Source organism: Pipistrellus hanaki (assembly GCF_964339955.1).
Source record: "Pipistrellus hanaki genome assembly, chromosome: 15".
Taxonomy (NCBI): domain Eukaryota; kingdom Metazoa; phylum Chordata; class Mammalia; order Chiroptera; family Vespertilionidae; genus Pipistrellus; species Pipistrellus hanaki.
The window spans coordinates 48963416-49104125 of NC_140517.1; the positions used below are offsets into that span (position 1 = coordinate 48963416).

Genomic DNA, 140710 nt, shown 5'->3' on the forward strand with positions numbered 1-140710 from the left:
CCACTGAGGATTGAGTCCGCAACCCGGGCCTGGGCCCTCACTTTTTCACTTAGATGAAGCACTGTGACTTCTCTTTGGCAACTCCGAGTCTCTGGGACCCTTCCTCTCGCTCTGTGGGGCCATTAAGAAAAACAACGGCCGAAACCGGTGTGGCTCAGTAGATAGAGCGTCGGCCTGCAGACTGAAGGGTCCCGGGTTCGATTCCGGTCAAGAGCATGTACCTTGGTTGCAGGCACATTCCCAGTAGAGGGTGTGCAGGAGGCAGCTGATCAATCTCTCTCTCTCATCTATGTTTCTAGCTCTCTATCCCTCTCCCTTCCTCTCTGTAAAAAATCAATAAAATAGCCAAAACCAGTTTGGCACAGTGGATAGAGTGTCAGTCTGCAGACTGAAAGGTCTCGGGTTTGATCCCGGTCAAGGGCATGTACATTGGTTGTGGGCACACAGTAGGGGGTGTGCAGGAGGCAGCTGGTCAATGGTTCTCTCTCATCGATGTTTCTAACTCTGTATTCCTCTCCCTTCCTCTGTGTAAAAAAAAAAAAAAATCAATATATATATTTTAAAAATCAATAAAATATGTTAGAAAAGAAAAAAGGGAGCCAAAGCCGGTTTGGCTCAGTGGATGGAGCGTCGGTTTGCGGACTGAAGGGTCCCAGGTTCGATTCCGGTCAAGAGCATGTGCCTTGGTTGCGGGCATGTCCCCAGTAGGGATTGTGCAAGAGGCAGCTGATTGATGATTCTCTCTCATCAATGTTTCTAACTCTCTATCCCTCTCTCTTCCTCTCTGTAAAAAAATCAATAAAATATATTAAAAAAAAAAAAGAAAGAAAAACGAGGTCCCTTGAACAGAACGCTGTGATCCCCCGTCACTCCATCTCCTCACGGAGAAAGCCAGGAGTGTGGGCAGCGGATGCGTGCGGAGGGAGACGCGGACAAAAGGGATGATTCACGTCCTGGGCAGAGGGAGCTGGGCGCCGAGACTTCCTCCTGCTCCTCGGGAGGACGCAGGCTGGAACGTGTGCAGGTTTGTCTGTTTCTGGAATTTTCCGCCTCGCATTTTCAAACAGAGGAGGACCCCAGGTGACAGCGGAGAGCAGAACCCTGGGCACGGGGATGGCCACTCCGATTCACGTTCACCGTAAGCGCGCCTTTACGATAAAATTAGTCACGATGTTCACATGTAAGCAGCCGAGTGAGGGTAGAAAGGAAAAGCAACGTGTTTCACAGAAACTGGTGTGGCTCAGTGGGTAGAGCGTCGGTTCCAGGTCCCAGGTTCGATTCCGGTCAAGGGCATGTACCTTGGTTGCAGGCACATTCCCAGTTGGGGGTGTGCAGGAGGCAGCTGATCGATGTATCTCTCTCATCAATATTTCTGACTCTCTATCCCTCTCCATCTCTGTAAAAAAAAAAACCTCAATAATATATATATATTATTGATTTTTTACAGAGAGGAAGGGAGAGCCGTTGCTCTATCCATTGAACCAAACCGGTTAGGGCAAAATATATATATTTTAAAAAATTATTTAAAAAATAAGAAAGAAGAATCAACCAATGAGTGCATAGATAGGTGAAACATCAGAATGCTATTTCTCTCTCCCCTGCTCAAATCAATAAAAAAAATTTTTTTTGTTTTAAGTTTCCTTAAGAAAAAAATAGATAATAATCTGGTCCTACATGTGACTAGTGCAGAGGCTGAGAAAAACCTGCTTTACATAGTATGCATTTATATAAACTCCCTCGTTCATTATTTCTGCCTTTATTTATTCATTTATTTATTTTTAAGAATATATTTGTATTGATTTCAGAGAAGAAGAGAGAGGGAGAGAGATAGAAACATCAGTGATGAGAGAGGAGGGGAGCAATTGAGGCGGGAAAAGAGGAACACATTTGTAATAATCTGAACAATAAAGATTTATTTAAAAATAAATAAATAGCCGAAACCGGTTTGGCTCAGTGGTAGAGCATCGGTCTGCGGACTGAAGAGTCCCAGGTTCGATTCCGGTCAAGGGCACGTACATTGGTTGCGGGCACATCCCCGGTGGGGGGTGTGCAAGAGGCAACTGGTTGATGTTTCTCTCTCATTGACGTTTCTAGCTCCCTATCTCTCTCCCTTCCTCCCCTCTGTAAAATATCAATAAAATATATTTAAAAAAATGAATGAATGAATGAATAAATAAATAATGAGAGAGAATCGTTGATTGGTTGCCTCCTGCACCTGGGAATCAAGTCCGAAACCCAGGCATGTGCCTTTGACTGGAATCGAACCCAGGACCCTTCAGTCCACAGGCAGATGCTCTGTCCACTGAGCTGAACCAGCTAGGGCTATTCATTTTTTTTTTTTTTATGTGACTCAGGCATGAAACAGCTCTGGCCACCCACACAGGCATCAAGCTAGGATGACCTGAGGGACTGACTGTACCTCTGCTTGGCCCCTGATTGATGTCAGAGCAACACCACCAATCAGGTGTCTCCTTGCCCATTGCCAGGGGGTCTGCCTTTATTTTTTTAAATATATTTTATTGACTTTTTACAGAGAGGAGGGGAGAGGGATAGAGAGTTAGAAACATCGATGAGGGAGAAACATCGATCAGCTGCCTCCCGCACACCTCCTACTGGGGGTGTGCCCACAACCAACTCACATGCCCTTGACCAGAATCAAACCTGGGACCTTTCAGTCTGTAGGCCTATGCTCTATTCACTGAGCCAAACTGGTCAGGCTAAAAAATTAAAAAAAATATTTTTATTGATTTCAGGGAGGAAGGGAGAGAGAGACACACACGCACACATCAATGATGAGAGAGAATTATTGATCGGCTGCCTATTGACCCACTGCCTATTGATCCGCTGCCTCCCGCAGGCCCCCTCCTGGGGATCGAGCCCACAACCCAGGCATGTGTCCTTGACCGGAATCGAACCCGGGACCCACTGAGCCACATCAGCCAGGGCTGCGATTCCCTTTCACGGACCACAGGGCGGAGGTGGGGGAGAGAGCACGGTCTCCTGCTGGGTCCGGGGGGACCAGGACGGGGACCAGGCCGCCTGCCCCGCGCTGGGTATTTCCATTCACCCCGAATGAGGACGTTCAGAAACGCTGATCCGCTCTTCCCGGAGCCGCAGCCGCCCGCTCCTCCGGCTCCTCCGGTTCCTGCGGAGACAAAGGCCCAGCTGGTGCTGACGGCGCGTCAGCACCTGGGACAGCGCAGGGAGCGGGCAGGAGCGGGGCGCGGGGACAGCAGGGGCTGTGGAGGGTGAGCCTGGAGTCTGTATCCCCATCTCATCTGATTCTCCATCCTTCCTTCCCTCCTTCCCTCCTTCCTGCCTCCCTTCCTGCCTCCCTCCCTTCCTTCCTTCCTTCCTTCCTTCCTTCCTTCCTTCCTTTCTTCCTTCCCTCCTTCCCTCTTCCCTCCCTTCCTCCCTCCCCCTCCCTACCTCTGTCCCTTCCTCCCTCCCTCCCTTCCTTCCTTCCTTCCATCCATAAGCTGCCTCCTGCACACCCCCTACTGGGGATGTGCCTGCAACCAAGGTACATGCCCTTGACTGGAATCGAACCTGGGACCCTTCAGTCCGCAAACCGATGCTCCATCCACTGAGCCAAACCAGTCAGGGCTTTATTTTATTTTATTTTATTTTATTTTATTTTATTTTATTTTATTTTATTTTATTTTATTTTATTTTATTTTATTTTATTTTATTTTATTTTATTTTATTTTTTAAATGCAAGCTCCTGAGCTTGGCCTTAGGGGTTCAATTCCCAGTCGAGGGCACCCACCTGGGTTGCAGGTTCAATCCAGCCCCTCCCCCCAATCCAGGCGCAACCAATTGATGTGTCTCTCACATTGATGTTTCCCTCTCTCTTTCTCTCCCACCTCTCTCCCTTCCACTCTCTCTAAAAAAAATAAAAAAATAAAACATCCTCAGGTGAGGTTTTATAAAACAACCCCCCCCCCCTGCGCCAGTGTGGCTCAGTGGTTAAACATCAACCTCTGAACCAGGAGGGCATGGTTCGGTTCCAGGTGAGGGCACAGGCCTGGGTTGTGGGTTCACCCCAGTAGGGGGCATGCAGAAGGCAGCTGATCCATGATTCCCTCTCACGGATGTTTCTGACTCCTTCTCCTTTACTCTCAGAAATCAATGAAAATATGCATTAAGAAAGAAAAAACACAAAAAAAGAGCTCGTAGACAAATGTTCATGGCAGCATTACTCACAATAGCCCAAACGGAGGGAAAAACAAATACCCATCGGATAAAGAAAGACTGACCTATCCACGCAATGGAATATTATCCTATCTAATAAAGAGGGAATATGCTAATTGACCATCACACTGTCACAAAGATGGCGGCACCCATAGCCAATAAGGAGGGAATATGCTAATTGACGGTCACATCCTCAAAAGATGGCGGTGCCCACAGCCACAAGATGACGGTGCCCAGTCCCCTCAGCCTTTCCTCAAGGGGGGGCCCTGCCACTCAGTGCACCTGCCTCTGGACTCCCCCAGTCCCCTCAGTGCCCCCAGGACTACCCAAGGCTCATGTAACTAGGGACGCCTGAGGCTCAGGTAACCAGGGCTGGCCGAGGCTTGCACTGCTGGCAGTGGCAGCAGCAGCAGAGGTGTGATGGGGCGCCACCTTCCCCTGATTGCTGGTCACCTCCAGCCCTTGAGGGCTTCCAGACTGTGAGAGGGGGCAGGCCGGGCTATGAGACACCCCCCCCCCACTCCTGTGCACGAATTTTCATGCACTGGGCCTCTAGTTTGGCAACAATGAAAGGAAATGAAGTTCGGATGCCTGCTACAACCTGGGCGGACCTCCAAGGCAGGAACGCAGCTTCTGTTCCTACAAAGTGTCTGTGGGCAAGTCAATAGGAACAGGAAGAGGGTTCGTGGGGGCCCCGGGCTGGGTGTGCGGGGAGATCGGGAGGAGGGGTGGCTGGCTCGGGGGGCGTGGTGCCTCCCTGGGCTCACGGAAACGCTGACACGGACTGGAAGCTGCCGGCCGCACGACTCCGTGCTGATAGCCAAGCGCCATGGAGTGTCTGTCCCCTTGGAGTGGGTGAGCCGTGCGGCATGCGGGTGCTATCCGGGTGAAGCTGTTACCGAAAAAGCAGAGGGATGCTTCCGGAAACAAGAGGGCCTGATGCAAGCCTGCTGCTCCGTGTTGCCCCGCGAGCCAAGGGAAGCACTAAAAATATTTGTATGGGGCCGAGACCGGTGTGGCTCAGTGGATAGAGCATCGGCCTGTGGACTGAAGGGTCCCGAGTTCGATTCCTGTCAAGGGCATGTATCTTGGGTTGCGGGCATATCCCCAGTAGGGGTTGTGCAAGAGGCAGCTGATCAATGACTCTCTCTCAACGATGTTTCTAACTCTCTATCTCTCTCCCTTTCTCTTTATACAAAATCAATAATATATATATATATATATATATATATATATATATATATATATATAATATTTAAATATATTTTATTGATTTTTTTACAGAGAGGAGGAGAGAGGGATAGAGAGCTAGAAATGTCAATGAGAGAGAAACATCGACCAGCTGCCTCTTGCACACCCCCTACCAGGGATGTGCCCGCAACCAATGTACATGCCCTTGACCGGAATCGAACCTGGGACCTTTCAGTCCACAGACCAACGCTCTACCACTGAGCCAAACCAGTTTCGGCTAAAATATATATTTAAAAAAATATATTTGTATGGGGAGGAACATGGCGGGGAGGGAGGTCCCGACCTATCAGAGGGAGAGACAACCAAAGGCTGACCCATCTGGGGGATAATGACTTAGGGATGGATGGATGGATGGAAAGGCAGGTAAGAGAAGCTACACACACACGGAGAAGCTTTGCCAGGCCCTGGAGGAGTAGCCCCGTTGGTTAGAGCAGCATCCCAATACCAGCCAAGCTGATGGGTTCCATCCCCTGTCCGGGCACACCGTGGAATCCAGTGAATGCATACCCCAGTGGAAAAACAAATCAGCCGAAACCGGTGTGGCTCAGTGGATAGAGCATTGGCCTGTGGACTGAAAGGTCCCAGGTTCGATTCCAGTCAAGGGCATGGACCTTGGTTGCAGGCACATCCCCAGTAGGGGGTGTGCAGGAAACAGCTGATCGATGTTTCTCTCTCATCGATGTTTCTAACTCTATCCCTCTCCCTTCCTCTCTGTAAAAGATCAATAAAATAGATTTTAAAAAGGAAAAGAAAAACAAATCAATGTTTCTCTCTCTGCAAAAAGGAAAGAAAGAAAGAAAGAAAGAAAGAAAGAAAGAAAGAAAGAAAGAGAGAGAGAAAGACAGACAGAAAGAAAGAGAAAAAAAAAAAAAGGGCTTCCTGTCCTGGCTGGTGTGGCTTGGTTGGTTGAAACAGTGGTTGGCAAAATGCGGCTCTAGAGCCACATACAGCTCTTTGGCCCCTTGTGTTTTTATTTTAAAAAAATATATTTTACTAATTTTTTTTTTTTTTTTTTTTTTTTTTTTACAGAGAATCAGAAACATCAATGAGAGAGAAACATCCATCGGCTGCCTCTTGCACACCCCCCACAGGGGATGTGCCCGCAACCAAGGTACATGCCCTTGACTGGAATTGAACCTGGGACCTTTCAGTCCGCAGGCTGACGCTCTAGCCACTGAGCCAAACTAGTGAGGGCCATGCTCGTGGGTTTCGAGCCTACACAACTACATGCACCTGAACTCTATCAAGCCCACGTCGCTCAGGCACGCGGGGCCACGTGTTGGGACCACAGGTTCACGCTGACAACCACAGCTGCTGGCTGTCATTGTGCCCGGAGGCCCTGCCCTCCTCGCTGGGACTTGCACGTGGCCATGAGAGGACGGTGCCCTCTCATTAGCCCGAGGCTTGGACCTGTCCAAACGCTGTGGCCACTCTCCACAGCCACCCACCTAGGCTTTAGGATCCATACTTGCCCTGGGCTTCTACGGGAAGCAGAGCTCATGAAGGGTCCTCCTTCAAACCGACATTTCTCTCTCTACCTCCCTCTCTCCCTCCCCACTTCTCTCAAATCAATAGGAGCAGGTCCTTGGCGGGAGATTAATAAAACAAGGAGCAGGATTTGAGGTGGAACAGACCGGATTCCCTTTCTTTATCACAACCCCTCACTCTGGGCACCCAGTGGGTGCAGACCAGGGAGGCAGGCCCAGCTCCCACAATGCATAGGGCAGCCCGCGCCACCGAGGGTGACCTGGCCCAGGGGTCGGCAAACTCGTGAGTCCACAGAGCCAAATGTCAACAGCACAATGATTGAAATTTCTTTGGAGAGCCACATTTTTTAAACTTAAACTTCTTCTCACCCCACTTCTTCCGAATAGACTCGCCCAGGCCGTGGTGTGTTGTGGAAGAGCCACACTCGAGGGGCCAAAGAGCCCCATGTGGCTCGAGAGCCGCAGTTTGCCAACCACGGATCCGGCCTAGTGCCTGGTTTTAGTGCCCTCGAGTTGTTTTCACCCTTTGTTGTTTTTTTTCTTTTTCTTTTTAATGTTTTTATTGATTTTTTTAAACAAGAGAGGAAGGGAGAAGGAGAAAGAGAAACATCAATGAGAGAAACACATCAAGCAGCTGCCTCCTGCACGCCCCTCTGCTGGGGATCGAGCTGACAATCTGGGCATGTGCCCTGACGCAGGAATCAAACCCGGGACCTCTTGGTCCATGGGATGATACTCAACCCACTGGGCCACACCAGCCAGACTGTTTTCACCCTCTGGTGTCTGGGTTTTGTTTTTTAAAAATATATTTTATTGATTTTTTTACAGAGAAGAAGGGAGGAGAGGAATAAAGAGTTAGAAACATCGATGAGAGAAAAACATTAATCAGCTGCCTCCTGCACGCCTCCAACTGGGGATGTGCCCGCCACCAAGGTACATGCCCTTGACCTGAATCAAACCTGGGGCCTTTCAGTCCGCAAGCCGACGCTCTATCCACTGAGCAACACCAGTCAGGGTTGGGTTTTTTTTGTTTTGTTTTTGAATATATATTTTTTAAAAATTGATTTCAGAGAGGAAAGGGGAGGAAGAGAGAGAAAAATATCAATGATGAGAGAATCATTCATCAGCTCCCTCTTTCACGCCCCCCACACTGGGGATCAAGCCCACACCCCAGGCATGTGCCCTGACAGGCAATCCAACCGTGACCTCCTGGCTCATAGGCTGACACTCAACCATGGAGCCACGCCAGCTGAGCGTTCATATTTTTTATTGATTTCAGAGAGGAAGGGAGAGGGAGAGACACCGAGGAGGAGAGAGAGAATCATCGATTTGGCTGGGGATCGAGCCCACAGCATGACTTGTGCCCTGACCGGGAATCAAACCTTTATCTGCTGGTTCCTAGGTCGATGCTCAACCACTGAGCCACACCAGGGCCGGGCCCAGCTCTGCTTTTTATTCCCTGGGGGATGTGGGCAAGTCGGCTCCCACCTCCGAGGCCTCCGTCTGCCCGTCTGTAAAATGGGAACCGCTGTGACCCCTGTGCCAGGGGTTCTGGGAGAACACGAAGCATACACATGCCTCACTCAGGGTTCTGCCGGCCAGCTTCTGGGGTTAGCTAGGGCTTGCTGGGTCCGAGCCTGTTCGCAGCACTGAAGGCATGGTTCGCCTGGGTCTGCCTGCAAGGACCTCCTGGCACCTCTGTTTCCATGGGACAGGGGGCAGTTATAACTGACAAAGGGGAGATGTTTTTGTGCCCAAGGTCACCCACAGGGGCATCTCGGAGGTTTGCACCCAAAGACCAAACTGTCTCCTCTGAACCCCCGCCTCCCGTTAGCTCACTCCCTACCCACCGGCCAGGCCTCCTTCTTCTCCCAACTGTGGCCGGATTGGGGGGGAGGGGGCCCCGGACACATTTCTCCCCACCCACGCTTCTTGCATCCTCCTCCTTTTTTTTTTTTTTTTGCGCTTCACGCCCACCCCCACCTCGTGGAAATCAAGCTTTCTGAGCTACGGGTGGGTAGGGGGTATGAAGAAAATATTTTGCTGGTGCCATTCAAAAAGGCTTGCAAACCTGGTGCATGTACCATGGCTTTTTTTAATTTTTATTTTCCGGGGATCTCTGTCTGGGGGTGCGTGTGTGGTGGTGGTGGTGGTGGTGGTGGTGGTGGTGGTGAGATGGGGAGACCCCAGGGCGGCTGAGCGTGCCCCTCGGATGTTGGGGGGACATGGGGCTAGGAGCTCCTGGGGTCCCTTTTGCAAAAGGCCCTCCCCTCATTTCCGGCCGCCGCTGCCAGCCTTGGCTGGGCGCCTGGATCCCGTTGCCATGACGACGGGAAGAGGCGGTGGCGGCGGCGGCGGCAGGCGATGCTGTGGAGAGATGGAGGCTAGTGGGGGTGGGGGCGGCGGCTTCGAATTGGGGATGGGGGTAGGGATCCGGGGCCGGGGGTGCGGGCGGGGCCGGGGGCAGGGGTGTCCTTCCTCTCTGACCTCCTCCTCCTCCTCCTCCTCCTCCCTGGCCCTTCTCCCCTCTCCCTCCACCTTCCTTCCGATGCCTCCTCGCTCTCGGCGCCTGTGTCTCGGACCTCGGGGCTCTGTCTGGCCCAGGCCCCTGCTCCATCCATCGGCCTCTGCCTCTGGGCCCCCCTCGTTCCTTCTACGCCTGCAGACCTCGGTCCCCTAGATTTCCCCCATTCATCCTCTCTCTCTCTTCTCTCTCTCTCTCTCTCTCTCTCTCTCTCTCTCTTTCTCTCTCTCTCTCTCCTCTCTGTGAAGACCTTGCCCTCGCCCCCATCCCCTCTGTCTCTCCCTGTCTCTCCCATCTGTCTCTCCTCCCCCTCTCTGGATGACTCTCTCTGTGTCTCTTTTTTCCCTTCTGTTACCCAGGCCCTGCCCCCCCCACACCTTCCTCTCCTTCACCCCAGCCCCCCCGCTCCCCGCCGTCCCTCCCTCCCTCACCTTCCCCCATCTCTTTGGTCTCCCCTCTTTGGGTCTCTGTCTCTCGGTCCCCTTCTTTCTCTGGATCTCTCTCTCTCTCTCTCTCTCTCTCTCTCTCTCTCTCTCTCTGTGTGTGTGTGTGTGTGTGTGTGTCTCCAAGTTCCTTCTGCCACCAGCCGCTGCCTCCCCCAAATCCCTCCCTCCCCCATCCCCGTTCCCCCATCTCCAAGTCTCTCTCTTGCCGCTTCTCTCCTCTTCTCTCTCTCTCTCTCTCTCTCTCTCTCTCTCTCTCTCTCTCTCTCTCTCTCTCTCTCTCTCCAGGTCTCTCTCTCTCTTTCCCCCCAGCTTCCTTCTGCCACCCAGACCCTGTGCCCCCCCAACTCAATCCCTACCCCACCTCCTCTCCCCGGCTCCCCCATCCTCAGCGGCCCCCCTCCCTCTGCTCCCTCCTCCCTCCCTCTCTCGTCGTCCTCCAGCTCCGCACTTTACCCAGCGACACACACACACACACACACACACACACACACACACACACGAGAACCAAATTGTCTCTTCCTCACCTTTCCCCGCACCCCCCCACGTCTCAAACCCCTCACCATCACCCCTGCCTGGGTCCCCCGAGAGCTCAGAGCTGTGCCTCAGCCTCCGCTCCCCACCTCAGCACCCCCTTTGCCCCTACGCCCCCTCCTTGTCATCCCGGCCGGGTCGGACGCCTGGGTCCCCGGCTGCCGGGGGAGGAGGGTGAGCCGTGAGAACTGGGGAGCACGGGGTGCCTCTGAAAGGGGGGTGCCCACAGGACAGGGCTCGGCCCGCCCCCTCCTCCGTGCTCCGGGCTCCTCCGGCGAGTTGACCTGTCGCTGACCGAGGTGAGCCTGATCCTGCTCTTCGTCGGAGGTGGGTGGCTGTGGAAGGCAGGCTCTGCGATCCCCCTTCCCCCCGGGCCCCCCAGTTCTGGAGGAGGAAGGAGCCGGTCCCCTTCCGAGGAGGGAGAGAGGGGGCACAGCCCCTGTCGTATGCGGGAGCTTTAGGATGGGGGCCCCTGACAGATGGACCGAGGGAACAGTCCCTCCGGCCAAACATCTCTCCCCCCCCCCCCGAATCGGTACAAGGAAATGTCTCCAGATCTTTTTGGGGGACAGAAAATGCCCCTCATGGACCCTGTTCCCCTCCCCTCCCAGTCCCGGGTCGTAGGGGGCCCAGCAGGAGGAGGGGGCGCCTCCTGGGGCCGCAGGCTCCCCCAGGCGGGAGCAGGAAGGTGCCGGTGCCGGGCCGGATGGGGGAGATGAGGCCCAGGCAGCCGGGCAGCTGCCTGGAGGGGAGGGGAAGGGGAGGCAGGGGCAGCGCCTGGGACAGGGGGGACGGGGGGGGGGCAGGAGGGGAACAGGGGGTGTCCGAGCCCGGAGCCCCATGAATGGGCCGGCCAGGGGCTGCGTGTGGGCAGGCAGGAGCCGGGGAGGGGGAGGGACCACGTGTGTGTGTGTGTGTGTGTGTGTGTGTGTGGGTCACTGGGCCCCGTTGCCATGGACACCCCCCCCCCCCATAGACAACCTTTCTCAGCAACCCCTGGGCGCAGACCCGGCGGGGGGCCAGCCGATGGGGGCGGGCGGAGGCCAAGGTCAGCGGGTCCTGGGACCCAGTGTGGCTCCTCCCCCTCCTCGGTGGCCCCCCAAGTCCAGCAGGGACTCAGGGAGGGGGGGAGTCTGGGGAAGAGGGAGAGGTGGAGGCAGGTACAGGCGCTGGGAGGACCGGGCGGGCGAGGTGGAGGAGGCAGGGCTGGGGGCGTGGTGGGGGGACCCTGGGGGTGGGGGGCGGGAACGGGGACACCCTTTCCAGCTGAAGGAGAGCGGGGGTCCTGCACATGGGATTCTCCTCAGGGGCGCTGTCCACAGGGGGTGTGGGGAGAGCGTGTGCGTGTAAGGTCCTCACAGGTGACACGTAGCCGGGTTCCGCGGAGTTCTGGGGGGTTCCCCAGGAAGGGAAGTCCGGAGGGACACACCGAGGGGGTTCCCTGAGCAGAGGAGATGCTGGGAGGAGCGTGGGTGGGGGAAGAGGGCCGGAGGGACGGAGGGAGACTCCTCCTGATGTAAGAGGAAGGTGGCGGGTGCGGGAAGGAACTGGAGGGAGTGGGAGGTCCAGGGGAGCTGGGGCGATCAGAGGTGGGGGTTCGTCTTGTGTGATGTGATACCAAGGGCTGCCCTGGGCGGGGGGGGGGGGGGGGGGGGGCGGTGGGAGGCGGTGGGAGGGGGTGGGAGGGCCGGGCCATGGAGTCGGGGTGGGGCGGCCCCTCCTTGGACAGCGGTGGGCCTGCAGGTCGGAGCCTGGGAGTCCTGAAGGGGGAGGAATCGGGGTCCGGCGGGAAGGGACTCCGGGGAGTGGGACACGCTGTGGAGCCCGAGGGGGGAATTTTTCTTAACGGAGAAGGAGAGGGCGATGGTGGCGAGGAGTTTGTCTAAGTTGTAGAGGTGGTGGGGGCCGGATTCCGAAGACTTTAAAAAATATATATGTATATTTTAAACATTCATTTCAGAGAGGAAGGGAGAGGGAGACAGGAACGTCCACGATGAGAGAGCATCACGGACCAGCTGCCTCCCGCACGCCCCACGCTGGGGACCGGGCCCACACCCCGGGCCTGTGCCCTGACCGGGGATCCAACCGTGAGCTCCTGGTTCGTGGGTTCAACCACGGAGCCAGGCCAGGCTCGAAAGATTTCTTTTCTTTTTTAATTAAAACAAAACATACTTTATTAACTTTCCACAGAGAGGAAGGGAGAGGGACAGAGAGTTAGAAACATCCATCAGCTGCCTCCTGCACACACCCCCCCCACTGGGGATGTGCCCGCAACCAAGGTACATGCATGCCCTTGTCTGGAATCGAACCCGGGACCTTTCAGTCCGCAGGCCGATGCTCTATCCACTGAGCCAAACCGGTCAGGGCTGGAAAGACTTCTTTAAGCCAAGGAAAGAGTGGTTTTTGTGTTTTTGGTTTTTTTTTTTCTTGAGTCAGAGTCATAGTTAGAGATGGCGGTGGGGCCAGGGACACAGCAGGAGCTGCCGGGAGGGATGGGGTGGGGACGGGGTTCAGGGGGTGCTGGCTGCCCATCAGAACCCGGGGAGCTCTCAGGGCTGAGACGCCCCGGCCTACACCGGCGCCGACCAGCAGAACCCCACCTCTCCGGTGGGACTCGGGTGCCAGTTCTCAGAGGCGCTCTGGGGATCTTCCTGGGGCGGGTGCATCGTCAGAGGCTGGAAACCTGGGCCCACAGAGAGGAGGGGTCAGAGGGCTGGGGGTCAGAGGGGCCGGGGGTCAGCCCCTCTGACCCCCAGCCCTCTGACCCCCAGCCCGTCTGACCCCCAGGCTGCTCCTCCAGGCTGGCTATGACCCCCAGCCCCTTGTGGGGAAGGGGGTTCCCAGGAGGAGAAGGAGCAGCTGTTCTTGGCCTCGCGAGATTCTTCTGAGTCGCGCGGACAGCGAGAGTTCGTTGGGGAGACTTGTTGGAAGGCGAGAACAGCTTGAGAGGATTATGTTTCTTTTCTTTTTTTATTTTTCTTTTCTTTTTATTTTTTCTTTTCTTTTTTTTTTAAATATTTTATTGATTTTTTTTTTTTTTTTTTTTTTTTTTTTTTTTTTTTTTTTTACAGAGAGGAAGGGAGAGGGATAGAGCGTTAGAAACATCAATGAGAGAGACACCTCCATCAGCTGCCTCCTGCACACCCCCTACTGGGGATGTGCCCGCAACCAAGGTCCATGCCCTTGACCTGAATCGAACCTGGGATCCTTCAGTCCGCAGGCCGACGCTCTGTCCACTGAGCCACACCGGTTAGGGCGAGGTTCATGTTTCTTGAGTGGAAGAGGTGGGACTGCAGGGAAGAGAGGACGTGGCTGTAGAGAGGGAGGATGGTGCTGGGGTCTAGGAGGGACGGAGGAAGAGGACGGGGTTCCTTGGGGTGAGGGATGCCTTTCTCCAGAAGGACAGTGAGGGGGAGGGGTGTCCTGGTGTCAGGAGGTGGGGGCACTTTCTTGGTGGGATTGGTGGGAAGACTTGCTTTTTTATTTATTTTTTAATTCTTAAAATATATTTTTTATTGATTTTTTTTCACAGAGAGGAAGGGAGAGGGACAGAGAGCCAGAAACATTGACGAGAGAGAAACATCCATCAGCTGCCTCCTGCACACCCCCCACTGGGGATGTGCCTGCAACCAAGGTCCATGCCCTTGACCGGAATCAAACCCGGGACCTTTCAGTCCGCAGGCCGACGCTCTATCCACTGAGCCAAACTGGTTTCGGCTGTTTTTTTATTTTTATTATTTTTAAAATCCTCACCCCAGGATTTTAGAGAGCATGGAAGAGAGAGAGAGAGAGAGAGAGAGAGAGAGGGAGAGAGAGAGAGAGAGAGAAAGAAAGACAGACAAACATCGATGTGAGAGAAACACATGGGCGGGTTGGGTTGCCTCCTGCAGGCGCCCCTGTGACCAGGGACTGCTAGCGAGGCCTGTGCCCTTGGTGGGGATCGAACCCGGGACCCTTCAGCCTGCAGGCCGAGGCTCTACCCACTGAGCAACACCGGCCAGAGCAGTTTGGCAGAGCCAGGGAGGGCTTGGGAAGCATCGTGGAAGGAGTTTGTCCCAAGGGGGGACCTGGTGGGGCTGTTTTGGGGGCGAAGGGTGCTGGGATGGGGGGCTGGGGAGGTCCTGGCGCCCCCTAATTTCCCCCCTCTCGCTCCCTGCTCTCCGCAGCTGCTGACCATGGCCGCCCTCTGACCCCTCGGGCCCAGCCTCGTCCTCGCCGCCGCCCCCGCCCCCCAGGCCCCCGGGGCCGGCCCGCCGTTCGCCCGCTGAGCCCGCCCGCCGCCGGCACGGCGCCGCCCGCGCTGCCCCGCTGGTGGCCCGCGGCCGCCCGGCTGCCGGCGGTCAGGCTGGAGTCGCTGAAGCGCTGGAACGAGGAGCGGGGGCTGTGGTGCGAGAAGGGCGTGCAGGTGCTGGTGACCACGGTGGGCGCCTTCGCCGCCTTCGGCCTCATGACCATCGCCATCAGCACGGACTACTGGCTGTACACGCGCGCCTTCATCTGCAACACCACCAACCTCACGGCCGACGAGGGCCCGCCGCACCGCGGGGCGCCGGCCGAGCGCCGCGACCCCGGCGGCCTCACGCACTCCGGCCTCTGGCGCATCTGCTGCCTGGAAGGTAGGGCCGCCCGGGACCCCCCAAACCCGGCCCGGGACCCCCCCGAGCCCCGCCCCCGGCCCCGGGACCCCCCCCAGCCTGACCCCGGCCCGGGACACTCCCCCAGCCCGGCCCCGGAATCCCCCCAGCCCGACCCCGTCCCGGGACACCCCCCCCCGAGCCCCGCCCCGCGCCCCGGGACCCCCCCCAAACCCGCCCCGGCCCGGGACACCCCCCCCGAGCCCCGCCCCCGGCCCGGGACCCCCCAGCCCGGCCCCGGGACCCCCCCAGCCCCGCCCCGCACCACGGGACCCCCCCACAAACCTGCCCCCGGCCCGGGACCCCCCCCAACCTCGCCCCCGGCCCGGGGTACCCCCCCCCCAGATCCCTCCCGGCCCGGGACCCCCGCCCCCGGAGCCCGCCCCCGCCACGGGACACCCCCAGCCCTGCCTCAGGCCCAGGACACCCCCAGCCCCGCCCCGAGCCCTTGGCCCCCCTCAGCTCCGCCCCCGGCCCGAGGACCCCCTCGTGGTCCCGCCTCCGTGGGTGGTCCTGCCTCCCCGCACATGCGCGGCTGGTCCCCGCACTGCTATACCTTCTCCTCCCGCCTTCCAGCTCCTCTGCATCCCTCTGAACCCTCAGCGTCTTCTCTCTCCCAGCTCCTGCTCCTCTCCTCCATCTCTTCCCTCGCTTGGGCTGTTTCTCTCCTTCAGCACCCTTCTGATTTCGCCTGTCACTTTTCCTCTTTTTTATTTTATTATTATTTTTTAAAAATATATATTTTATTGACTTTTTACAGAGAGGAAGGGAGAGGGATAGAGAGTCAGAAACATCCATCAGCTGCCTCCTGCACACCCCCTACTGGGGATGCGCCCGCAACCAAGGTACATGCCCTTGACCAAAATCGAACCTGGAACCCTTGAGTCTGCAGGCTTTTTATTGATTTTTAGAGAGGAAGGGAGAGAGAGAGAGAAACATCAATGATGAGAGAGAATCATTGATGGGCGGCTTCCTGCACGCCCTTTACTGGGCATTGAGCCCACAGGCCAGGCATGTGCCCTGAGCAGGAATCGAACCTGGGACCCTTCCGTCCTCAGGCCGATGCTCTATCCACTGAGCCACACCAGCTAGGGCTCTTTTAATTTAATTTTATTTTTTTTAAGTTTTGATTTCAGAGAGAGGAAGGGAGAGAGAGATAGAAACATCAATGATGAGAGAGAGAATCACTGATCGGCTGCCTCCTGCACACCCCACACCTGCAACCCAGGCGTGAGTCCCAACCAGGAATCGAACGGTGGCGTGACCTCCTGGTTCATAGGTCGATGCTCAACCACTGAGCCATGCCGGTGGGCTCCTCCTCTCCTGCCTGCCTCTCCCCACCCGGGTTTCTTGCAGCCTCCCACCGGGTCCTGGCCCTCCCCGTCCTCCCCATGGCTGTTTCGTTGTCCCCACCCCCCTCAAGCCTACCTCCTTCTCTTCCTCCTCCCAGATCTCACTGCTCTTCCAGCCCACCCACCGCCTCTCATCTCCATCTCTGATCCCGCCTGGGTCCTGCCCTCCCTCTCTCTCTCCCTCCCTCCCTCCCTTCCTCCCTAGCCCGCCCTCCTAGAGGTCCCTCTGCACCTGTCCCCCGTGGGACTATCTTCCCACTTCGGGGCTGCAGCCGTGGGGCCAGCCTAGCTCATGGCTCCCCATGCGATTCCTCCTCTCCTCTTTTCCATCCCTTTCTGTCCTCCACCCTTTCCCCCTCGGGCTGGGCGCGCGGGGTGAGCAGTTGGGAATACCGTCACCTGGTTCTGTCCTATGAGCTGGGCGCCGCCCTCCCATCGGGAATGAGGACACTGAGGCTCAGAGAGGTTAAGTCACTCTCCCGAGGTCGCCCAGCCGCCGGTGGGGCAGAGCCTGGAGAACTCAAGGCCTCCGGGGTGGGGTTCGCAGATAGACGCGTGGTTCGGCACAGTGGTGGTGGTGGGGTGTTCAAAACTTCCGGAAACCAAAGCCTGGATCAGGGAGTCGGTAGCCAACATTTAAAACCAGGGAGGTTTCGCATCGAAAACCCAGTTTCCAGCTTCTTTTGAACTCGCCGAAGACTGAGGACACGGGGGTCTGTCTGCCCGGGCCACGATGGGGCGGGTCTGAGTGGCAGCTGTTTCCGTGGCTGAGACCTGGGCAGGTGTGTGTGTGTGTGTGTGTGAGTGTGCGTGCGTGTCTGTGTGTGTGTTTCGCCACAGTCGCCTCCACTCCCTATCGCCTCACACCCCGCCCAGCTCTCTCCTCAGTAACTTTCTCCCTCCTGTGGACACGGGACCTCAGGTTCACTGACTGGTCTGACGGAGCAGCAGGCACAGAGCCAAGCGGGCGGTCTCGAATCCTGAAACCTCTAGGACAGCGTAGGGGATAGAGTAAGAATACTATTCATTTATTCATTCATTCATTCAACCACTGGTATTTATTGAGTTTGTACTATATGCCAGAAACTATTCTTTTTTTTTTTTTTTTTAAGATAAAAAGTAATATTTATTTATTTATTTGCTTACTTATTTTAGAGAGAGGAAGGGGGAGAGACATCCCTTTGTTGTTCCACTTATTTATGTATTCGCTAGAGGCCCGGTGTATGAAATTTGTGCACTGGTGGTGGTGGGGGGGGTGTCCCTCAGCCCAGCCTATGCCCTCTTGCAGCCCAGGAACCCTCTGGGGAAATTCCTATTGATGGCTTAGGCCCACTTCACCACAGCTGTGTTCACCAGCCATGAGCCTGGCTTCTGGCTGAGCAGTGCACCCCCTGTGGGAGCACACTGACCGCCAGGGGGCAGCTCCGGCATGGAGTGTCTGCCCCCTGGTGGTCAGTGCACATCACAGCGACCTGTCCTTCCACCGTTGGATCGATTTGCATATCAGCCTTTTATAATATAGGATTGGTTGATTCCTGTATGTGTCCTGACGGGATCGAACCCGTAACCTTCTCATATTGGGAAGACACTCTAACCAACTGAGCTACCTACCTAGTCAGGGCCGCCAGAAACTGTTATTTAAAAGAAATTAAAAAAATTGATTTCAGAGAGGAAGAGAGAAGGAGATAGAAACATCAATGATTAGAGTCATTGATCATAAAAAAAAAAAAAAGAGTCATTGATCAGCCCTAACCGGTTTGGCTCAGTGGTAAGAGTGTCAGTCTGCAGACTCAAGGGTCCCAGGTTTGATTCCAGTTAAGGGCATGTACCTTGGTTATGGGCACATCCCCAGTAGGAAGTGTGCAGGAGGCAGCTGATCAATGTTTCTTCCTTTCTTTCTTTCTTCCTTTCTTTCTTTCTTCCTTTCTTTCTTTCTTCCTTCCTTTCTTTCTTCCTTTCTTTCTTTCTTTCTTTCTTTCTTTCTTTTTTAACAAGTAATCTTTTTAAAAAATGTATTTTTTTTATTGATCTCAGAGAGGAAGGGAAAGGAAGGGGGTGTGCAAGAGACAGCTGATCGATGACTCTCATCGATGTTCCTAACTCTCTATCTCTCCCCCTTCCTCTCTGTACAAAATCAATAAAATATATTTAAAAAAATCATCGATCAGCTGCCTCCTGCACACCCCAGGGATGTGCCTGCAACCAAGGTACATGCCCTTGACCGGAATCGAACCCGGGACCTTTCAGTCCACAGGCTAATCCTCTATCCACTGAGCCAAACTGGTTTCGGCTAATTGTTGTACTGTTGATATTTGGCTCTGTTTGGCTCAGGTTGATACTTAACTAATGAGTTTGCCAACCACTATGCTAGGGCTCTCACCAATGTTTCTAACTCTCTATTCATCTCCCTTCCTCTCTGTAACAAAAGTAAAAAATAAAAAAAATCAATATCAATAAAAATATTTTTAAAAAAGGCAGAGCCCTGGTCCACGTGGCCTGGGTTGCAGGCTTGATCCCCAGCAGGGGGCATGCAGGAGGCAGCCAGCTGATGTTTCTCTCTCCCTCTCCCTCAGTAATCAATAAAAACCTATTAAAAAAAAAAAAAGAAAGAAAAAGAAACAGAAAGAAAAGAAAGTAATCAGAGAGACACCAAGAAGCCAGGAAAGGAGATGAGGAAGGAGTGAGCACAGAGGTTGGGGGAAATGAAGTCAGTGGGTGTCCAGGCAGCCAAAGACTGGACTTACATGTTTTATTGTGTGTGTATGTGTGTGTGGGGGGGTAGGGAGGTACATGCTGGCTAGCTTTATTGTTACTATTATTGTCACTTGACATTTTTTAAATGTATTGATTGATTTTATAGGGGGGGGGAGAGAGAAAGGAGAGAGAGGAGACAGAGACATCGATGTGTCGCCCCACTCATCCACCCACCCATGGGTTGATTCTAGTATGTGCCCTGACCGGGATACCACCTTAGTGTGTCAGGTTGATGCTCTAACCAACCAAGCCACCGGCCAGGGCTAGTCTTCATTTTTTTTTTAAACTTTATATTCAGTTTTTTTTTTTTTAATATATATATATTTTTAAAATATATTTTATTGATTTTGTACAGAGAGGAAGGGAGAGAGATAGAGAGTTAGAAACATAGATGAGAGAGAGTCATCGATCAGCTGCCTCTTGCACACCCCTGACTGAGGATGTGCCCGCAACCAAGGTACATGCCCTTGTCCGGAATCGAACCTGGGACCCTTCAGTCCCCAAGCCAACCCTCTATCCATTGAGCCAAACCGGTTTCGGCAATATATATATATTTTTATTGATTTTTTACAGAGAGGAAAAGAGAGGGACAGAGAGTTAGAAACACTGATGAGAGAGAATCATTAATCAGCTGCCTCTCGCACACTCCCGACTGGGGATGTGCCCGCAACCAAGGTACATGCCCTTGACCGGAATCGAACCTGGGACCCTTTGGTCCTCAGGCTGACGCTCTATCCACGGAGCCAAACCGGTTTCAGCAACAACTCCACCATTTTACATTCCCACCAACAGGGGTCCCAGTCTGTCCACATCCTTGTGTGTGTGTGTGTGTGTGTTTTCCCCAGTCGCTGTTCTAATGGGTAATGGGTATGAGGTGGCATCTCACTGTGGTTTTGATCCACGTTTTCCTAATGATTAGTGATGCTGAGTACCTTTCCAGGTGCCTGTTGGCCCGTTCAATCATTCTTCCATGAAAATATCCACCAGGCACTTACTATGTGCGAGGCAGGTGCTGGGGAGAGAGGGGTGAACCTTCCCGTGAGGCAAACTGCTGTGTGTTTGGCTCTGTTCCCACCGCCCATCAGCTGTGAACTGAGGACCCCTTTCTGTGCCTCTGTTTCCTCATCTGGACAATGGGCATGTCAGCCGATCATGACTGAGCACTTCATTGTGTGTGACTCAGGCAACGCGCCAAATCTCTACCTGAATTAAATCCTCACAATAACCCCGGGAGGTAGGTCTTGTACCCCCCTTCTCATCTGCCAAGGAGCTGAAGGAAACTGGCCTACGTAACGCCAGCAAGGCCACCGGCTAAGGACGTGACAGAATCGGGCTTCACTATCAAGCAGTGGGACTCTGATTCCCAACGACTGGCCGCTGCGTGATACCAATAACATTATCTACTTCATGGGACCCTGATAATAACGTTATCTATTTCATGGCGCCAACGAGTCCATCCACCACTTAACAATATTAGCTCTTAGCGGAATTACTGCCTTATAGTCCTCCCTCCCAGTCCTTGTCTTTTAAAAAAATATATTTTATTGTTGTTTTTTTTTTTTTTCAGAGAGGAAGGGAGGAGAGGAATAAAGAGTTAGAAACATCGACCAGCTGCCTCCTGCACACCCCCTACTGGGGATGTGCCCACAACCAAGGTACATACATGCCCTTGACCGGAATTGAACCTGGAATCCTTCAGTCCACAGGCCAAGGCTCTATCCATTGAGCCAAACTGATTAGGGCCAGTCCTTGTCTTTATCCCCATTCCTTCCGTTCATCTTCTGCTTTGAATCTCTCCTTCTGCTATCATTCATTCATTCATTCATTTGTTCTTCATTCATTCATTCGACACCCATGGATTGAATGGCCTTATGGGAAATGTAGTCTTTTTTTCCTTGAGGCCTCCTTTACTAGGTAATGATAGAGACACATAGGAGATGTTAGGAATCAGACCCCAAGAAGAAACTCATAAGTCATCCCGATGCTTGCCAGAAAGGGGGCAGTAGCACAGGAGGCCGCTGCACCCCAGAAGAGGAACTGGACCCAACTTGAGGGGGGTGGGGGGGGCGAATGCATGTGCGCACGCGCAGCCCAGGGACCGCTTCCTCCTGGAGGCGCCCCTGAGTTGCCCACTTGCAGGGTAAGTTTCCATCCGTGAGTGGACTGTTTCACAGCCTGGAGTTCGGAAGGAGCTGGAACATCAAGGAGACAAAGTGTATTTATATTTGTGCTAATTTACATACACGTCTCCATCTACAATATGTGCTAGGACAGGAACTGTCCTCAAATACGGGATGTTAGGTTTCTCCAGGGTGTGAGGTCCAGGAGCTGCGGACAGCATTCTGGGGTGGACGAAGGGGGTGAGGCTGAGTGACCCCTAGAGGTATTAACCCTTCACGCGCCTCTGTTGGCTCCGATCACTCCATCCCCTTCCAGCCTATTCCAGGAAAGGCGCAGGCAATCCCCCTCCTTCAGCGCAGGAATGAAGAGACTACAACTCTCATGAGTCAGCGGGGCTACTCTCCCCCACCATTGGACTCAGGACTTCGTAGGGCCTTATGGGAAATGTAGTCTCCTTTGCCCCTCTGCAGCCTGCTTCGTTTTCCCTCGCATTTGCAGACTCCTCAAGTTCAGCAAATGGCACTGCTGAAACCAGAGGGAAACGTGTCCCAGACCAGGGTTCAGGGCTGGGGTCCTGTGGCCTTTCAGTGAGTTTTGGATTGTGTGTGTGTGTGTGTGTGTGTGTGTGTGTGAGTGTGAGTGTGTGTGTGTTTCTTTATTAAATAAAAATACTGGTGCAGATAATGAGGCCAGAGAGGTTGACAGCTTGTCTCAGATGCCGGGAAAGGTTCAGAAGCCAGGAGTTTGGAGAGAGAGAGGGAAGGATATATATATATATATATATATATATATATATATATATATATATATATATAGAGAGAGAGAGAGAGAGAGAGAGAGAGAGAGAGAGAGAGAGAGAGAGAGAGAGAGAGAGAGAGAGAGATGGGGGAAGCAGTGAGTCTTCTCTCACAGTGGGGCTCCCCAACTCTTTAGTCCCCCCACATCACCACTTCCGTCCCCCTCTAGGGCTGAAAAGAGGTGTCTGCGTGAAGATCAACCATTTCCCGGAGGACACTGACTACGACCATGACAGTGCGGAGTATCTGCTCCGTATGTTGGGGTCCCGGACAGATTTGGGGGACTATGGGGCGGGGCGGGGGGCGGGGAACGGGGAGGAGGCGGGGCCGGCAGTTAGATCGACAGGCTGAGACGAGTCTGCTAGCGAATCCAAGGCCAGACACTGAGATCTTCTGGTCCCGGATTGGCCCAGCGGTCCCTTCCCCGCCCCCTCCTCTCACCTTGAGGCGGGCTGAGAGGAGATCCCGGGAGATGATTGACCGCCGCGCTGTGGCTCTCTGGGCTGGGATTGGCTGCTGCTCCCGGGGCTGTGAAGCCAGCTGCGGGCGCAGACTGGCCACTCGAGAGCCTGGGATGCGATTGGTAGCGGCCCTGAGAACGCGGCAAATCCTGAATTGTGATTGGCTGTGGCTTCCCGCTCAGAAATCGCAAAATCTGTTTGCCTAGGGTTTGGGGTGGGTGGAAAGGACTGCAGAGAGAGAGAGAGGGAGAGAGAGAGAGAGAGAGAGGTGGATGAAGCCCGGTGTAGAGGGTCGGGGAGGAAGGAAAGGAGAGGGAGAGAGAAAGAAACGGAAAGAGAAAACCCAGGCAGAAGGCAGAGGAGGCAGAGGGCTATGGACAGGTTAGACAGAGGGATCTGGAGAAAAAGAGAGAAATCACGCAGAAAAGGAAGGAGCGTGCGAGAAGGGAAAAGACAAAGGGAGGGGCCCACAGAGAAGGAGAGAAGCTCAGAGAACGAGTTGGAGAGTGGACGAGGGGGGAGAAAAAAATGCCAGACGAGAGGAAACTAGACCGAGGAAGGAAGAAAAAGAGGAAAGCAGACCGAGAGGTAGAGAGATGCTGGAAAAGGAGAATGAATGAAATAACCAGAACGCGGTGTTGGGGTTGGGGGGGCGGGGGTGCGCAGGCGGCCGCACCCCACCGCCCTGGCGCTCACTCCCTCCCTCCTTCCCTCCCTCTCCCCCTTCCCTCTCTCTCTCTCCCTCTCTCTCTCTCTCTCTCTCTCTCTCTCTCTCTCTCTCTCTCTCTCTCTCTCTCGCAGGAGTGGTCCGGGCCTCCAGCATCTTCCCCATCCTCAGCGCCATCCTGCTGCTGCTGGGGGGCGTGTGTGTGGCGGCCTCCCGCGTGTACAGGTCCAAGAGGAACATCGTTCTGGGGGCGGGCATCCTGTTCGTGGCAGCAGGTGAGAGGCGGGGGGAGGGGGCGGCCCAGCCCCGTGGCCACGTGTGTGTGTGTGTGTGTGTGTGTGTGTGTGTGTGTGTGAGTGTGTGTGTCCGAGCGCCCCCTGGGGCCCGGAGCCCACCCAGGCTCCCTCCAAACTCCATCGCCGCCCGCTGGGCAAGGTGGGTGCCGCCTTCGTGGTGTGTGGCGGGTAACAGGGATGTGAGGAGCTTAGGCTCTGTAGCCCCCGTTATGGCCGCGGAAAGGGAGACGCTGAGGCTGGGAGACATAACGCTGAGGCTGGGAGACATAACGGGTCTGGAAGAGACGGGGGCAGGGCTGGGCGGTGGAAGGTCAAGCCGCAGAGGGAGAAAGTGATCTGGCTGTGGATGGGGAGGAGCCTGCCGTAAGGGGTAAGTTAGCTTTGCGGACCCGGGCGGATTCAGAAAGAGGCTGGTCCTGGCAAACCCTCCAGACAGCTCTGAGGGAGGCATCGCATGAAGGAGTAAGACCGCCTTTATTTAAAATTTTTTATTTAAAAATTTTTAAAATTATTATATTTTATTTGATTTCAGAGAGGAAGGAAGAGGGAGAGAGAGATAGAAACATCAATGATGAGAGAGAATCATGGATCGGCTGCCTCCTGCACGCCCCACGCTGGGGATGGAACCTGCAACCCGGGCCTGTGCCCTTGACCAGAATCGAACCTGTGACCTTTCAGTTCGCAGGCCAACGCTCTTTCCACTGAGCCAAACCAGCTAGGGCTATTTTTTAAAAATTAAATTATTATATTTTAATTGATTTCAGAGAGGGAGAGAAACATCCATGATGAGATAGAATCTCGGATCGGCTGCCTCCTGCACGCCCCACACTGGGGATGGAGCCCACAAGCCGGGCATGTGCCCTTGACCGGAATTGAACCTGGGACCCTTCAGTCCACAAAGCCAGTGCTCTATCCACTGAGCCAAACCAGCCAGGGCAAGACTTTCTTTTTGCACGAAAGGAGTTGTGCTACGAAGTGCTGGGAAGCTTCTTTGAACAGGTGGAACCCAGAGAAGGGGGAGGATTTAGCATAAAGAACAGCAGGTGCTTCGGGGATTGATTGAGAAGGCTGGCTTGCTTGACCTGGGCCTGGGGAGGAGCCCAGCCCAGACCCCCGGAGGAGGGGCGGTATTGGGCAGTCTGGAGGCTGGAGCAGAAAAAGGACCTGCTCTAAGAAGGAGGACTTAGACCAGCAAGGGGAGGAGGGCCTAGCAGAGATCCCCAGCCTGGGATGGTAATCCTGAGAGGAAGAGTTTTTAGATCAGCCAAGGTCAGGGCCCAGAGTCAGAGCGGGATTATCCCATGAAGAGTCTAAATGAGCAGAGGGTAGGGTCCAGGGGAGACCCAGGCGTATAAAAGTGATGGAGATATCGGACCCATCAGAGGAGGGCCTGGACCACCCAGGCGGACCACGTGAGGCGGGGCCTCGGCTACCGGGAGGCGGGGCCTAGGCCATCGTAGGGCGTGGACCTGGACCAACTGGGGCGGAGTTTAGGATGGAAGTTGACCCATTGGGGCAGGGAGGTCTGAACCTAGGGATGGGGTTTAGACCAGCCTGGGCGGGGCCTGGCTCTCTTGGGGTGGGGCTTAGGCTCTCTAGGGGTGGGGTTAGACCTGACGTATTGAGGTCAGGACCACTTGGGGCGAGTCCTAGGCTCCCTGGGGGCGGGGTCTAACCAGCTGGGGAGCAGTTTAGGCCTGCGGGGGCGGGGCCTAGGGAGGGGCCTAACCACCCGGGGAGGAGTTTAGGTCTAGTGGGGTGGGGCCTAGGGGCGGGGCCTAACCACCCGGGGAGGAGTTTAGGCCTGTGGGGGCGGGGCCTAGGGGCGAGGGCGGGACCTAAGGGTGGGGCGGGGCCTAGGGGCGGGTCGGGATCTAAGGGAGGGGCGGGGCCTAGGGAGGGGGCGGGGCCTAACCATCCAGGGAGGAATTTAGGCCTGTGGGGGCGGGGCCTAGGGGCGAGGGCGGGACCTAAGGGCGGGGCGGGGCCTAGGGGCGGGGCGGGACCTAACCATCTGGGGAGGAGTTTTAGGCCTGTGGAGGGTGGAGCCTAGGGCGGGGCCTAACCACCCGGGGAGGAGTTTAGGCCTGTGGGGGGCGGGGCCTAGGGGCGAGGGCGGGACCTAAGGGCGGGGCGGGGCCTAGGGGCGGGTCAGGACCTAAGGGCGGGGCGGGGCCCAGGGGCGGGGGCGGGCCGGGGTGGCCTCGAGGCTCCCGTCTGACCGTCCCCCCCGCCCAGGCCTGAGCAACATCATCGGGGTCATCGTGTACATCTCGGCGAACGCGGGCGAGCCGGGCCCGAAGCGGGACGACGAGAAGAAGAACCACTACTCGTACGGCTGGTCCTTCTACTTCGGCGGCCTGTCCTTCATCCTGGCCGAGGTGATCGGCGTGCTGGCCGTCAACATCTACATCGAGCGCAGCCGCGAGGCGCACTGCCAGTCGCGCTCGGACCTGCTCAAGGCCGGCGGGGGCGCGGGCGGCAGTGGCGGCAGCGGCCCCTCGGCCATCCTCCGTCTGCCCAGTTACCGCTTCCGCTACCGCCGCCGCTCCCGCTCCAGCTCCCGCTCCAGCGAGCCGTCGCCGTCGCGGGACGCGTCTCCGGGCGGCGCCGGCGCGCCCGGCTTCCCCTCCACGGACATCTCCATGTACACGCTCAGCCGCGACCCGTCCAAGGGCAGCGTGGCCGCGGGGCTGGCGGGCGCGGGCGGCGGCGGCGGCGCGTTCGGGGGCGGCGCGGCCGGGGGCGCGGGCGGCGCGGGCGGCGCGGGCGGCGGCGGCGGCGCGGCCGGGGGCGCGGGCGCCGATCGGGACCGCGGGGGCACGGCGTCCGGCTTCCTCACGCTGCACAACGCCTTCCCCAAGGAGGCGGGCGGCGGCGCGGGCGGCGTCACGGTCACGGTCACCGGGCCGCCCGCCGCGCCCGCGCCCGCGCCGCCCGCGCCCTCGGCGCCGGCCCCCGGGACCCTGGCCAAGGAGGCCGCCGCCTCCAACACCAACACGCTCAACAGGAAGACCACGCCGGTGTAGGGGCGCGCGGGGGGCGCGGGGCGCACGGGGAGACGCGGGGGCGCCGGGCGCGTGCGCGGGCGCGCGTGCACAGGAGGCTGCCGGGGGTGGGGTGGGGTCGGGGTTCGGGGCGCCCCGCTCCTTCCCCGGGAGCGCGCTGGAGACTTCGGGGCCTTCCCCCCGCGCCCCCTCCCCCCAGGTGTGGGGGATCGCCTCCCCGCATCCTCGGATCAGGGACCCCAAGGGAGGGGGCCGGGAAGAAGGGAAGGGAAGGGGACGAGAGCGCGCGGGAGCGTCGTGTTTTATTTTTGTTGTGGGACTGGGGGTGGGGTGGGTGGGGCCGTGGTGTTTTTTTGCAGTTTTGAGATGTTTTCTTTTTCCATGTTTTGCTGTGTGCATGTGGGGGCGGGGGGGAGGGAGGGAGGGACTCTCAGCCCAGCCCAACTCCTGGAGAGGGGCCCGTAACACACAAATATATAGTTCTACCTACAAACTATATATATAAATATAGATATCTATGCTCTCTATAAAGAGACAGGGAGCGAGAAGGGACGCGGGGAGGCGGAGTGACGAGGCATGGACGTGGACGTTTTCCATGCACGATCCCGCCAGCCTTTATTAAGCACCTGCTGTGTACCAGGGCGGGGCCCTGAAGGGTATAAACAGGCACGGAGAGCGACTCGTTCCGTCCTTGCCAGCTATTTATTCTCGTGTGCCAAAGCGCTAGGCCTTGTGCTGAACGCCTAGCCTACCTACAGAAGGGAGGAAAACGGACCGGTCCCCTGCGCCCTCATAGAGTTAGCAGCTTGTGCGTTGATCCAGGGATGATGCCCACCAACAGCAAATCGCAATTAGATGGTGAACGGTCCAAAAATGCTACAATAGGCTCCGTCAGGGGGGACTGAACCGGTTTAAAAGGAAAGGCTGTTTTGCATACACGGAGAAGATGACAGAAGCAGCCAGCTGATGCTGGGGGAGCGAGGGGGGAGTGTTTCCAGCCAGAGAACAGCATGTGCAAAGGCCCTGGGGCAGGGAGGCGCTTCCAGGGAAGGCTAGCGTGTGTCGAGAGCAGACGGAACAAGAAGATGCGGCTGGAGGGAGGCATCCTGGGCAGGGCTAGACTTCCCGGGGACTTGCAGGTCAGGCCGGGAGTTTAGATTTCCTTCTGAGGGCCGCGGGGAGCCGAGGCATGAATGGTGCTCTCGGAGGGAGAGCAAGGCGAACGGTGTACAAAGGGGAGGCTCGGGAACTCGGAGATGAGAGGCAGAGGCACGCTGGAAGTCAGCATCAAACGCCTGCAGCTTCTGGCTCTGCAAACTGGCACTCACTCGTGAGAGCAGAGCGGTTAATTGCACACATTCTCCCCGAAGCCCAGGCGCAGGGTCTGGTGTGCGGGAGAGGCGCTGGGACTTGGGGATCCACTTCACTCACTCACTCATTCATTCATTCATTCACTCACTTGGCCATTCACTCATTGATCTTGGGAGTAAAAACGCGAGGCTGTCAGAAACCACAATCAGGGATGGGAGTCTGGTGCAGTGACTGACAGGGACCCCCCTTGGGCACCTTGGAAGAGGATGCGGCCTGGCCGGCTGCCAGAAGGGGGCAGCACCTAGGGAGACTTCCTGGGGAAGGTCCTGCCCCTCCTGGGGCTCCATCGGATGAGTAGGAGTTTGGCAGGGGAGGGAGGCTCTGGGGCAGAGCCCTGGAGGACGGATGCAGCATGCTGCCAGGGGACAGTGCTCATAATTTGGGGATGCTGAAGGACAAGGTGGGGGTGGGGTGGGGTGAGGGTGAGGTCAGCCCAGAGAAGCAGCCAGAAGGCAGAGCCCCAGGAGCTCCGGGGTTGGGGTGTGGTTCTCATGGCAGCGGGGAAATGTGGGGGAGCTTAGAGCAGGCAGAAGGCAGGGTCAGTGTGGGTGCCGGGAGAGGACCTTGGGGTGTGGCGGGTGCTGTGTGTGTGTGTGGGGGGGGTGGGGGAGGCAGGAGGGCAGGTGAGCTGGGCAAGGGCTGTGGGGCCGGGAGAGTGGGTGTGAAGGTCACTAGTGGCCTCCTCTCATTGACTCAGCAAATATTTCCCGAGGTCTCCCAGTGCCAGGCCTGCTGCTCTGAAATGCCGGGAGGACTGAGGTAACCAGGCCCTGCCCTGCCCTGCCCTGCCCTAGCCTCGGGGCTCCTGTCCTCTGTCTGGGTAACATGGAGCAGCAGAAAAAAAGGGCGGGACAGCCCAGCCAGCAGGTCTCAGTGGTTGAGCTTCGACCTATGAACCAGGAGGTCACGGTTCCATTCAGATTAGGGCACACGCCTGTGTTGCCACAGGATCCCCAGGAGGGGGCGTGTAGGAGGCAGCCAATCCGTGATTCTCTCCCTTCCTCTCTGAAATCAATAAAGATATACACTCAGTGGCCAGATTATTGTGATCTATCAACGCATAATCATCTGGCCACTCAGTATATATATATATCCTATCTAATGAAAGAGTAATATGCAGATGGACCATCACTCCAACACACAGGATGGCTGCCCCCATGTGGTCAAAGACCCTGTCCCCATGTGGGCACAAGATGGCCACCACAAGATGGCCAGCAGGGGAGGGCAGTTGGGAGGGGCCAGGCCTGCAAGGGAGGGCAGTTGTGGGCGATCAAGCCTTCAGGAAAGGATTGGCAGGAGAGCAGCTGGGAGCAGTTAGGCATCAATCAGGCTGGCAGGGGAGCAGTTAGGCATCAATCAGGCTAGCAGGGGAGTGGTTAGAGGGTGATCAGGCTGACAGGCAGAAGGAGTTAGTGGCAATCAGGAAGGCAGGCAGGTGAGCAGCTGGGAGCCAGCAGTCCTGGATTGTGAGAGGGATGTCCAACTGCTCATTTAGGCCCGATCCCAGTGGAGTCCCAGATTGGATAGGGTGCAGGCAGGGCTGAGAGACACCCCCCCCCCATGCATGAATTTTGTGCACTGGGCTTCTAATATGCATACATATTAGAGGCCCGGTGCATGAATTCGTGCATGGGTGGGGTCCGGCCACCCTGGCCAGGGGGAGGGGACATGGCAATTGGCCTACTTGCCTGCTGACTGAACTCCTGCTGGAGGGGACAATTTGTATGTTAGCCTTTTATTCTATAGGCTATACACTGAGTGGCCAGATGATGCGTTCAGAGATCATCATGATCTGGCCACTCCGTGAATTTTACAAAAGAAGAGGGTGGGGCAGAGGAGGGAGGGCAGGACCAGGCCTGGGTGCTGGGACTACCCTCGGGGGCTTGTGTGGAAGGACTGGGAAGAGGGAGAGAGACTGGAGGGCGGGGACCCAGGCAGGCCAGCTGTGGGGTTAGCGTCAGACACACTGAAAGCGGGGAGAGGGGGGGGGAGAGGAATACACTCCAGTGCGACAGGAGGACGTGGTGTAGGGCAGGGCTGGGGGCGTCCAGCCTGCGGGTGCATAAGGCCCCATAAATCACTTGGTCTGGCCCTGCCAAGGCAACCACAGGCGGGGTTTGAAATTCAATTAATCCAAGCGCCCTGTTCATAGCGACATGAATGCATTCAGTGAATTCTATTAAGGGGATGACGTTATAACTACCCAGAAGGCCCTTGGCAGGAAAAAGGTTCCCCACCCCTGGACGGGAGGGGACCAGGAGAAGGGGGGCAGGGGGAGGTGGGTTTCGAGCTAAGTTTGGTGGGAGAGGGGGCAGAGCTGGTTGGGGGTAGTGGACTTCAGGGCCCAAAGGCCAGAGAGCAAAAAAGGGGGAAGGGGGGAGCCCTAACCGGTGTGGCTCAGTGGATAGAGCATCGGCCTGTGGACTGAAGGGTCCCAGGTTCGATTCCGGTCAAAGGCATGTGCCTTGGTTACGAGCACCTCCCCAGTGGGTGGTGTGCAGGAGGCAGCTGATGGATGTTTCTCTCTCATCGATGTTTCTAACTCTCTATCCCTCTCTTCCTCTCTGTAAAAAGTCAAAATATATATATTTTTAAAAGAAAGAGGTGGGGATGGGGAGGGGGGAGATGGGGAAGGAGGGTGAGGACGAGAGACCCAAACTCAGTGAGTCACCGAGACACAGAGAAAAGGAAAGTGATCCAGAGAGGGCAGAGAAAGGGAGAGGAGAGACGGACACAAAGATGCACAAATCAGTCCGGCTGGTGTGGCTCAGCGGTTGAGCGTCGACCTATGAACCTGACCAGGTTGCAGGCTCATTCCCCAGTGTGGGGTGTGCAGGAGGTTGCCTATCCAAGATTCTCTCTCATCATGGACATTTCTAGCTCTCTCCCCCTCTCCCTTTCTCTCTGAAATCAATAAAAAATGTATATAAATTTTTAAAAAATGCACAAATTAGAAGCGAGACAGCTCAGAGATACCAAAAACATAGACACACAGATGTGGCATTACAGAGAAAGACCCTGAGATCTGCCGGGAGGAAATGTGGAGACTGAGGCAGGTGTGCTATGGATTGCATAGGAACAAGCCCTTTCTTTCTTCTTCTTCTTTAAAAAATTTTTTTTTATTGATTTTTTACAGAGAGGAAGAGAGAGGGATAGAGAGTTAGAAACATCAATGAGAGAGAAACATCGATCAGCTGCCTCCTGCACGCCCCCTACTTGGGGATGTGCCCGCAACCAAGGTACATGCCCCTGACCGGAATCGAACCCGGGACCCTTCACTCCACAGGCCGACGCTCTACCCACTGAGCCACACCGGTTAGGTCTGAAGGAGCCGTTTCTTCGGCCGGCTCCTCCCCAGTGTTCAGGAAGTATTCGCTGAGCCCCATGTCTGGTTCTAGACTCAGGCGAGGCCCGAGGCACGTGCTGGGCGGTTGGGCGGTCGGTCGGTCAAGGCCCTGCTCTCCTGGACCCACAGGAGGGGCGCCCGGGAATGCCAGCCACAGGGAACTGCTCTCACAGCCCGGCAGGCCGGGGCGTCGGTGACGGAGCAGGCGCTAAGGGGGCACCCCCTCCAGAGGTCCCCTTGGAATGGGGACTGGGGTTGGGAGAGGAAGAGGGGCAGGGACATAGGCTGGCGGGGACGCTCCGAGGAGGGGGGCAGGTTAAGGAGGGTGAGGTCAGAACAGGTTGGGGGGGGCCCTTCCACCAGGGCCTTTTAGCCCCGGAAGGGACGAACCTGATGTCTGGACTTCAGGGGCCAAGCACAGGCACCACATGATTCTAGTTTAATAATAATAATAATAATACCGTGTTTCCCCGAAAATAAGACATCCTCCGAAAATAAGACCTAGCGCATGGAAAGATAAGACATCCCCTGAAAATAAGACCTAGCGCAACTTTGGGAGAAAAGAAAAAAAATTAATAGAAGACACTGTCTTATTTTCGGGGAAACAGGGGTAAGAAATAAAAAAAATAACAGCCCAGCCCATGTGGTTCAATGGTTTTGAGTGTCAACCTATGAACCAGGAGGTCGCGGTTCGATTCCCAGGCAGGACCATGTCTGGCACGTTTGGCAGATGCACGTGTGTAAGGTGTTAAAGTATACCACGGACACAGCCCTGGCTGGTGTGGCTCAGTGGATAGAGCGTTGGCCTGTGGACCGAAGGGTCCCGAGTTCGATCCCGGTCAAGGGCACATGCTGGAGTTTCGGGCAGGGTGGGGTGTGCAGGAGGCGGCTGGTCCACGATTCTCTCTCATCGCGGATGTGTCTATCTTTCCCTCTCCTTTCCCCTCTTAAATAAAAAAATAATAATAATAATTAAAAAAAAACCAAACAACAAAATAAGAGCCACGTTGTCATGCTGAGAGGGGCTGTAGGAGTGAAGGGGTCAGTGAGGCGTCAGGGGGCGGCTGTCCCCATGCAGACCAGGCTGCCGACAGCCGGGATCCCTGTGGGGCCGGCCAGGATGGCGAGGAACGGGATTCTGGAGGCAGAACCGATCGGAAATGAACTGGATGCTGCCGGGGGGTGGGGGGGGTGGGGGGGTGGAGGGGAGACCAGGGAGGGGGATAGAAAGCCTTCACGGGGTGCACACCAGGGGGGGATCACAGGGGCAGGAGTCGGGATTGGGGGGGAGGACCTGAGCACCCTGTGGAGACGCCTGTGAGAAACCCAAGCCGGCCGATCAGGTCGCCAGTGGGGAAATGTGAGCCTGGGTCAGGTCATGGCTAGAAATATGCATTTTGGACAGGTCAGCACAGAGGAGACACGGAATGTCATGAGGCTGGGTTAGGTGACAAAGGAGGTGGATGTGGATGAGACAAGTGACCCAGCCAGACGGGGGTGTAGGGGGGGAATCCACATCCGGATCAGAAGGGGATAGAGGCCCCTCAGACCCAGGAGCCCAGGCCCCGGCCCCCTCCTCCCTCAGACCCAGGAGCCCAGGCCCCCAGCCCTTCTCCCTCAGACCCAGGAGCCCAGGCCCCCAGCCCTCCTCCTCCCTCAGATCCAGGAGCCAGGCCCCCAGCCCCTCCTCCTCCCTCAGACCCAGGAGTCCAGGCCCCCAGCCCCTCCTCCCTCAGACCCAGGAGCCCAGGCCCCCAGTCCTCCTCCTCCCTCAGACCCAGGAGTCCAGGCCCCCAGCCCTCCTCCCTCAGACCCAGGAGTCAAGACCACAGACCAGGAGGAACCCCACCAAGCTGCTGAGAATGAGGGGACTCCCCCCCCCCCCCCCCCCCTGCAAAACAACCATTTGGTTTTATAAGAGGTCATTGCCACACAAAGGCGGGAGGGAGGGAAGGTGGAGGCAAGGAGACCAGGCCGACCTTTGGTGGTGTGAACGGAACGGGGACTTCCACACCAAAGAAAGTGCGCCCCCTTTCTGTGAAAAGAGAGACAGGGATATGGGGGCAGCGTGCACCGGAAGCGAGGGAGCTGTGGCAGCTGATGGATTGAGAAAAGATGGGGAGGCCCAGGGCGGGAGGGGACATGGACTCGGGGGACAGGCGAACCGCCCCAGGGCTGTCCTGCCCTGCCCTGCGCCAGCCATCCCGGCTGCTGCCAGCACCCAGCGCACCCGTGGAGGCCTCGGGAGACCCGGGACCCGAGATGGAAGAAACAGCTCATTCACTGAAGCAATCTCCTGAGGCCTCCGGGTGCCCCCACCCCGGCCTGCATTTCAGAGCAGAGGGGGCTGTGGTCTGACGGGGGCACTTCCCCAGGCCTGGGAGGGGATGTCTGTGTGTCCCTGTCACACTTCATCCATCCATCCATCCATTTATCTATCCATCCATCCATCTCTCCATCCATCCATTTATCCATCCATCCATCCATCCATCCATCCATCCATCCATCTATTTATCCATCCATCCATCCCTCCGTCTATCCATTTATCCATCCATTTGCTCATCCATCCATCCATCCATCCATCCATCCATCCATCCATCTGCGTATCCATTCATCCATCCATCCATCCATCCATCCATCCATTCATCCATTTATCCATCCATCCATCCCTCCCTCCATTCATCCATTTATCCATCCATCCATCCATCCATCCATTTATCGATCCATCCATCCATCCATTTATCCATCCATCCATCCATTTGCCCATCCATGCATGCATGCATCCATCCATCCATCCATCCATTTATCCATCCATCCATCCATCCATCCATCCATTTATCCATCCATCCATCCATCCCTCCGTCCATCCATTTATCCATCCATTTATCCATCCATTTATCCATCCATCCATCCATCCATCCATCCATCCATCTATCCATCCATCCCTCCATCCATCCATCCATCCATTTATCCATCCATCCATCCATCCATCCATTTATCCATCCATCCATCCCTCCGTCCATCCATTTATCCATCCATTTATCCATCCATCCATCCCTCCCTCCTCCCTCCATCCATCCATCCATCCATCCATCCATCCATCCATCCATTTGCCCATCCATCCATCCATCCATTTGCCCATCCATCCATGCATCCATCCATCCATCTGCTCATTCATTCATTCATTCACATTCATGTGGCCTAATGCACATTTGTGTCCTGGGCTGGGCTGTGCTGAGGGCCAGGAGGTGAGTTCCCCGAGCACCCAGGCCCACGGACACACAGGGTCACACCCCAGGGGGATGTGTGCTCTGGTGACACGATACAGGGCACCGCGGGGTCCGAGCAGGTGCACGGAGAAGGCCGGGCCCCCTGCCGCTGGAGCAGCCGCGGACAGAGCTGTGGGTTAAGGTGGGTCCCCGTGGGCCGTCCCATCCGCACACGGGCGGAGGGCGGGGGTGACAGGGTGAAGACCAGGCCCCACCGCCATTCCACGGGGGCGCCCCGTCCATGCCCCCAAGGAGCAAGACTGCATGGAAAGTCCGGGGGTTCCCCTCCTGGCTAATAAACTCCACGAAGAGGACTGCGGCTCTGATTCTGTGCTCCCGGCCTGACCCTTCTACCTCCTCCTCCCCCCCAAACCCCTCCACCCCCCCCCCGCCCCCGGGAGCTGAGGACCCCAGCACGGGCCTCTGTTCTTCCCCCTTCAAACCCCGGGATCTGAGCCCCAGCCCTCCTCCCTCAGACCCAGGAGCCCAGGCCCCCAGCCCCTCCTCCCTCAGACCCAGGAGCCCAGCCCCTCCTCCCTCAGACCCAGGAGCCCAGGCCCCCAGCCCTCCTCCCTCAGACCCAGGAGCCCAGGCCCCCAGCCCCTCCTCCCTCAGACCCAGGAGCCCAGGCCCCCAGCCCTCCTCCCTCAGACCCAGGAGCCCAGGCCCCCAGCCTCCTCCCTCAGACCCAGGAGCCCAGGCCCCAGCCTCCTCCCTCAGACCCAGGAGCCCAGGCCCCCAGCCCTCCTCCCTCGGATCCAGCAGTTCAGGCTCCCAGCTGCGCCCTGTTTAGACTCAAAACCGAAACTCCGGGCTGCCGTCCTGCTCCCTCTCCCCCCTCCTCCCGGGGAGGGAGATCGGACCCTGGGCGGGCGCGCACGCCCCTCCGGGAACGGACGTCCCTCGGGGCTCCCGCCGGGTCGGGACCGGCCCCCGCCCCCCTCCCCGAGCCGCGTCTCCTTAAAATACCCGGGGTCCCCATGGCAACAGGCGCCGGCGACAGGTGCGGTGTTATTTACGGGTCGCGCCCGAAATAGCCGGCGGAGGGGGCGGAGGGGCGGCCGGGGAGGCCGCGGGGAGCGGCGGCGGAGCGGCGGCGGCGGCGGAGCGGAGCGCGGAGCTGGGGCGGCGCCCAGGCGGCGGCGGCGGCGGCGGCGGGCGAGCGGGGTCCCTGCCGGGGGGCCGGGGGCCGGGAGGCCGGGGGCCCGGGCGGGAGGCTGCGGGGGGCGCCCGGCCTGGAGCGGAGCCTGGAGCCCTGGGAGCCAGGGGGGAGGGGCGCCCCATCGGGTCCCCCGCTGTCCGTCCCCCGCGGGGGGCGTCCGTCCGTCCGTCCCCGTTAGCTGGGCTGCAGCGCGGGGCGCAACCCCTCGATCTGAGCCTCCCCGACTCCCCACTTTGAGCTCCCGGGGAGCCCTCTGCACCCCCCTCCCAGGGCAGACCTCGGATGGAGTCCGCTCTCTGACTCCAGCAGGTCCCCCTGGTTCTGAACCCCCAGCCAGGACTCGGTTGCTCCCTGGTGTGTGAATGTTGGGGTGTGTGTGTATGTGGGGGGTCCCCCGCTGCCTCTCTGAGACCCGGAGGAGGGCTGAGCTCCCCGCGACGCCCCCAGAGGGGACCTGACTCCTCCCCCAGCCCTCCCCCCATCCGGAGCCTAGAAGAAGGCAAGCGGCGCCTCCTTTCAAACGCACAGCGTCCTCTGCTGCGCACCCCGAAATCCGCGCCGAGGGGCGGGGGCGGAGCAGCCCCCACCCCCACCCCCGAGTCCTCGGGCCCCCTCCTGGGCGAGGCCTCGCTCTTGCTCCGGGTCCCGCATCCTCGCTGAGTTTCTGTGGCAACGCAGGCCCTTCCTTCCCGGCTCCCCAGGGTGTGTGCGTGCAAAGGGGGGGCGGGGTGGGCGTGGGGGGGTGTCTTGTTTTGCTTTTTCCTCCTCTTCTGAGACGCAGAGGCACCCTTAGCGCCCCATGTGAGGTTCCGGGGAGACTCAGGGGTTCCTTGCGTTGTAGTCCCGTGAAGACAGGTCCCCCCCCCCCCCCCAGTGTCTGGGGGACCCCAAGGCGTGTCCTCCAGCCCCCCCGCCCCCTAGCCCCGCCCCGGCCCCGGCCCGGCCCAGCCCTTCCCGGAGCCCAGCCCGGCCCGGCCCGCCCGGCCCAGCCCTTCCCGGAGCCCAGCCCGGTCCGGCCCGCCCGGCCCGCCGCCGCCGGGACCATGATGTGGTCCAACTTCCTGATGCAAGAGGAGGACCGGCGGCGGGGCGCGCGGCGCGCGGGGCCGGGGCTGGCGCCGGAGCGCGAGGGCAAGCTGAAGCTGGCGCTGCTGCTGGCGGCCGTGGGCGCCGCGCTGGCCGTGCTGGCCGTGGGCACCGAGTTCTGGGTGGAGCTCAACACGGTCAAGGCCAACGGCAGCGCCGTGTGCGACGCCGCCTACCTGGGGCTCTGGAAGGTGTGCGTGAAGCGCCTGTGGCAGGAGGACGTGCCGGCCGGCCGCCGCACCTGCGGCCCCGCGCAGCTGCCCGGAGGTGAGGTGCGGGGGGCGGGGGGGGGGTAAGGGGGATTGGGGAGTCCGGGCGGAGGGACCTGAGCCCCCCAGAGGAGCTGAGCCCCGGGGAGGGAGCCCGCACCACGCCGGGCTCTCCAGTGGCCTTTGCTCCGGGTACAGATCCTTACCCCAGGCCAGCCTGTAGCCCTAGGTCCACCTGTTCCCTCAGGCCAGCCTGTGCCCCATAGCAGTCTGTACCCCTAGACTAGCTTTGTGGCCCAGGCCAGCTTGTAGCCCTGAATCATCTTATTAGATCAGCCTGGAACCCTAGACCCACCTGTTCCCTCAGGCCAGCCTGTGCCCCAGACCACCCTGTGCCCCCAGACCACCCTGTGCCCCCAGACCACCCTGTCCCCCCAGACCACCCTGTCCCCCCAGACCACCCTGTGCCCCCAGACCACCCTGTGCCCAGAACACCCTGTGACTCCCGCAGCCTGGGCACAGCCTGTGATCCCAGACACGGTGTCCCCGGGCCAGCCTGTCCCCCCAGAGCCCGGGGAAGCCGTGCCTCTGCACGTGGCCTCGGCCGACACCAGCCAGCGGCTCCTCATAGCCGGCGCCCTCGGCAGCCTGCGTTCCCCAGAACACCCACCCGGGACAGCCTGTGCCCTGTGCACGTGCCCGCACACCGCCTGTGCCCGGGAGGCTGGGCGCCATGGCAGCTCGCTCTCCCACCCCAGGCAGCTGCCCCACCCGCGGCCGGGGGGCAGACAGCCTGGACCCCACAGAATCACGCCTGCTCCCACCTAGACCAGCCTGTGCCCCCAGACCACCCTGTGCCCCAGACCACCCTGTGCCCAGACCACCCTGTGCCCAGACCACCCTGTGCCCAGACCACCCTGTACCCCCAGACCAGCCTGTGCCCCCAGACCACCCTGTGCCCAGACCACCCTGTGCCCAGACCACCCTGTGCCCCAGACCACCCTGTGCCCAGACCACCCTGTGCCCCAGACCAGCCTGTGCCCCCAGACCAGCCTCTGATTCCCCCAAACGGAGCTCTCACCTCACGTCTCCCAACCCCCGAGCCACTCCGCTTCCCAGGAAGTGTTACCTTCACTGTCCTGAGATGTCCCCTCCCCCACCTACTGCGCATCATGGGGTTCCCTCTCATCTCTGTGTTGATTTTTATAGCAATGCTTATCTTTTAAAATACATATACATATTTTGCCCTAACCTGTTTGGCTCATTGGATAGAGTGTCGGCCTGTGGACTGAGGGGTCCCAGGTTCGATTCCGGTCAAGGGCATGTACCTTGGTTGCAGGCACATCCCCAGTGGGGGGTTTGGTGGGGGGAGAGCAGCTGATGGATGTTTCTAATTCTCTCTATCCCTCTCCCTTACTCTCTTTTTAAAAAATCAATTATACAATATATATTGTGTATGTATGTATGTGTGTATATATATATATATATATATATATATATATATATATATATTTAAAACTACATATACATATTTTATGGATTTCAGAAAGGAAGGGAGAGGGACAGAGAGAAACATCAATGATGAGAGAGAATCATTGATTGGCTGCCTCTTGCAGACTCCCTACTGGGGATCTAGCCTGCAAACTGGGCATGTGCACTGGCCAGGAATCGAACCGTGACCTCCTGGTTCAACCACTGAGCCACACTGGCTGGGCACATCTCTCTTTTTTCAAAACAATTTTTTTTTTTAATTTATTGATTTTCACCCTACCCTGTTTGGCTCAGTGGATAGAGCGTCAGCCTGCGAACTGAAGGGTCCCGGGTTCGATTCTGGTCAAGGGCACATGCCTGGGTTGCAGGCTCAATCCCCAGTAGGAGGCGTGCAGGAGGCAGCTGATCCATGATTCTCTCTCATCATGGATGCTTCTCCCCCTCTCCCTTCCTCTATGACATCAATTAAAAAAATATTTTAATTTATTGATTTTTTTTTTTTTCCAAATGGGATGTGCCATATCCTTTGGGGTCAGAGACAAGATGTCTTAGATGGTTAGTGACCGGGGTGCCAGACACCTCACACTGTCCGGGAACAAGGTACCATACGGGCTAGACGGGACGGCCCAGCCTCCACCCCCCCCCACCGTGGGTGTGGCCCTGCCCCCCCCCCCCCCCCCCCCCCCCCCGATGGATGGCCACAATAGGTCCTAACTGAACCGTGAGGACCAACACTGCTCCTGATGGGACAGCTCACGACCCCTCCTCCCCTCAGGCCACCGGGGGGGGGCGTGTCCCACCTTCCCTGACTCAGTTTACCCCCCTCGTGTTTCTCTTCTGTAGAATGGGGGTGATTGATGGTCTCGCGCCCAGGGTTGCCCTGTGGATTCACCAGTTAGTGCATGTCGAGTACCCAGCCCCCCTTCCCTATCAGCCCCCCTTCCCTCCGGACTCTCCCCGCACTCCCTCTCCCCTCCCGTTCTGTGCCCCAGTTTCCCCAACTGTAGGATAAGCAAGTTAGAGTAGCCGAAACCAGTTTGGCTCAATGGAAAGAGCGTTGGCCTGCAGACTGAGAGGTCCCGGGTTCGATTCCGCTCAAGGGCATGTACCTTGGTTGCGGGCACAACATCCCCAGTGGGGGGTGTGCAGGAGGCAGCTGATCGATGATTCTTTCTCATCGATGTTTCTAGCTCCCTATCCCTCTCTCTTCCTCTCTGTAAAAAAATCAATGAGATATATTTAAAAAAAAAAAAGTAAAAGAAAGTTGGGAGAGTGAATTCTGCAGGAAGCTCTGAAAGCGCAGCTCAGAAAGTGGGTTTTTGCTTGTTTGTAAAGTTTAGGGTTCTGGACAGCGTTGGATGGCTCATGCTCGCAGGGGATGTCACAAAGTCATCATCAGCCTTTGCAAGATCCTTCTTGTGCTCTAGTTAGCGTTATTATTCTTTTATTTCATGTCTTCCTGACTCAGCTCCTAATGTGTGTGGTTTTTTAAAAATTATTGATGGATTTTGAGAGAGAGAGAGAGAGAGAGAGAGAGAGAGAGAGAGAGATTCGTTGTTCCACTTATAGATGCATTCATTAGTTGATTCGTGTGTTTTGTGCCTGGACTGAGAATCAAACCTGCAACCTTGGTGTATCTGGTTCAGTGGTAGGCAAACTCATGAGTCCACAGAGCCAAATATCAACAGGACAACGACTGAAATTTCTTTGGAGAGCCACATTTTTTAAATTTAAGCTTCTTCTAACGCCACTTCTTCCAAATAGACTCGCCCAGGCCGTGGTATTTTGTGGAAGACCCACCCTCCAGGGGCCAAAGAGCAGCATGTGGCTTGCGAGCTGCAGTTTGCCGACCATGAATTTGGATGATGCTCTAACCAGCTGAGCTACCAGGCCAGGATCCCAGTTTTTTTTTTTTTTTTTTTTTTTTTTTTTTTTAAATATATTTTATTGATTTTTTATAGAGAAGAAGAGAAAGAGGGATAGAAAGTTAGAAACATCGATGAGAGGGAATCATCGATCAGCTGCCTCTTGCACACCCCCTACTGGGGATGTGCCTGCAACCAAGGTACATGCCCTTGACGGGAATCGAACCCGGGACCTTTCAGTCCGCAGGCTGACGCTCTATCCACTGAGCCAAACCGGTTTCGGCCGGGTCCCAGTTTTTATTTTTATTTCTCAAATCTCTCTAGGTTGCTTTCTGTTAGTCTTCGGACTCCCTGTTACTGCAAACATATATGTACCTGCACATGGTGTTTGTCTGTAGGTATTCCCGGAAGGAAAACAGGTGGTTGTAGGGTAGAAATGTACTTCATTTCAGAAAGTCTGTCAGAGTCTGTCTCCCGGAAAGACCAGCACAGGCACTCTTGGGAGACACCAAAGGTTGAGTGCCAGACCACTGCCACAGAGCCAGGCCCATACACATAACACGTAGGCTGGCCTGGCCGGGTAGCTCCATTGGTTAGAGTATTGCCCCTAAACAGCAAGGTTGTGGGTTTGATCCCCATCAGGACATATACAAGAATCAACCAATGAATGCATAGATAAGTGGAATAACATATCGATGTCTCTCTCTCTCTCTCTCTCCCCCAAAAATCAATTTTTAAAAAGCTCCGTATTGGAATCTCAGCTCTGAATTAATTGTGTGGCAACGGGTGGCTTTTGCTGTGCATCATTTTTCTCCTCTGCCATATTTATATTTATATTTATATTTAAATATATTTTATTGATTTTTTTACAGAGAGGAAGAGAGAGGGATAGGGAGTTAGAAACATCGATGAGAGAGAAACATCGATCAGCTGCTTCTTGCACACCCCCAACTGGGCATGTGCCCACAACCAAGGTACATGCCCTTGACCAGAATCGAACCTGGAACCTTTCAGTCCGCAGGCCGACGCTCTATCCACTGAGCCAAACCGGTCTCCGCTAAATATATACTATCATTGATTTCAGAGAGCAAAAGAAAGTGAGAGAGAGAGAGAGAGAGATACATCAGTGATGAGAATCATCGATCAGCTGCCTCGTGCATGCCCCCTACTGGGGAATGGAACCCACAATCTGGGCATGTGCCCTTGATGGGAATTGAACCCCCGAACACTTCAGTCCGCAGGCCGACGCTCTCCACTGGGCCACACTGGCAAGGGCTCTTCTGCCATATTTTTATCAGGGATGCTCCTCTCATATTCTCCGGCTACTGTGAGCTAGCCATACTATCCAGCCCCGAATGTACATGAGGGTCCCCCCCTACCTCCTCTCCCCCTCCCCCCGCATCACCTCCCTCATTTCTCTCTCCCCCTTCTCCCACAGAAACCAACTGCACCTACTTCAAGTTCTTCACCACGGGGGAGAACGCACACATCTTCCACAGAACCACGAAGAAAGGTGAGAGGCTGTGGCCCCGCGGTGGGGGTCGGGAGTGGGGGTAGGGGTGTGCGCATTGGAGGGGTTTCGGCAGGCTTGGGCTCGGCTCCTGTGTCCTGGGATGGTCCCACTTTGGGGGCAGTGGTGGCAGGAGGGTCCTGGGTCTGCAGGGCCCTGTGCCGACACTCCTACCCGGCTCTGCCTTTGCCACGTGCTGTGCAACTCTGGGCAAGTCACAGCCCCTCTCTGTGCATGGTACTTTATTTTTATTTTTTATTTTATTTTTTTAAAAAATATATTTTATTGATTTTTTTACAGAGAGGAAGGGAGAGGGATAGAGAGTTAGAAATATCGATGAGAGAGAATCATTGACCAGCTGCCTCCTGCACACCCCCCACTGGGGATGTGCCTGCAACCAAGGTACATGCCCTTGACTGGAATCGAACCTGGGACCCTTCAGTCTGCAGGCTGATGCTCTATCCACTGACCCAAACCAGTTTCGGCTGGTACTTTATTTTTATTTTTATTTATTTATTTATTTTTTAAAATATATTTTATTGATTTTGTACAGAGAGGAAGGGAGAGAGAGAGTTAGAAACATCGATGAGAGAGAGTCATCGATCAGCTGCCTCTTGCACACCCCCCACTGGGGACATGCCTGCAACCAAGGTACGTGCCCTTGACTGGAATCGAACCGGGGACCCTTCAGTCCCCAAGCCGACGCTCTATCCATTGAGCCAAACCGGTTTCGGCTGGTACTTTATTTTTAACCCCCAACATATTTTTATTGATGTCAGAGAGGAAGGGAGAGGGAGAGAGAGAGAGAAACATTCTGTATAATAAAAGGGTAACATGCAAATAGACCAAAGGGCAGAACAACTGAACAACCAATCAAAGTGTACTATGCTAATGATATGCTAAGGCTGCTCCACCGCTCACTGTGACGTGCCCTGACCACCAGGGGGCAGATAGTCCACTGGTCAACCTGTCACTATGACGTGCACTGCCCACCAGGGGGTAGATGCTCCTACCGGTAGGTCAGCTTGCTGCTGGGGTCTGGCCAATCAAGACTGAGCAAGATGGACCAGACACCACTTGGTTCCTCCCTGGCCCAATCACGGATGTGCGTGAGGGGTGCACCTGGCAGATGCAACCAAAGGACATGCCCTTGACTGGAATTGAACCTGGGACCTTTCAGTCCACAGGCAGATGCTCTATCCACTGAGCCACACCGGTTAGGGCTTCTACGAGCACATTCTCCTCTCCTCCCGAGTCTCCCATTTCCCTGGCTCTGGCTCTCTGAGGGGGAGCTCGCCCACTCTCTGCATCCCGTGTTCTTCCTCCCCTCCCCCCGCGCAGAGATGAATCTGGCCGCCGCGGTGATAGCGGTTCTCGGCTTGACGGTCATGGCGCTGGGGTGCCTCTGCATCATCATGGTGCTCAGCAAAGGCGCAGAGTTCCTGGTCCGCGTGGGCGCTATCTGCTTTGGCCTCTCAGGTGAGGGCCGGCCGGAGCCTGCAGATTGAGGACACTGCATGCTGGGAGGTGGGGGCATCCCCAAGCACTGTTGCCTGCTGGGAGGTGGGAGCTCTAAACCCCGTTGCATGCTGGGAGGTATGGTCTACAAGAACTCTGCATGCTGGCAGGTAGGATCTACAAGCACTGTTGCACGATGGATCTCTAAGGACAGTTGCATGCTGGGTTGCATAATGGGAGGTAAGATCTCTGAGAACTGTTGAATTCTGGGAGGCAGAGTCCCCAAACACTGTTGCATTTGGGGAAGTTGAGAGGTCTCCAAGCACTGTTGCATGCTGGGAGGTTGAGAGGTCTCCAAGCACTGTTGCATGCTGGGAGGTTGAGAGGTCTCCAAGCACTGTTGCATGCTGGGAGGTTGAGAGGTCTCCAAGCACTGTTGCCTGCGGGGAGGTTGAGAGGTCTGCAAGCACTGTTGCATGTTGGGAGGTTGAGAGGTCTTCAAACACTGTTGCATGCTGGGAGGCTGAGAGGTCTCCAAGCACTGCTGTATGGGGGGAGGCACAAGGGCTGGTAGTAGGCTCAGCTACGCGAGCTCTAAGCCCTGTTGTTGGCTCGGAATTGGAGGTTGGTTGTCTCCAAGCACTCTGGTGTGTGAGGCTGGGAAGGGGGCCGGCTATAGGGTGAGGGGAGATGACTTGACTTTGTGGGATGGTATACAGTGCAATATACAGATCCTGTGACATGGAAACCCACCCCCGAAACCTACATGAGCCTATTAACCAATGACACCCCAATCTTAGCTAATAATAGACAAGCATGTAGATTGACCATACCTCCGCTATGTCCACAGCCAGTCAGAGTGAGTATGCAAATTAACCCAACAAAGATGGCGGGTTAATTTGCATATGTGGGGTTGGAGCGGGCTGGAGGAGTGGGACACCTGCCCTGAGGGGGAGAGGGGGGCAGCTGAGGGAGCTATAGGAGCAGTGCTCCGGCCAGAAGCGAGGAATCGCTGGGAGTGAAGCTGGTGAAAGGAAGGCCTATTTTTTTTTTTTTATACATTTTTATTGATTTCAGAGAGGAAGGGAAAGGAAGAGAGAGATAGAAACATCAATGATGAGAGAGAATCATGGATTGGCTGCCTCCTGCAAGCCCCCTACTGGGGACAGACAGTTGGGAGCCAGCAGTCCCGGATTGTGAGAGGGGTCTCAGATTGGACTCCCATGCATGAATTCCGTGCACCGGGCCTCTAGTATTTCATAACGAGAGCTCCGTTAGGATCTGTCGAATGAAGGAAAGGTGCAGGAACTAGCAAAGGCGTGGAGGGGACTGGCAGTGTCTCCTCTTTGTCCAGGTGCTTTTCCACCGTCAAGGCCCTCATGCTGAGCTGCGTGGGGCCGGGAAGAGCTCAGGGGGGTGATCACTGAACCATGGTGCACAGACTCCCAGCTGCATGCTCCAGGCCCCTGATTCAAAGCCATGGGGAACCCTGGCCGGTGTGGCTCAATGGACAGAGCGTCAGCCTGAAGACTGAAGGGTCCCAGGTTCCATTCTGACTAAGGGCACATGCGTTGTGGGCTCGATCCCCAGTGGGAGGGGGGGCGTGCAGGAGACAGCCCATCAATGATTCTCTATCATCATTGATGTTTCTATCTTTCTCCCTCTCCCTTCCTCTCTGAAATCAATAGAAATATATATATTTTTTTTAAAAAAATGGCCCTCAGTGATCTGACCCCTGCCCACCTCTGCACGCCCATCGCCCACCACTCTCCTCCTCCCCACTCTCTTTGTTGTGGTCGCACTGACCTCCTCTCTTTTCCTCAGACTCCCTCTACCCCATCCTACCCTGGGCCCTCGCCCCGGCCGCTCCTCCTGCTTGGAAGAGCCCTGGCTTCATTTCACGCGTGGCTGGCCGGCTTCCTGTCATCCCTCATTCGCGTCTCAGCCGAGATGGATGCCTTTTCCTGACCGACACTATTTAAAGTCTTTGCTCCTCCCCCTGGCTGTCACTCCCCTCCCCATCACCCTGCTGTCAGCATGCCTTCCCAGCATGCCTCACTCTCTGAAATTATCTTGTCTCCGTGTGTGTTTACTCTGGAGGCTGCGGCGGTGTGGCAGCTGGCAGGCTGGGGACCGCCTGTGATTTTCCTTTGATTGGTGGGAAGTGCGCAAAGATTTCTCAGAGCCGGTAGCTCAGGGTTGGGCGAATTCCCATCAGAGCCATCATCATCAGTTAGAAATTATCACCCTGGCTGGTGTTTCTCTCTTTCCGCGTCCAGCAGGGGAAAAAGTAGAGGAGCTGGGGATTGAGAAATAAAAGAAAGGAAGAGACCAGACAGGAAGATAGAAGGAAAAAAAGCTGGGAGCCGGGTGGGACCCCCATCCTCTCGATGGAGGGACGGGGACCCAGAGCTAAGGCACTGTGTTTATTTATATTCCCCAAGTACCAGGAAGTCCCACCGAAAGTTAGGATCAAAGGAGATTATTTGCATTCTTCAGTAGGCCTGAGCATTCCTGGTGCCTGACTGGATTTGCATATCAAAGTCACACTCCCCTGACACCTGGGCTGCAATGAAGGCCAAGCTGATAACACTCTTACCCTTTTGGCAAAGTGTGTTCCCAGGGTGTGGCTCTGCCTTGGTTTCAACTGAAGATAATTCAAGAAATGCCCACCTGCCTTCCCAGGGGGCCCTCTACAGTGTTGACCCGGGCACTGGGAGGTTGGTGGTTCGATCCCTGGTCAGGGCACATGCCTGGGGTGCAGGCTGGATCCCCAGTCAGGAGCACGCAGGAGGCGGCTGATAGGTGAGGGGCTGCAGGGGGCAGAAGCTGGGTTTCCAGTCTCCCTGTCACTGTTCCCACCACACCTGCCTGCTGCATTATCTGTGCACGTGCTCACTGGCTCCTGCAAGCATTGTTTACTATACCTGTCTCCCAAACTCTAAGCCCCAGAGGTCAGGGTCTTTGTCTTGTTCCTTTTCCCACCTTTTCTTTCTTTCTTTTTTAAAATATATTTTATTGATTTTTTACAGAGAGGAAGAGAGAGGGATAGAGAGCTAGAAACGTCGATGAGAAACATCGACCAGTTGCCTCTTGCACACCCTCCACCGGGGATGTGCCCGCAACCAACGTACATGCCCCTGACCGGAATTGAACCTGGGACCTTTCAGTCCGCAGACCGACGCTCTACCACAGAGCCAAACCGGTTTCGGCTCCACCTTTTCTTTTTAAGATCAAATTGCCTTGCAACTTGACTGCCTTTCTTTTCATTTTGTGATCCATTGTCACTATATATATATATATTTTTTATCCTCACCAGAGGATATTTTCCCACTGGTTTTTAGAGTTGAAGTGAGAGGGGAAAATAGAAACACGGATGGGGGACAAACACATTGATGGGTTGCTTCTTGCAGAAGCCCCAACCAGGGCCCAGGCTGGGGAGGAGCTTGCAACCAAGGCATGTGCCCTTGACCGGAATCGAACCCGGGACCCTTCAGTCCGCAAGCCGTTGCTCTATCCACTGAGTCAAACCGGCCAGGGTGACCATCACTGCTTTTTTCAACTTTACTGGAGTGTAACTGATAAGAGAGAAAGAGAGAGAGAGAGAGAAAAAAAAAGAGGGAGAAAGGAAGGTTGAGGGAGGGAGGAAGGGAGGAGATTGAAATTTTTCTTTAAAAAAAATATTTCTTTGTTGATTTCAGAGAGGAAGGAAGAGGGAGAAAGAGTAGAAACATTAATGATGAGAGAGAATCATCAATGGGCTGCCTCCAGCACACCCCCTACTGGGGATCAAGCCCACAACCAAGGCACGTGCCCTTGACCGGAATTGAACCTGGGACCCCCCAGTCTGCAGGTCGACGCTCTATGTACCGAGCCACACGGGTCTCGGCGGGTTTCTCGTTGGAGGAGCCTGGGTGCATGGAGGAGACACGGAGACCGAAGCTGGGGTCCCCCGGCGCCTGAGCACCCCGTCTCTCCTCTCCTCCCCGCAGGCCTGCTGCTCCTGATCAGCCTGGAGGTGTTCCGGCATTCCGTGCGGGCCCTGGTCCAGAGGGTCAGCCCCGAGCCGCCACCCGCCCCGGCCCTCACCTACGAGTACTCCTGGTCCCTGGGCTGCTGCGTGGGGGCCAGCCTGATCCTGCTGCTCGGCGGAGGCTGCTTTCTGCTGCTCACCCTCCCGCCCTGGCCCTGGGGCTCCCTCTGCCCCAAGCAGGGCCCCCGGGCCCCCTAGGGGCACCCCCCCCCCCCGCCTTCTCACAGCTCCTTGCAAACCCTCCGTGATCCTCTGTCCCCTCAGAATCTTGTTATTGTGAATCCTCACACCCGGGGACCTTTCTCCACGGACCCCTAGAGAGAGAGAGGAAGGGAGAGGGAGAGGCAGAGCGAAACGTCGATGTGTGTGTGAGAGAGAGAGGGACGCACGTCGATGGGTTGCCTCCTGCATGCACCCCAACCAGGGCCCCAGGGCCGGGAAGGAGCCTGCAACTGAGGGACATGCCCTGTGTCCCTGACTGAATCGAACCCCAGACCCTTCGGTCCTCGGGCTGATGCTCTACCCGCTGAGCCGCCCCGGCCAGGGCCCCTCAGCATCTTCTGTTCGCCCCCCACATCCTGGAGAAGCTGTTCTCCCGGCTCCCGGGGTCCAGGCTGCCTGCACTGGCACATCTGGCGCCCTCCTTGCCTTTTCCTCTGTACATATGCCTTCCTCCGGGGCTGCGCCTGGGCCGCTTGGGGGTGGGGAGGGGAGAGGCTTTTTGCAAACGAGGGTCCCCAGGGGAGGTTGGTGGGGACCTGATGGGGTCACTAGGGATGGGGGTGGGGGGGAGAGGAGGTCAGGGGGTGCGGGGAGGGAGCGGGGACCCACTCACGTCTGGCATCTGGAGGCAGTCCTGTGCAGGGGAGCCTTCTTCTGACGAATCCAGAATCTGGAGACATGGGGCAGGGTGGGGTCTGACTTGGGATTAAAGGTTTGGAAATGGAACCGCTTTGAGTGGGAGTCCGTTTGTGGTGGGGTCTGGGGCATCTAGGGGCGGAGAGAAGGGGTGCTTCTGCACCCCCAGAAACACGCTACGGGCTGCTGGTCAGCCCCGAAGCCACGTGTCCGTGGACCCAGCGAGACCGACGGGAAGTTCTACACTGAGGACACCAAGGTTGCTGTGGGTTGAATGTGTCCTTTCCAAATGGACATGCTGGGGTCCTCACCCCCTGGACCTCAGAATGGGATCTTGTTTGCTTTTTATTTATTGATTATTGATTTATTGATTTCAGAGAGGAAGGGAGAGGGAGAGAGAGATAGAGACATCCATGGTGAGAGAGAATCATGGACCGGCTGCCTCCTGCACGCCCCCCACTGGGGATGGAGCCCAAAACCTGGGCATGTGCCCTGACCAGGAATTGAACCGTGACCTCCTGGTTCATAGGTCGACGCTCAATCACTGAGCCATGCCAGATGGGCTGTTTATTTTTAAATTTTTTGTTTGTTGACTTTAGAGAGAGAGAGAAAGGGAGAGAAAGAGAGAGAGATTTGTTCCACTTATTTATGCACTCATTGGTTGATTTAAAAATATTTTTAAAAATTGATTTCAGAGAGAAAGGGAAAGGGAGAAAGAGATTGAAACATCCATGATCAAAGAGAATCCTCGATTGGCTGCCTCCTGCACGCCTTTCCTGGGGATTGAACCCACAAGTCTGGCATGTGTCCTTGACCGGAATCGAACCTGGGACACTTTAGTCTGCAGGCTGATGCTCTATCCACTGAGCCACAACAGCCAGGGCATTGGTTGATTCTTGTGTGTGCCCTGACCAGGGATGGAACCTTCAACCTTTGTGTATCTGGACGATGCTCTAACCCAGTGGTCGGCAAACTCATCAGCCCACAGACCCAAATATCAGCAGGACAACGATGGAAATTTCTTTGGAGAGCCACATTTTTAAACTTAAACTTCTTCTAACGCCACATCTTCTAAATAGACTCGCCCAGGCCGTGGTCTTTTGTGGAAGAGACACCCTCAGGGGCCAAAGAGCCGCACATGGCTTGGGAGCCGCCGTTTGCAGACCACGGAGTCTAGCGTCTAATGCAGACGGCACTTCCTGGAAATGGGATGCTGCTGTCACAAGTAGCTAAGCCGCATGGACACGCCTTGGGTGATGTTGCTCAGTGGTTAGAGCACCGGCCCACAACCAAATATCCTATTATATAGGATATTATATAGATATGATCACATTTTATATTACAGATGTTATCACACCCCCTACTGGGGATGTGCCCGCAACCAAGGTACATGCCCTTGACCGGAATCGAACCTGGGATCCCAACCCAAGGGTCATGGGTCCGATTCCTGGTCAAGGGCACATACCTGGGTTGCAGGTTCAATCCCTGCCCTGGTCGGGGGGCACGTGCAGGAGGCAACCAATGGATGTGTCTCTCTCACATTGGTGCTTCTCTCTCTCTGTCTCTCTCTCTGTCTCTCTCCACCCCCCTCCCTTGCTTCCATTCTCTCTACAAATCAATGGAAAGAATATCCTCAGATGAGGATTAAAATAAAAACTCGGACACAGCCCTGACCGGTTTGGCTCAGTGGATAGAGCATCGGCCTGCGGACTGAAGGGTCCTGGGTTCGATTCCGGTCAAGGGCATGCACCCTGGTTGCAGGCACATTCCCATTGGGGGGTGTGCAGGAGGCAGCTGATCGGTGTTTCTCTCTCATCTAGCTCTCTATCCCTCTCCCTTCCTCTCTGTAAAAAATCAATAAAAAATATTTAAAAAAATAAATAAAAGTAACGACGCGGACACGGCTTTGGGTTGGGGAGGAGGCGGGGCAGCCGGAGCTGTGAGGCGCAGGATAGGAAAAGCCCGGCGTGCCTTGCGGAGGCTGTCGGTGGGAAAACGGGTGAGGTAGCCAGGGCTGGGGCTGGGAGGACTCCGGAGGCGAGCCGGGAGGGCTGGGGAGCGTCTGTCGCCTCCGGGAACACGCTGGGTGTGAACAGAATGCGACAGAGGCAGGAATAACACCACCGGCACCGCAGTCCCCGCGAGTGAAGAGCCAGGTCATGTAATGGAGTCTTCACCTCCCCTCCCCACGCCATCCCCGAATAAGGTCACGTTCTAGCCTGGCTGGGTAGCGCAGGTGGTTAGCGCATCGTCCCGATACACGAAGGTGGAGGGTTCCATCCCTGGTCAGGGCGGGCACACACAAGAATCAACCAAGGCCCTGGCTGGTGTGGCTCAATGGGTAGAGCGTCCGCCTGCGGACTGAAGGGACCCGGGTTCGATTCCGGTCAAGGGCACACGCAGGAGTTGCGGGCTCGGTCCCCAGGAGGGGGCGTGCAGGAGGCAGCCGGTCCATGATTCTCTCTCATCATGGATGTTTCTGTCTCTTTCTCCCTCCCTTTCTCTCTGAAATCAATAATAAAAAATAAGAAAAAGTGTTTTAAAACATCATTGATGTTTCTCTCTCTCTCTCTCTTTATTTCTCCCTTCCTCTCTGAAATCAATAAAAAAGTATTTAAAAAATAGATTTTATTGATTTTTTACAGAGAGGAAGGGAGAGGGCTAGAGAGTTAGAAACATTGATAAGAGAGAAACATTGACCAGCTGCCTCCTGCACCCTCCCTACTGGGGATGTGTCCACAACCAAGGTACACGCCCTTAACCGGAATCGTACCTGGGACCCTTGAGTCCGCAGGCCGACGCTCTAGTCACTGAGACAAACCGGTTAGGGCAATAAAAAGTATTTTTAAAGAAGGATTGTGTCCCAATAGATTAATAAAGACATTAAGTATTGTGGGGAAGGAAAAAACAATATTGTGGCTAACGGGACGGAAAACATTCAGGGACAGGTTGGAGAGAGAGAAGAGAAGGGACTCTGGAAGAGAGAGGAGAGAGAGAAAGAAAGAGAGAGAGAGAATGAGGTTGAATGAATCAGCTGTTACAGCCTTTCAACGAGCGCCACCTGGAGGCAGCAGGTGAGCCCTGCAGGCAGAAGCGGGAACTGCACCTACAGATGCCCACGGAAGCATTGGTCCTGGGTAACCAAGGGGAGGACCTGCGTTTTCAGGCGGGAGAACTGTTGCAGGGGCGAAAATTGCAGCCTTTGGAGAGAGAAGGGCAGGAGACAGAGCGGAGATAAAGACAAAGCTGACCCAGCCGTCGCTGCTAGCCAGCAGCAGCTCAGTGGCTGGCCTGTGACTAAAGAAAATCAACAGTGCTGGTAAGTCCTGATACCTAGGAGGACTCGGGACTTGCCTTCCGTGTCCCCCAGGGCTCAGGTAAAGAATGAAACCTGTGGGGCGGGTCTGATGGGGTGGGGCAGTGGTCGGCAAACTCATTCGTCAACAGAGCCAAATATCAGCAAGACAATGATTGACATTTCTTTGGAGAGCCAAATTTTTTAAACTTAAACTATATAGGTTGGTATATTTTTTGTTGTTGTTGTTTGTTTTTTAATATATTTGATTTTTTTACAGAGAAGAAGGGAGAGGAATAGAGAGCTAGAAATATCAATCAGCTGCCTCCTGCACACCCTCCACTGGGGATGTGCCCGCAACCAAGGTACATGCTCTTGACCGGAACCGAACCTGAGACCTTTTGGTCCGCAGGCCGACGCTCTATCCACTGAGCCAAACCGGTTTCGGCTACATTTTATTTTTTTTTAAAACTGCATGAAATATGTTGGAAATTCCTATATGAAAATGGGGGTGTATGTGTCCCCCCCCCCCCCAAAAAAAAAGGTTATTAGTTTGAGGGATATGATTTCTTTATAATAATTGATAATAGCTGCAATTTAGGGGCAACCAGAATTCACACACACACACACACACACACACACACACACATATATATATATATATATATATATATATATATATATGTAAATCTGAATATGATATCTGCTCTAACATTGGAGTAATTTTTCTTCATTCAAAAACTGACAGAAGCCAATGAATGGCGAGCTCACATTATAGCTGTTCTGAATATTATAGTAATAAATAAAAGCACTAATAATAATAATAAAAAGAGAATTGTACATTTACTAGAGGCCTGGTGTACAAATTCGTGCACCAGTGGGGTCCCTCGTCCTGCCCTGCAGGATCAGGCTGAAACAGGCTCTCCAATATCTCCCATGCCAGGCTGAGGAATCCCACTGGTGCACAACTGGGGCCAGGGAGAGACAGAGAATGGCTCCAGGGTGTGTCCAGACTAGCTCGCTCAGTCCTGATTGGCCAGACCCCAACAACAAGCTAACCTACTGGTTGGACCATTTGCCCCCTGGTGGTCAGTGCACATCATCATGAGCAGTTGAGTGGCCTTAGCATATCATTAGCATAGTACACTTTGATTGGTTGAATGGACAACTGGACACTTAGCATAGTAGGCTTTTTTATTTTTTTAAGGGGTAATAAATAAATAGCTATTTATTCCACTATTCAAGTAATGGGAAAATTAGCAAGTCTGCGATCACTTTTCTAACTTTTCTTTAAAAAAATATTTTATTGATTTCAGAGAGGAAGGGAGAGGGAGAGAGAGAAACATCAATGATGAGAGAGAGTTATTAATTGGCTGCCTCCTGCACACTCCCTACTGGGGATCAACCCAGGCATGTGCCCTTGGCCGGAACTGAACCTGGGACCCTTCAGTTCTCAGGCCAACGCTCTATCCACTGAGCCAAACCATAAATAATTTCTATTAGAGTCACCTATTTTATTTTTTTGAATATATACTTTTATTCATTTCAAGAGGAAAGGAGAGGGAGAGAGAGAAACATCCACCAGGAGAGAGAATCATGGACGGCTGCCTCCTGCACACCCCTCACTGGGGATCAAGCCCACAACCCGGGCCTTTGCCCTGATCAGGAATTGAATGGTGACCTCCTGGTTTGTAGGTTGAGACTCCACCACGGAGCCACACTGGCCAGGCTGGAATCAACAATTTTAGTCATCAGAAACGTGTCAAACCAGTGTGATAAGAACCAAAATTCCACCCTGGCTAGTTTTGCTCAGCGGATAGAGCATCAGCCTTCAGACTGAAGGGTCCCGGGTTCGATTCCAGTCAAGGGCACATGCCGGAGTTGCGGGCTTGGTCCCAAGATGGGGGCATGCAGGAGGCAGCTGATCTATGATTCTCTCTCATCATGGATGTTTCTATCTCTCTCTCCATCTTCCTTCCCCTCTAAAATAAATAAAAATATTAAAATAAAAAAGAAACAAGGCCATGCAAGGAGGCAGCTGATCAGTGATTTTTATCACCAATGTTTCAATCTCTCTCTCCCTCTCCCTTCCTCTCTGAAATCAATAAAAAGATATTTTTAAAATAAAAAAAGAAACAAAATCCCTTCTCAGACTAGCTGGTGCCAGGAATGATGGCTCAAGAAAGCTGCAAGGAGGGAAGGGAGGCTGGGTTTTGGAAGCAATTAGAAGCAAGAAGAGAAAATTAAAAGAAGAAGAAGAAGAAGCTGTCAGCGCTGTCCCTGGTCCCGCTTCCCGGATGCCGCCTGAGTCATCTCCGCGCCTCTCAGGAGGGACCGCTTCCTCCACACGCTGAGCCAGATGGTCCCGGCAGCTCCCACGCGCCCGCGGGAGAGAACGACTTCCGTGGCGGGAGGAGCAGAGAGCTACTCCACCCCCGCGTCGCTGCTCCCTCCCCGCGGTGACCTTGCCCACCGGGGCTGGTGAGGAGAGTATGCTCCCCCCAGAGGTGGTGCCATTCCTGGGAGCTTCTGGGTGAAGTGGGTGCCAGCACCCCGGGTCCCTGGGCACCCCCACCCAGTGCACACGGGACCTCACGCTCAGAGAGGGACCCTCAGAGAGGGACCTTTGGGGCTTCACGCTCCAAGGTCACTCTTTTGAAGTTATTAATATATATATATATATATATTATATTAATATATATTTTATATATTTTTAATAACTTCAATATATATATTATTGATTTTTTACAGAGAGGAAGGGAGAGGGATAGAGAGCCAGAAACATTGATTAGAGGGAAACATCCATCAGCTGCCTCCTGCGCACCCCTCACTGGGGATGTGCCTGCAACCGAGGTCTATGCCCTTGACTGGAATCGAACCCGGGACCTTTCAGTCTGCAGGCCGATGCTCTATCCACTGAGCCAAACCGGTTAGGGCTCTTTTGGAGTTCTTCATCAGTCATCTTTGCACCTGTGTCTTATTTATTTGAAGATTTTTTTTTTTAAAATTGATTTTTAGACAAGAGAGAGGAAAGGAGAGGGAGAGGGAGAAAAACATCGACGTGAGAGCCAAACCCAGATCGGATGCCCCCTGCACACCCTGTGAAGCATAGTAACCTCCATCTTGGGTAAAAACTGCTGTTTAAAAATTTTAACCCTGCCATTCTGGCTTCTGTAAACGTTTGCTTGCTTAAATAATAGGGGAAAATGAGACCACTCCCATTCCAGAGAGGCCATAGTACAGGGGTCTTCAAACTACGGCCCGCGGGCCACATGCGGCCCGCAGAGGAGTCTGATCCGGCCCGCCAGGTTTTTTGGGCAGTGAGCGCAGCCGAGGTGTTACAGTAGGAATTAGTAGTTCATATAGTCCGGCCCTCCAGCTCTCTGAGGGACCGTGATCTGGCTCCCCCACTTTAAAAAGTTTGAGGACCCCTGCGATGCCCCAGACAGAGCTGGCAGGGCTGGAACTAGACACAGGGCTTTTTCTCAGCCAGTCCAGAAGTCTCGTTCCAAATTTGGAAAACAGAGCTGAACAACGTGTAAATCAGGGAGCCTGCCACCACATTGGGCTGCAGAATTTAAGAAGCAAGATTTCCACTGGGCCCAATAGTACCTGCGAAATGGACAGGACTCCACATAAATCTGGCTTTTTGATCAAGGTGTGTCTTCTGATTTACAATAGAACACCCTGACTGGGGATTGATCCCGCAGCCAGGGTATGCGCCCTGACCAGGAATCAACATGGCAACCTATTGGTGCCCCGGACGACCCACTGAGCCACACAGGCCAGGCCCATTGGTTGATTCTTTCTTTCTTTCTTTTTTTTTTTTTTTTAATAAAATTATGCATCCCAGTGGCATTTTTTTTTAAATTTAATTTTTTTTATTTTATTGATTTTGTACAGAGAGGAAGGGAGAGAGATAGAGAGTTAGAAACATCGATGAGAGAGAGTCATCGATCAGCTGCCTCTTGCATACCCCCTACTGGGGATATGCCCGCAACCAAGGTACATGCCCTTGACCGGAATCGAACCCGGGACCTTTCAGTCCCCAAGCCGACGCTCTATCCATTGAGCCAAACCGGTCCCGGCTGGTTGATTCTTGTATGTGCCCTGATCAGGGATAGAACCCCCAGCACTGGTGTGTCAGGATGGCGTTCTACTTCAGTGGGCGGCAAACCGCGGCTCTTTGGCCCCTGGAGGGTGGCTCTTCCACAAAACACCACGGCCTGGGCGAGTCTGTGTTGAAGAAGTGGCGTTAGGAGAAGTTCACGTTTAAAAACTTTGGCTCTCCGGAGAAATCTCAACCGCTGTGCTGTTGATATTTGGCTCTGTGGACTCACGAGTTTACTGACAATTGTGATAACCAGTTGAGGCACCTGGCGGCTGGGGCTAATTCAGTTCTTATCCTGGCAATTCGTGCAGACTTCGACAAAGCACTGTTCCGGGGCAGGGGCTGGCCAATCCGGCCCGCCGCTTGTGTCTGTAAATAAAGTTTTGTGGGAACGCAGCAGCAGCTACTTGTTCACCCATCAGCCGCAGCTGTGTTCACGCTGCAGCCGCAGCGGCGGGAGAATCTGAGGCCCACGGAGGCGGGAAGGCGGTCCTCTCTGCTCCTCTGCAGTAAAAGTTCGCCCGGCTCTGCTCCGGGGGCCAGCAGGCCCGGGTTTCAGACAGGCTCGGCCTCTGTTATTGGTAAGACTAAAAAATAATAATAATTTCCTTTGATTCACAGCATCTGATTTCCTTTCTCCGATTTCTCTGGAGTAGGCTATGTTTATTGAAAGATAAAGACAGCCGAAACCGGTTTGGCTCAGTGGTAGAGCGTCGGTCTGCGGACTGAAAGGTCCCGGGTTCGATTCCAGTCAGGGGCATGTACGTTGGTTGCAGGCACATCCCCGGAAGGGGGTGTGCAGGAGGCAGCTGGTTGATGTTTCTCTCTCATCAACGCTTCTAGCTCTCTCTCTCTCTCCCTTCCTCTCTGTAAAAAATCAATAAAATATATTTTTAAGAAAGAGGGAGAGAGAGGGGAGGTGGAGAGAGAGAGAGAGAGAGAGAGAGAGAGAGAGAGAGAGAGAGAGAACATCAATTGGTTGCCTCCCACGGGATAAGGTGGGTAGGTTTTAGCTGAAGATAAGACCTGGGGGCTATTCTTTTTATTACTTTTTAAAATATATTTTATTGATTTTTTACAGAGAGGAAGAAAGAGGGATAGAGAGTTAGAAACATCCATGAGAGAGAAACATCGATCAACTGCCTCCTGCACACCCCACACTGGGGATGTACTAGCAACCAAGGTACATGCCCTTGACCGGAATCGAACCTGGGACCTTTCAGTCTGCAGGACGACGCTCTATCCACTGAGCAACACTGGTCATGGCATGGGGCTGTTCTTGTGTGTTTGTTGTAGTAATGGTAGGAGCAGACAGTCTCCTCAGCCATCCGGGTGTCCTGCTGCACAGGTTATAAATGAAAGGCAGGAGAGACACTAGATTTATTTTTTTGGGGCGGGGGAAAGGGAGATTCTGTGTTTAAACCTTCGGTGAGTTGGCTTTCTAGCATCTTCAAAGACAGCACAGCTATTGTCTTTTCCTCAATGGATCCAGGAAGTAAAAAGTCGCCCTTAGCGCTCAGCAAGATGGTAAGTGTGGAATTGTCAGGACCAGCTGCAGGCAGGATCGGAGGCACAGCTGGGTTACATAACAATAACAACGCCAATAATTGGAGACAAGAGATTGAAAACGCTGAATGGTGTTTGAGTGCAGGAGGCAGGGGTCTGAGGCTGTCTCTAGCTTGTTTCCCCCCCCTTAATTTGGTTACATGACTCAGTTCTTTTTGGGATATGCGTGTGTTTATTACTTTACTAGAGGCCCAGTGCACAAATTCGTGCACCAGTGGGGTCCTTCAGCCTGGCCTGTGGGATTGGGCCGAAACCGGCTCTCCGACATTCCCCCTAGGGGTCCCGGATTGGGAGAGAGTGCAGGCCAGGCTGAGGGACCCCATCAGTGCATGATCAGGGCTAGTGAGGGATGCAGGAGTTTGGCTGGGGAGGGACCAAGGGAGGGCTTCAGGGCGTGTCTGGCCCATCTGGCTCAGGCCCGATCAGGGGGGACCCCCGCAGCAAGTTAACCTACTGGTCAGAGCGTCTGCCCCCGGTGGCCAGTGCACATCATAGCCATTGAGCAGACAGCATATTCCACTTTTTTGCTACTGTTATGAATTGTAATGTGAATATCTGTGTTTTCCGATGGTCTTAGGCGACCCCTGTGAAAGGGTCATTCAACCCCAAAAGGGACCGCGACCCACAGGTTGAGAACCGCTGCTGTAGAGCCTGAGACCATCGGAAAACACAGACACTTCCATCATGATTCATTAACAGCAGCAACATGACAGTTATGAAGTGGCAACGAAAATAATTTTATGGTTGGGGGTCACCACAACATGAGGAGCTGTATGAAAGGGTCAAGGCTTTAGAAAGGCTGAGAACCACTGATTTAGAGGAACAAACAGAAGAATATATTTCTCATCTAAAGCTACTCAAGACACAGAGAACTCCCTCCGAGTATAAAGGATGAATTACTCTGAGGAACAGAAAGAACCCTCACCGGTTTGGCTCGGTGGATAGAGCGTCGGCCTGTGGACTGAAGGGTCCCAGGTTCATTTCCGGTCAAGGGCATGTACCTTGGTTGTGGGCACATCCCCAGTGGGGGGTGTGCAGGAGGCAGCTGATCAATGTTTCTCTCTCATCGATGTTTCTAATTCTCTATTCCCCTCCCTTCCTCTCTGTAAAAAAAAAAAAAAAAAAAAAAAAAAAAAAAAAAAAAAATCAATAAAATATGCATTTAAAAATAAAAAGTAAAAGGTACAAAAAGAATGAACATACAGCCCTGGCTGGTATGGCTCAGGGGATAGAGTTTTCCCCCATGGACTGAAGGGGCCCAAGTTTGATTCCGACCCAGGGCACATTCCCGGCGTGGGTGCATGTGGGAGGCAACCAATCCATGTCTCTCTCACATGAATGTTCTCTCTCTCTCTCTCTCTCTCTCTCTCTCTCTCTCTCTCTCTCTCTCTCTCTCTCTCTCTCTCCACCTCTCCTCCCTTTTACTCTCTCTCTGACAATCAATGGGGGGAAGATACCTTCGTGTGAGGATTAACAACAACAAATGATGAAGCTGAATACAACTTATGAGTTGGCAAGGAAGCAGGGGAAGTGGAAACAGGTACCCCCTGGTGGCAACGTAACAGGTGAAACCGCCTTAGCTATGGTTTTCCCTCTCCGAGTGGGATGGAAGGGGGGAATGGAAGGGGAGGATGGAAGGGGGGTACGGCGGAAGGCAGAGTTTACTCCTAAGTCAGTGTGGCTCAGCTGGTGGAGCCTTGTCCTGTGCACCAAGAGGTGGCAGGTTCCGTTCCGGGCTCATGCCCGGGTTGTGGGCTGGATCCCTAGTAGGGGGCGTGCGGAGGCAGCCGATGGATGTTTCTCCTTCTCCCGTCCTCTCTCTCTCAAATAAATAGAAACATTTAAAAAAACAAAACAAAACACAAAAACAACAAACCAAAAACTTAATTTTATTACTATAGATTATGGCCGAGGATACAGAATGACGAGGGTTTCTGTATGTCCAGTCGTCTCAGCCACCTGACCCCCAGCCCCTCCTCCCCCGGGGAGCAGTCCTTCCTCCAGGCCCCGGCCGGCCGGCCTCCTACACGTTCACCGCGGCGCAGTCACAGGCTCCCGGGGGCTCCTCGGCCGGGACCGAAGCTGCCGCCGCTGCCTCAGACGGTGTCTTCCGTTTTCCATCAGCACCCGGCCCCTCCTGGGGGTCTTCCGTCTTCGGAGAAAAGAGATGGGCATTTACTGCTTTTTAAAATATATATATTTTTTATTGATTTTATTGATTTAAAAATACATTTTATTGATTTTTTTACAGAGAGGAAGAAAGAGTTAGAAACATCGATGAGAGAGAAACATCGATCAGCTGCCTCCTGCACACCTCCCACTGGAGATGTGCCTGCAACCAAGGTACATGCCCTTGACCAGAATCGAACCTGGGACCCTTCAGTCCGCAGGCCGACGCTCCATCCACTGAGCCACACTGGTCAGGGCGAACCCACAACTTCTTGATGTACAGGAAGACCCTCTTAGCAGTTGAGCCACCGGGCCAGGGAAAAGCACATGTTTTTAAACGCGATGCTCACTGGCCTCCTAAATGGGAGTCGGGGCACCCTTGGAGCCAGAGCAAGGGCTGAGCCAGGAGGCAGGCAGGGCAGCCAGGGCTGAGGGCGCTGCTGGGGAATTCCGGTGGGGAGAACTCACCGAGAGCGATGAGCTTTCCTGCTGGGACAGATCTGCACTCGAGGGGAAAAAACACAGACTCAGTTCTCAGCCGCAGGAGTCCAACCGTCCTCTTTCTATTCAGAGACTCTCTCCTGGGTCCTGCTATCACTTACCTGAGTCCTCTTGCTCCGGATGACTAGTTGAGAGAGAGAGAGAGAGAGAGAGAGAGAGAGAGAGAGAAACATACATTAAAGTATGGGCTATGGCCCTGACCGGTGTGGCTAGTGGACAGAGCGTCGGCCTGCGGACCAAAAGGTCCCAGGTTCGATTCCGGTCAAGGGCCTGTCCCTTTGTTGTGCGCACATCCCCAATGGAGGGTGTGCAGGAGGCAGCTGATCAATGCGTCTCTCTCATCTATGTTTCTAACTCTCTATCCCTCTCCCTTCCTCTCTGTAAAAATCAATACATTTAAAAAAAAAATAAAGTATGGGATATGGCAGTGACCGGTGTGGCTCCGTGGATAGAGCATCGGCCTGCAGACCAAAGGGTCCCGGGTTTGATTCCAGTCAAGGGCATGTACTTGGTGGCAGGCTCCTCCCCGGCCGGGGCCTTGATAGGGCTCGTGCAGGAGGCAATCAGTCGATGTGTTTCTCTCACATCGATGTCTTCTCTCCGTCTCTCCCTCTCTCTCCCACTCTCCCTAAAAATCAGTGGGAAAATGTCCTCGGGTGAGGATTCACAAAAGATAAATAAAATATAGGTGCCGAAACCGGTTTGGCTCAGTGGTAAAGCATCAGTCTGCGGACTGAAAGGTCCCAGGTTCGATTCCGGTCAAGGGCATGTACATTGGTTGCGGGCACATCCCCAGTAGGGGGTGTGCAAGAGGCAGCTGGTCGATGTTTCTCTCTCATCGACGTTTCTAGCTCTCTATCTCTCTCCCTTCTTCTCTGTAAAAAATAAATAAAATATATTTAAAAAAAAATAAAATATAGGCTATGGAGATTTTGGGAAGGATGTTGGAGAGGCGCGGAGGAAGGTCGCAGCACAGACGGGGAGAGGGAGTTGCGAGGGGGGGACGCGGTGGGGCTGGGCATGAGCCCTGGGGTCTGTGTGGTGGAGTCTCTGAAGGAAGGAGTGTGCGACTTGCAGGTATATCTACCTCTTGGTGGATTCCTCATGGGATGAGCCTGCAAAAACAAAAACAAAACACGGGGTAGGGGGAGGGATTTAATCTGATGAGCGACTCCTCCCCTTCGCTCCCCTTCCCCAGCGGTTTCAACGGGCGCTTCCCTGGACTCACCACTCTGACTGCGCCGGTAGATGAGGAAGACCGTGGGGAAGAGGAGGAAGATGGCGAGGCAGCTGAAGGCGGTGACGAAGATGACCCTGCTGTCTGGGGGGACAGGAGCGGGTCAGGGCCGGTTTCAGAGACCAGGTAAGAGGAGGCAGGTGTAGACAGCGCCTGGGAAGGCACTTGGGCATTTCTTTAATTACCATCAGCTTGAACTCAGGGCGCCAGGTGGAGCCACGTCCTGGGAACATGCTTCCCCAATGAGGCTGGACATGTACTCAGTACTTTTAACTTTGTCCAGGTGATACACATATATATATACAATATATACTAGAGGCCCGGTGCAGGAAGATTCCTGCAAGGATAGGGCTTCCGCCGAAACCGGTATGGCTCAATGGATAGAGCGTCGGCTTGGGGACTGAGGGGTCCCGGGTTCGATTCCGGTCAAGGGCATGTTCCTTGGTTGTGGACATATCCCCAGTAGTGGGTGTGCAAGAGGCAGCTGATCAATGACTCTTTCTCATCGATGTTTCTAACTCTCTATCTCTCTCCCTTCCTCTCTGTACAAAATCAATAAAATATATTTAAAAAAAAAAAAGAAAAAAAGAATAGGGCTTCCTACAGCTGTCTTCACTGCCCCGCCTGCTTCCCTCCCTTCTCCGCCACCGGCATGCTCCTCTGCAGCTCTGCTCCCTTCTGCAGCGCTTGGCTTCCTTCCACACCGTCTTCAGTCTTTGCTCTGTGCCTGGATATGCAGATTAACTGCCATCTTCGTTGGGTTAATTTGCAAACTCGCTCCTGATTGGCTGGCAGGCGTGGCTTGTGGGCATAGCAGAGGTACAGCCAATGTGCATGGTTCTTTTTTTATTAGATAGGACTCGAGGCCCAGTGCATGAAAATTCATGCACTGGAGTGGGGGTCCCTCAGCCCAGCCTGCCCCCTCTCACAGTCCAGGAGCCCTCAGGGGAGGGAGGCAACCCCGTGATCAGGGGGAGGCGAGGTCCCCATCACACCTCTGCTGCTGCCACTGCCCGCAGCGCAAGCCTCAGGCGGCCCTGGTTACCTGAGCCTCAGGCGGCCCTAGGCAGCTTGGCAGCTGCCATATGAGGCTTACCTGTGCCTCAGGCCCGCCCTGGGTGGCTGGGGTGGGGGTGGGGGGGGTGGAGGAGACTGGGGGACTCAAGGCAGGCGCCCTGGTGGACTGAGGGGGATTGGGTGCTGCCATCTTGTGGCTGTGGGTGCCACCATCTTTGCAGGTGGGGCAGTCAATTAGCATATTCCCTCCTTATTGGCTGTTGGTGCTGCCATCTTTGTAACACCGTGAGGGTCAATTAGCATACCTCCTCTTTATTAGGATATTTAAAAAATATTTTTATTGATTTCAGAGAGGAAGGGAGAGCAAGAGAGAGATTGAGACATCGATGAGAGAGAATCATTGATCGGCTGCCTCCTGCATGCCCCCTGCTGGGGATTGAGCCTGAAACCCGGGCATGTGCCCTTGACCAGAATGAAACCCAGGACCCTTTAGTTCACAGATGAAGCTCTATCCGCTGAGCCAAACCAGCTAGGGCTAAAATATATTTTTTATTGATTTCAGAGAGAAAGGGAAAGAGAGAGAGAGAGAGAGAGAGAGAGAGAGAGAGAGAGAGAGAGAGAGAGAGAGAGAGAGAGAGAGAAACATCAATGATGAGAAAGTATCATTGATTGGCTGCCTCCTGCACGCCCCCTACTGGGGACCAAGCCCACAGCCCAGGCGTGTGCCTCACTGGGACCGTTATACCCACACTTTCTGTGGCTGCAATTGCTCTGCCGACCCTTCTCTCTGTAGCTCATCCGACATTCCGTGGGTGCCTTCGTGCTGTTCAAGACTTAGTTCAAACATCATCTCTGTGCAACCATATGCCTGACGAACTGTGACCTCCTGGCTCAGAGGTCAATGCTCAACTGTTGGGGTGACAGTGGTTCACAGATGATACAGGTTTCGGGTGTACAATTCTGCAGCACACCACCTGTGTGGTATATTATATTGTGTATGCACTACCCCAAGGCAAGCCTCCTTCCATCACCACTCACCCCCCCCAACCCTCTCCTACCTTCCCCCACCTCCCTTTTAAGACAGTAGGCCCTAGCCAGTGTGGCTCAGTGGATAGAGCATTGGTATGGGAACTGAAAGATCCCAGATTTGATTCTGGTCAAGGGCACATGCCTGGGTTGTGGGCTTGATCCCCAGTGGGGGATTTGCAGGAGGCAGCCGATCCATGATTCTCTCTCCTCATGGATGTTTCTCTCTCTCTATCTCTTCCTTCCTCTCTGAAATCAATAAAAATATATTAAAAAAAAAAAAAGAAGACAGTAGGTATTGAGCATTCTCACCCAAGGTGGGGGCGGGGGGAAAGGAGGAAAATATATGAGGTGAGAAATGTGTTCATGAGCTCCATGGGGGAAACCCTTTCACAACGTATGCTTATATCACATTAAATATCCTAACATTTTATTGTCAGTTATGCCTCCATAAAGCTGAGGGAGGTAAGACTGCTAAGGTGGAGAGAGGAGAAACCATGGCGAGTGCTGGCTCCAGCACCCGGTGGGGGGTCTGCCTGCCGGTGCGGGGTCCCACCCAGGGTCCCGCCTGCACCCACCTCCCTCCGTGACAGATGCTGTTGTCGTTCCCTCACCCATGTTCCCTGACTGTTTGCCATTTTCACACACCACAGATCACGCCTCTTTCCCCTTCCTACGTGAACATTTGCATCTGGAAGGATCCCAAACGCCTTGGCATTTATGTGCCTAGAGGTCCCTCCCTCCCTTCCCTTTCCATCTTTCTTCTTTCCTTTTCCTTCCCCCCCCCTCTTTTCCTCCCTCCCTCCCTTAAAACCTCACCTGAGGATATTTTCCCAATAATTTTTAGAGAGTGGAAGGGAGGAAGGGAAAGAGAGAGAGAAACATCAATGTGAGAGACACATCAATCCGTGGCCTCCTGCATGTGCCCCGACCTGGTCCAGGGATCGAACCAGCAACCCAGGTACGTGCTCTTGACCAGGAGTCAACACAGATACATGCCCTTGACCACGCCCTTCGGTGCGAGGGCTGGTGCTCTAACCACGGACCCACACCAGCCAGAGCAAGGCCACCCCTTTAGCAAGGACTAGTCTCACTCCCTGGCCTCTGGTGCTTGTGCCTTTCTGTCTCCTGTGCTTTCTTGTGGGACTGAGCAGAGGGACGGACACATCCCACCGTTGCTTTGCCTCTTTCCCTCCAAATCCCCCTTCCCTGCTCCCAATATCACTTTTTAAAAAAATATATATTTTATTGATTTTATACAGAGAGGAAGGGAGAGAGATAGAGAGTTAGAAACATCGATGAGAGAGTGTCATCGATCAGCTGCCTCTTGCACACCCCCTACTGGGAATATGCCCGCAAGCAAGGTACATGCCCTTGACCGGAATCGAACCTGGGACCCTTCAGTCCCCAAGCTGACTCTCTATCCATTGCGCCAAACCAGTCCCGGCCCAATATCACTTTTGCCATCATATTTAAGGGTTTGCTTCTGGTGGCACCGAACCCAGGAGACCCTCAAAAGCGACGATTCTACCAGGGCGTCCGTGTGGCTGTAGGCACACGGGCAGGAACAGCTAGTTGTTCCTGGGTCCTGGATGGAAGCAGAGAAACATCGGCCCTGCTTATCCTTTTTCTTCTCTCCCCCCCCCCCCCTGCAGCCTGCAGTTCCTCTCACTGAGCAACGTGCTAGAAACGAGAAGCAGAGTATTGCAAAATTGTCCCCTTCCGGGGGCCCTGCAGCCCGATGCGCTGGGTTTGCCCCGAGATGTCCACACATCCTGGTGGAATTGCACTAACGGCCGAAGTGAATGACAGAGAGTCTATGCAGCTGGAGCGACCTGATGGAGCGATGGGACAGAGTGTGGCACAGGCACCGGAAAGGAAGTGACAGGCCCGAGGCAGAAAGCTGGCCTTGTGTCCCAGTGACGTGGTGAAATTCCTTATCGGTCTGCAAGGATGGGAGCGCAGAGTCCCTTCGGGCAGCCTCCAGGCAGGCATACCCAGGCTGTGGGCATCATATCTGTGCTTAAAGATCTGTTACTCTGTTTAGAATTGTAGTGGTTCAGCTGTGGCTGGTGTGACTCAGCGGAGAGAGCATCAGCCTGTAGACTGAAGCGTTCCAGGTTCGATTCCGGTCAGGGGCATGTACCTCGGTTGCAGGCTCCTTCCAGACCCGGGTCCTTGTTGGAGCTCGTGCAGGAGACAACAGATCGATGTGTGTCTCTCTCACATCAATGTTTCTCTCTCTCTCTCTCTCTTCCACTCTTTCCAAAACTCAATGGGCAAATATCCTCGGGTGAGGATAAACCAGTAAACCAATAAAATGCTAACCTCCCATTATTGTAGACTGGAGGCCCATTGCAGGAAGATTCCTGCAAGAATTGGGCTTCCCTCCCAGCTGCCACTTCCCCTTGCTTTCCCTCCCTCTTCCTTGTACACTGTCATCAGTCTTCCCTCCGCGCCCAGTGTATGCAAATTAACCACCATCTTTGTTGGGTTAATTTGCATACTTGCTCTGATTTGCTGGTGGGCATAGTGGAGTGGTGGCCAATTTGCATGTTCCTCTTTTATTAGTGTAGATCACATGTGTCAAACACAAGGCCCGCGGGCCAAATCCAGCCCGCCAGGCCTTGCAATGTGGCCTGCACCGCGCTGTCATCACTGCACTCCGCTGTCAGTTTATGACATTGTCAGTTTATGACTGTTCAGTAAACCATTCGGCCCGTGATTTAGGCTGGATTTTAGATTTTGGCCCCTTCTCTGATTGAGTTCGACACCCCTAGTGTAGATAGAAAAAAAAAAAAAAAGGAATAAAAAAGAATTGTGGTCCTGACTGGTTTGGCTCAATGGATAGAGGGTCGGCCTGCAGACTGAAAGGTCCCAGGTTCGATTCCATTCTAGGGCATGTACCTTGGTTGCAGGCATATCTTCAGTGGGAGATGTGCAGGAGGCAGCTGATCGGTGTTTCTCTATCATGGATGTTTCTAACTCTATCCCTCTCCCTTCCTCTCTGTAAAAAATCAATAAAATATATATTAAAAAAAAAAGAATTGTCGTGTTTTAAGTATGAACTCAGGAAGTACATGTTAAGAAGTGGCATGCACACCCACTTGGCTGGCTATCATACAAGGAAAGGAAATTAGTGAGGGTTGGCAGGAGATACTGTAGAGGGAGCCATGTATATGGCGAGAAGGTAAAACGGCCCAGCCACTTTGGCAAACAGCCTGGCAGGTCCTCCAACAGTTAAACACAGAGTTACCACACGTCCCAGCAAGCCTACTGGTGGGTAGAACTTAGTTGAAGGAGGAACTAGGACGCTTGCACATCCTGTTCCTGGCGGCATTGAACCTAAGACCTGGCCAGATAGCTCAGTTGGTTAGAGCAGTGGTTGGCAAACTCATTAGTCAACAGAGCCAAATATCAACAGTCCAACAATTGAAATTTTTTTTTGAGAGCCACATTTTTCAAACTTAAACTTCTTCTAGTGCCACTTCTTCAAAATAGACTTGGTATTTTGTGGAAGAGCCACACTCAAAGGGCCAAAGAGCCACCTGTGGCTCACGAGCCACAATTTGCCAATCACTGGGTTAGAGCATTATCCTCATACTCCAAGGTTGTAGGTTCAATCCCTGGTCAGGGCAGATATAAGAATCAACCAATGTACCCTAGCCTGTTCTAAGTTCTACCCACGAGTAGGAGGAACAAAGTTGATACCTCCTACTTTGTTCTTTCTCAGGATTCTTTGACATAGAGCGCCAGCTTGCAGACTGACGGGTCCCAGGTTTAATTCAGGTCAAAGGCACATGCCCAGGTTGTGGGCTCGATCCTCAGTAGCAGGCATGCAAGAGGCAGCTGATCCATGATTCTCTTTCTATCTTTCTTTCTCTTCCCCTCCCTTTCTCTTTGAAAGAGAAACACCACATGACCTCACTCATTTGTGGATAATAAAGAACATTATAAACTGATGAACCAAAAGATAGATATAGAGACAGTATATCAACAAGTAGACTGTCAAATTGCAGCGGGGAGGAAGATCTGGGGGAGATAATACAATAGATCAACTGAAGGACTTGTATACATGCATATAAGTACAACCAATGGACACAAAACTCTGGGGCAGGAGGGGATGTGTGGGAGGGAGGGAGGGGGGCAAAAAAAATCAATAAAATATATTAAAAAAAAAAAATAAAAATAAATAAATAAATAAAAATGTATTTTTTTAAAAAAAGAATCAACCAATGAATACATTAATGGAACACTAAACTGACGTTCCTCTCCCTCTCCCTTCCTTTTAAAAAATCAATCCACCAATAAAACTACCCAAAGCCCTAATTTTTATAAGCATCCCTGAGGACAGAACCTTAGGCAATTCTTCATGGAAAAAGCAACATCAGAGAAAAAGAATTTAATATTCCCCTATTGTTGATAACTTTCAAGTGTTATCGAGACCTTGATCATACATATCGCCAAAATACCTCAACTTTTTGGGTCCTGATCCCGGGCCCCAAACCAATCACATAAACTCACCCAAAGTTTTTCATTATGAAAGAATGGAGGCCCAGTGCACGAATTTGTGCACAGAAGGGGTTCCTTGGCCTTGGCCAGCTATGGGGTCTGATGGGGGCTGATGGAGGCTGGTTGGCCAGGGGGAGGGACCTTGGGAGGTCCCAGTTGTGGGAGATTGGCTGTGGGAGCATACTGACCATCATGGGGCAGCTCCTGCGTTGAACATCTGCCCCCTGGTGGTCAGTGCGCATCATAGCTACCATCCCGTCCTCTGGCTGTAAAGGTTGTTTAGGCTTTTATATATGTAGTTGGCAGACAATGCACCTCGTGATGTATTAAATCACCAGGATTTCGGCTTAGAAGTCTTCTCCCCCCAAACGCAGTAGTTCCTCCCAAAGCATGAGAAAGTGTGCGTTACGGTTCCCCCTGGGCCTTTCGATGAACAGGGATCCCCTGCCTCGGGAGGCGGATATCATCGGTAAAAAACACCTGTAATCATCTTACCTGTTTTTGCTGAGGGAGCTCCAGGTCTGTCGTGGTTATCTAGAAAACAGGACGCAGAAAACACAGTCATCGCGATGACATGGCGATCTCGGGGGCGTGAGTGCTCATGTTCTACTAAAGGCCCGGAAGCAGAGAAGAAGAGAATCTCACTGGGCCTCCGAATGAGGGTCAGTATTACTCTTAATACGCCTGGAGTTTGATATGATTATTTCAATTTTAATTGATTGATTTTTAGAAAGAGAGAGAAAAAAAACACTGACTTGTTGTTCACCCATCTATGCATTCATGGGTGCCCAGACTGGGGATCGAACCCACAACCTTGGCATATCGGGATGATGCTGTGTAACCAAATGAAACTCATCATTGATGTTTCAATATCTCCCTCCCTTTCCATTCCTCTCTGAAAGAGATAAAACTATATTTTTTAAAAATGAAAAAAATAAAATTAGGGAGTGTTGATACTTCCAACTATTGAATATGTTCATTTTCAGGATGCTTTAATACCGTCCCACTGCCCTGGCCAGGTAGCTCAGCTGATCAGAGCATCATCTGGGTACACCAGGGTTACACGTTTGCTCCCCAGTCAGGGCACATTCAAGAACCAACCAGTGGCCCTGACTGGTGTGGCTCAGTTGGTTGGGCCTCGTTCCATGTACCCGGAGGTTGCTGGTTCAATTCCTGGTCAAGGGCACATGCCTGGGTTATAGACTTGATCTCATGTAGTGGGCATGCAGGAGGCAGCTCTCACACTGATGTTTCTCTCTATCTCTCTCCCTCTCTCCCTCTTCCTTTTCTCTAATATTTTAAAGAATAAACTATTCTTTTTAATTATATATATATATATATATATATATATATATATATATATATAATTGATTTTTTTACAGAGAGAAAGGGAGAGGGATAGAAGTCAGAAACATCAATGAGAGAGAAACATCGATCAGCTACCTCCTGCACACCCCCCACTGGGGATGTGCCTGCAACCAAGGTACATGCCCCTTGACTGGAATAGAACCTGGGACCCTTGAATCTGCAGGCCGACGCTCTATACACTGAGCCAAAGCAGTTAGGGTAAGAATAAACTATTCTTTAAAAATAAAGAGTAAAATACAAAAACAAAAGAATAAACCAGTGAATGCATAAATACGTGGAAAAACAAATCAGTTTCTCCCCCCCCCCCTCTCTCTCTCTCCTCTCTCTCTCTCTCAAATTAATAACTAAATATTTAAAAAATAAATAAAACACTGCCCCACATCCAGATCATTGAGACCTACTCAGGAGCCCGGATGACAGGCTCATCCCCACACTCCGTTCCCATTTCCCCATTTCCCCACTTTCAAGGTGTGGCACCTGTTTGTCTGTTTCCTGGATTCCTTCTTCCCTGCCGGGACTATCACAAGACAAGGAACACGTACTCCGAGGAGAGAAGCCCAGGCTGCCTGCTTACCTGTGACCTCCAGGTGCAGGTGCTCGCTCTCCTCTGACCACGCGTGGGAGCCCGCGGTCTTGTAGGCACAGAAGTACCTCCCGGCGTGCTCGGGCCCCAGGTGCGTGAGGAGGAATTCGGTATCGTGTCCCGCTGAGCTCCGCTCCCGCCTGTACCCCGGGGCCTGCCACTTCCCCAGCAGGAACGTCACGTTCTGCAAGGGACCCTGGCACTTCAGGGTCACGTTCCCGCCGCGTCCGACCACTGATCCCGGCAAGGCGTGGAGCGAGGGCCTGGGGAGGGTGTCTGGAAAGAATTCAGGGTTAGGCAGACTGTTTATCTTTTTAATTTTATTTTTTCAACTACAGTTTATATTCAATATGTTAGATTAGTTTCAGGTGAACAACATGTGGCTAGACCCGTGGTAGGCAAACTGCGGCTCGCGAGCCACATGCGGCTCTTTGGCCCCTTGAGTGTGGTTCTTCCACAAAATACCACGGCCTGGGCGAGTCTATGTTGAAGAAGTGGCATTAGAGGAAGTTTAAGTTTAAAAAAATGTGGCTCTCCAAAGAAATTTCAATCGCTGTACTGTTGATATTTGGCTCTGTTGACTAATGAGTTTGCCGACCACTGGGCTAGACAATCATATATTTTACTTGACTCTTTAATTTTTTTTTTTTTTTTAAAGAATAGCTCACTGATTCTTAGAGGGAGAAGGAGAGAAACATCGATATGAGAGTACAACATCGATCGGCTGCCTCCTGCACACCCCCCCACCCGGGATTGAGCCCACAACCCGGGCAAATGCCCTGACAGGGAATTGAACCGGCAACCCTTTGGTGCATGGGAAACACGTCTGTTTGTAGATGGATGCTGAATTTCTGTTGTTGAAGGGAGGGACAAACACAAGGAATGTCTTTTGCCGCCATGATGCTTAGTTGGATTTTTAAAATTCCTTTTTCAATGTATCATGGCTCTGGGATTCCCATTTTCATTGGAGCAAAAATAATACACTCAGTTCTGTCTATAGGATCAGAGTGCCATACTGTGACCTGGAGTCACTCCAGGCTTTATGATGATGAGGGAAGAATTTAGGAGTGATCCTGATGGGGGGACATGCATGTAAGAGAAATGGAATTACAGTTGTTTAATAGCTACTCACTATAAAATGTTGATTTTCTCACAGACCCTTGGAAACTGGAGGAGGACAGGACCTGGGGATAAAGCAGCCCAGAGACCTATTTGAAGGTCAGCGTTCGGGGCTAATCTTTGCAAGGACAACGAGAGAAGGCAGACCCCGGCCCGGCCAGCATGGCTCAATGGTTGAAGATCAACCTATGAACTAGGAGGTCATGGTTTGATTCCTGGGCGGGGCATATGGCCAGGTTGTGGGCTCAATCCCAGTGGGAGTGTGCAGGAGACAGCCAATTGACGATTCTCTCTCATCCTTGATGCTTCTATCTCTTTTTCTCTCTCCTTTTCTCTCTGAAATCAGAGAGAAACATGCTAATTAGACCGAATGTCCTTCTAGACCAGTGGTTCTCTACATTCCTAATATCTCGACCCTTTAATACAGTTCCTCACGTTGTGACCCCCCCCCCCAACCATAACATTATTTTCGTTGCTACTTCATAACTAATTTTGCTACTGTTATGGATCGTGATGAAATATCTGTGTTTTCCAATGGCCATGGGCGACCCCTGTGAAAGGGTGGTTCGACCCCCAAAGGGGCCATGACCCACAGGTTGAGAATCGCTGTTCTAGACAAAGCCAGGGCTGCCAGGGGAGCCTGGGTCCCGGGTGCCAGAGAGAAGCTGGTGCTGGCAGCTTGGGGAAGGAAGGCCTAGTCTTGCACAAATTCGTGCATCAGGCCTTTAATATAAATATATTTTTTTTAAAAATAACTAAAAATTAAAAATAAACACACACTGTCCCACATCCACATCATGGATGACAGGCTCGTCCCCACACTCAGTTCCCATGTCCCCATTTCCCCACACGCGGGGTGTGGCACCTGTCTGTCTGTTTCCTGGATTTCTTCTTCCCTGCCGGGTCCCCTCACAGGACAGGGAGCATGTGCTCCAAGGAGAGAAGCCCAGGCTGGCTGCTCACCTGTGACCTCCAGGTGCAGGTGCTCGCTCTCCTCTGACCAGGCGTGGGAGCCCGCGGTCTTGAAGGCACAGAAGTACCTCCCGGCGTGCTCGGGCCCCAGGTGCATGAGGAGGAATTCGGCATCGTGTCCCGCTGAGCTCCGCTCCCGCCTGTACCCCGGGGCCTGCCACTTCCCCAGCAGGAACGTCACATTCTGCAAGGGACCCTGGCACTTCAGGGTCACGTTCCCGCCGCGTCCGACCACTGATCCTGGCAAGGCATGGAGCGAGGGCCTGGGGAGGGTGTCTGGAAAGGATTCAGGGTTAGGTAGACTGTTTATCTTTTTAATTTTATTTTTTCAACTACAGTTTATATTCAATATGCTAGATTAGTTTCAGGTGTACAGCATGTGGCTAAACCATCATATTTTACTTTTTAAATTTATTTTATTTTATTTTTAATATATTTTATTGATTTTTTACAGAGAGGAAGGGAGAGAGATAGAGAGTTAGAAACATCGATGAGAGAGAGTCATTGATCAGCTGCCTCTTGCACACACCCCACTGGGGATGTGCCCACAACCAAGGTACATGCCCTTGACCGGAATCGAACCCAGGACCTTTTAGTCCCCAAGCCGACGCTCTATCCATTGAGCCAAAACGGTTTTGGCTAAATTTATTTATTTATTTATAATATATTTTATTGATTTTTTACAGAGAGGAAGGGAGAGAGATAGAAACATCGATGAGAGAGAGTCATCGATCAGCTGCCTCTTGCACACCCCCTACTGGGGATATGCCTGCATATCCAAGGTACATGCCCTTGACCGGAATCAAACCCGGGACCCTTTAGTCCCCAAGCCGACACTCTATCCATTGAGCCAAACCGGTCTCGGCTAAATTTATTTTTTACAGAGAGGAAGGGAGAGGTATAGAGAGTTAGAAATATCAATGAGAGAGAAACATTGATCAGCTGCCTCCTGCACACCCCCCACTGGGGATGTGCCTGCAACCAAGGTACAGGTCCTTGACCGGAATCAAGCCCGGGACCTTTCAGTCCCCAAGCCGACGCATTGAGCCAAACCGGTTAGGGCAACTCTATCTTTTTTTTTTTTTTTTTTTTTTTTTAGGAATAGATCATTGATTCTTAGAGGGAGAAGGAGAGAAACATCAATGTGAAAGTAGTAGATCGATCAGCTGCCTCCTGCACACTCCCCACTGGGGATCGAGCCCATAACTAGGGCAGGTGCCTGACTGGGGATTGAATCAGCAAGTCTTTGATATACAGGATGACATACAATTAATGGAGCCATATCAGGGCTTGACTCTATCTTGATGACCATGAACACTCTCTTAGAATTCAGAGGATTAAAGGGAAAAGGTCATATGACTCAACCATAAGGACAGGAATGAGAACTTACCATTTGCAACAACATGGGTGGACCTGGAGGGTATGATGCTAAGTGAAATAAGCAGACAGAGACAGATACCATACGATTTCACTTACATGTAGAATCTAAAGACAAAATAAATGAACAAACAAAAGAGAAACAAACTCATAGATTCAGAGAATAGACTGACAGCTGTCAAAGGGGAAGGTGTTGGGGGACTGGGTGAAAAAGATGAAGGTATTAAGAAGTACAAATTGGCCAAAACCGGTTTGGCTCAATGGATGGAGCATTGGTCTGCGGACTGAAGGGTCCCGGGTTCGATTCCGGTCAAGGGCATGTACCTTGGTTTGCGGGCATATCCCCAGGAGCGGGTGTGCAGGAGGCAGCTGATTGATGATTCTCTCTCATTGATGTTTCTAACTCTCTATCCCTCTCTTTTCCTCTCTGTAAAAAATCAATAAAATATATTTAAAAAAAAAAAAAAAAAGAAGTACAAATTGGCAGTCACACAACAGTCCCCGGGATGCAGAGTACAGCACAGGGAATATAGTCAGTAATATTGTAATAACTGTGTATGGTGCCAGGTGGGTACTAGACTTATGGGGGGGGGGTCATTTTATCTATGCATATAATAAAAGGGTAATATGCTAATTAGAGCGGGTTGACCAGACATCTTTCGGTTGTCCTGCCTTCCTTCTGGACAAAGCCATGGTGGCGGGAGGCCAAGGTGGTTAGGGGCGATCAGGCTAGCAGGGGAGAGCAGTTAGGGGCGATCAGACCAGCGGAGGGCAGTTAGGGGCGATCAGGCAGGCAGGCAGGCAGAGGAGTTAGGAGCAATCAGGCAGGCAGACTGGTGAGTGGTTAGGAGCCAGCCGTCCCGGATTGTGAGAGGAATGTCCGACTTCCAGTTTAGGCCTGATCTCTGCAGCATTTGGACATCCCCTGAGGGGTCCCAGATTGGAGAGGGTGCAGGCTGGGCAGAGGGACTACCCCCGCCCATGCATGAATTTCATGCACTGAGCCTCTAGTAAGGTATATAAAAGTCTAATCACTATACTGTACACCTGAAACTAATGTAATATTGTATGTCAACTGTACTTGAAAATATTTTTTTTAAAAATCATGGGACTTGGGATATAAAAACAGAGTTTATGTGAAAGACAACTCACCATTCTTGTGCTCATCATCATAGCCCAGACAGAGCCCTGGAAGAGAAAACCTCATGAGAGACACATGATGTGTTGTCTTGGAGTACAAATGAGACAGATGCTTGGCTAATTAGAAAAACAACCATGTATATTTATTAATTTCAGAGAGGAAGGGAGAGTAGAAACATCAATGAGAGAGAATCATTGATCAGCTGCTTCCTATATGCCCTCCACTGGAGATCAAGCCTGCAACCCAGGCGTGTGCCCTGACCAGGAATAGAACTGTGATCTATTAGTTTATAGATTGATGCTCAACCACTGAGCCAAGCCAGCCAGGTTTGACTAATTTGTTAAACATTGGCTGTGTTCCTTCCAAGTATTTCCCTGTGCATTTTTTGTTTGTTTGTTTGTTTTTAACTTTAATTCTTATCCCATTCTTTGTCCTTCAACAGAAGTTATGTTTCTGGATAGCCTTCTAGGAACGCTTTCAGATTGATTGCATTGGAGATTGTAACAAAGCTTTTATGATAAGGACTTCTTTTGCCACCTAGAAATCCTTGATTCTTAAATCTTTGTACCCTGACCTACGATTTTCTCGGGTTGCATTGTTTATCCTTACCACTTTCATGCTGCAATGGTTATCTGATCATGGTGTGTCAGAAAGAGTTTTCTCCCTCCACCACACGGAGAGAGTTTGTGGTACAGGAACTGAAAATGGGGAGGGTGAGGTCAGTCTCTTGACTACCCAGCTATTCTGCCCCACAGCTGGAGGTCCAGGGAATGGTGTCTAGAGCCGCCTCTGAAGTTCAAGTGGGTGGGGGAGGAGTATTACCCCACAGGGAAGGGCTATACCCAGAAGGAGGAAGGAACTGGGGCAGATAAGTCCTGGTATCCTCTCCACACACCCAGCTCACCCAGGAGGTGCTGGGGCTCGGGAGGTGGAGCTATCGGTTCAAAGTTGAGAGCCCAACCCCAGGTTATCATCCAGGTCGTTCTGTTTGCAGGCTGTGGTCTGTTTGCATTATGCTCAAAGTGGAAGACAATTAAAACCAGGCCGAGAATAGGAAGTTTTCTTCTTTGTTTACTTATTTTTTTATTTTTTTGTTAATCTCCACCTGAGGATATTTTCCCATTGATTTTTAGAGAGAGAGGGAAAGACAGAGAGAAACATCGATGTGAGAGAAACACATGGACTGGTTGTCCCCTGCACGAGCCCGGACCAGGGCCCAGGCAAGGGAGGAGCCTGCAACTAAGGTAACCTGCCCTTGACCTGAGTCAAGCCCTGGGGACCCTTCAGTCTGCAGGCCAACTCTCTATCCACTGAGCCAAGCCAGCTAGGGCAGAAATTTTCTTTTTAAGCCCCATCCCCAGGCATTGTTCTTCCCTCTAGTTCTGTTTTGTAACCAAACCCATTGCTTCTCACATCCTGTGAACCCTGCCCTTGCTATCCGCCAATGGAACATTCATGGCAAGACTGCGGTGTTTAGAGGGTCCATGTTTGGAGATCCCATCCGAGCGTGGAATTTCTCAGCTGGCTAAACAGAGGGCGTGGTCCCCACAGACTCTGAGCCTTGGGTTCCTCATCAGCTTGTGCTAATATTAGAATACAGGCATGTGCACAGCCCACAGAACTCCGACGGGTGGCCTGTATCCAACACGCAGACGTCATCAATCATTTCTGTGTTTGCCATGTTTCCCATGATGTCCCCTCCTCCACCCTCTCCACCAAGAATTTTCTCACAGATCCAACCCCATCCCTCTCGGTCCTGGATACTCACCGAGGCAAAGCAGGGACAGGAATCCTGTGATCATAGCGTCCCTTCCGCCCAGACCAGGATCCCGGCTTCAGTTTTACAGTTAAAAGAAAGAAGGGGGAGCTTGGGGTGACCCAAGCTCTCCAGCTGCCCACCGAGCCAACCCCAGGATGTGTGGGGAGACGTACCGTTATGACCCTCCGGTTCTGCACACCACCTGGTGTGCAGTTTCCTTCTCGCAACCCACTCAGGAAGCCAGAAGCCGTCAATGACAACATCTTCCCCATAGACCCGGGGTGTGTGGCGACGGCTCCGCCCACCCCAAGGTCTGGCTCTTCTCCTTTGAAGTCCTGCGCGAGACATTTCTTTTTTTTTTTTTTTTTAGAAACAGCAAAATAGGAAGTGGTATACAGAGTTCTTCTGGTGCACTTGGGCCAAGTCTGGGCGGGCAGCAAAAGTAGGACGCATGGTCTCCTGCAGGCGAGCAGAGGTCATCAAGCCGCCCACCCCGCTCTGCGCATGCGCACCCCCCAACACCGGCCGCCTTCCACGCATGCTCACTCTGGGAGTCCAGAGCGCGCTGTGCGTGCAGCGTGCGCCTCCAGGGATCTGTGCGTGCGCTCTGTCTGCAGGCACGTGCTCCCCTGCACGCTGCTGCTCCTCACGCACGACGTCCTCCAGGCAGGCACGCAGCTCCCACGCAGTCTTCTACACACCAATCACAACACACGCTGCTCCCACGTACGTAAGTACGTTCCCCACGCACGCACGCTGTCTCCCAGGCGCTCACCTGGCTGGCCAGTCGCCTCAGCGCGATACCTCGGTCAGCAGCGTGCGCAGAACGTGCGTGCGCCTTCTGGAATCTTCTACGTGCTCCGTCTGCGCATCTGTTGTGCCTGCGTCTGTTCTGGGAGAGGCCTGGGAGTGGGGTCCGTGGGCCAGGGACCCCTCCCCACACACCCCACAGGCTTCACTCGTGTCCTGGTGAGGAAGCACAGCAGCCCTAACGGTGAGCACCGCCGCCCTCACCAGCTGAGGGGGGTCCCCGGGGAAGACCGTTGTCCCGCCATGGTGGTCCCGCTAACTTCCGGTGGGCTTGTGGGGCGGCCCAGGCACAGGGTGGAGGGCATAGGGGGCGGGGGGAGGGTGGGCAGCGAGGGGGGCAGCGGAACCCGCTTCCGCTGTCACCGCCTCCGCCTGGCCGGAAGTCAGGGCCTCTGTGATTTTAGGTGCTCGGGTATTTCGACGGAAAAGTAGTATCCATTAGGTGTTTCTGCAACAAGAAGGGTTTATTCTGGTTCTCGCCGGTTTTTCTCAGTGGTTAGAGCGTCAGCCCGGCGGCTGCAGGGTCGCGGGTTCGGTTCTGGTCAAGGGCATGTACGTGATCCCGGCCCCAGTCAGGGCCGGACACGTGGATGTTGATGTCCAGCGCCCTTCCCCCCGCCCCCTTCCACTCTCTCTCAGAATCAATGAAAAAAGTATCCTCTGGTGAGGATTAACAACAAGAAAAGAGGACTTATTCTGTGAGAGGGAAGGGGTGCATCTTGCCCTAGCCCCGTGGTCAGCAAACCACGGCTCCCGAGCCACATGTGGCTCTTTGGCCCCTTGAGTGTGGCTCCTCCATGAAATACCATGGCCTGGGTGAGTCTATTTGGAAGAAGTGGCGTTAGAAGAAGTTTAAGTTAAAAAAAAAATGTGGCTCTCCAAAGAAATTTCAAAGGTTGTACTGTTGATATTTAGCTCTGCTAACTGATGAGTTTGCCAACCACTGCCCTAGCTGGTTTGGCTCAGTGGATAGAGTGTCACACTGCAGAACAAAGGGTCCCGGGTTCAGTTTCAGTCAAGGGCACATACCTCAGTTGCAGGCTCCTCCCTGGCCCAGGCCCTGGTCAGGGCTTGTGCAGGAGGCAACCAATCAAAGTGTTCCTCTCACATGGATGCTTTCTCTGTCCCTCTCTCTCCCACTCTCCTTAAAAAATCAATGGAAAAATATCCTCAGGGTGAGGATTAAAAAAAAAAAAAAAAAAAAAAAAAGTTGCATCTCAGTGCATGGCAATCTTCCCGCATGGCAGGTTGCAGGGGTGTTTATAGAAGGGAGAGGAAGTTTAGGGAAGGTGAATGTGGAACTTAGAGCTTTATTATTAACAGAGGTTTTGCTTCAAGTGTGAGAACTTCCATAAGCCTTAGCTCCCCCCATAGACCCTCCCTTTTATATCTATATATATAAAAGCCTAAGCGACCCAATGATCAAACGACTGGTTGCTATGACATGCACTGACCGCCAGGGGGCAGACCCTTCAATGCAGGAGCTGCCCCCTGGTGGTCAGTGTGCTCCCACAGCCAGCCTCCTGCAGCCAGCCAAACTCCCGTGACCCCTCTTCCCACCAGCCAACCTCTTACTGTTCCAGTTGGCCCTGATTGCCCCTTTCATGCACAAATTCATGCATTGGGCCTCTAGTAAATATTAATAAGTAATAATGATAAGAATAGGCCGTTTCTCATACTTACAACTGTATACTTACTTTTGCCCCACTTTGTATACTTTTATTGGCAGTATTACAAATGTCCTCCTTTGCCCTCCTTCTGCCCCCCTCCATTCCACCCCCACACTGTTATCTGTGTACATGGACATATATGTTCTGTGGTCAGTCTCTTCTCCTCTTAGATTTGTCATTATGTTCCATGTGTCCATGACTCTGGACCTGTTTTGTTTATCCAACTTAATATTTTTAAAGGCATAGAATAGGGCATCAAGGCATGCTCACTCGTGTCCTTTCATCTTTTTCTGTAATTGAATACATTGTGACAGGCAGCAGTGTGTAAATTTAAGCGGTACAGGGTGTTACTTTCATACATTCCTGTATTGTGACAGGATTGCCAAGTTGTAGGGATATTTGTCACATTACACAACAGCAAGTGACATCTCGAATGACATTTTATTGAATGTAGTTTGTTTGTAAAGGTGGTAAGGTGCCTCAGAACTTTAACTCGTGTTTAGATCAGTTAGCCTGTGGTAAAATTGTTTTCCTTGTGGGGTGACTCCTAAAGCCACAAAACCTATTTGTGACATTAAGTGAGGATTTACTGTACAATATGGTTGTCTGTGTTATACTATGTGTTAGGTCTCTGTGGCTTATGACTCCTTGTAAGTTTGTACCCTTAAAAGACATTAGTGTTATCTCCCACCTCCATCCCCGGGTAACCACCATTTTACTCTTTTACAGCTTTGACTTTTTTAGCTTCCATGTATAAGTGAGACCAGGCGGTTCTTATCTTTCTCTGGTGTGTCTCCCTTAGCATAATGTCCTCAAGGTCCACCCGTATTGTCACTTATGGCAGTATATCCTCCTTTCTTGTGACTAAATAATGTTCCAGTGTGTGTGCGCACATGCGTGTGTTCACATGGGTGATAGCTTCTTAACCATTCGTCTATTGATGGCATCTTGGCTATTTGTGAATAATGCTGTAATAAATACAGAGAATATATAGCTCATTGAAATCCTGTTTTTATTTCCTTTTACCCAGAAGTGGGGTTGCTTTGTCACATGGTAATCCTATTTTTAATTTTTTGAGAACCCTTATATGGTTTTCCAAAGTGGCCACACCAGTTTACATTCCCACCAGCAGTGTATAAGGGTTTTCTGTTGTCCACATCCTTCCCAACACATGCTACCTCTTATTTTGAAAATAGCAATTCCAGCTATGGTTTTGATTTGATTTGATTTCCCTGATTACTGATGTTGAATATCTATGTGCCTATTGGCCATTTTGATGTCCTCTTTGGGAAAAAGAAAAGTCTTCTTGAGTTCTGTCCACTTCTTAATCAAATTGTGGCTTTTATTGTTGTTATTGTCATTAAGTTATGTGAGTTATTCATATATTTATAATAATAACTCATATGATATATGGTTTGCAAAAATTTCCCGTTCTGTAGATTGCCTTTTCATTTTGTTAATCATTTCTTTTGTCATGCAGAAGCTTTTGAGTTTGATATAGTCCCATTTGTTGATTTTTGCTTTTGTTGTTTGTGCTATGGATATCATGTAAAAAAAAAAAATCATTGACAGCCTTAGCTGGTTTGGCTCAGTGGATAGAGCATCAGCCTGTGGACTGGAGGGTTCCAGGTTCGATTCCAGTCCTGGGCACATGCCCATGGTTATGGGCTCAGTCCCCAGTGCGGGGCATGCAGGAGGTAGCCGATCGATGATTCTCTCTCATCACTGATGTTTATCACTCTCCCTTCCTCTCTGAAATCAATAAAAGAATGTAATTAACAAAAATCATTGACAAGACCATATCAATGAGCTCCTTCCCTACATTTCCTTCTAGAAGTTTTATGGTATCAGGTTTTATATTTAAGTCTTTGATCCATACCTCCGGTGCGGCCACAGCCTTGACTGCACAGCCTCCTTCATGGCCCCATCCACCCACCTCTGGATGCACAAATGGATGGGTGTCTTGGGTGTTTTAGTCTGATCTGCAGAGGGGGTTTTGTTTGGTTATGGATGTTCAATTAATTGTAAATCAATTTGTGGAAGGGGAGAGAAAAAAGGGACATTTATGTCACCATGCTGTTGACATCGCTCTGGTTGTAAAAATATTAAGAGAGATTATGTAAGTATGAGTACATTTACCCAAGGGAGACACACATGTGGAAAATGGTGCGGAAAGCAGGGCTCTGCCATTTACCCCAGTATCCCCTGTGTCCACCCAGGTCATGGCCCATAGTAGGACCTCAGCAAATGGATGTTGACTGACGGATGACATATTCCAATTTGAGCATGGCTCACAAATATTTTTCAAATATGGAACAGTTGTAACCTCACAATAACTTCCATCTTTCTCCCACCAAGTAAACACCACTTCCAACACACCACACCATTGTCACCGATGTCCATTTGATGGGGTAAGCATTGGCTCAAAGATGGAGAAAGCCCCATCATGGAAGAGAACTACATGCAGCAACCTTAGCTTTGGTCTTGAAAGGGTTCTGTACCAGTCTTTTTCCATGATGCTCCAAACAGGACAAAATTCACTGCTTGGTACCCTAAAACAAACCTGGAAATTGAAATAAATTTATTACAGAAAATACTTCCTTCCACCTATACTGCATAGGTAGATGTCCTTGTCATCTTGGGCTGTACAGAAGGATGCTGTAAACTGGTGTCTTAATCACCATTTGTTTTTTTAATTGACTTAAAAGAGAGGAAAGGAGAGAGAGAAACATCGATAGGTTGCCTCCCATATATGCTCCACCCGGGAATTGAACCCACAACGTGGTTATGTGCCCTGACTAGGAATCGAACCTGTAACCTTTTGATTGATTCCTAAGTATCTTAATTTTTTGTTGCAGTGGTAAATGGGATTTATTTATTAGTTAGTTTTCTCTTTCTGAAAGTTCATTATTGATGTGTAAAAAAAATCCATCGATTTCTAGGTGTTGATTTTGTATCTTGCTACATTGCTGAATTCACTTATGAAACCTAGTCATTTTTGTGGTGGAGTCGTTAAGGTTTTCTATGTACAATATCATGTAATTTGCAAATGACAGTTATATTCCTCTTTTCTAATTTGGATGTCTTATTTTTCCTTCTTGTCTGATCACTGTGGCTAGTACTCCCAATACTATCTTACCTAATAGACAAACATATAAATTAACTGTACCTCCGCCATGCCCACAGCCAATCAGAGTGAATATGCAAATTAACTCAACAAAGATGGTGAGCTAATTTACGTATTCAGTCTCAGGAGCATCTGGGAGGGGTGGGACACCTGCTATGGAGGGGAGGAGGGTGGCGGTGCTCCACAGAAGTGAGGACTTGCTGACTCCTGGGCAGCTGGGAGCGAAGTTAGGGGAAGGAAGGTTTATTCTTGCACGAATATCATGCAACGGCCTCTAGTGTTGAGTAAAAATGAAACTGAACAAACCTATCTTGTTCCTCTTCTTAGGGAAAACGGTTTTAGTTTTTTCCCATGGAATATGTTAGCTCTAGATTTGTCATATATGGCCTTTATTAGATAGAGGTATGATACCCTATCTTCCCACTTTGCTGACTTTTTAATAAAAAATGGGTGTTGGATTTGTTGAGTGTTTCTTTCTTCATCTATAGATATGATCATATGGTTTTTGTCTTTCAACTTGTTTATGGGATGTATCATGTTTATTGATTTATAAATATTGTACCAGCCTTGCATCCCTGGAGTAAGTTACACTTGGTCATGGTGTATGATCTTTTTAATATGTTGCTGGATCTGATTTGCTAATATTTTGTTGTTGAAGATTTTAGCATCTATGTTCATCAGGATTTTGGCCTGTAATTCTTTCTTTGTAGTGTGTTTATCTGGTTTGGGGTTTAGGATAATGCTATCCTCATGAAAAGAACTTAGAAGTGCTCCTTCCTCGCCAAAACCGGTTTGGCTCAGTGGATAGAGCGTCGGCCTGCGGTCTAAAAGGTCCCGGGTTTGATTCCGGTCAGGGGCATGTGCCTTGGTTGCGGGTACATCCCCAGTGGGGGTTGTGCAGGAGGCAGCTGATCGATGTCTCTCTCATCGATGTTTCTAACTCTCTATTCCTCTCTCTTCCTCTCTGTAAAAAATCAATAAAATATATATATTTTTAAAAAGTGTTCCTCTTGGACTTAAAAAATTTTTTCTTTATTGATTAAGGTATTACATATATGTCCTCATCCCTCCATTAACCACCCAAACTCCCACCCCTTGGATTTTTTTTTTGAATAATTTTAGGATAGGTGTTAATTCTTGTTGGAATATTTGTGTGTTTTTTCTTTTTAAAAATCCTTTATTGTTTAAAGTGTTACATATGAATCCTCTTTCCCCCATTGACCTCTCCCTGTTCATTCCCACCCCCTCAGCACATGCCCTCACGCCCCCCCCCCCCATCCCGACTGTGCCCATGAGTTATGCCTATATGCATGCATACAAGTCCTTTGGTTGATCTCTCACACCCCTCCAGTCCTCCCTCCCCCTGAGGTTGGGTGATCTGTTTGATGCTTCTATGTCTTGGGCTCTATTTTAGTTTATCAGTTTATGTTGTTCATTATATTCATTATAAGCATGTAGAACTTACATCCCACAACAAATATTCATTGATGATTACTCACTTATTACAACCCTTTGTATTCAGCATGTCACTATTGAAATAAACCTATACAATAAAGGGCTAATATGCAAATCGACCATCAGACATCCCCCAACATGAGATGATGTGATATTTATCTTTCTCCATCTGGCTTATTTTGCTTAGCATAATCCTCTCCAGATCCATGCATGCTATTGCAAATGATAACAGTGCCTTCTTTTTTACAGCGGCATAGTATTTCCATGGTATAGATGTACCACCATTTTTTTTTTTAACTCTGCTGATGGGCACTTAGACTGTTTCCAAATCTTAGCTATTGTAAATTGAGCTGCTTTGAACATAGGGCTGCATATATCCTTTCTGATTGGTGTTTCTGGCTTCTTGGGGTATACAAGACCGAGTCACTGATTCTATACAGACCAATCCCTGGTCTTGGAACTAGATCCAAACCCTGCTTTTATATCAGCCAAGTCCCCAATATCTGTACAAGGCTGGTTCTCTGATTCTATAAGACTGTCTCAGGTCTTTGTACAAGGCCCAGTCCATGAATCTATACAGACCAAGTCCCAGGACTCTGTATAAGGCCCAGTCCCTGATTTTGTGCAGACTAAGTTTGTGTTCTTTGAACTATGTCCAGTCCCTCCTTCTATAGGGACCAAGTGCCCGATCTCTGCACGAGCCACGTCCCTAATCTGGATAGCCCAATCCCCTGACCTTTGTACAGGTCCTACTACCTCGTTCTCTGTGGACCAAGGTCACAGTCTCTTTAGAATTTTCAGTCCCTGATTCTATACAGTCCCAAGTCTCCAATACCCATACAAGGCCAAGTTCATGAATTTATAGGGCCAAGTCCTTGCTTTGTACAAGACCCGTTCCTGATTCTATGCAGACCAAATCTCCACAAGGCTCACTCCCTGTTTCTATATGGACTCCATCCTTGATCCTATGTGGACCAAGCTCCTGGTCTCTGTACAAGGCCCTGTTCCTGATTATATACAGACCAAGTCCTCAATATCTGTAAAAGGCCCATCCCCTTATTCTATATGGAAAAAGTCCCCAGTCTGTACAGGGTTCAGTCCCTCGTGCTAAAGGGATCTATATCTCTAGAGGTTCCAGTCCCTGATTTTATACAGACCAATCCCAGTCTCTGTACTAGTGAGGTTCCTGATTCTATAGATACCAAGTCCCAAATCTGTGTATAAGGCCCAGTTCCTTATTCTGTACAGACCAACTCCTCAGTCTCTGTACAAGGCCCAGTCCCTGATTCTATATGGACTATGCCCCTGGTCTCAAAAAGGACCAGTCCCTGCATCAATATGGACCAGGCGCCCAATCTCTGTACAAGACCCCATCTCTTATTCTACACGGACCAAGTTCCTAGTCTCTGTACGCTGCAAGCATGTAGAACTTGCGGCCCACAACAAATATTCATTAATTATTACTCTTTTATTTCAACCCTTTGTGTTCAGCATGTCTCTATCGAAATAAACCTATATAATAAAGGGCTAATATGCAAATCGACCATCAGTCAGACATCCCCCAAGGGCTCACGGACTGCGAGAGGTTGCCGGGGCTGAGGGACCCTCTCCCCCACCCCCACCACGAGTGCACAGATTTTGTGCACTGAGCCTCTAGTGTTTCTATGAAAATTGAAGCTTTTGTTTTTAAGGCCCACATAAACTTAAACTTTGCTTATTTGGCCGTGTTAGCTTTCAAGTTTGACATGCTTGCTGTACAGAGTCCAACCCTTTGTTCTATATGAACCAAGGTCCTTGCTCTGTGTAAGGCCAAGTCCCTGATTCTATACAGGCCAAGCCCCTGATCCCTCTACAAGGCCCAGTTTCTTATTCTATATGGACCAAGTTCCTGGTCTCTATACAAGGCCCAGTCCCGGATTCTAGGGACCAAGTCCCTGATATGTGCAGAAGGCTAATTCCCCGATTCTATGTGGACCAAATCCCCAATTTTTGTGCAAGGCCAAGTTTCTAATTCTATACAGACCAAGTCCCTGATCTCTGTATAAGAGCAAGTCCTTGATCTTTGTACAAAAGTGGTTTCCTTATATCTGTAAGGCTGGGTCTCTTACCCCTGTACAAACTAAGTCCTGAGCTCTGTATAATATGAGTCCCCTATCTCTATATGACCAAGTTCCTGCTCTCTATACAGACTGAGTCCCTCATCTCTGTATAGACCAAATCCCTGCTCTTTGCACATGAGTGAATCCCTGATCTGTGTATAATACTGAGCCTCTTGGATTTATTGCCTCTTGTATGTGCCCCAAGCAGGAACTAAACTCAAGACCTTTTTGTGTACAGCAGTGATTGAGTGGAAGGGATGGAACACTTCTGGTGCCTAAGAGCACAGAGATCCCCACACTGAGACGTTCAGCAACAGACACACAGCCCAGGAGGCCCAGACATCAGGGTGCCCTGAGAAGTGCAGTGGACAGGAACGCCTTTCTCTGCCTCATCATGTACATAGTGCAGCAGCATGAAAAGAGGCACTCGGTGGTGATGATGAGAGGCAACGAGACGTATCTGTGATCTGGTGGGCCCAACACAGTGAACGGAGCAGATGACACGAACTTACATCTCAAAATTATTTCTATAATGTTTTACGCCTGCACCAGAAATACTGGGGACAACTCAAGAGCAAATTGTTAATATGATGTAGGGTGGACTTCTCCCAAATTAGGTAAAACTTTTGGAATGTATGAAATGAAATTTAAAAGATGTGTGATCAATAGAGAAATTTCAACACGTGACCAATTGTTGGACAAGAGCAGAAAAACAGTGGAGGGGAATCATTAATAAATACTATAGAGAAACCCATATTTCTCCCAGTTTAAAATATATATTATATATATATATTAATTTCAGAGAGGAAAGGGGAGGGAGAGAGAGAGAAGCATCAATGATTAAGAATAATTGATTGGCTGCCCTCTACACGGCCCACATTAAGGATGGGAGCCCACAATATGGGCACATGTCCTGACTGGGAATCAAACCACAACCTCCTGGTTCATTGATCAATGCTCAACCACTGAGCAGCACTGACTGGCTTCTCCAGTTTTCAATGTAAGAACACTTCCTGCACATGGGACTGTACCTGCTACTCAGTCCAATGCTGAACTTGTACGTATTTTTTCAAGTGATTCTAAAAGTGTTAGGTGAGTCTTTCTGCTCAATGCTGCCATCTCGTCCAGGTGAAGCACGCAGGAAGAAGGAAGTCAGCATCTTGTCCTGGGCTGGCTGGGAACGGAGGTTTCACAGAGTTAAGATTGAGTAGATCTGACTGGATCAAACCCCCTTTGTTTCCCCAGGCAGCTGTGCGACCTGTGGATAAAGGACAGACCTAAGATCAAGGTAGGGAGGCAAAGGAAGGATATTTTTTCTCATAATCTCGCACAGCTTGGCAGCCAGGAAGAACCACCTTTCTCTCCATCCTCCCCATATGTTTGAAATGGTATTATGGACAGTACCTGCTTTAATTCTTCCACAATAATTGGGTCTTCACTGCTGTTGAACAGGAAAAGAAAAGTGATATTAAATGTTCTTACAACGAACAGAACAGTGACCTGATGAACAAAAGTCCATCTAAAACCCCAGCTGTGTCCATATTGCAAAATATAATTCCCCATGGCAGAGTTTTGTGTTTAAAGAAACTCCATATCACTACAACAGCCCATGAGAAAGAGAGGAGAGCTCAGTGTTGTACCTGGATCCACACGGAGACCATTTCTGGCAGCACCAGGCTTCCAGCAGGAAAGCCACCATTAGAACCATAATCACAGCAGACAGGCAAAGTCGGATGATGTTACCCATAGTGTAATCGGTTGATTTGGCACGGTTACCCGTGGTATAATTGGTTGATATGGCACCTGGGGAATCTGAAAGGGAGAAGGGAATCACTAACGTCCCTGATTCTCAGTGGATCTACTAAAGATGACCCTCACATGCCCACACGTGTCTCCTGGGCAGTGGTCAGATGTACCTTTATTAAAATTGTAATCGCCGGAATAAAAATGTGGATTTTTTTCTAGGCCAGCATGGCTCAGTGGTTGAGCATCGACCTATGAACCAGGAGGTCCCGGTTTGATTCCTGATCAACCATGCCCAGATTGTGGGCTGGATCCCCAGTGTGGAGTGTGCAAGAGACAGCTGACCAGTGATTCTCTCTAATCATTGATGTTTCTATCTTTCCCTCTCCCTTCCTCTCTGAAATCAATATATGAATATAAAATGTGGAGTTTATGAAAGTAGTGGTTCTTCCATCTTCTTTGTATTCTGTCTTTCTCCATTCATTTGCTCTTGATCTCATTTCCATTGTCCTGTATTTCCTTTCCCCCTCTCCCTCCGTGTGTTAGGAATCTGTTTCAAGGCAACACAAAGAGCCAGAAATGTCCCCTCAGAGCACTGAAATTCAGCAGCTGTATCAGCATATCTCCTCATAGCACAAAACTTAGCTAGGGTGAGTTTGGTAGCTAAGCACCATGACCATGATGTATTCAGCTTCAATCACGAATGGCTCAATCTTGCCATTGGTCCTCATTCCAGTAGAGAAGCCTGAATTTATATCCCCCCCCCCATCTCATTCATCCCAATTTGTGCAAAATTCATCTCTAAATCCATCACCAACAATGTTCTCTGAAGGTAGAGTCCATGGGAGATATGGGTAATGACCCTTCTTCCCAGGAATCAGGGAGCTGTGGGCACCTCTCAGGGCTGGCCATACGGACCTTGATCTAATTATAAGACATTTACCAACCATATGGGAAGAATGCACAGTAGAAAGGGGTACAGAGCTGAAACATAACATGTGTCATAGCAGGAAATGAGATAATCTCAGACAAATTTTACCAGTATGTTCTGTGAAATTACAATTTAAAAAGGCATTGCATCCATTTCCCTGAAACAAGAGGCTGTGGAACACCACGTCCTGAGACTTGTGGGGAAGATATCGCTATCATCAAGATCAACCAAAACTTGAAGAGATGCACAGAATGGCGGAAGGAATGGTGGTGACAGCAGGGCAGGCAATTTTAAAGACCAGCAAGAAGAATTATCCAAAAATGAAGAATAGAGCAAGACAAAGGTTGGGAATTAGGAAGTGAGAATCAGATGACGACAGATCAAATGAGCAATTTCTACTTTTAAATTTTATTTTTTAAATTACAGCTTATGTTTACTATTACTCTGTATTAGTTTTAAGTGTACAGCCGAGAGATCATACAATCATATATGTTTACAAAGTGTTCCCTCTGATATTTCCAGGACCCACCTTCCATAAATCATAGTTATTGCAATATTAGCCATATTCCTATGCTGTACTGTACATCCCAATGACTATTTTATAACTACCAATCTGTACTTCTCAATACCTTAATTTTTTAAAAAGTTCTTAATTAAGATCTTGCAGAGAACTTACCTGCCACCGAGATAGTGAGCTGATCACTGGGCTGTGAGGCCCAGAACGGAGTCCTTGGTTGGAAGTACACACAGCTGTAGTCCCCAGTGTCCCTGCCTGTCACACTGGGAAGGGAGAAGTCTGTCTCCATTCCAATTGCACGCTGGAGCTTTATGGGTGTTGAGTTTCCCTTCTTCAGTAGAGCAAACATGTAAGAGTTCATCATATTTCTGGGCTGCTGGCACTGCAGAATCACATTTTCTCCTGCAGTCACCTCACCCCTGTGGTGGGCATGGAGGGAAGGTTTGGGAAAATTTCCTGTAAGAGAAGGAAGCTCAGAAGTCATGGGCAGAAGGCTTGGTGTCCTGGCAGGTCCCCAGGGAGTGTGGGAAGTGCAGACACCTGACCTCACCCTCTTTCTGCTCTGACTCCAGGAAGGAGATGTCCCCCCCAGCAGCCCTGGGTGAAGGCCGGGCCCTCAGCTCTGCTCCTGTTCTTCTCCATCTCACCTCCCCACATTGGAGGGGAGACCCCTGCTCCTCTCTCATTCTCTGGATCCCCCTCATCCCTGTGCTAGGGAGGTGGTGTGTCATTCTGAGCACCCGTCCTCACCTGTCACCAGTAGGAGAAGGACGTCACTGGGCGGTGACCTTCTGGTGGGGCTCTCTGTCCTGTATTCACAGGTGTACTCTCCAGCGTCACTGGTTTTTAGGTCAGTGAGGAGAAACTCTGCCAGGCCCTCTGGGGAATTGGGAGATGGTGAGATCTCCAGAGGAGCAGTGTTCTTTCTGAGAGCAAACTTTGGGTCCCTGGAGTCCACCTGCCCAGTAGGAGTGGAGCATCGCAGTGTCACATTACTGGTGGCAGGAAGCACCCAGCTGGGCCAGGCCTGGATGGAGGGCCTGGGAAGTGACCCTGGAAGGAAGCAGAGTCCAGGCTGGACTTGATTCACTCACCTGCTCTTCTGAGAAAAGAGGAGGGTGAGGGGATTTGGAGCGAAGGAGAAGGAAGGCTTTCCTTTAGAAACACTCACCATCTCTTCTTGGGTCATGGCCAGCACACAGCCCTGCAAAGGAACCGTCATGAGACAGAAGCTCCTGCCTGGAGCCCACGTCATCACTCGGCCCTGATGGCTGAGGGACCCTCTCAGGGGCTGGTGATGACAGCCAGACATTTGGGATTTCTCCTTTTTCCCACAGTGGACTCTGCTCTGCAGTGTGGGATGCGGGCCACAGGTGCTCTGTGGGATGTTGTCAGCTGAGCCAATGACAGTATTCTATGGCCCTGGTCATGGCATCACAGTTAGGGCTCCCTTTCAGATCACACTAAGCCCTTTTTTTGTTGTTAATTCTCACCTGAGGATATTTTTTCCATTGCTTTTCAGAGACAGTGGGAGGGAAAGAGAGAGTGAGACAGTCAAACATCTAAGTGAGAGGCACATCGCCTGGTTGCCTCCCACATGCACCCCAACTGGAGGACCAGAAGCTAACCCGCAATCCAGGAACCTGCCTTTGACAGAGAATTGAACTGCAACCCTTTGGTGCTCAGGCCAGTGTTCTAACTGTTGAGCCCACACCCACCAGGGCTAAGCCCCTTTGTTCAAATCAAGGAGGAAAGTTTAGCATTTGGTATCACACCTCTGTCACTGACTGTAAAACAGAGCGTTCCTCCAGGGCTCACACTTGACAATGAACAGCAAAGACTAGAATTCTCAACATTTCCCACCTCACCATGGTATTATTTTTTTAGAGTAACTTTTCTTTTTTTTTTTTTTTTTGGTAAGTGACTGCATTATTAGTTATATAGTCTTGCTACAGTATTTCAACTAAATACATTGATTTGAAGAGAAAGAGTTGACTCAGAGCCAGTAAGTTATTAATCACATGAAGGTGTAGGATAGAGCACCATCATGACTGTGGAGCACACATTCCCATACTGAGAAACACTTGACTCATAAGTGGCCATGAAGCCTGCAGCCTGGGTCCCGACATGTGAAGCAATCAATAAGTAGAAGGCAGGGTGTCATACTTCTGAGGAGAAACCAAGATGGCGGCATAGGGTAGACACCTAAATGCAGCCTACCACAACAATTTTAAATTTACAACTGGAAAACAGAGGAAATATTGCCCTGAAACACCAGACAGCTGGCTGAGCTGAAGCTCTACCATCCAGGAAGGGAAGAGAAGGGACACTGAGCCTCAGGAACTGTGCAGGTGCGGAGATCTGTGTGCACGAAAAAGACGGCCACCAAATTCGCTGCTGACTTACTCCCGGTGCACAGAGAGGGTGGACAGTTAATGTGTGTGGCTGGCTTTCTTGTTCAGGAGGAAAACAGAACCGCCCTATTGCTCTGATAGACAGCCCCAGTCAGGGAGAGGCCGGACTGTCAGGCAGTGGGCAAAGCTTTCTCGGCAGCAGCCATTACTGCGGGACTCAGGAACCAAACCCTCTTAGGGAGGGGCTGACAGGAAACCAAAGCTTGTCTGCACCACTCCGAGACTCCGCCCCATCCAAGAGGAGCACAGAAGCCCTTCCAGTGGCTAGCTTTCTCGCTCAGGAGAAAAAAAACAAAACTCCCAACTGCACTGAGAGACAACTCTAAGCCAGGGAAAAACTGGCTGTAAGGGACCAAAACTTGAGAACAGTATTTCCCCCAAGAGGAGTGTGCGCCTACAGCCAATCTTGCGGGACTTTCCTAAGGCAGGACTGATGGGGAACCAAAGCTTGTCTGCACCACCACGAGACTCCTCCCCATCCAAGCTGAGCACAGAAGCCTTCCTAGCTGAGACACTGCTGATCCTCACAGCCAATCGGCTTGGAGATCAACGCACTCAGTGATACCAACAATAAGCAAGGCTTAACAACAAGACTGCACACATAGCTCATTAAGGGCTACACCAAGACTGTCCACCTCAGGTAACTGGAAAGGCTGTGCTACTGGGCTCTGCCAGGACACCTAGCACACAAAACTATTCCATCAACTCAGGAAAGCAGCTAAAATGCAGAGAAGAGGCAGGACACAAAGGAAGGAAATGGATGAAAGTAAAAGAATGGACATTGAGTTCAAAACCACAGTTATAAGGTTTTTCAAGAATTTCCTAGAAAAGGCTGATAAAATAAATGAGACCTTTGAGGATATGAAAAGGGATCAACTAGAAATAAAGAATACATTGTTTAAAATAAAAAATATTATACAGAGTCCTAAAAACAGACCGGAAGATCGCAAGAATCAAGTCAAAGATTTGGAACACAAAGAGCCAGAGGACACTCTTCCGCAGAAGCAAGAAGAGAAGAAATTCCAGAGAGTTGAAGATAGTGTAAGAAACCAAGAAACCTCGCTTGAAACAACTTCAAGCGAACCAACATCAGAATTATGGGGGTCCCAGAAGAAGAGAGAGAGCAAGACACGGAAAACATGTTGGGAGAAATAGTGACAGAAAACTTCCCCCACCTTGGGAAAGAAATAGATTTACAAGTCCAGGAAGCACACAGAACCCCAAACAAAAGGAATCCAAAGAGGACCACAGCAAGACACATCATAATTAAAATTCCAAGAGCAAAAGACAGAATATTAAAAGCTGCAAGAGCAAAGCAGGTAGTTACCTATAAAGGAGCACCTATACGATTGTCAGCTGATTTCTCAACAGAAACCATGCAGGCCAGACGGGAATGGCAAGAAATATTCAAGGTGATGAATAGCAAGAACCTACAGCCAAAACTATTCTACCCAGCAAAGCTATCACTCAGAATCAAAGGCTAGATAAAGAGCTTCACAAATAAAAATAAAAAAATCTAAAGGATTTCATCACCGCCAAACCAGAATTATATGAATTACTGAATGGGGTTCTTTAAGAAGAGAAAGAAGATTGCTGAGACCGGTTTGGCTCAATGGATAGAGCGTCGGCTTGGGGACTGAAAGGTCCCGGGTTCGATTCCGGTCAAGGGCATGTACCTTGGTTGCGGGCACATCTCCAGTAGGGGGTGTGCAAGAGGCAGCTGGTCGATGACTCTCTCTTTCATCGATGTTTCTAGCTCTCTATCTCTCTCCCTTCCTCTCTGTACAAAATCAATAAAATATATTTAAAAAAAAAAAGAAGAGAAAGAAGATAAACATTAAAATTATGAACAAAAAATACATAACTATCAACAAGTGAATCTAAAATCCAAGAGAATTAAAAAACCTGATGACCAATATTAACTGTTGGATACAACAGAATCAGAGTTATGGAAGGGAGTGGACTGACTACTCTCGGGGGAAAAGGGAGTGGGGGGTGTGGGAAGAGACTGAACAAAAACTGTGCACCTATGGATGAGGACAATGGGAGGTGGGGAAAGGTCAGAGGGTGGGGTGGGAACCTGGTGTAGGGGAGCAATGGAGGGAGAAAAAGAAAGAGGAACATTTGTAATAATCTGAACAATAAAGATTTATTTTTAAATAAATAAATAAATAGAAGGCAGTGTTATTTCTGTTGTATTCTCTCATTTTTCAGTCAATCCGCCCTTGTCTCAAATCCCAGTATACCAATCCTATGAAACTTACCAAATAAGAGGAGAGAGAGGAATTCAGCCACCATACTGAGCCTGCCGCTGGATTCAAGGACTCGTTTTCAGTTTAAAACCGCAGGAGGAAGGAAAGCTTGATGTGGGTGGTGGCACCTTTGCTCCAGCCCATTTCTTCCTTCCCTTCACGTAACCCACAGGTTTGATGTCGCAAGCACATTCATTTTTTTCATTTTTTATTTTTAAAAACTACATTTTATTGATTTTTCACAGAGAGGAAGGGAGAGGGACAGAGAATTAGAAACATTGATGAGAGAGAATCACCGACCAGCCGCCTCCTGCACACCCCCCAGGAGTCCCGGTCATAAACTTCAAAAGACGTAATAAAAACAGCATTTTCAACATTTGACCAACTGCTGGTCAGAGCAGAAGACAGAGCAGAGGGGAAGCACTCATAAATACTGTATAGGAACCCATCTTTCCCCCGTTTCCAAAGAAGAACAGTTCCTGCACGTGAAACCATTTGCAACCCGATCAGATGCTGACGTTTGAGGAAGTTTTCAAGTCCTCCGAATGTGGGAGGTGAGGCCGCTCCGTCCTGCCATCGGGCCCAGGGGAAGCGCAGGAGGAAGGAGGTCAGCGTCTCGTCCTTGGCTGGCCGGGGACGGAGGTTTCCCAGAGCCCTTAGGTCTCAGCGGGTCCTGCTGGATGCGGTATTCATCCTCCTCTCCCAACGCGAGGGCCCAGGGGCACCTGAGGGGAGAGGAGGTTGGACCTGGGATCCAGGGAGGAACCAAAAGGAAGAATATTGAGTCTCAGCCTCCACACACAGGTTCCCCGCCAGGAAGAACCAGCCCTTCTCCCCAGCTTCTCCACGTAGGCACGTTTCCATGGGGATATGGACAGTACCTGCTCCTCTGCTGCTCCCACAAGGACTGGCACTTTAGTTGCTGTTTGAAAGGAAAGGAGAAGAGATGCTAAATGTTCTTACTGTGACCAGAATGGCCACACCAGGTGAAGAGAAGCCCACTTGTGCAGTAATGTGGGACATAAACCCAGTGGGTGGGCTTGGAGGGGAACCTCGTATCATGCCAGCAGCCCATGAGAGAGAGAGAGAGAGGTGTTCAGGCTTTTACCTGGACCCCTGGGGGGAGCTCCTCTGGCTCCACCAGGCCTCCACCAGGAAGGCCACCATGAGCACCACGATGAAGGCCGACAGTCCCAGCCGGACGAGGTTACCCGTGGTGTAGTCTGTTGATGTGGCACCGGGGGAATCTGAAAGGGAGAGGAGGGCCACCATGATGCCCCTGCTTCTCAATGGCCTAGCAGAGGTGACCCTCCCGGGCCCATGTGTGTGTCCTGGGCAGTGCTCAGTTGTACTATGTTTGTTAACAGTTCTGATCATGGAAACAACAGGTGGAACGCTATGAGAGTTGTAGTAGTGCTTCATCTTTTTAATATTTTCTCGGCCTTACCTCTCTTCCTTCTTTTATTTGCTTTCACCTCATTTGCACCTTCCTGCATTTCCTTTCCCCTCTCTCTCCTTTTGTTAGGAATCTGTGTGCAAGCACCACAGAGAATCACTGACATTCAGCAGGCTGCATCAGCATCCGTCCTCACAGCACAGAACGCAGCCAGCAGCAAGCTCAGGTGAACTTAGTAGCTAAGCACCATGACCGGCCTGAGTTCAGCTGTAGTCACGAGTGGCTCAATCTTGCCACTGGTCCTCATTCCTGAAGAGCAGCCTGCATTTATATCCCCCCATCTCGCTCATCCCAGCTCGTGCAAAGGTGACCTCTCAACCCACCAGCACCCATGTTCCCTGCAGGCAGAGTCCATGGGGGAAATGGGTAACAACCCTTCTTCCCAGGAATCAGGGAGCTGTGGGCACCTGGCAGGGCTGGCCATACAGACCTTGACCTAATTGTAAGACATTCGCTGACCGCTTTAGAAGATGCACCAGCAGGATGTGCAGCATACAGAGCTAAAGCACAGTGTGCCACAGCAGGAAACGAGGTAACCACAGATTATTCCACCATGAGTATCGGGATTAAAAACAAACAACAACAACAACATTGCATCTGTCACCATCAAGCAGGAGGCTGTGGAATGCCACATTCTGAGAACAAAAGAGAGTTCAGGGTAATTCCTTTGAAAAAAGCATCCAAAGTTTATGAGATGCAGAGAGTGGTGGGAGGAATGGCGGTAATGGCAGGCCTGGTAATTCTGAAGAACAGCATGAGAAATTAAGAATTCAGAACAAAGAAGGGCGAAGAAGTGGAAATTAGGAAGTGAGAGGCAGAAGATGACAGATCCCTTTTTAAAGTTCTTTTGTTATATAATTTTTTAATTGATTTTGGTGAGGAAGGGAAAGAGCTACAGAGAGGGGTAGACACATGAATGAGAAGAGAGAACCATTGCTCAGGCGCCTTCCACAAGCCCTCTAATGGGGATTGGACCACAACCCAGGCACATGACCCAAATCTGCCTTTCTCATTTCTAATGATCTACTTATCATCTTACCATTTCTCTTAGGGTCTGTGTTATGTTTTCTAGATCCCTCGGTGTTGTGTGGGAGACTGTAATCATGAGAAAGATCAGGGAAGCTTGGTGACAGTGTTAACCCTGTCTTCACTCTTGATTATCTGAAGCCTTAAGTAGGCTTAAGTCTCCCAACAGTTTCATCTGTGATAGAAGCCCATAGTAAGGTCTACCAGGGGCCTGGGTAACATAAATTAGGTCATAGCCATTTGCTTGCAGTTTTTAAGAGAGTTCATGGGAGAGGATGGACTTCATACCTTGGGGGACACGAGCAGCTGGAAGGCAGGGACTCTGTGCTGGTCACCACATTATTCCCAGTGTTCCTCAGGTCCTGGCCCATAGTAGGACCTCTATGAAAGCACATTGACTGACTGATGAGATCCTCCAGTGTAAGTACATGGTATAGATGTGCACCCTATGTTCATTGTAGCATTTTGTTTGTTGTTGTTTTTTAAAATATATTTCATTGATTTTTTTACAGAGAGGAAGGGAGAGGGTAGAAAGTTAGAAACATCGATGAGAGAGAAACATCCATCAACTGCCTCCTGCACACCTCCTACTGGGGATGTGCCTGCAACCCAGGTACATGCCCTTGACTGGAATCAAACCTGGGACTTTTCAGGTTTCTGCTGTAGCATCATTTTTCACAAGAATGTGAAAAAATGCCAGCTCGCCTGACTGGCGTGCCTCAGTGGTTGAGCATCGACTTATGAACCAGGAGGTCACAGTTGGATTCCCGACCAGGGCACATGCGGGTAAAGGGAGGATAAAGGTGATGGGAGGAGACTGACTTGTGGTGATAAACACACAATATGGTATACAGATTATTATAGAACTAGAGGCCCAGTGCACCCTCTGCCTGGCCTGCCTCCTCTCACAGTCCAGGAGCCCTCAGGGGCCGGAGGTGACCTGGCAATCAGGGGAAGGCAATGGACACCCCATCACACCTCTGCTGCTGCCACTGCCGGCAGCACAAGCCTCAGCCAGTCCTGGGTACCTAGCCTTGGGTGGCCTTGGGCAGCTGAGGGGGGCTGAGGGGACTGGAGGACTCTGGAGGCAGGCATGTGGAGTGCCACATGCCTGCTGTTCCAGCTGAGGGGGCTGAGGGGACTGGGTGCCACCATTGTATGGCTGTGGGCACCACCATCTTTGAGGGTGGAGCAGTCAATTAGCATATTTCCTTCTTATTGGCTGTGGGTGCCACCATCTTTGTGGTGCTGTGAGGGTCAATTAGCATATTACCTCTTTATTATATAGGATTGTATCCCTGAAACCTATATAATTTTAATAACCAATGTCAACCCCATTAAATTCAACTTTTAAAAAAGAAAGGAAGCCGAAACTGGTTTGGCTCAATGGATAGAGCGTTGGCTTGGGGACTGAAAGGTCCCAGGTTCGATTCCGGTCAAGGGCATGTACCTTGGTTGCGGGCATATCCCCAGTAGGGGGTGTGCAAGAGGTAGCTGATGGATGATTCTCTCTCATCGATGTTTCTAACTCTCTATCCCTCTCTCTACCTCTCTGTAAAAAATCAATAAAATATATTTAAAAAATAAAAATAAAAATAAAATAAAATTCAATAAAATATATTGGGGGGGGAAAACATAGACACAAGGTGAAAAGGCTCAAAGAATAAATGGATAAATAAAATGCAAGACCACAGAATAGTCTTCAGCCATAAAAAGGAATGAAAGGGTGACACATGCTATAACATAGATCGACCTTGAAAACATTATGCATATGGCCCTGGCCGGTGTGGCTCAGGGTTGGTTGAGCACTGCCCCATGCACCAGAAGTTCATTGGTACAGTATCCAGTCAGGGCACATGCCTGGGTTTCAGGCTCAGTCCCCAGTAGGAGGCATGCAGGAGGCAGCGGATCATTGTTTCTTTCTCACATTGATATTTGTCTCTCTCTCTCTCTCCTTTTCTCTAAATTAATAAAACCATATTTTGGGGGGAAAACATTATGCACATAAAATGAACCAGACACAAAAAGACAAACATTGTATGAGTACACTTATACAAAGTATCTAGGAGAGGCAAATTCATAGAGACCGGAAGTAGAACGGAGGTTACCAGAGGTTGGGAAGAAAGAGAAAATGGGTTATTGGATAATGGTTATGGAGTTGATGTTTGGTACGATGAGAACGTTTTGGGTGGTGATGGTTGCACAACATTCTGAATGTACTTATATATTTAAATTTTATTTAATGATTGTTTTTAGAGAGGCGGAAGGGAGAGAGAGAAAATATATATTCTATTTTTTTTTATCATTCATTAGTTGATTCCTTAAAAAAATGATGTTTTTATCAATTACAGAGAAGAAGGGAGAGGGAGAGAGAGAAACATCACTGATGAGAGAGAATCATTGCGGGGCCACCTCCCTCATCCCCCACCATGGGGATGGGGCCCCACCCCAGGCAGTTGGCCGGGCTGGGAAGCCAAGTTCTCAACATGTCACAGAAACCTTACCTGCCACCGAGATCGGGAGCTCATCACTGGGCTCTGAGGCCCGGAAAGGAGCCCTTGGTTGGAAGTATACACAGCTGTAGTCCCCAGTGTCACTGCCTGTCACCCTGGGAAGGGAGAAGTCTGTCTCCATTTCTACTGGACCCTGGACCATTATGGGTGTTGAGGTTCCTTTCTTCAGTAGAGCAAACATGGAGGGTTCAATCACATGCTTGGGCTGCTGACACTGCAGAGTCACGTTTTCTCCTGCAGTCACCTCACCCCTGTGGTGGGCGTGGAGGGAAGGTTTAGGTAATTCTCCTGTAAGAGAAGGAAGCTCAGAAGTCATAGGCAGGAGCCTTGGGTCCCGCTCAGGCTTGTTGTCCTGGCAGGTCCCCAAGCAGTGTGGGAAGTGACAGACAGCTGACCTCACCCTCTTTCTGCTCTGACTCCAGGAAGGAGATGTCCTTCCCAGCAGCCCTGGGTAAAGATAGTGCCCTCAGCTCTGCTCCTGTCCTTCTCCATCTCACCTCCCATTCACACTGGAGGGGAGACCCCTGGTCCTCTCTCATTCTCTGGATCCCCCCTCATCCCTGTCCTAGGGAGATGGTGTGTCATTCTGAGCTCCCCGTCCTCACCTATCACCAGTAGGAGAAGGACATCACTGGGCAGTGACCTTATGAGGGGGCTCCTTGTCCAGTATTCACAGGTGTACTCTCCATTGTCACTGGTTGTTAGGTCAGTGAGGTGAAACTCTGCCAGGCCCTCTGGGGAATCAGGAGATGAGGCCTTCAAAACATTGTTCTTTCTGAGAGCAAACTTTATGTCCCTGGAGTAGATCTCCCCAGTAGGAGTGGAGCATCGCAGTGTCACATGACTGTTGGCAGGAACCATCCAGCTGGGCGAGGCACGGATGGAGGGCCTAGGAAGTGACCCTGGAAGAAAGCAGAGTCCAGGCTGGACTTGATTCACTCACCTGCTCTTCTGAAGAAAGAGGAGGGTGAGGGGATTTGGAGTGAAGGAGAAGGAAGGCTTTCCTTGAGAAACACTCACCATCTCTTCTTAGTACTTGGCCAGCACACAGCCCTGCAAAGGAACCGTCATGAGGCAGAAGCCTGGAATCCACATCATCACTGGGCCCTAATGGCTGAGGGACCCTCTCAGGGGCTGGTGATGGCAGCCAGGCATTTGGGATTCCTCCCTTTTCCCACGCTGGGCTCTGCTCTGCTCCAAGGTCCTCCATCAGACCTACCAGAGGTTCTCCAAGCTGTGCTCACCCCCCATGGCTCCAAGATCTTTCCACTTTCCACAAAACTCCACAAACCCGCCGGTTCTCATCAGTCCTGAACCACTCTTTGGTTACCATTTCTGTTACTGTCAGTGTTGTTTTCTAGATCCCACAGTGTTGTGTGAAAGCCTGTAATCATGAGACAGATCAGGGAAGCGTGGTCACTGGGTGTAACCCTGTCCACTCTGATGTTACCTGAGGCCCCACATAGGCCTGAGTCTTCTGACAGTTTCATCTGTGATAGCGAACCCCATAGTAAAGTCTACCAGGGGCCTTGGGTGACATAAATTAAGTCATAAAAATTGCTTCCAATTTTTAAAAAATGCATTAAAAATTGCTTTTTATTGATTTCAGAGAGGAAGGAAAATGGAGGGAGGGAGGGAGGGAAGGAAAGAGAGAGGGAGGGAGGGAGGGAGGGAGGGAGGGAGAGAAACATCAATGAGGAGAATCATTGATAGGTTGCCTCCTGCACACCCTTTACTGGGGATCGTGCCTGCAACTCAGGATTGTGCCCAGACTGGGAATGAACTGGGGACCTCTTAGTCCATGGGATGACACTCAATCTACTGAGCCACCAAGCTGGGCTGCTTACAGTTTTTAAGAGAGTTCATGGAAGCCGAAACCGGTTTGCCTCAATGGTAGAGCGTCAGTCTGCGGACTGAGGGGTCCCAGGTTCAATTCCGGCCAAGGGCATGCACATTGGTTGCGGGCATGCCCTTTGCCGGGGGTGTGCAGGAGGTGACTGGTCGATGTTTCTCTCTCATCAATGTTTCTAGCTCTCTGTCTCTCTCCCTTCCTCTCTGTAAAAAATCAGTAAAATTTCTCCAAAAAAAAAAAAAAAAGAGTTCCTGGAAGATTAGGGCAGGGAAAGGGACTGGGGGGTAAGAGTCTGGGGGGGTAACCTGTAAATTAAGCTGAGATGACAAGAGACATCATCATAAGGTCTTGTGGAGCAATTTTAAGTGCAGACCATAACACCCTCCATGTGGCATTCGCTGGCTGAGTATCAAGCAAGATACTAACACATTGAGACGCTCCTCAGTCCCCACCTATTCAACACCAGCCCCCCTCCCTCCTGAAGGCACTGCTGATGGGGAGCAGGGAGCCTGTAATTGGGGGCTCCTTCATGACTGTGGAGCACACAACTCCCACACTGAGAAACACTTGATACTTAAGTGGCCACAAAGCCTGCAGCATGGGTCTCGACGTGTGTGAAGCAATCAATAAATAGAAGGGGGTTATTTCTGTTGCATTCGTCACATCTCTCTGTCAGCCACCCTTGTCTCAACTCCCAGTATACCAATCCTAAGAAACTTACCAAATAAGAGGAGAGAAAGGAATCCAGCCATCATCCTGAGCCTGCTGCTAGATTCAAGAACCAGTTTCAGTTTAAAACCACAGGAGGAAGGAAAGCTTGATGGGGGTGCTGGTGTCTGTGTTCCAGCCCATTTCTTCCTTCCCTTCACGTGACCCCCCAGGTTTGATGTCACAATCACATTAATCACTTTTTATTGTTAATCCTTGCTGAAGACTAGTTTTGCCTTGGTTTTTAGATAGAGGGAAGGAAGAGAGAAGACAGAGAAACATCAGTGTGAGAGAGACACGTTGATTAGTGTCCTCCTCCACAGGCCCTGACCGAAACCAGGGATCAAACCTGCAAGCCAGGTACCTTCCCTTGACCGGGAATCAAACCTGTGACCCTTCGATGTATAGACTGATGCCTTAACTACTGAAATGAAGTCACATTCTTTTTAAAAAATATTTTTTTTTTTATTGATTTCAGACAGGAAGCGGGAGAGAGAGAAAAACATCAATAATAAGAATCATTGTTTGGGTGCCCCTGCACCCAACTTTCAAAATCTCCCAGATGATGCAAATAACAGCTGAGGTGGAGAGCCACTGCTTTAACTGAACCGAGAAATATGTTTATTAAGACTAGGCATTGACATTGATGGTCAAAGTCAGTTGGCTTAGAAAGAGACTTCCTAATGAAAGTGATTATGGACATCACCACCAGCCACAGCCTTCCTGCTCAGTGTGGTTGGCACAGTTTCTCCTGATGCTAACATACATTTAAAGTAAACAGTACCTTTAAAGCTAACATATCTTTAAAGCCTGTTGATGAGCATAGTTAGAAGAAAATCAACGGATGTTGGTTAGGCCTGTGTTTCTAAGAGAGTTCCTCTTTTTACCCTGTGTGAGACAAACAGTTTTGTGTCTTAGTAGCAAAAAGGGGGAAGTTGCCAGGCCTTTGTGCTAAAATTGCATGGAAAAATACAAAATACTGTATTTTAGCCCTGGCTGGTGTTTCTAAGTGGTTAGCGCATCAGCCCTTGCACCGAAGGGTCGCTGGTTCAACTTCCTGTCAAGGGCACATACCTGAGTTACAGTTTCATTCCCTGGTCCTAGCCAGGGTATGTGTGGAAGGCAACCAGTGTTTCTCCTCCCTTCCTTCCCTCTGTTCCTTCCACTCTCTAAAAATCAGTGGAAAGAATATCCTCTGGTAAGGATTAATAAGATAAATATATTTCATGTTATTTTGGGGAAATTCGTAAATAGACACAAGGTGAGCCAAAACCGGTTTGGCTCTGTGGATAGAGCGTCTGCTTGCGGACTGAAAGGTCCCAGGTTCAATTATGGTCAAGGGCATATATCTGGGTTGCGGGCACATCCCCAGTAGGGGGTGTGCAAGAGGCAGCTGATTGATGATTCTCTCTCATCGATGTTTCTAACTCTATCCCTCTCTCTTCCTCTCTGTAAAAATCAATAAAATAGCCAAAACCGATTTGGCTCAGTGGATAGAGCATTGGCCTGCGGACTGAAAGATCCCGGGTTCGATTCCTGTCAAGGGCATGTACCTTGGTTGTGGGCACATCCCCAGTAGGGGATGTGCAAGAGGTAGCTGATGGATGATTCTCTCTCATCGATGTTTCTAATTCTCTATCCCTCTCTCTTCCTCTCTGTAAAAAATCAATAAAATATATTTAAAAAATAAAAATAAAAATAAAATAAAAATCAATAAAATATATTGGGGGGGAAAACATAGACACAAGGTGAAAAGGCTCAAAGAATAAATGGATAAATAAAATGCAAGACCACAGAATAGTCTTCAGCCATAGAAAGGAATGAAAGTGTGACACATGCTATAACATAGATGGACCTTGAAAACATTATGCATATGGCCCTGGCCAGTGTGGCTCAGTTGGTTGAGCACTGCCCCACGCACCAGAAGTTCATTGGTACAATATCCAGTCAGGGCACATGCCTGGGTTTCAGGCTTAGTCCCCAGTAGGGGGCATGCAGGAGGCAGTGGATCATTGCTTCTTTCTCACATTGATATTTACCTCTCTCTTTCTCCTTTTCTCTAAATTAATAAAACCATATTTGGGGAAAAAAACATTATGCACATAAAATGAACCAGACACAAAAAGACAAATATTGTGTGAGTACACTTATACAAAGTTTCTAGGAGAGGCAAATTCATAGAGACCGGAAGTAGAACAGAGGTTACCAGAGGTTGGGAAGAAAGAGAAAATGGGTTATTGGATTATGGTTATGGAGTTGATGTTTGGTACGATGAGAACGTTGTGGGTGATGATGGTTGCACAGCATTCTGAATGTACTTATATATTTAAATTTTATTTAATGATTGTTTTTAGAGAGGGGGGAGAGAAAATATATATTCTATTTATCATTCATTAGTTGATTCCTTAAAAACATGTTTTTATCAATTACAGAGAAGAAGGGAGAGGGAGAGAGAGAAAAACATCACTGATGAGAGAGAATCATTGCGCGGCCACCTCCCTCATCCCCCACCATGGGGATGGGGCCCCAACCCAGGCAGTTGGCCGGGCTGGGAAGCCAAGTTCTCAAAATGTCACAGAAACCTTACCTGCCACCGAGATCGTGAGCTCATCACTGGGCTGTGAGGCCCGGAAAGGAGCCTCCGTTTCGTAGTACACACAGCTGTAGTCCCCAGTGTCACTGCCTGTCACACTGGGAAGGGAGAAGTCTGTCTCCATTCTTACTGGACCCTGGACCATTATGGGTGTTGAGGTTCCCTTCTTCAGTAGAGCAAACATGTGGGGTCCAATCACATGCCTGGGCTTCTGGCACTGCAGAGTCACGTTTTCTCCTGCAGTCACCTCACCCCTGTGGTGGGCGTGGAGGGAAGGTTTCAGTAAATTTCCTGTAAGAGAAGGAAGCTCAAAAGTCATGGGCAGAAGCCTTGTTGTCCTGGCAGGTCCCCAGGAGTGTGGGAAGTGACAGACACCTGACCTCACCCTCTTTCTGCTCTGACTCCAGGAAGGAGATGTCCCAGCAGCCCTGGGTGAAGGCAGGGCCCTCAGCTCTGCTCCTGTCCTTCTCCATCTCACCTCCCATTCACACTGGAGGGGAGACCCCTGGTCCTCTCTCATTCTCTGGATCCCCCCTCATCCCTGTCCTAGGGAGATGGTGTGTCATTGTGAGCTCCCTTCCTCACCTGTCACCAGTAGGAGAAGGACATCACTGAGCAGTGACCTTCTGGTGGGGCTCTCTGTCCTGTATTCACAGGTGTACTCTCCAGCGTCACTGGTTTTTAGGTCAGTGAGGTGAAACTCTGCCAGGCCCTCTGGGGAATCATGAGATGAGGTCTTCAAAACATTATTCTTTCTGAGAGCAAACTTTATGTTCCTGGAGTCGATCTCCCCAGTAGGAGTGGAGCATCGCAGTGTCACATGACTTTTGGCAGGAACCATCCAGCTGGGCGAGGCATGGATGGAGGGCCTGGGAAGTGACCCTGGAAGGAAGCAGAGTCCAGGCTGGACTTGATTCACTCACCTGCTCTTCTGAAGAAAGAGGAGGGTGAGGGGATTTGGAGTGAAGGAGAAGGAAGGCTTTCCTTGAGAAACACTCACCATCTCTTCTTAGTACTTGGCCAGCACACAGCCCTGCAAAGGAACCGTCATGAGGCAGAAGCCTGGAGTCCACATCATCACTGGGGCCTGATGGCTGAGGGACCCTTTCAGGGGCTGGTGATGACAGCCAGGCATCTGGGATTTCTCCCTTTTCCAACGCTGGGCTCTGCTCTGCTCCAAGGTCCTCCATCAGACCTCCCAGAGGTTCTCCAAGCTGTGCTCACCTCCCAAGGCTCCCAAGATCTTTCCACTTTCCACAAAACTCCACAAACCCGCTGGTTCTCATCAGTCCTGAACCACTCTTTGGATACCATTTCTGTTATTGTCTGTGTTGTTTTCTAGATCCCACAGTGTTGTGTGAAAGACTGTAATCATGAGACAGATCAGGGAAGCTTGGTCACTGGGTGTAACCCTGTCCACTCTGATGTCACCTGAGGCCCCACATAGGCCCGAGTCTTATGACAGTTTCATCTGTGATAGCGAACCCTATAGTAAAGCCTACCAGGGGCCTTGGGTGACATAAATTAAGTCATAAAAATTGCTTCCAATTTTTAAAAAATGCCTTTAAAAATAGCTTTTTATTGATTTCAGAGAGGAAGGAAAATGGAGGGAGGGAGGGAGGGAAGGAAGGAGAGAGGGAGGGAGGAAGGGAGGGAGGGAGAGAGAGAAACATCAATGAGGAGAATCATTGATAGGTTGCCTCCTGCACACCCTTTACTGGGGATCGAGCCTGCAACTCAGGATTGTGCCCAGACTGGGAATGAACTGGGGACCTCTTAGTCCATGGGATGACACTCAATCTACTGAGCCACCAAGCTGGGCTGCTTGCAGTTTTTAAGAGAGTTCAGGGAAGCCGAAACCGGTTTGCCTGAATGGTAGAGCGTCAGTCTGCGGACTGAGGGGTCCCAGGTTCAATTCCGGCCAAGGGCATGCACATTGGTTGCGGGCACATCCCCGGCAGGGGGTGTGCAGGAGGTGACTGGTCGATGTTTCTCTCTCATCAATGTTTCTAGCTCTCTGTCTCTCTCCCTTCCTCTCTGTAAAATATCAATAAAATTTCTCAAAAAAAACCAAAAAACATGGAAGATTAGGGCAGGGAAAGGGACTGGGGGGTAAGTGTCCAGCTTAACCTGTAAATTAAGCTGAGATGACAGGAGACATCATCATAAGGTCTTGTGGAGCAATTTTAAGTGCAGACCATAACACCCTCCATGTGGCATTCGCTGGCTGAGTATCTAGCAAGATACTAACACATTGAGACGCTCCTCAGTCCCCACCTATTCAACACCAGCCCCCCTCCCTCCTGAAGGCATTGCTGATGGGGAGCAGGGAGCCTGTAATTGGGGGCTCCTTCATGACTGTGGAGCACACACACTCCCACACTGAGAAACACTTGATACTTAAGTGGCCATAAAGGCTGCAGCATGGGTCCCGACGTGTGTGAAGCAATCAATAAAAGGAAGGCAGTGCTATTTCTCTTGTATTTGTCACATCTCTCTGTCAATCCACCCTTGTCTCAACTCCCAGTATACCAATCCTAAGAAACTTACCAAATAAGAGGAGAGAGAGGAATCCAGCCATCATCCTGAGCCTGCCACTAGATTCAAGAACCAGTTTCAGTTTTACAACCACAGGAGGAAGGAAAGCTTGATAGGGGTGCTGGTATCTTTGTTCCAGCCCATTTCTTTCTTCCTTTCATGTGACCCACCAGTTTGATGTCACAATCACATTAATTACTTTTTATTGTTAATCCTCGCTGAAGACTAGTTTTGCCTTGTTTTTTAGAGAGAGGGGAGAGAGAAGAGAGAAACATCAATGTGAGAGAGACACGTTGATTGGTGTCCTCCTCCACAGGCCCTGACCAAAGCCACAGTTCAAACCTGCAAGCCAGGTACCTGCCCTTGACCTGGAATCAAACCTGTGATCCTTCGGTGTATAGACTGATGCCTTAACTACTGAAATGAAGTCATTATTTTTAAAAATATATATATTTTTTATTGATTTCAGACAGCAAGGGGGAGATAGAGAAAAACATCAATAATAAGAATCATTGATTAGGTACCCCTGCACGCCCCCTACTGAGGATTAAGCCAGTATCCTGGGCATGCGTCCTTGACCTGAATCGAACCCAGGACCCTTCTGTCCACAGGCAAAACCAGATAGGGCTGAAATCACATTCTGAAAATTAAACCAGTCACTGTCCCATGGAACATTCTGAAAATGACAATGTTTTGGAGATAGAGAAGAAATCATTGGTTGCCAGGGTTGAAGAATGGTGTTAGGAAAGGAAGTGGGTGTGATTACAAAGAGATAGCATGAGGGACATTTTCTTGAGGATGGACTCGATCAGTTGTGGACTGTGTTGGTGAAAATATGATAAAATGTGATAAAAATGATAGCACTGTGCACACACATTGTATTCATGTCAACTTCTTCCTTTTTTTTTTTATTGTAATGTATGAGTAATGGAACCATTGGGAGAAACCCAGTGAAGAAGTGCTATTTTCGAACTTCCTGTGAATCTAGAATTACTTCCAAATAGACTCATAAAAAGTGGGAACTGTGTGAAGAGGAAAAACACAATCTAAACTGAACACGCACAGTCACCCACTGGGGAGTGGGAGCCTCGCTAAAGCGGTTCCCTGTGAGGCCAGGGTGGAGACTGAGCAGAGGTGTTGGGAGAGTGAGCACCGCTGTCTCTTCGATGGCCCCCCCCATCCTGTCTGTGAATGCAGACTTCTGTCTATTTTACTGCACTTGACCAGAGAGTAGCCACCGTGTTTATTCTCAGCACAAGTTTTAGTCATTGAGTGGGAGAAATGGAAACCTTCTCCCGATGCCTGAGGTGTCCTAGAGCCCACAGGGAGAAGTTCAGAGCAGGTGCACAGCCCAGAATGAGTCCTGATCATCCCAGCACCCTGAGAAGTGCAGTGGGCAGAGCCTCCTCTACCCACCTCTTCATACACACAGCGCAGCGGCCATGAGGAGGGACTTGGCTGTAATGAGGGGGAGAGAGAGTGAACCGTCCATGATTTGGCGGGCCCAGCGCTGTGAAGGGAGCAGGGAAGCCAGTAACCTCTGTGTCAGAATCACTTGTTTTATCATCAGAATGTGATTTTCAGAGCTTATCTCCACAGTTATGAGAGAGGAAATAATAGTTCTAAAATAAGAGTGAGCATTTATGGAAAAGAACAATATATCAAACAAGAAATGAGATCTTAAAAATGGAAACACACTGGACATTTTATACCTGCAAGAGCAAATTGATAATATAATATAGATTGAAATTATTTTAAATTTGGTAAATTTGTGAGACTGTACAAAATAAACTTTAAAAGACGTGATAAATACAGCAGATTCAACATTTGACCAGCTGCTGGTCAAAGCAGAAGATACTGGTAGAGGGGAAAGGAAGCACTAATAAATATTGTATTAATATTTCACTGCTTCCCTGAGTTGGTAGAATAGCTTTGTGTCCTATATGGCCCAGTGGGTCAGCCTCCCCAGTTACCATGAGGTGGACACTCTTAGTACACCCCTTTATGGACTGTGTGTACAGCCTTGTTTTAGTTAAGCCTTGATTGTTGTTGGTATCACTGGGAGGAATTTACCTTCATGCCAATTGGCTGTGAGGATCAGCTGTGTCTACGCTGGGAGAACTTCTGTTCTGGAGACAGCCTTATGAGACAAGATTTGCAAACTGGCAGAAGCCTTTGTGCTCAGCTTGGATGGGGCAGAATCTGAGGTCCGAAAAGATAGCCTTGGCTTCTTGTCAGTTCTGGATTCCTGTAAGCCCTGCCCTATGAGGCCCCGGGTCTCAGTGTCCCTCAGTATCACTGCAAGCACCTCTGAGAGAAAGCCGCTCTTGAGTTTCATTGATTGTCTGCCTCTTGCACCCCCTTATTGGGGATCAAGCCCGCAACCCAGGCAAGTGCCCTTGACCTAGGATGCATCTATACTAAGGACCTTTGTATATGTGTTTTCCATAAGGTAACACCAGGATGGGAGGAAAGGTTTGGGGAGCTGGGCAGTTCTGGGTTGAAATTCTGCTTCCCCGTATACCATGTGTGCATGCCGATTCAGTTTGCACGCTCCCGTTGGATTCTTCACCTGTGGGAGTGAACCTAGTTCTCTCGCAGGGTTTTTGCAGTGGTGGTGCTGGATCACAGTGGTGTTTCCCAGATGTGAAATGCAACCATTGCTATCGTTTGTTGGTTCCAGGGGAAAGGGGGGAGGATCAGATATGCGTGATTTTTAAAAATATATTTTTATTGATTTCAAAGAGGAACGGGGAGGGAGAGAGAGATAGAAACATCAATGATGAGAGAGAATCATTGATTGTTTGCCTCTTGCACACCCCCTATTGGGGATCAAGCCCGAAACCCAGGCATGTGCCCTTGACCAGAATCAAATCCGGGACCCTTCAGTCCAGAGGCTGATGCTCTATCCACTGAGCCAACCTGGCTAGGGCGAGCACCCATGATTTTATCAAACATCACATGACTGACCACTGACCAGTGCCTTCGATTTTATAAACAGGAAAGTCTATTCAAAGCTAGCATCTGATACCTCCATCATGACTAATTGCCTTTATATAAAAGAAATGGTAGGTTTCAGGCTCAGAAGCTTGACAAGCAACACTGTATAGTTGAAATATTGTTGCCTTGGCCGGTATTTCTCAATGGTTGGAACCTCACACCGAAGGGTCGAGGGTTCAATTCCCAGTCAAGGAGGTGCAGGCTTAATCCCCAGCCCTTGTCGTGGGGCACATGAAGGAGGCAACTAATCTGTGTGTTTCTCTCACATCAATGTTCCTCTCAATCTTTCTCTCTCTCCCTCCCTTCCATTCTAAAAATCAATGGAAACAATATCCTTGGATGAGATTAACAAAAAATATGTATTGTAACATTGTTTCTCTCTCAGTGTGTTAACTTCATAGTTACCTTATATTTGACACCAGGTTTTATTCATGCTACTGATAAAAAGTTTCTATTATATCTTGAACACTTTTATTTAAACAAAATATGAGTCAATAAGAAAACCATGAGACATTCAGAGAAAATCATAAAGTTGGAGCAAGTCTCATTGCGATTTAGAAAGCACAGGTTTAGGGGTAGTGTGTGTGTGTGTGTGTGTGTGTGTGTGTGTGTGTGTGTTGGCAATATCATATATATATATATATATATTGATTTCAGAGAGGAAGGGAGAGGGAGATAAAAACATCAGTGATGAGAGAGAATCATTGATCTGCTGTCTCCTGTATGCTCCCAACTGGGGATTGAGTCTTCATGTGCCCTTGACCGGAATTGAACCTGGGACCCTTCAGTCTGGAGGCCAACGCTCTGTCCATTGAGCCAAACCTGCTAGGGCTTGGCAAGATTTTTAATACATCACATGCACTCAGTAAACCACAGTTGGTGTTATAATTTCTCCCCGATTCAAACTTCTCACCAATTACATTATTCTCTGCAGCCTCACCCCGCCCCGCTAGACTTACTGAGCAGAGGAGAGAAGCAGGTTATGGATCACAGTGTCACGTCAGCCTGCCCTGGAGTCCTGCACCGTCCACAGAAGCTCCAAAAGCTGGGACGGTCACAGATCATCCCTGACGGGAGTGTGGGCAGTTATGACCTTTCTCTGACCTCTCACTTCCCTCCTCCACAGCCAGTTTCTGGAAGCGTGTTGTGCCATCGACGGCAGCATGTTCCAGCTGATCTTCAAGAAGAACTTCCTCTGTCTCCGTCCATTTCAGGCACCAAGCAGGCAACCCCCCAGATGCCTAAGGCTGGAGCCTGCAGAGTTCTTTGGAGGAGATGAAGGTACTTTGCTCAAAAATTGTGGGAATCCTGGGCAAACCTTTCGGTTGCTAAACAGTGCGCACAGGCTCAGAACTAAGGGCTTGGGCCAGATAGTTCCGTTGCTACAGAAGACTCTCAGACCCTGGCAATGTGGTGAGTGCACGGGGTAGTGCAGGAAAAGGATACACAACAGCAACATACACAGCATAACCGGGGGTAGCCCTGGCCTGTGTGCGGCTCAATTGGGCTTCATTCCGTGCACTGAAAGGTTGCTGGCTCAATTCCTAGTCAGGGCACATGCCCAGGTTCTGGGCTTGATCCCCAGTAGGGGGCGAGCAGGAGGCAGCTGATCAGTGATTCTCATCATTGATGTTGCTATCTCCTTTCCTCTCTCTAAAATCAATTTTAGCCGAAACCGGTTTGGCTCAGTGGATAGAGCGTCGGCCTTAGGACTGAAAGGTCCTGGGTTTGATTCCCTTGGTTGCGGACACATCCCCAGTAGGGGTGATGCAGGAAGCAGCTGATTGATGATTCTCTCTCATCGATGTTTCTAACTCTCTATCCCTCCTTTCCTCTCTGTAAAAAAAATCAATAAAATATATATTTTTAAATAAATTAAATTAAATCAAATAAATTTTAAAAACATTTAAAAACATAAAAAATAAAATCATCTTCGACTCCTAGGAAATGTGTGTGTGTGACTCACAGGCTCTCAGACAGTGGCTGCCACCAAAACGAAATGACCAGAAGGTGTGAAACCACAAGCATTTCTTCTCTTTTCCTTTCCGTCCGCATACCTTCTCACTGCTTTTTGTCCCTAGGTCAGAAAATATTTATGCCTCCGCCACTTAGAAGAGTAAGTCCCAGTTTACCTATTTTGAATGGTTTCCAGCTTCACCATACAGGTGATTTAGTGTGCTTCTGGCCCATTGTGTTTGGTAAAATTCCTTTGGGCCTCATTGACTGGAGATAGATAAACTGAGGCAATGCAAGGCAGGGTCTCTTGCACAAAGACAGAATGGGAGAGACAGCTGCAAGAAGTGGACCCAGCTCGGTCTCAAAAGCTGTTCACTTCCTGTTCCACGAAATCACCTGAAGCTGCTTCTCACCACTCAGTGGCTAAGTGTTTCCTTGTATCGGCACTGTGCTGTGGTCGCTGCACAGAGGGTCTGAGTGAGCACATTCGATCTCTATTGCTGGGTTACAATACTACCACAATCCAAGTGGCGTAAGCAACACACCCATTATTCTCTCTGAGGGCCAGGAAAGCAGGCACCACCTATCAGGATCCTTCGCTGCAATCACCAGTGTCAACCAGGGCTGGGGTCTAATCTGAAAGCCGGACTGGGGAAGGACCCACTTCTGAGCCGCAGTGCAATTCCAACACGTGCCACCTGGAGTGAGCACAGCCCTCACAGGTTAGGGGTGCAGTGCCCCACAAGTCTGCCCCTCATGTCAGACACCAGCTGCAGGCTCAGGTCTTCCCCAGCCACCTGCACTTCTGACCAACAGCCAAACATGGTGGTGGTTCCCACTACTACCTCCACTCAGGTTCAATAATTTCCTTGAGCCACTGGAGGAATTCAAGGAAGTGCTATACTTAGGTTACAATTTTATTATATAAAGAATACAAATCAGTACCAGCAGGGCAACTTGCTATGTCTTCAGGATGTGTCCACCCTCCAAGGACATGATGGTGTGCCACCAACCGAAGGCTTTCCAGTCTCCGTGTCCAGCATCTTCTTTGGGATGCCATCATGCAGGCGTGGTTGATTGGATTACTGCCCACGTGACAGAGTCCGTCCCCAGCCTCCCTCTCTTCCCCAGAGGACCAGCTGATAACACCTGGCTCCGGTCCCCAACCTCCTCATCACGTGGTTGGTCTTCCTGGCAGTGATAGGACTGAGTCCTCTCTCTGCATATCACTCTATGTTAATGATACCTTCCACTTGAAAAAATAAATGTTACTTTCTTAGAAGGAGGAAGCAAGTCTGAAGTGGAGACTGAGGAAAGGTTTCCTCATTTGCCCAGTCCCCCAAGGGCCCTCTGCCCCATCGTCCACCCCATTATTGGCAGTTCTTCCTGGTGCCAGAGCTTCTCCTGCTACATCTTGAGGGCCAAGTACACGCACGTTTCGGGGGGCTGCGGCACCTGGGTGGAGGGGACCTCGCGCAGGGCTCTGGTGTTCAGCTCAGCATACGTCACTCCCTGCGGTTCTTCAGCTCTGGACACCTGCGATCCCTCATCCTGCAGGGAAGCGAGAGAAGAGGCCAAGTCTTCCAGGGAGGACTTACTCCATGGGGAGGACTGGGCGGGCACAGTAGCAGTGTGCTAGACGGCTTTCCAGGCCCCTCCCCAGAGCCTCCTACCCCTCAAGCCTTTGCGAGGTTCCCCCTCTTTCTTTTCTTTTTAATCATCACCCAAAGATGTTTTTAATGATTTTTAGAGAGGAAGGGAGAGAGAAAAACATGGATGTGAGCTAGAAACATTGATCCAGTTGCCTCCTGTATGTGCCCCAACCAGGGATCAAACCTGCAACCTAGTGTCTTACATCTATCAAAGGAATGCAGAAAAAAATATATACACCCAAATGACTGCATGTTGTGTCAAAGATGAGCGAATGAAGTACTATGCCTGCTCCCATGCCCACTTCTCCGCTGTCCCTGGCAGTCCCGGGCTCGCTCACGCTGATGAAGCCAGCTTCCATGTGAGGAGCTGCCCTACGGAGAGGCCCCCAGGGCCAGCCAGCGTGGTCTCTGGCCAGCAGTCAGCCAGGAAGTGAGTCCTGGCAGCAGCCACCTGGGTGAGAGTGGAAGCACAGCCTCTCCTGGCGAAGCCCGGTTCAGCCCTGGCCGGCTGCTCCTCACAGCTGTGACCCAGAGGGAGCCACTCAGCGCTCCAGGTCCTCCCCACAGGTGGGCGGAGCGATGGGCTTTAAGCCACTGTGTTCAGGGATGACTTGTTACGCAGCAACAGATCGTTTATACAGTTACCAAAGTGAGTGTTAGTGGGAAACCTTCAGGATTGGTATATCCATAGGGATAGAGCCGGTTAGTTACTGCCAGGGGCTGGGGGAGGGGAGCAGGGAATGGGGCATGACGCTCCAAGGGCGTGAGGGTCCTTTGGGGGAAAATGTCTGGAACTAGATGACGGTGATGTGGCACAACATTGTGAGCTTACCAAATGTCGCTGAATCGTACACGTTGCAACCGTGAATTTTCTGTTATGTGCATTTTGATACCGTTTTTAAAAATTAAATTATAAAAGGGAAAAAATAAGGGTTACTTCTAACATTGCTACTGATAACTGATGCAGGGTCTGCTCTGTGGAGTACAGTGTGGCAAGTGCTTTACAGAGGGATCTTACCATATTTTCATCACGAGGTGGGATTAGTCCTGGCTGGTTGGGCTCAGTGAGTAGAGCGTCAGCCCACAGACTGAAGGGTCCTGGGTTCAGTTCCAGTCAAGGGAACTTAACCATCCCGTTAATCCTATGAGGAAGTGCACCCCCTTAGGGACTGGGAGGCGTCCTCAGCGCCTCATGGGATGGGGGTCCCATGGCCAGAGTCGCACCGATGAGTTCAGACCCGGTTCTCCTGGGATGCAGAGGAAGGGCTGGGGCAGATGAAAGCAAAGGCCCAGACCGTTGACAGAACTAAAGGGGGGCCATGGAGAGCCGGGACTGAGTGAGGGGCTGACGGGAAACTCACCAGGGCGGGAGAGCCACTCTTTGTAGCTGGAGACGCATCTGGAAGAGAGAAGATTCTACCATTTGTTCACTCCCAGCTCCAGGAGTCATGTCTACACACACATGCGCACAGCTACACATGTACTAGTATACTCACATAATGCACATGCGTGCACACACTAATGCAGGTATGCATGAAATATTCACATATACACACTCATGCACACAAATATCCAAACTACTCATGTTCACAAACAACATACAAACCACACAGATACAGGCATGCGTACTCAAACAGTGCACACATTGTACTCGTTCTGAATGTGTACATGTATGTGTTCACATGAATGTGTGCCCAACTACATGTGTAGATACATGCAAACACCCCACATGCCTGCATCCCATACTCCTATACACATTTACAGACACATGGACCACCCCCACCGCCATTTTCTTTCCTGGGTTGATTACCTGTCACTACTTCTTCCATTTTCTTAGAAGAATGGGAGCTGAGAGAGAGAATCGGTGAAGTATTAGAGATCAAGGAAGTTGGGGGGAGAAATCAAGATCCTGTGTGGGAGGAGGTGAGCCGCAGACAAAGTCACCCGTCTCTCCAGCTCCTCCTCCCAGCTCAGACACCCCTCCTCCCCCTCAGGTCTCCAAGTCCTCACATGCTCAGGAAGGTCTTGGGAGCCAGGGAGAAGGAAGTGGTTGGGGACAGCACGGCCATGAGGAAAGAAGCCAAGGAAAGGGCACTGAGTGAGAAGTGGAGGACAGTGCTAAGAAGAGAGAACTTAGAGATCCGGGGTGGTCGTGGGAGCTGGTCTGGGGCACACAACAGGTTGATGTAACAAAGAAGATGAGGTGGCCCAGGGAGCGAGGGAGGACCAGTGAAGTGTTGGCTGATAGGGTTTGAGTGGCCTACCTTTTGGTCGTCTTTTTAAGAGCTGCCCCTGGGGATGAGAAAGGAGGGGAGGGGTGAACGCTGTGGTGTTAGCCTTGTCGTTATGTCTCCCCTTCTGCCCCCCAAAGACTCAGCCCCTGCTCTGACTCACCACAGCAGGTGTATTTGCAGATGAGGAAGGCTGCGAGGAGGAAGAGTAGAGGTACGATGACAATGAGGATGATTTCGGTGGTTCCTGTGAGGGGAGAGCAGAGGAGAGGCCCAGTTGGTTTCCCGAGACCTGTTCTGATGTCTATGTCTACCATTGATTGTGTTCTTGGGACATGGTGGGAACTCACTACACCTCTCATACTCACAAGTATCCCGGGAGAGAGAAAGAATGATGCCCATTTTACAGAGGATCAGAGAGCTGAAAGGTTTTTAAAGGCACCCAACTACTGAGTACCCACAGCTGGGACTCCAGCCCCACCCATCTCGAAAGACGTTGCATTGAACCACAATCTTCTGGCATCACCAGAATATAGAGAAGCATCCACAAGGACGTGCCCAGCAGCAGAGAGCTCTCTGGGAGTCTCATCCCGTGTTTGAAGGACTCTGTATCCCAGGAGGGTCTCTTACCTAGTGTCACTCCTGCCTTCTTGGGAGGCTCTGTATCATCTAGAAGACAGAATTTAAGTTCCAGAACAACCATCACAACATACCATTAGTATGTAATTTTTAAAGTCTATATCCAGAGGTGTACCTATATTGTAAGTGTATTAAAGATGTGCACACAAATGATAACACCAAGGCCAGGGTGGATGTTTCCACCAGAGGGGGCGAGATCACGGGCATGGTGTGGGGAGGAAAAGAGGCCTTCATTTGTGGGAAGAAAGCGACTTGTAGCAAATAGGACTGAATGGGAGAAGTGTCATTCTGGGTGGTGATGCATGACTATCTGTTTCTTTTATTTCTATTCTGTTAGGTAATGTTTTTCCAATTTCCAAAGGAAACAAATAGATCCTACATAATAAAAGCCTAATAGGCAAATCGACTGAAGAGTGGAATGACGTTATAATGACCAGTTGCTATGACACACATTGACCACTAGGGGGAAGATGCTCAATGCAGGAGCTGTCCCGGGCCTACAGGCCCCATGCCAGCTAAGGCAGGTGCCAGTGGCCACTCCCACCAAATCGCCTTGCAGAGGAAGGCAACCAGCAGTGGTGGCCAGGGGTGGGGCTGGTGAATGGGTGGCACCAGGCTGACCAAGGCAGATGCCAGCAGGAGCTCCTCAATCACCCCTCTGGTCATGCCACAGATCACCCTGCTGGTCACCCCATAGTTCAGCCCTGATTGCCAGCCAGGCCAAAGGACCTTACCTGCACAAATATTGTGCACCAGGCATGTAGTATAGTACATTATAATATATAGGAATATGGTATATATTACAATAATTATAATTGAGATAATCTCTCTGTGTGTATATACTGAGTGGGCAGATTATTATGATCTCTGAATGCATAATAATCTGGCCTCTGAGTGTACTTCTCTTGAGTATCTCAATAATTTGATATCAAAGATACTATAAATAATGTACCTGATCAATTTTCCCTTTTGTACTGGCTAATAGAAAGCTCAGGGCAAATAGATTGTTGATCTCCATAAAAAGTCTAGAATATGCCAGAACCGTTTGGCTCAGTGGATAGAGCACCAGTCTGCGGACTCAAGGGTCCCGGGTTCGGTTTCAGTCAAGGGCATGTGCCTTGGTTGTGGGCACATTCCCAGGAGGGAGTGTGCAGGAGGCAGCTGATCGATGTTTCTCTCTCATCGATGTTTCTAGCTCTCTATCCCTCTCCCTTCTTCTCTATAAAAAATCAATAAAATATATATATTTTTTTAAAGTCTAGAATACTTTTGGTACCCATTTGAGATACAAACACTGAGTGGCCAGATTATTATGCGTTCAGAGATCATAATAACATGGCCACTCAGTATCTATGTACATATAATATATATAATAGCTGTGGCTGGTTAGCTCAGTTGGTTAAAGCACATCCCAATATGCCAAGGTTGTGGGTTTAATCCCCAGTCAGGGCACATACAAGAATCAACCAGTGAGGGGGGAAACCAAGATGGCAGCATAGGTAAACACCTAAACTGCTGCCTTGCACAACAATTTCAAAACTACAACTAAAAGACAAAAGGTCTATCACCCAGAACCATGGGAAAGCTGGCTGAGTGGAAATTCTACAACTAGAGGGAAAGAGAAAAGAGTATTGAGACGTGCACAAGCGCTGAAAAGCTGAGGTACAGAGGCTTGCTAACCGGCTGGTGGTGGGTGTTGCTTTTTTCAACCAAAAGGGAGACAAGCTCCCAATTACTCTGAAATCCAATTTCTGGGGAGATGCTGGGGACCAAAACTTACAGGGAGAAGCTCACTGTCTGCCATCAGGTCAGAAAGTGAGGGTGGCTTGCTTGTAGAGCTGTGCGCAGGAATCATTGTTCACTGGGGTGCTAGACACAGGGATGTGGAAACTCACAGACACGAGATAGCTGACTGGCAAGCCATCACTGTTTGCCAAGCCCTAGCCTAGTGACTCCCTGAGACCTCAACCTGCACAATCTGCTCTACATAGCGGCTTTTGCATATGAATGGCCTCCCCTATCAAACTTAACAGCTCCAAAACCTCCAAACCCCAACCAAAGAGGAGAAAACTAGTTTTCGCTGTAGCTCTTGCTGGGTGGCCTCAGACAGTAGCTGACCTGCACCCATTGGAGATCCAGAAGCCAGTGTACCTAATGGTCAGTGTGAGATGACACCAGATTTCAACTCCTCACATCCATAAGTGGCACATTCGGCAGGTGGACTCAGTGAGCACCAAAGCCCCACTGAAACAAGGCCTGCCCCATAAGCATGTCTCCAGTGCAGCTGTTCTTCCATTATAGACACAGCGGGTGACCTGGAGGTCAATTACTCCCAATGAACCAACAGCAATCAAGGCTTAACTACACCAAGACTTTACACTCAGCCCACAAAGGGGTGTACCAAGAGCAACCACCTCGGGTGATTGGAAGCGCACTGTGGAAGCGCACTGACCGCCATGGGGCAGCTCCTGCGTTGAGTGTCTGCCCCCTGGTGGTCAGTACTCGGTTTTGTGACTGGTCCAGTGGTCATTCCACCGTTCAGTCATTGGGCTTTTATTATATAGGATAGCCAAAATACGATAACAGCCTAGGTGTTCATCAATATATGAATGGACAAAGCAGAGGCAGATATATACGTGTGTGTGTGTGTGTGTGTGTGTGTGTGTGTGTGTACACAAAAGCACACTGGAAAATTAATCATGGAATGGAATCCTGCCAATTGTAACAACATGAATGCTAAATGAAATAGAGAAAGACAAACACCATATCATTTCACTTATGTGTGGAATCTAAAAGAACTAAACAAATGAACAAACTAAACAAACAGACTCATAAGATAAAGAAAAACTGATAGTTGTCAGAGGGTTGGGTGATGAGAGTATGGGCAAAAAGGTGGAGGGGATTACGAGGTGCAAACTTGTAGTTATCATATAAGGAAGTCATGGGGATGTAAAGTACAGCATAGGAATGCAGCCAATAATCCCATATAATAAAAGGCCAATAAGCAAATTGTCCCCTCGGGAGTTTGACCGACTGCGAGTTCGACTGCCCTCTATGATGTGCACTGACAGGGAGGCAGCACAGAATGGAGGAAGGCCCTGATCAGCCCTGATTGCCTGCCAAGCCTAGGGACCATACCCATGCACGAATTTTGTGCATCGGGCCTCTTAGTATCATCATAACTTTGTATGGTGGCAGATATATAGTGGACTTTTTGTGGTGATCACTTAGTAGGGCATATAAATGTGAAATCTCACTATGTTGTACACTTGAAACTAATACATTGTATATCAAATATAATTTAAAAGCGCTTTATAGCAGTAGCCAGTTGACAAGTGGTTCAAACATCAGCCCAAGGACTGAAGGTCCCAGGTTTGACTCTAGTTGAGATCATGGAGTTGCAGGCTCAATCCCTAGCCCTGGTCGGAGTGTGTGCTGGAGGCAACCAATCAATGTCTCTCTCTCACATCGATGTTTCTCTCTGTGTGTCTTCCTCTCTCTTCCACTCGCTCTAAAAATCAATGGAGGAAAATATCCTTAGGTGAGGATTAACACAAAAGCCTTTTTAAATAAAAACAAAAGAGCTTTACATTCCAGAATTTTTAAAAGTGGTTAAAATGGTAACTCTCATATTATGCCACAATTTTTTTTAATCATTCCTTTAAAAAAAAAAAACAGTCCAGGCAGGAAATGAAAACCTCCACTTGGTTGAGCTAAAAGCATGAATGGTGGAGAATGAAAATGAAACACATCTTTCCAGAGGCCTCTGTGTATGTCCGGGAAAGGTATTTCCAAGGCTCTTTCCTATTCTCCCTCCCATCTACCTTCTTTCTGGAGTCTTCTACTGTATAACTCTAGGATGCATTATTCACACTTCAGTCTAAATGAGGGTGGCCTGCCAGGCAGGGACTTTGTGGTTAGATCTTATTTTCCTGTAGGGCCAGCTATCACAGATACCCCCAGCCCACTATCTTGTCATTCTCCACTATTCACTCTCCCTCTGTTAGCAGAAGTTCCCGTCCATTCCTCCACGAAATCCTGGCCCTGACTTCCTCTCCCCACATGACTTTCCCAAGCCCCAGAGTCCTTCCTCTGATGTACTCCAGGTGGCAGAACTTCCACTGGCAGATAACCCAGCCATCGTCCCCGTGATGGTCAAAACCTTACCTGTCATCGAGATTGTGAGCTTATCACTGGGCTGTGAGGACCAGAAAGGGACCTTCGTTTGGTAGTACACACAGCTGTAGTTCCCAGTGTCATTGACTGTCACATTGGGAAGGGAGAAGTCTGTCTCCATTCTAACTGGACCCTGGAGCTTTATGGGTGTTGAAGTTCCTTCCTTAAGTAGAGCAAATATGTAAGGTTCAATCACATGCCTGGGCTGCTGACACTGCAGAGTCACGTTTTCTCCTGCAGTCACCTCACCCCTGTGGTGGGCATGGAGGGAAGGTTTGGGAAAATTTCCTGTAAGAGAAGGAAGCTCAGAAGTCACAGGCAAAAACCTTGTTTCCTGGCAGGCCCCCAGGGAGTGTGGGAAGTGACAGACACCTGACCTCACCCTCTTTCTGCTCTGACTCCAGGAAGGAGATGTCCCAGCAGCCCTGGGTGAAGGCAGGGCCCTCAGCTCTGCTCCTGTTCTTCTCCATCTCACCTCCCCACATTGGAGGGGTGACCCCTGCTCCTCTCTAATTCTCTGGATCTCCCCCTCATCCCTGTGCTAGGGAGATGGTGTGTCATTCTGAGCACCCGTCCTCACCTGTCACCAGTAGGAGAAGTACGTCACTGGGCGGTGACCTTATGAAGGGGCTCTCTGTGATATAGTATTCACAAGTGTACTCTCCAGCATCACTGGATTTTAGGTCAGTGAGGTGAAACTCTGCCAGGCCCTCTGGAGATGGCGAGATCTTCAAAGCATTATTGTTCTTTCTGAAAGTAAACTTGACCTCCTGGATAGGAGTGGAGCATCGCAGTGTCACATGACTGGTGGCAGGAACCATCCAGCTGGGCGAGGCCTGGAGGGAGGGCCTGGGAAGTGACCCTGGAAGGAAGCAGAGCCCAGGCTGGACTTGATTCACTCACCTGCTCTTCTGAAGAAAGAGGAGAGCTGAGGGGATTTGGAGTGAAGGAGAAGGAAGGCTCCTTTAGAAACACTCACCATCTCTTCTTGGGTCATGGCCAGCACACAGCCCTGCAAAGGAACCATCATGAGACAGAAGCTCCTGCCTGGAGCCCATGTCATCACTCGGCCCTGATGGCTGAGGGACTCTCTCAGGGGCTGGTGATGGCAGCCAGGCATCTGGGATTCCTCCCTTTTCCCACACTGGGCTCTGCTCTGCTCCATGGTCCTCCATCAGACCTCCCAGAGGTTCTCCAAGCTGTGCTCACCCCCCATGGCTCCAAGATCTTTCCACCTTCCACAAAACTCCACAAACCCACCTGTTCTCATCGCTCCTGAACCACTCTTGGCTTACCATTTCTGTTAGTGTCTGTGTTATGTTTTCTAGATCCCTCAGTCTTGTGTGGGAGACTGTAATCATGAGACAGATCAGGGAAGCATGGTCACTGCATCTAACCCTGTCCACCCTTCCTTCCAGAATCATTTTTAGGCCACATTTAGAGAGTTTCTTTTAAAAGACATTTTTCTTTCTTTTTTATACCAAGCAACAAATACAACAAACATGGTTGCTTTTCCCCCCCAGTATTTTTGTTTTTAAAAGGAGACTTCCAGTGAGCCCTGTCTGGTTATTCCCAGTGGTTAGAGCATCTGCCTACGAACCGAAGCATCACAGGTTCAATTCCTGGTCAAGGGTACAATCCCTGGCCCCGGTCAGGGCGTGTGCAGGAGGCAACCAGTGATGTATCTCAACTCTTTCACCTCTCTCTTTTTCTCTCTTTCCCTCTCTCCCTCTTTTTCTCTCTCGCTCCCACCCTCCCTCTCTTCTCTCTTCCACTCTATCTCTAAAGATCAGTGGAAAAAATACCTTGGGTGAGGATTTTTAAAGAAACATAGAGACTTCCAAGTGAAAGTGATTATGTCCATCTCGGACCATAACTAGCTTCCTTAAGTGCCACACGCATGGTACACTTTTGCCTGAGTGCTAAATTTACCTGAAAATTAAAATTAATATGCCTGAGTAGAAATATTATTGTAATGAAGATATTGGTTTAACAAGGAGTTTAATAAACCATGTATTGCTGAGAACAGAAATTTCCTCTGTTCTGTATGAACAGCTTGGCGTTTCAGGGGAGGGTGGAATGAGAAGTTACCAGGCTTTTTCTACAAGCACATGGATACGGCAAGAAAATTGAATCTGTGGGGTGAAAAGGCAAGGGAGTGACGGTGCCTAAACACTGGGAGGAAATGTCCCGTCGGAGGACCACAGAAAACGGACAGAGGACAAGGGCAGAGAGCAGACACCTGTGGATACCTGCCCTCCCAGAGGCTGCACCTGGGAGGCAAAAGACAGTGGGAAGGAATGGGAGAGAGAGACAGACAGACATCTAAGTGAGAGGCACATCACCTGGTTGCCTCCCACATTAACCCCAACTGGAGGGCCAGAAGCTAACCCGCAACACAGGAACCTGCCTTTGACAGAGAATCAGAACTGCAACCCTTTGGTGCTCAGGCCAATGCTGTAACCACTGAGACCACACTCACCAGGGCTAAGCCCCTTTGTTCACATGAAGGAGGAAAGTTTAGCGTTTGGTATCACACCTCTGTCACTGACTCTAAAACAGTGTTCCTCCATGGGCTCACACTTGACATGAACAACAAAGACAAGAATTCTCAACATTTCCCACCTCTCCTGTTTATTACTTTTTAGAGTAACCTTTATTTTTTTGGTAAGTGACTGCATTATTAGTTAATCTTTTAAAAAATATATATTTTATTGATTTTTTTTACAGAGAGGAAGGGAGAGGGATAGAGAGTTAGAAACATTGATGAGAGAGAAACATCAATCAGCTGCTTCTTGCACACCCTCTACTGGGGATGTGCCCACAACCAAGGCACATGCCCTTGACCGGAATTGAGCCTGGGACTCTTCAGTCCGCAGGCCAATGCTCTATCCATTGAGCCACAGTGGTTTTGGCGATATTAGTTAGTCTTGCTACATTATTTCAACTAAGTACATTGATTTGAAGAGAAAGAGTTGACTCAGGGCCAATAGTTATTAATCACAGCAAGGTGTAGGCATGGAGCATCATCATGACTGTGGAACACTCATTCCCATCCTGAGAAACACATGATTCATAAGTGGCCATAAAGCCTGCAGCCTGGGTCTCAACGTGTGAAGCAATCAATAAATAGAAGGCAGTGTTATTCCTGTTGTATTCTCTACATTTTTCAGTCAGTCCACCCTTGTCTCAAATCCCAGTATACCAATCCTAAGAAACTTACCAAATAAGAGGAGAGAGAGGAATCCAGCCAGCATACTGAGCCTGCCGCTGGATTCAAGGACTCGTTTTCAGTTTAAAACCGCAGGAGGAAGGAAAGCTTGATGTGGGTGGTGGCACCTTTGCTCCAGCCCATTTCTTCCTTCCCTTCACGTAACTCACAGGTTTGATGTTGCAAGCACATTCTTCTTTTTTTAAAATTTAAAATTTTTATTATTTTTAAAACATACATTTTATTGATTTTTCACAGAGAGGAAGGGAGAGGGACAGAGAATTAGAAACATCGATGAGAGAGAATCACCGACCAGCCGCCTCCTGCACACCCCCTCCTGTACACCCCCCAGGAGTCCCAGTCATGCCAGCACCAAGGAACATGCCCGTGACCAGAATCGAACCCAGGACCCCCCAGTCCACAGGCTGACGCTCCATCCACTGAGCCAAACTGGTCTTGGCACATTCATTTTTTCAAATTGTTAATCCTCACCCAAGATTATTTTCCCATTGATTTTTAGAGTGGAAGGGGGTGGGAAGGGAAGAGAGAGAGGGGAGAAAGAAGCATCAATGTGAGAGAGACACATGGATTAGGTGCCTCCCCCCCCCCCCAGGCCCTGAGGGGGCCATGATCCAACCGGCAGACCAGGTACCTTCCCTTGACCAGGAATCAAACCATGACCCTTTGTTGTATGGCTGGTGCTCTAACTTCTGAAATGAAATCACAATCTTGAAATGAAGCCAGGCATTGTCACATGGAACACTCTGAAAATGACAATGTTTTAGAGATAGAGAAGAAATCCTTGGTTGCCAGGCTTGAAGAATGGTGTTAGGAAGGGAGGTGGGTGTGATTGTAAACAGAGAGCATGAGGGATACCTTTATGGCGATGGTCTAGATCTGTGGTGGGCAAACTGCGGCTCATGAGCCACATGCGGTTCTTTGGCCTCTTGGGTGTGGCTCTTCCACAAAATGCCATGGCCTGGGTGAGTATATTTTGAAGAAGTGGCATTAGAAGAAGTTTAAGTTTAAAAAATTTGGCTCTCAAAAGAAATTGCAATCGTTGAAATGTTGATATTTGGCTCTGTGGACTAATGAGTTTGCCGACCACTGGTTATAGATCAGTATGTGGAGTGTGCCAATGGCCACATGAATCTGAACTTATGAGAAAAAGAGAACTATGCACACACACTGTATTCATGTCAACTTCTTCCTTTTTTATTGTAATGCATCAATAGTGGAATCATTGGAAATCAAGAGAAAAAAATCTGCTATTTTTGGAACTTCCTGTGAATCTAGACTTGTTTCCAAATAGACACACAAAGTGGGAACTGTGTGAGGAGGAAAAACACAACCTAAACTAAACAGGGACAGTCACCCACTGGGAAATGAGAGCCTCGCTAAAGCGGTTTCCTGTGAGGCCAGGGTGGAGACTGAGCAGAGGTGTTGGGAGAGTGAGCACCGCTGTCTCTTCGATGCCCCCCCCCCCATCCTGTCTGTGAATGCAGACTTCTGGTTATTTTACTGCACGCGACCAGAGAGTAGCCACGGCGTTTATTCTCAGCACAAGGCACAAGCTTTAGTAATTGAGTGGGAGACACAGAAACCTTCTCCCGATGCCTGAGGTGTCCTAGAGCCCACAGGGAGAAGTTCAGAGCAGGTGCCCAGCCCAGGAGTCCCGGTCATGCCAGCACCCGAGAAGTGCAATGGGCAGACACCCCTCCCCCCCCCCCCGCAGTCCCCCACCTCTTCATCCACACAGTGCAGCAGCCATGAGGAGGGACTCAGCTGTAATGAGGAGGGAGAGAGCGGACCATCCATGATCTAGTGGGCCCAGCGCTGGGAAGGGCACAGGGAAGCCAGTGACATCTGTCTCAGAATTACTTTTATTATCATCAGAATGTGATTTTCATAGCTTATATGAAAGAGGAGTAATAGTTGTAAAATAAGAGTGAGCATTTATGGAAAAGAACAAGATATCTAACAAGAAACAACAGGTCTTGAGAATGAGAATGTACTCGATGACATTTTACATCTGCACCAGGAATACTGGGGACAAACTCAAGAGCAAATTGATACCATGATATAGACTGGAATTCTCCCAAATCGGGTAAAATGATGAAAATGTATGGAATAAACTTTGAAAGACATGATAAACACAGCAGTTTCAACATTTGACCAACTGCTGGTCAGAGCAGAAGACAGAGCAGAGGAGAAGCACTCATAAATACTGTATAGGAACCCATCTTTCCCCCGTTTTCAAAGAAGACCAGTTCCTTCATGTGCTGCCTGGTCAAATGCTGACATTTGAGGAAGTTTTCAAGTCATCCAAGTGCGGGAGGTGAGGCCGCTCCATCCTGCCATCGGGCCCAGGGGAAGCGCAGGAGGAAGGAGGTCAGCGTCTCGTCCTTGGCTGGCCGGGGACGGAGCTTTCCCAGAGCCCTTAGGTCTCAGCGGGTCCTGCTGGATGGGGTATTCATCCTCCTCTCCCAACGCCAGGGCCCAGGGGCACCTGAGGGGAAAGGAGGTTGGACCTGGGATCCAGGGAGGAACCAAAAGGAAGAATATTGAGTCTCAGCCTCCACACACAGGTTCCCCGCCGGGAAGAACCAGCCCTTCTCCCAGCCTCTCCACATAGGCACGTTTCCATGGGGATATGGACAGTACCTGCTCCTCTGCTGCTCCCACAAGGACTGGCACTTTAGTTGCTGTTTGAAAGGAAAGGAGAAGAGATGCTAAATGTTCTTACTGTGACCAGAATGGCCACACCAGGTGAAGAGAAGCCCACTTGTGCAGTAATGTGGGACATAAACCCAGTGGGTGGGCTTGGAGGGGAACCTCGTATCACGCCAGCAGCCCACGAGAGAGAGAGAGAGAGGTGTTCAGGCTTTTACCTGGACCCACGGGGACACCCCCTCTGGCTCCACCAGGCCTCCACCAGGAAGGCCACCATGAGCACCGCGATGAAGGCGGACAGTCCCAGCCGGATGAGGTTACCCATGGTGTAGTCTGTTGATGTGGCACCGGGGGAATCTGAAAGGGAGAGGAGGGCCACCATGATGCCCCTGCTTCTCAATGGCCGAGCAGAGGTGACCATCCGGGCCCACGGGTGTGTCCCGGGCAGTGCTCAGCTGTACCACATTACAGCTGTGATCGTGGAAGCAACAGGCGGAGCGTCATGAGAGTTGTAGTAGTGCTTCATCTTTTTTATATTTTCTCGGCCTTACCTCTCTTCCTTCATTTGTTTGCTTTCACCTCATTTGCACCTTCCTGCATTTCCTTTCCCCTTCTCCCTCCTTTTATTAGGAATCTGTGTGCAAGCATCACAGAGAATCACTGAAATTCAGCAGGCTGCATCAGCATCCATCCTCACAGCCAGCAGCGAGCTCAGGTGAACTTAGTAGCTAAGCACCATGACCGGCCTGAGTTCAGCTGTAGTCACGAGTGGCTCAGTCTTGCCACTGGTCCTCATTCCTGAAGAGCAGCCTGCATTTATATCCCCCATCTCGCTCATCCCAGCTCGTGCAAAGATGACCTCTCAACCCACCAGCACCCATGTTCCCTGCAGGCAGAGTCCATGGGGGAAATGGGTAACAACCCTTCTTCCCAGGAATCAGGGAGCTGTGGGCACCTCACAGGGCTGGCCATATCGACCTTGATCTAATTGTAAGACATTCGCTGACCGCTTTAGAAGATGCACCAGCAGGATGTGCAGCATACAGAGCTAAAGCACAGTGTGCCACAGCAGGAAACGAGGTAACCACAGATTATTCCGCCATGAGTATCAGATTAAAAAACAACAACAAAAAAACACACCACATTGCATCTGTCACCATCAAGCAGGAGGCTGTGGAATGCCACATTCTGAGAACAAACCGAGAGTTCTGCGTAATTCTCTTGCTAAAAGCATCCGAACTTTATGAGATGCGGAAAATGGTGGGAGGAATGGTGGTAAAGACAGGCCTGGTAATTCTGAAGAACAGCATGAGAAATTAAGAATTCAGAACAAAGACGGAGAGAGAAACTAATATGGAGGTATAGGTAAATGCCTAACTGCAGCGTGACACAACAATTTCAAAATATACAACTAAAATATAAAGTGGACATTATCCAGAACTACAGGAAAGTTGACTGACTGGAAATTGTATAACTAGAAGGAAAGAGAAAACCAGATGGACAATCAGAGGAGCTGTAAAAGCCTAACATATGGAGACATGGCATGCGCTTGGGGAGAGGACGGAGCTGAAGAGGAGGGGGCGGCTGAGTGCCTGGCTGGCGCTCCCTAGCGGGAAGGAGATAAAAGCTCTGGACTGTGTTGAACCCCAGTTCTGTCTGCACTGAACCTCAGTTCTGGGCGAGACCCTGGGGTCCCAGGCTCATACAGAGGGAATCTGGGCTGAAAGGCAGAAACTCAGGGGAGCGGCGAAAGGCAGAGTCCAGGAGGCACGCACATTGTGCACAGAGGAAGGACTATTGACTGTGCTGCTGGATTGCCCTAGCGGGAAGGAGACATAAGCTCCGGACTGTGCCGAGCCCCAGTTCCGACTGCACTGAACCCCAATTCTAGGCCAAACCCTGGGGACCCAGGCTCATATGGAGGGAATCTTGGCTGTAAGGTGGAAACTCAGAAGAGCGGTGAAAGGCAGAGACCTGGAGGCGTGCACGTTGCACGCAGAGGACAGATTGTTGACTGTGACTCTGGATATTCCTAGCAGGAAGGAGACATAAGCTCCGGACTGCTCTTAACCCTACTTCCAACCCCACTTCCAACTGCACTGAATGCCAGTTTTGGGTTCATAGGGGGAGAGACTAGACTGTCTGGTAGCGGGCGAAACTCAAGAGCACCTTTCTCTCAGAGGTGCTTACAGTGAGTACCGAACGCGAAGGACACTGAGGAACACTGAGACTCAGGAATCTCATAGGGCGGGGCTGACAGGAAGCCAACGCTGTAGGCTCCACCCTGAACTCTGCCCCATCCAAGCTGAGCACAGAGGCTTTTGCAATTTTGCAAGTCTAGTCAAATAAGGCTGTCTCCCAGCAAAGGAACAGCTGATCCTCACAGCCAATTGGCCTGGAGGTCAGTTCCTCCCAGTGATACCAACAACAATCAAGACTTAACTACAAAAGGCTGTACACACAGTCCACAAAGGGGTGCACCAAGAGGGTCCACCTCAGATAACTGGGAGGCGGACCCACTGAACCATATAGGACACCTTAGCACACAAAGCCACCCTACCAACTAAGGGAAGCAGTGAAAATGCCGAGACAAGGAAACAGATCACAAACGAAAGAAATGGAAGACAACAAGCGACTGGATATAGACTTCAAAACCACAGTTATAAGGTTTTTCAAGAATTTCCTAGAAAAGGCTGATAAAATAAATGAGACCTATGAGGTTATGAAAAGGGATCAACTAGAAATAAAGAATACATTGTTTGAAATAAAATAAAAATATTATACAGAGTCCTAAAAACAGAATGGAAGATCACAAGAATCAAGTCAAATTTTCGGCTATTTGGAACACAAAGAGCCAGAGGACACTCCTCTGCAGAAGCAAGAAGACAGAGAATCTAGGAAGTTGAATATAATGTAAGAAACCTTTGGGACAACTTCAAGCAAAAAACATCAGAATTATGGGGGTCCCAGAAGATGAGAGAGAGCAATATACCAAAAACATATTGAAAGAAATAGTGACAGAAAACTTCCCCCACCTGGTGAAAGAAATAGACTTACAAATCCAGGAAGCGCACAGAACCCCAAACAAAAGGAATCCAAAGAGGACCACACCAAGGCACATCATAATTAAAATTCCAAGAGCAAAAGACAAAGAGAGAATATTAAAAGCAGCAAGAGCAAAGCAGGTAGTTACCTATAAAGGAGCACCTATACGATTGTCAGCTGATTTCTCAACAGAAACCATGCAGGCCAGACGGGAATAGCAAGAAATATTCAAGGTGATGAATAGCAAGAACCTACAGCCAAAAATACTCTACCCAGCAAAGCTATCACTCAGAATTGAAGGCCAGATAAAGAGTTTCACAAATAAAAAAAAAAACGCTAAAGGAGTTCATCACTGCCAAACCAGAATTATATGAATTTCTGAAGGGGGTTCTTTAGGAAGAGGAGAAAATAAAAATTATGAACAACAAATACATAACTATCAACAAGTGAATCTAAAAACCAAGGGAATTAAAAAATCTGATGACCAATATTAACTGGTGAATATAATAGAATCAGAGGTATGGAAGGGGAGCGGACTGACAATTCTTGGGGTAAAGGGGAATGGGGGGTGCGGGAAGAGACTGAACATAAACTGTGCACCTATGGATAAGGACAGTGGGGGGTGGGGAAAGGGCAGAGGGTGGGGTGGGAACCTGGTGGAGGGGAGCAATGCGGGGGGGTAGGGGGGGAATGAGGAACATTTGTAATATGAACAATAAAGATTTATTAAAAAAATAAAAATAAATGTTGGAACCATAAAAAAAAAAAGTAGGGCAAAGAAGTGGAAATTAGGAAGTGAGAGGCAGAAGACGACATAATTTTTTATTGATTTTAGTGAGGAAGGGAAAGAGCTACAGAGAGGGGTAGACACATGAATGAGAAGAGAGAACCATTGCTCAGCCGCCTTCCACAAGCCCTCTACTAGGGATTGGACCACAACCCAGGCACATGGCCCAAATGGGAATTGAAGTTCTCAAAATGTTGCAGGAACCTTACCTGTCACCCAGATCGGGAGCTCATCACTGGGGTGTGAGGCCAGGAAAGGAGCCGTTGGTAGGTAGTACACACAGCTGTAGTTCCTAGTGTCCCTGCGTGTCACACTGGGAAGGGAGAAGTCTGTCTCCATTCCTACTGGACCCTGGACCATCATGGGTGTTGAGGTTCCCTTCTTCAGTAGAGCAAACATGGAGCGTTCAATCACATGGCTGGGCTTCTGGCACTGCAGACTCACGTTTTCTCCTGCAGTCACCTCACCCCTGTGGTGGGCGTGGAGGGAAGGTTTAGGTAAAAGTCCTGTAAGAGGAGGAAGCTCAGAAGTCATGGTCAGAAGGCTTGTTGTCCAGGCAGGTCCCCAGGAAGTGTGGGAAGTGACAGACACCTGACCTCACCCTCTTTCTGCTCTGACTCCAGGAAGGAGATGTCCCTCCCACAAGCCCTGGGTGAAGGCAGGGCCCTCAGCTCTGCTCCTGTCCTTCTCTGTCTCACCTCCCCATCCACTCTGGAGGGGAGACCCCTGCTCCTCTCTCATTCTCTGGATCCCCCCTCATTCCTGTGCTAGGGAGATGGTGTGTCATTGTGAGCACCCCGTCCTCACCTATCACCAGTAGGAGAAGGACATCACTGGGCGGTGACCTTCTGGTGGGGCTCTCTGTTCTGTATTCACAGGTATACTCTCCAGCGTCACTGATTTTTAGGTCAATGAGGTGAAACTCTGCCATGGCCCCTGGGGATGGCGAAGACTCCAAAGAAACATTGTTCTTTCTGAGAGCAAACTTGACTTTCTGGGTATGAGTGGAGCATCGCAGTGTCACATTACTGTTGGCAGGAACCATGGAGCTGGGCGAGGCATGGATGGAGGGCCTGGGAAGTGACTCTGGAAGGAAGCAGAGTCCAGGCTGGACTTGATTCACTCACCTGCTCTTCTGAAGAGGAGGGTGAGGGGATTTGGAGTGAAGGAGAAGGAAGGCTTTCCTTTAGAAACACTCACCATCTCTTCTTGGGTCGTGGCCAACACACAGCTCTGCAAAGGAACCATCCATGAGACAGGCTTTCCTACGTGGAGCCCACGCCATCACTCTGCCCAGATGCCTGAGGGACCCTCTCAGGGGCTGGTGATGGCAGCCAGGCATTTGGGATTCCTCCCTTTTCCCACACTGGGCTCTGCTCTGCTCCAAGGTCCTCCATCAGACCTCCCAGAGGTTCTCCAAGCTGTGCTCACCTCCCAAGGCTCCCAAGATCTTTCCACCTTCCACAAAACTCCACAAACCCGCCTGTTCTCATCTTTGATCCTGAACCACTTTTTATCTCACCAGTTCTATTAGGGTTTGTATTATGTTTTCTAGATCCCTCAGTCTTGCGTGGGAGACTGTAATCATGAGACAGATCAGGGAAGTGTGGTAACTGGGTCAAACCCTGTTTTCACTCATGATGTCACCTGAGGCCCCACATAGGCCCGAGTCTTCTGACAGTTTCATCTGTGATAGCGAACCTCATAGTAAAGTCTACCAGGCGCTTTAGGTGACATAAATTAAGTCATAGCAATCGCTTCCAAGTTTATAAAAAAAAATACCTTTTTATTGATTTCAGAGAGGAAGAAAAAGGTATTGATTTGAGAGAGAGAGAGAGAGAGAGACAGAGAGAGAGAGAGAGAGAGAGAGAGAGAGAGAGAGAGAGAGAGAGAGAGAGAGAGAGAGAGAGAAACATCAATGAGGAGAATCATTGATCGGCTGCCTCCCGCACATCCTTTACTGGGGATCGAGCCTGCATCCTGGGCTTGTGCCCAAACTGGGAATGAACCGGGGACCTCTTAGTCCACGGATGACACTCAATCCACTGAACCACTGAGCTGGGCTGCTTGCAGTTTTTAAGAGAGTTCGTGGAAGATTCGGGCAGGGAAAGGGACTGGGGGGTAAGAGACCAGCTTAACCTGTAAGTTAAGCTGAGATGATAGGAGACATCAGCATAAGGCCTCGTGAAGCAATTTTAAGTGCAGACCACAACCCCTTCATGTGGCATCCGCTGGCTGAGTATCAAGCAAGATTCTAACACAGTGAGACACTCCTCAGTCCCCACCTATTCAACACCAGTCCCCCTCCCTCCTGAAGGCACTGCTGATGGGGAGCAGGGAGCCTGTAATTGGGGGCTCCTTCATGACTGTGGAGCACACACACTCCCACACTGAGAAACACTTGATACTTAAGTGGCCATAAAGCCTGCAGCACGGGTCCCAACGTGTGTGAAGCAATCAATAAATAGAAGGGGGTTATTTCTGTTGTATTCGTCACATCTCTCTGTCAGCCACCCTTGTCTCAACTCCCAGTATACCAATCCTAAGAAACTTACCAAATAAGAGGAGAGAAAGGAATCCAGCCATCATGCTGAGCCTGCTGCTAGATTCAAGAACCAGTTTCAGTTTTACAACCACAGGAGGAAGGAAAGCTTGATAGGGGTGCTGGTGTCTGTGTTCTTCCTTCCCTTCACGTCACCCACCAGGTTTGATGTCACAATCACATTAATCACTTTTTATTGTTAATCCTCCCTGAAGACTAGTTTTGCCTTGGTTTTTAGAGAGAGGGGAGAGAGAAGAGAGAGAAACATCAATGTGAGAGAGACACGTTGATTGGTGTCCTCCTCCACAGGCCCTGACCAAAGCCACAGTTCAAACCTGCAAGCCAGGTACCTGCCCTTGACCTGGAATCAAACCTGTGATCCTTTGGTGTATAGACTGATGCCTTAACTACTGAAATAAAGTCATTATTTTTAAAAAGTATATTTTTTTTATTGATTTCAGACAGGAAGGGAGAGAGAGATAAAAACATCAATAATAAGAATCATTGATTAGGTCCCCCTGCACACCCCCCACTGAGGATTGAGCCAGCATTTTGGGCATGCGTCCTTGACCTGAATCGAACCCAGGACCCTTCGGTCCACAGGCCAATGCTCTGTCCACTGAGCCAGACCACTGAGCTGAAATCACATTCTGAAAATGAAGCCAGGCACTGTCACATGGAACACTCTGAAAATGACAATGTTTTGGAGATAGAGAAGAAATCATTGGTTGCCAGGGTTGAAGAATGGTGTTAGGAAGGGTGGTGGGTGTGATTATAAAGAGAGATCATGAGGAACATTTTCTTGATGATTGACTAGATCAGTTGTGGACTGTGTTGGTGAGCATATGATAAAATGTGATAAGAAATGATAGAACTGTGCACACACATTGTGTTCATGTCAACTTCTTCCTTTTTATTGTAATGCATGAGTAATGGAACCATTCGGAGAAACCCAGTGAAGAAACCCATGCTATTCGAACTTCCTGTGAATCTAGAATTACTTCCAAATAGACTCAGTAAAAGCGGGAACTGTGTGAAGAGGAAAAACAAAACCTAAACTGAACACGCACAGTCACCCTCTGGGGAGTGGGAGCCTCGCTAAAGCGGTTCCCTGTGAGGCCAGGGTGGAGACTGAGCAGAGGTGTTGGGAGAGCGGTGTTGAAAGAGAGAGAGAAAGAGAGAGAGAGAGAGAGAGAGAGAGAGAGAGAGAGAGAGAGAGAGAGAGAGAGAGAGAGGGAGAGGGGGGGGGAGGGAGGGAGAGAGAAACATCAATGAGGAGAATCATTGATCGGCTGCCTCCCGCACATCCTTTACTGGGGATAAAGAGAAGAGAGAACATCGAAGATGTTCTCTCTCTTCGATGCCCCCCCCCCCAATCCTGTCTGTGAATGCAGACTTCTGGTTATTTTACTGCACGTGACCAGAGATTAGCCACCGTGTTTATTCTCAGCATGAGGCACGAGCTTTAGTAATTGAGTGGGAGACACAGAAACCTCCTGATGCCTGAGGTGTCCTAGAGCCCACAGTGAGAAGTTCAGAGCAGGTGCACAGCCCATAAGGAGTCCCGGTCATCCCAGCACCCCGAGAAGTGCACTGGGCAGACCCTCCCCTCGCCCCCCAGTCCCCTACCTCTTCATACACACAGCACAGCAGCCATGAGGAGGGAGCCGGCTGTAATGAGGGGGAGAGAGAGTGAACCATCCATGATTTGGTGGTCCCAGCGCTGTGAAGGGAGCAGGGAAGCCAGTAACTTCTGTCTCAGAATTACTTTTATTGTCATCAGAATGTGATTTTCAGGGCTTATCTCTAGAGTTATGAGAGAGGAGATAATAGTTCTAAAACAAGAGTGAGCATTTATGAAAAAGAACAAAATATCCAACAAGAAATAACAGGTCTTGAAATTGGAAATACACTCGACATTTTAAAACCTGCAAGAGCAAATTGATAATATAGATTGAAATTCTTCTATAATAAATTTGTGAGAACGTATGAAATAAAATTTAAAAGACTTGATAAATACAGCAGTTTCAACATTTGACCAACTGCTCATCAAAGCAGAAGTTACTGGTAGAGTGGAAGGGAAGCACGAATAAATACTGTATTAGTATTTCGCTGCTTCCCCGAGTTGGTAGAGTAGCTTTGTGTGCTACGGTCAATCCCCTATGGCCCAGTGGCTCAGCCTCTCCAGTTCCCTGAGGTGGACACTCTTGGTGCATCCCTTTGTGGACTTTGTGTACAGCCTTGTGGTAGTTAAGTCTTGATTGTTGTTGGTATGCCTGGGAGGAATTGACCTCCAGGTCAATTGGCCTTGAGGATCAGCTATGTCTACACCAGGAGAATTTCTGTGCTGGAGACAGCCCTATGAGACAAGACTTGCAAAATTGCAAAAGCCTTTGTGTTCAGCTTGGATGGGGCAGAATCTGAGCGCTGAAAAGACAGCCTTGGCTTCCTGTCAGCCCTGCCCTATGAGGCCTGTGGGTCTCAGTGTCCCTTGGTAATCACTACAAGCACCTCTGAGAGAAAGCCGCTCTTGAGTTTCGCCCACTGCCAGACAGTCCATTTCTCCCCCATTGGATCTGGATTCCCAGATTTTCACCAGAACTGGAGTTCAATGCAATCGGGAGCTTCCATCTTCTTCCCGCTAGAAAAAGCCAAGGGTGCACTAAGCAGTCAGTCCTCTCTGCACGCATTCACATGCACACCTCCAGACCTCTGCCTTTTGTGGCTCCCCTGAATTTCCATGTGCTTTCCTCTTTTCCTGACAGTCCAGATTCCCCCCGGATGAGTCTGGGTTCCCAGGGTTTCACCCGGAACTGGTGTTCAGTGCAGTCTGGAGCTTCCGTCTCCTTCCCGCTAGAGAAAGCCAGCCAGGGACTCAGCTGTCCATCCTCTCCGCTCGTGTCTTCATACCTCAGCCTTTTGCAGCTCCTCTGATTCTCCATGTGCTTTTCTCTTTCCTTCTAGTTGTAGAATTTCCACTCAACCAGCTATCCTGTGATTATGAATGATGTCCGTTCTGTCTTTTAGTTGTAGTTTTGAAATTGTTGTACAAGGTAGCATTTTAGGTGTTTTCTTGGTTTCTCTCACTAACATATCTTTATAAAGTAAACATCAAGCCTGTTTATGAGGATTTTTATAAGAAAGATTGATTTAAGCCAACAGATGTTGGTTAGGCCTATGTTTCTAAGAGATTTCCTCTTTTTACCCTGTGTGAGCCAAACGGTTTTGTGTCTTAGTAGCAAAAAGGGGAAATTGCCAGGCCTTTGTGCTAAAATTGCATAGGACAATTTTAGCATGAGCAGTGGTTAGAGCTTCAGCCCAAGCACTAAAGGCTTGCTGACTCAGTTTCCAGTAAAGGACACATACTTCGGTTGCAGGTTCAATCCCCAGTGCTGGTCAGGACATGTGTGAGAGGCAACCAATCAATGTTTCTGCCTCTCTTCCCTCCCTCCCTTCCTTCTACTTTCTAAAAATCAATGGGAAAAATACCCTTGGGAAAGGATTTTGTGTGTGTGTGTGTGTGTGTGTGTGTGCCTACACACACACACACACACACACACACCACTGAGTGGCCAGATTATTATGGGTTCAGAAATCATAATTATCTGGCCACTCAGTAAATATATCAGTGTTTCTCAAGTCAATATTTCTCTCTCTCCCTTTCCTTTCTCTCTAAAATTAACAAAAGCAGCCCTAGCTTGTTTGGCTCAGTGGATAGAGCATCAGCCTGCAGATTGAAGGGTCTCAGGTTCAATTCTGTCCAAGAGTACCTACCCAGGTTGCACTTCTGAGCCGCAGTGCAATTCCAACACGTGCCACCTGGAGTGAGCACAGCCCTCACACGTTAGGGGTGCAGTGCCCCACAAGTCTGCCCCTCATGTCAGACACCAGCTGCAGGCTCAGGTGTTCCCCAGCCACCTGCACTTCTGACCATCAGCCAAACATGGTGGTGGTTCCCACTACTACCTCCACTCAGATCCAATAATTTCCTAGAGCCACTCGAGGAATTCAAGGAAGTGCTATACTTAGGTTACAATTTTATTATATAAAGAATACAAATCAGTACCAGCAGGGCAACTTGCTATGTCTTCAGGATGTGTCCACTCTCCAAGGACATGATGGTGTGTCACCAACCGGAAGCTTTCCAGTCTCCGGGTCCAGCATCTTCGTTGGGATGCCATCACGCAGGCGTGGTTGATTGGGTTACTGCCCACGTGACTGAGTCTGTTCCCAGCCTCCCTCTCTTCCCTAGAGGACCAGCTGATAACACCTAGCTCTGGTCCCCAACCTCCTCATCACATGGTCGGTCTTCCTGGCTGTGATAGGACTGAGTCCTCTCTCTGCATATCACTCTATGTTAATGATACCTTCCATTAAAAAATAAATGTTACTTTCTTAGAAGGAGGAAGCAAGTCTGAAGTGGAGATTGAGGAAAGGTTTCCTCATTTGCCCAGTCCCCCAAGGGCCCTCTGCCCCATCGTCCACCCCCTTCTTGGCAGTTCTTCCTGGTGCCAGAGTTTCTCCTGCTACATCTTGAGGGCCGAGTACACGCACGTTTCAGGGGGCTGCGGCACCTGGGTGGAGGGGCCCTCGCGCAGGGCTCTGGTGTTCAGCTCAGCATACGTCACTCCCTGCGGTTCTTCAGCTCTGGACACCTGCGATCCCTCATCCTGCAGGGAAGCGAGAGAAGAGGCCAAGTCTTCCAGGGAGGACTTACTCCATGGGGAGGACTGGGCGGGCACAGTAGCAGTGTGCTAGACGGCTTTCCAGGCCCCTCCCCAGAGCCTCCTACCCCTCAAGCCTTTGTGAGGTTTCCCCCTCTTTCTTTTCTTTTTAATCATCACCCAAAGATGTTTTTAATGATTTTTAGAGAGGAAGGGAGAGAGAAAAACATGGATGTGAGCTAGAAACATTGATCCAGTTGCCTCCTGTATGTGCCCCAACCAGGGATCAAACCTGCAACCTAGTGTCTTACATCTATCAAAGGAATGCAGAAAAAAATATATACACCCAAATGACTGCATGTTGTGTCAAAGATGAGCGAATGAAGTACTATGCCTGCTCCCATGCCCACTTCTCCGCTGTCCCTGGCAGTCCCGGGCTCGCTCACGCTGATGAAGCCAGCTTCCATGTGAGGAGCTGCCCTACGGAGAGGCCCCCAGGGCCAGCCAGCGTGGTCTCTGGCCAGCAGTCAGCCAGGAAGTGAGTCCTGGCAGCAGCCACCTGGGTGAGAGTGGAAGCACAGCCTCTCCTGGCGAAGCCCGGTTCAGCCCTGGCCGGCTGCTCCTCACAGCTGTGACCCAGAGGGAGCCACTCAGCGCTCCAGGTCCTCCCCACAGGTGGGCGGAGCGATGGGCTTTAAGCCACTGTGTTCAGGGATGACTTGTTACGCAGCAACAGATCGTTTATACAGTTACCAAAGTGAGTGTTAGTGGGAAACCTTCAGGATTGGTATATCCATAGGGATAGAGCCGGTTAGTTACTGCCAGGGGCTGGGGGAGGGGAGGAGGGAATGGGCATGACGCACCAAGGGCGTGAGGGTCCTTTGGGGGAAAATGTCTGGAACTAGATGACGGTGATATGGCACAACATTGTGAGCTTACCAAATGTCGCTGAATCAATCCTACACGTTACAACCGTGAATTTTCTATTATGTGCATTTGGACACCGTTTTTTAAAAATTGAATTATAAAAGGGAAAAAATAAGGGTTACTTCTAACATTGCTACTGATAACTGATGCAGGGTCTGCTCTGTGGAGTACAGTGTGGCAAGTGCTTTACAGAGGGATCTTACCATATTTTCATCACGAGGTGGGATTAGCCCTGGCTGGTTGGGCTCAGTGAGTAGAGCATCAGCCCACAGACTGAAGGGTCCTGGGTTCAGTTCCAGTCAAGGGCACTTAACCATCCCGTTAATCCTATGAGGAGGTGCACCCCCTTAGGGACTGGGAAGTGTCCTCACAGAGGCATCATGGGATGAGGGTCCCATGGCCAGAGTCGCATAGATGAGTTCAGACCCGGTTCTCCTGGGATGCAGAGGAAGGGCTGGGGCAGATGAAAGCAAGGCCCAGACCATTGACAGAACTAAAGGGGAGCCATGGAGAGCTGGGACTAAGCGAGGGGCTGACGGGAAACTCACCAGGGCGGGAGAGCCGCTCTTTGTAGCTGGAGACGCATCTGGAAGAGAGAAGATTCTACCATTTGTTCACTCCCAGCTCCAGGAGTCATGTCTACACACACATGCACACAGCTACACATGTACTAGTATACTCACATAATGCACATGTGTGCTCACACTAATGCAGATATGCATGAAATATTCACATATACACACTCATGCACACAAATATCCAAACTACTCATGTTCACAAACAACATACAAACCACACAGATACAGGCATGCGTACTCAAACAGTGCACACATTGTACTCGTTCTGAATGTGTACACATATGTGTTCACATGAATGTGTGCCCGACTACATGTGTAGACACATGCACACAGCAACCATGTGTGCACACCCCACATGCCTGCATCCCATACTCCTATACACATTTACAAACAGACACACGGACCACCCTCACCACCATGTTCTTTCCCCAGTTGATTACCTGTCACCACTTCTTCCATTTTCTTAGAAGAATGGGAGCTGAGAGAGAGAATCGGTGAAGTATTAGAGATCAAGGAAGTTGGGGGGAGAAATCAAGATCCTGTGTGGGAGGAGGTGAGCCGCAGACAAAGTCACCCGTCTCTCCAGCTCCTCCTCCCAGCTCAGATGCCCCCAAACCCCTCAGGTCTCCAAGTCCTCACATGCTCAGGAAGGTCTTGGGAGCCAGGGAGAAGGAAGTGGTTGGGGACAGCACGGCCATGAGGAAGGAAGCCAAGGAAAGGGCACTGAGTGAGAAGTGGAGGACAGTGCTAAGAAGAGAGAACTTAGAGATTCAGGGTGGTCGTGGGAGCTGGTCTGGGGCACACAACAGGTTGATGTAACAAAGAAGATGAGGTGGCCCAGGGAGCGAGGGAGGACCAGTGAAGTGTTGGCTGATGGGGTTTGAGTGGCCTACCTTTTGGTCGTCTTTTTAAGAGCTGCCCCTGGGGATGAGAAAGGAGGGGAGGGGTGAACGCTGTTGTGTTAGCCTTGTCGTTATGTCTCCCCCTCTGCCCCCCAAAGACTCAGCCCCTGCTCTGACTCACCACAGCAGGTGTATTTGCAGATGAGGAAGGCTGCGAGGAGGACAAGTAGAGGTACGATGACAATGAGGATGATTTCGGTGGTTCCTGTGAGGGGAGAGCAGAGGAGAGGCCCAGTTGGTTTCCCAAGACCTGTTCTGATGTCTATGTCTACCATTGATTGTGTTCCTGGGACATGGTGGGAACTCACTACACCTCTCATACTCACAAGTATCCCGGGAGAGAGAAAGAATGATGCCCATTTTTCTGAGGGTCAGAGAGCTGAAAGGTTTTTAAAGGCACCCAACTACTGAGTACCCACAGCTGGGACTCAAACCCCACCCACCTTGAAAGACGTTGATTGAACCACAATCTTCTGGCATCACCAGAATATAGAGAAGCATCCATAAGGACGTGCCCAGCAGCAGAGAGCTCTCTGGGAGTCTCATCCCCTGTTTTAAGGACTCTGTATCCCAGGAGGGTCTCTTCTCTTACCTAGTGTCACTCCTGCCATCTTGGGAGGCTCCGTTTCATCTAGAAGACAGAATTTAAGTTCCAGAACAACCACCGCAGTATACCATTGGTATGTAATTTTTAAAGTCTATATCCAGAGGTGTACCTATATTGTAAGCGTATTAAAGATGTGCAAGCAAATGATAACACCAAAGCCAGGGTGGACGTTTCCACCGGAGGGGGCGAGATCACGGGCATGGTGTGGGGAGGAAAAGAGGCCTTCATTTGTGGGAAGAAAGCGACTTGTAGCAAATATGACTGAATGGGACAAGTGTCATTCTGGGTGGTGATACATGACTATCGTATTATTTCTATTCAGTTAGGTAATATTTTTCAAATTTCCAAAAGGAAACAAATATATATAGTATATTATAATATTATATATAGGATATATGGTATATATTACAATAATTATAATTGAGATAATTTCTCTGTGTGTATACACTGAGTGGCCAGATTATTAGGATCTCTGAATGCATGATAATCTGGTCACTCAGTGTACTTCTCTTGAGTACCTTATTTATTTGATATCAAAGATACTATAAATCATACACCTGATCAATTTTCCCCTTTGCATTTACTGATAGAAAGTTTGGGGCAAATAGGTGGTTGATCTCCAGTAAAAGTCTAGAATACTTTTGGTGCCCATTTGAGATACAGATACACTGAGTGGCCAGGTTATTATGCATTCATAGATCATAATAATTTGGCCACTCAGTGTCTATGTACATACAATATATATAATAGCCCTGGCTGGTTAGCTCAGTTGGTTGAAGCACGCACATCCCAATATGCCAAGATTGTGGGTTTAATCCCCAGTCAGGGCACAAATAAGGATCAACCAGTGAGTGCATGAGTGAGTGGAACAACAAATCAATGTTGAACTCTCCTTTCCTCCCTCAAATCAATCATTTAAAAAATTGTTAACCATATATATACATATATTTATATGTCATACCTAATAAAAGAGTAATATGCAAATTGACCATACTTCTGCTACACCCATAAGCCATGCCCACAAAGCCAATCAGAGTGAGTATGCAAATAAACCCAACCAAAATGGCTGCGACCACAGGGAGCAGGAAGGAGACTTGGGTTTCCCTGGCAATGGAGGAAGTCAAGCTTTCCCACTGCCCTTACCAGCCTAGACCTCCACTCAATGCTACAAAGTTTCAATTATAGAAGATAAATAAGACCCAACAGAAATGGCTGCCACCACAGAGTTCCACTCCAGTCTACAAATTTTTAATTGTAGAAGATAAATAAGTCCCAGATACCAGAGCCTCCACTTGGATTGCGAGATGTGTAGCTGGGCTGCAAACCTCCACAGGCCCCTCGCTCAGGGGGGAAGCCCCACCCTGATCCAGGACACCCTTCAGGGCAAACCAGCCAGCCCCCACCCATGTACCAAGCCTCTATCCTATCTAATAAAAGAGTAATATGCAGAGTAACCATGACTCCAACACACAAAATAGCTGC

General features: G+C 50.6%; 6 protein-coding genes across 9 annotated transcripts in view; 2 read left to right on the forward strand and 4 right to left on the reverse strand.

Annotated features, from left to right (window-relative positions):
- The first annotated feature begins 14664 nt into the window (after nucleotides 1–14664).
- Nucleotides 14665–26835, forward strand: CACNG8 (calcium voltage-gated channel auxiliary subunit gamma 8). The gene is made up of 4 exons (XM_084906234.1): nucleotides 14665–15049; nucleotides 22261–22344; nucleotides 23354–23494; nucleotides 25754–26835. Exons 1-4 carry the CDS (start codon nucleotides 14881–14883, stop codon nucleotides 26542–26544), a joined length of 1185 nt encoding a protein of 394 aa, XP_084762360.1. The 5' UTR covers nucleotides 14665–14880; the 3' UTR covers nucleotides 26545–26835.
- Nucleotides 26836–36707: 9872 nt separating this feature from the next.
- CACNG6 (calcium voltage-gated channel auxiliary subunit gamma 6) lies at nucleotides 36708–48270 on the forward strand. Its single transcript, XM_084906255.1, has 4 exons — nucleotides 36708–37024; nucleotides 41761–41835; nucleotides 43174–43311; nucleotides 47283–48270. The coding sequence occupies exons 1-4, from the start codon at nucleotides 36715–36717 to the stop codon at nucleotides 47519–47521; spliced, it is 762 nt and encodes a 253-aa protein (XP_084762381.1). The 5' UTR covers nucleotides 36708–36714; the 3' UTR covers nucleotides 47522–48270.
- A 10752-nt stretch (nucleotides 48271–59022) lies between these two features.
- VSTM1 (V-set and transmembrane domain containing 1) lies at nucleotides 59023–76506 on the reverse strand. The gene is made up of 12 exons (XM_084906196.1): nucleotides 76481–76506; nucleotides 76108–76393; nucleotides 75944–76008; nucleotides 74187–74222; nucleotides 71649–71933; nucleotides 69558–69842; nucleotides 68111–68149; nucleotides 61052–61144; nucleotides 60911–60938; nucleotides 59925–59947; nucleotides 59791–59822; nucleotides 59023–59305 (listed from the first exon to the last, which is right to left on the reverse strand). Exons 3-12 carry the CDS (start codon nucleotides 75975–75977, stop codon nucleotides 59177–59179), a joined length of 984 nt encoding a protein of 327 aa, XP_084762322.1. The 5' UTR covers nucleotides 75978–76008; nucleotides 76108–76393; nucleotides 76481–76506; the 3' UTR covers nucleotides 59023–59176.
- Nucleotides 76507–82857: 6351 nt separating this feature from the next.
- LOC311633910 (T-cell-interacting, activating receptor on myeloid cells protein 1-like) lies at nucleotides 82858–90480 on the reverse strand (the record flags this gene model as incomplete). The annotated part of the gene is made up of 7 exons (XM_084906916.1): nucleotides 82858–86269; nucleotides 86500–86536; nucleotides 86736–86907; nucleotides 88446–88742; nucleotides 89037–89339; nucleotides 89458–89664; nucleotides 90453–90480. The coding sequence occupies 7 exons, from the start codon at nucleotides 90478–90480 to the stop codon at nucleotides 86165–86167; spliced, it is 1149 nt and encodes a 382-aa protein (XP_084763042.1). The 3' UTR covers nucleotides 82858–86164.
- A 2181-nt stretch (nucleotides 90481–92661) lies between these two features.
- Nucleotides 92662–109652, reverse strand: LOC311633414 (T-cell-interacting, activating receptor on myeloid cells protein 1-like). The gene is made up of 11 exons (XM_084906079.1): nucleotides 109598–109652; nucleotides 105651–105873; nucleotides 104101–104133; nucleotides 103686–103982; nucleotides 103095–103391; nucleotides 98968–99000; nucleotides 98553–98849; nucleotides 97939–98235; nucleotides 94061–94199; nucleotides 93834–93874; nucleotides 92662–93699 (listed from the first exon to the last, which is right to left on the reverse strand). The coding sequence occupies exons 2-10, from the start codon at nucleotides 105682–105684 to the stop codon at nucleotides 93868–93870; spliced, it is 1434 nt and encodes a 477-aa protein (XP_084762205.1). The 5' UTR covers nucleotides 105685–105873; nucleotides 109598–109652; the 3' UTR covers nucleotides 92662–93699; nucleotides 93834–93867.
- A 1696-nt stretch (nucleotides 109653–111348) lies between these two features.
- LOC311633399 (T-cell-interacting, activating receptor on myeloid cells protein 1-like) overlaps nucleotides 111349–140710 on the reverse strand; it is a 40276-nt gene continuing 10914 nt past the window's right edge. For 2 of the 4 annotated variants that reach the window (XM_084906045.1, XM_084906046.1), the window contains 6 exons: nucleotides 139214–139252; nucleotides 138743–138826; nucleotides 138613–138640; nucleotides 138160–138197; nucleotides 137690–137727; nucleotides 135571–136220 (listed from right to left, as the gene is read on the reverse strand). In XM_084906045.1, the coding sequence (XP_084762171.1) occupies nucleotides 136077–136220; nucleotides 137690–137727; nucleotides 138160–138197; nucleotides 138613–138640; nucleotides 138743–138826; nucleotides 139214–139252 (371 nt within the window). In that variant the 3' untranslated portion in view covers nucleotides 135571–136076. Of the gene's footprint in view, nucleotides 112146–113607; nucleotides 113646–114056; nucleotides 114095–114510; nucleotides 114539–114640; nucleotides 114725–115107; nucleotides 115147–119283; nucleotides 119581–119872; nucleotides 120155–135570; nucleotides 136221–137689; nucleotides 137728–138159; nucleotides 138198–138612; nucleotides 138641–138742; nucleotides 138827–139213; nucleotides 139253–140710 lie in introns of those variants that run through there. The other 2 variants (XM_084906044.1, XR_014796971.1) reach the window with 2 other exon arrangements.

Bases quoted from the DNA above. Each gene is read 5' to 3' on its own strand.
- CACNG8 (XM_084906234.1), top strand. From the start codon at position 14,881: ATGACCATCGCCATCAGCACGGACTACTGGCTGTACACGCGCGCCTTC. The intron at 15,050-22,260 runs GTAGGGCCGCCC...GTCCCCCTCTAG, and splicing joins GCGCATCTGCTGCCTGGAAG to GGCTGAAAAGAGGTGTCTGC. The intron at 22,345-23,353 runs GTATGTTGGGGT...TCTCTCTCGCAG, and splicing joins CAGTGCGGAGTATCTGCTCC to GAGTGGTCCGGGCCTCCAGC.
- CACNG6 (XM_084906255.1), top strand. From the start codon at position 36,715: ATGATGTGGTCCAACTTCCTGATGCAAGAGGAGGACCGGCGGCGGGGC. The intron at 37,025-41,760 runs GTGAGGTGCGGG...CTTCTCCCACAG, and splicing joins CCCCGCGCAGCTGCCCGGAG to AAACCAACTGCACCTACTTC. The intron at 43,312-47,282 runs GTGAGGGCCGGC...TCCTCCCCGCAG, and splicing joins TATCTGCTTTGGCCTCTCAG to GCCTGCTGCTCCTGATCAGC.
- VSTM1 (XM_084906196.1), bottom strand. From the start codon at position 75,977: ATGATCACAGGATTCCTGTCCCTGCTTTGCCTCG. The intron at 74,223-75,943 runs GTGAGTATCCAG...TTTCTCTTCCAG, and splicing joins CCTGTCCCTGCTTTGCCTCG to GGCTCTGTCTGGGCTATGAT. The intron at 71,934-74,186 runs GTGAGTTGTCTT...AATCCTTTCCAG, and splicing joins TGATGATGAGCACAAGAATG to ACACCCTCCCCAGGCCCTCG.
- LOC311633414 (XM_084906079.1), bottom strand. From the start codon at position 105,684: ATGATGGCTGGATTCCTCTCTCTCCTCTTATTTG. The intron at 98,850-98,967 runs GTGAGTGTTTCT...GCTTTCTTCCAG, and splicing joins CCAAGTACTAAGAAGAGATG to GGTCACTTCCTAGGCCCTCC. The intron at 94,200-97,938 runs GTAAGGTTTCTG...TCTCCCTTTCAG, and splicing joins GCTCCCGATCTCGGTGGCAG to ATTCCCCCGGTGCCACATCA.